The sequence below is a fragment of the Ictidomys tridecemlineatus genome, chromosome 6 (genome assembly GCF_052094955.1).
Source record: "Ictidomys tridecemlineatus isolate mIctTri1 chromosome 6, mIctTri1.hap1, whole genome shotgun sequence".
NCBI classification, from domain to species: Eukaryota; Metazoa; Chordata; class Mammalia; order Rodentia; family Sciuridae; genus Ictidomys; species Ictidomys tridecemlineatus.
Genome location: NC_135482.1, coordinates 10,968,284 through 11,109,740, shown reverse-complemented (window position 1 = coordinate 11,109,740; position 141,457 = coordinate 10,968,284). Strand labels below are relative to the sequence as shown.

General features: G+C 50.6%; 2 protein-coding genes across 6 annotated transcripts; both read left to right on the top strand.

Moving 5' to 3' along the window:
- The first annotated feature begins 53,259 nt into the window (after positions 1–53,259).
- Hmgxb4 (HMG-box containing 4) lies at positions 53,260–85,920 on the top strand. Of its 5 annotated transcripts, none has more exons than XM_013357341.4 (11): positions 53,260–53,365; positions 58,526–58,674; positions 58,903–58,981; positions 59,087–59,201; positions 59,752–60,707; positions 74,788–74,869; positions 76,003–76,067; positions 77,276–77,381; positions 78,027–78,196; positions 83,174–83,296; positions 83,765–85,920. In XM_013357341.4, the coding sequence occupies exons 5-11, from the start codon at positions 59,820–59,822 to the stop codon at positions 83,807–83,809; spliced, it is 1,479 nt and encodes a 492-aa protein (XP_013212795.1). In that variant the 5' UTR covers positions 53,260–53,365; positions 58,526–58,674; positions 58,903–58,981; positions 59,087–59,201; positions 59,752–59,819; the 3' UTR covers positions 83,810–85,920. The 5 variants fall into 5 exon arrangements, with proteins under 5 accessions (XP_013212795.1, XP_077908981.1, XP_021580131.1 ...); XM_078052855.1 differs by lacking the exon at positions 59,087–59,201 and adding an exon at positions 57,803–57,901 and having other exon boundaries at positions 74,800–74,869; XM_021724456.3 differs by lacking the exon at positions 59,087–59,201 and adding an exon at positions 57,803–57,901 and having other exon boundaries at positions 74,797–74,869.
- A 3,279-nt stretch (positions 85,921–89,199) lies between these two features.
- Positions 89,200–119,811, top strand: Tom1 (target of myb1 membrane trafficking protein). The gene is made up of 15 exons (XM_005322308.4): positions 89,200–89,433; positions 101,290–101,374; positions 103,681–103,759; positions 104,497–104,646; positions 104,911–105,045; positions 105,154–105,300; positions 106,710–106,826; positions 109,128–109,261; positions 110,638–110,671; positions 110,985–111,078; positions 112,086–112,206; positions 115,859–115,934; positions 117,803–117,862; positions 118,964–119,003; positions 119,076–119,811. Exons 1-15 carry the CDS (start codon positions 89,382–89,384, stop codon positions 119,225–119,227), a joined length of 1,476 nt encoding a protein of 491 aa, XP_005322365.2. The 5' UTR covers positions 89,200–89,381; the 3' UTR covers positions 119,228–119,811.
- Positions 119,812–141,457: the final 21,646 nt, after the last annotated feature.

The window sequence follows — 141,457 nt, the reverse complement described above, 5'->3', positions numbered from 1 at the left end:
ACGATACCAGGTCCTCGACCCTATTTGAAAAGGAGTTTTCAGACAACAGAGTGAGAGCAAATGTTTACCAGAAATATTACAGGGCAGGGATGAGCAGCACTACATCCAAAGTTATTATACAAATAGATAAGAAAAAAACATTGGGGCTGGGGATGTGGCTCAAGCGGTAGCGCACTCGCCTGGCATGCGTGTGGCCCGGGTTCGATACTCAGCACCACATACAAACAAAGATGTTGTGTCCGCCGAGAACTAAATAAATAAATAAATAAATTCTCTCCTCTCTCTCTCTCTCTCTCTCTCTCTCTCTCTCTCTCTCTCTCTCTCTCCTTTCTCTCTCTTTAAAAAAAAAAAAAGAAAGAAAGAAAGAAAAAAAGAAAAAAACATTAGCCCTGAACGGATAAGCAAATAGCCCTGGGTAAAAAAGCAAATAACATAAATGTATGAAAGAAGAAAAAAAAGGTTAAATTACAGAAAAATGCAAACCCTCACCGACAGAGATAGGTTTTGGGTTTTTTAGTTTTGTTTTTTGGTTTTTTGGGGAGGGAGCTGTTTGAGACTGTCTCATTAAGCTGCCCAGGCCAGCCTTGAACTTCCTGCCTCAGCCTCCCGCATTGCTGGGATTATGTGTGTGTGCTACCAAGTTCAAAGACACGTGCATCAAAGAACAATGAGACACACATTTTACCCATGAAATGAACAGAGTTGATTTCTATTAAGATATGCTCATTTGATCATGTCAAATTTGAGATGATACTTCATCCACTCGGGTTGCTATCACAAAGCATCATAGGGTGGATGGCTCAGAAACAACAGGAACACCTCTGTCACCATTCTGGAGGCCGGAAGTCCAAGATCAAGGCACCAGCAGCTCCCGTGTGGGCCGGAGCTGGTGACTGACACGGTGTCCTCACGTGGTGGAGAAGCAAGAGGGTCTGTCTGGACCTCTCCTGTGCGGACACCAACCCCATTTGAGGGCTCCGCCCTCATGACCTAATTATATGCTAAAGGCTCCACCTCCCATCAGCAGCACCTGGGGGGTTAGGACTTCCACAGGTGAGTTCTGAGGAACCTCCCGGCCACACCAGATATGTCTAATAGAGTCTCAATTTGTCCAATCTCCTTTGAAATGTGTAACAGGAGCCACACAAGATTTGTATCATTTGGTCGTATGATTCTTATCCCTAGAAATGTAACCCAAGGAAATGAAAAGAAAGGAACAAAGAGTCATTTATAGAGACAGTCACCACAGGATTAGTTACAGTCGAGGGGGACCGGAAACCACCCCGTCACACGTCAAGGAAAAGACTGGCACAGAAAGGCACGATTGTATAACAAAATACGTGCAGACATCAGAGCTCTGTTTTAGAAAACCTCTAATGGCATGAAGAATTGCTTATAACATAATGTCGGATGAAGACGTAAGACACAGAACTGAATACGTAATAATTCCCATGGTAAAAGTATGAGATTCTAGAATACATAAAAATAGGCATCGCAAAGAACACAAAAAGAGAGACTTCAAAATTCTAGTCGAGAAAGTTATCTTTTTCAAAAGTATATAAGAGTCCTTTGGATGAAATTCAAGATTCTATGGGAACAATGAGGCTGAGATCAGATTTCCTTCTGACTTACATGCGCCTTTTAGAACAAATTAATTAATTAATTTTTTTAAAAAACATACACCTTGAATTCTGTAAAGGTAAAATTTCTAAGCTGATTCTAAGCTGCAAAAGCTTGAGTTAAAGTGTAAAAGACTTGGCTAAAAAAAAGTAAAGACTAGGTATTGTTACAATTCCTCTGCTACCCCCGGAACCTGTAATCTCTGTAGCTGTTAGGACAATACCTGAACTGCCCAGTAAATATCTCCATTGATTCCCTGGTTGTTTAATAGCTAAGGGCTCCAGGTAACATGGCACGTAAGCATCTAGGCTCCAAAACCAATCAGTTTAAATGTGTACCCCGCTTAGGAATGACCAATCACCCCTGCCCAGATTGTTCCCGCCAATGTATGTACTAATCCTGATTCAGAGTTGTTGTTCAATTTTCCCAAGCCTCATGATGATTTGTTCTGATGTATGCAAAGCCCCCCACCCTTTCCAAAAAGTGTACTTAAGCTCTGCTTGACCTCTGCTCTGGGCTCTGGGCTGCTCTCCCTTCCTGAGTGAGCCTTGAGCCCCAGCATGCTGGTCCAATAAACTCCCTTTTGCCAATTGCATGAAGTCAGTCTCTTGTGTGTGATCTCTTTCTCCGATGCTCTGCCAGACCCTTAAAATTCCACTCTTGCTCAATGCAACACCATTAATAACCTTTCATTCCACAAAAGCAGAGAACTTCTATGTTGCATATCGTGATGAGTTTTAAGGATGTAGAGATGAATCAGAGACCCTGATCCCGAAGACCTTGTAGTCAGTTGAGAGAATTAACTGTATACTCACAAATAAGTAGAATTCAGAATACACACAGCCAGGGAAGGAGACTGAGGCCCAAAGGAGCCACACAGGCCTAGAGTCACAGACCTGGGACCCAGCTCACTGGGACCTCTGCCTCCACGCCCCTGGTCCTATCCATCTGACAGCGTGACGCTCATCTTCCCCAGGGCAAAGGAAAGAGGACACCCAGGCCCACACCTGCAGGTCTGCAGATTCCAAGGGCTGGAACCTATAATCTACCCAAAAGGACCACATCTTGGGGTCAGGGAAGGAGTGACAAGTAAGGTCTCCCGTGACCAGGAGGGGAACCAGGGCCCCCTGTCTCTGACCTCTCCATGTCTGCATTTCCATACTTGGGGTTTCCTCCCCTTGACCTGAGTTCTTACAGACAAGAACTGTGTCTACACACTGGTCTCCCAGAGCCAGGCACAGACAGAGGAGCCCGTGCACAAGGAATGCTGGGAAATGGAGAAGATGTGGGTGGATGGATGGATGGATGATGATGATGGATGGATAGATGGATGGATGGATGGTGGATGGTGGATGATGGATGGATTGGTGGATGATGGATGGATGATGGATGGGTGGATGGATGGATGATGGGTGATGGATGGATAGATGGATGGATGGATGATGGATGGATGGTTGGATGGATGGATGGGTGGATGGATGGATGATGGATGGATGGATGGATGAATGGATGATGATGGATGGATGGATGGATGGATGGATGGATGGATGGATGGATGATGGTGGATGGATGGATGGATGGTGGATGGATGGTGGATGGATGGTGGATGGTGGATGGATGGTGGATGGTGGATGGATGTATGGATGGATGGATGGATGAATGGATGATGATGGATGGATGATGGATGGATGATGGGTGATGGATGGATGATGGGTGATGGATGGATGAATGGTGGATGATGGATGGATGGATGAATGGAGGATGATGGATGGATGGATGGTGGATGGTGGATGATGGATGGATTGGTGGATGATGGATGGATGATGAATCAGCAAATGAACAGAACTCAGGTATAAAGTGAAAGAGTCTCAGAGAGAAAACAGAAATCCATGGTTAAGATGCAAAATCAGAGCATCTAACATCAGGAACGGATCAAGGACATGGTTTCAGGATTATAAACTTGAACTGTCTAAATCCCTCCAGCAGAGAGAAAGATCGGCCCACAAGCCCAGGGCTGGCCTGACCTTCTGGAGAGGGAGCTGCAGCTGTGACGGAGGCAGATGCAGGGCAGGTCACAGCCAGTGACGTCCCCTGACGGCTGGAAGCTGGGATCCAGAAGTACAGGCAGAGTGGGTGACTTTGGCCGCCACCAGGACACCTGGAGCACACCCCTGAATACTGTAAGAAAGGTGACTTTTTCCTTCCTCTTGGACCCATGAGGCTAATAGTAAAATACTCTCTGTTTGGAGTCTATTGGAGAAAATGCCTTCTAAACCCATTAAGTTGCTAATGCGTGCATTCACAGAGCAGAGAGGAGGTGCGGGATTGATGGATGTACTTGTCATATTTGTGGTTGGTGGCCACGTGATTAATGGGCTCGGTGGCTTATAATGCAATGCTCATTTCACTCTCCTCTTTAAGCTCGGGGTGATTTATAGGACCCGCGTTGCTGTGGCATTTCAATGGGATGACAGTGATGGCACTCCATCACCTGGATTATCAATTAGTCTCCTCTGAGAAAAGGAGTCCCAGACACAGTGTGGGAACAGGGAGGGGAGAGGGATGCTCCTCAGGGATACTTGTGCCTGGTCACTTTGGAGTCCACGGTCTTCCCGCCTAAGAGCAGCGTCTCCTTTCCTCTCTACAATGACTGCCAGTGCCTGGGGAAAGGACCGGAGCTGGGACCATTTCACCCCAAAGCCTCGTCATGTCCACCACCAGGTGGTGAGTGGATCCTCACGGGTCTCCTTGTCCACTCCCTGTCCCCTTGGATCCGGCCTCCAGCGGGATCCCCTCCCAATCACGCCCATTTCTAACCCTAATCCTTCACTGCTTTCTCACTGTGTGACCTTGGCCATACCGATCAGCCTCTCTGAATCAGCAAAATAGAAATAAAGAAGACCTCCCAGAGTGGTTGACAACAGGAAGTTGTTTGGCACCTGCCACCTGCCGTTCGCTGCAGCCACTGAAAACACTCCTTGCCCCTCAGCCACCCTGCCGCCGTCCCCCTCATCGTCCCCCTCATCGGTCCCCTGCCATCTGTGGCTTCTCTGGGTTACACCCACCCCACAGACACAGCCCCCAAAGGCTGAAACAAGACCTTGTGCTGAGCAAAGAACGCCAACTGGGGGCCCTAACCGCGCCACCAGCAGCCAAGCAGAAGAGGCAGGCAACCGAGTTTACAGGAGGGAGGGATAGAAGAAAAGAGGGGAGAGAGGGAGAGGCAAGGATAGCCTTGGGGACAAGGACTCGGCCAGGGGTCTGAGCAAGAGAGCCACAGCCAACAGCAGCTAAGACCACTGGTGTCCTCTGGTAGCTGGTGAGGAGCTGGGCATGGCGGCACACACCTGTAATCCCAGCCGCTAGAGAGGCTGAGGCAGGAGGGTCGCAAGTTTGAGGCCAGCCTTAGCAACTTAGTGAGGCCCTATCCAAAAAATAAAAGGGGCTGAGGAAGGTGGCTTAGTGGTTAGTGCCCCAGGGTTCAACCCCCAGCACAGAGAGAGAGAGAAGCTATGAACCCAGGGGCTGGAGAGGGGTACCCGTGAGATGCTGGTGGACTGGGTGGGGAGTGGAGGAGAGAAGGGACCAGAACTCGTCTGAGTCCCTGACTGGTACAATAAGTAGGAGCAGAGCCATCTTCTGAGACGCAGGAGTCGGAGAGGGCGGGTGAGGGCGGAGGAAGCAGGCTGAGGACGGAGAGGGCGGGTGAGGGCGGAGGAAGCAGGCTGAGGACGATGCTTAGGAGAAGCAAGTTTGAATGTCTGTGAAATATCCACGGAGAAATAGGCAGCCATGGGCCATCTTATATGCACATCTGAAGTTCAAATGCATCTGGGCAGAAGACAAACCGGTGTGCAGAAGAGGTCCCGGGGCAGGGTGCAGGTGAGAGGGGCCTGGGGGAAGGCAACCCGGAGAGTGAGCTTCCCAAGGCCAACAGAGGGGAGGGCTCCCCGCCTGCAGGAGTGGCCAGCCAGCCGGACGGCTCAAAGGACGTGGAGTGGCCATCAGGGTAATGCTCGAGGGGAGGCAGGACTCCAGAGCAAGGGCAGGAGAGGATATAGGGGCAGAGAATACAGTGAATCCCGCCAGAGGGTGAAGCCATAAAGGGGAGGGGGCTGGAGGGAGCCCGGGACCAAGGAAACCAAGAAAGGGATCTGCTGAGCGGGAAGACTGCAGCAGGTTTCACTGAGGGAGGAGCCGGGGCTTAACGGGAAACTGGTGCCACCGGAGAGAGAGGGGAGAGAGGCTCACGTGGCCGGGGCGGCGTGAGCCTTAGCTCTGCTCCTGCCGCTGCCGCTGTTTTCACCTGCCGCCTTCCTACTGGGCGCTTCCGCGGGTCGCTGTCAGTGCACGCCGGCTTGCGATCCTGCAACCCGGCTGAGCACAAAAACACAAGCCAGTCAAACTGAAACAAAGTTTTATTTTGTAAGAGGCCGTGTGCGTCCCCCTAACAAGCCAGTCCGCACACGTGTGTCTCTACCGGACACGGGGGGGGGGGGGGGGGGCTCCACTTCCCCGGAACACCCTCCTACCATCCTTCCCCAACCAATGGGAACTCTCCGGGAGTCCTGTAACTTGAGTTCCCAAACGGGCCTAGGTGAACAGTAGGAGTCCAATTTCCATATGAATGTAATACTTTTGCAGTGGCTCCTAGCAGCACAGGTGGCAGGTGGCCTTGGAAGGCTCATTCCTTGTACAGGAATGCTCTCCTGGCCTCCCAACAGCGGCCTCCATTCTCAGCACTCCTGTCCCCAGATGCCAACAAGGTGGCAGTGGCAGGGCCCTGGGCAGGCACCGATGGGCAGGACAACATGACCAGGGCAGCAGCAGCCCTGGCGGAGCTCGGAGAGGCTGCGGCCCAGGAGCTGGGCTGCTGCACGGCCCCAGAGAGGGACTCTCTTGCCAAAAGTTAATGAAGATTCACCTCCTGTTCCCTCTGAAACTGCCGCGGTGCGTCCCAGATGGAGGGGCAGGACTGAGCCGCCATGTCCGCCCGAGCGGGGGTTGCAGCCTACGAGGGGGCAAGCGGGACACTGAGCAGGAAGGAGCACCCAGAAGGTGAGGCCTGGCCTCTGTGGAGTCTCTGGGGTGGGGAGGTGCCAGGTGACAGGCTCAGGACCTAGGGGCAGGGTGGCTGGCAGGGCGGTTGGGCACCACGGGGAAGCCCCCGCAGCTGGCCCCAAATGGCGGGTTAGGCTGGTCTTCTCAGTGGGAGTCTCCGTGAGTGGCACACGGTGGGCCTGGGCCAGGCCCCGGGGAGCCACGCCCATGCCCTCCCCCAGGCGGGTAGGAGCTCTGCTGGGCCCAGGTCCAGCAGCGAGCCACAGGGCAGTCGGAATCGGTTTGTAAGTGTCTCAAAATAGCACAAAAGTCCCCATCCTCAGGGAGTCAGAAAGCGTGGCTTCTGAATTAGTCCCCACAAAACCTGAATTGCTCTCTCCCTGTCTCCCTCCCTGTCCCTCTCCGTCCCCCTCCTCTCTTCCTCAACGTCCTCTCTGCCCCCTCCTCATCAACCTACCTCTCTCTGCCTCGTCAGTCTCTCCTTCTTTGACTATTTCTCTTCGTTCCGCACCAGTGCATTCTGCTTCTGAAACCATCAGGACAGGAGAGTGCATTCCTTAATACTTCCTACCCCTTCACTCCACAGCTGTCAGCACCAAGCCTTGGACTAAAATCATTGGGCCATACTACAGGCACGCACATACATGCACTTTGTATGTATATATTGAAAGATATCTACTTTCCAAGCATCTTCACAAATACTAAAGCATTTCATGCTCACAATAGCCCTCAAGCCAGACACTGTCATCACCCGCTACTTCACATTTGAGAAAAACCAAGGCACAAGTAACTTACCCAAAGTCCCACCAGGTTGTGCTTTGTGAGTCAAAACTGGAATCCAAATTGTCTGGAATCAAAACCTGTGCTGTTGATCCTCAGAGGCTGAGGGACACGTCCAAAGTTACAGCCAACGGTCTACAGGGCCACGAGAGAAGCTACGCAATGTCTGGCCCCAGAGCCCCGTCCCTCCCTGCCATCAGAAAGTGTGACCCCTGTGCCTGCAAAAGAGACGAGCATTCCACACTTTGTCCCCTAATTCCTTGTTCTGTTTCTTTTGTAGACGACCCTGGATGATTTCTTTTCTCCCTGTGGATCCCAGACCGTCGCTAGAATTAAAAACTCCCCTCCCCTCACCTATCAGAACGCCCTCTCCCAAAAGACACCTGAATCAGGTCCACTTCTGCTGCAATCGTCGTGAACAGGCCCGACTGGTCTTGGTTCCTCCGAAGATTCTGAGTCCCAGCAGTTCGCGTCTATGAGGTCACTTGAGCAACATAGGCTGTGTGTCCGCCGAGAGTCTGAGATAAAGCATTTCCAGCCCTCAAAGAGCTACAGTCTGGGAGGAGAGATAAGGCCGGGCCATTAACTCTCAGCCAAGGTGATGTGAGCCTTAAAATTGAACAGATAAGTATTATGACAGGAGCCGGGAGGCTGCAAGGGACCCGGAAGCCCTCCTAGGGCAGGAGGCACTGCAGCAGGGATCTAAAGGGCACCCTGGTTTGGGACGCTAACATTGCACAGGGTCGAGCACCACCATCGAAAGCCGATAGATCTGAGACACGGGAGGCTGTGGAGCCTGGATGTGCCTCACGTCATGCTCAGACAGGTGGATCTTTACCACCGTCCGCCTCGTGCCCCCCTGATCCATATCACCTTACAAAGGATAATTGGTCTTTTTTCCTACAAAGACAAAAATCTAGATTTTGTTCTTCTTGTTGTTATTTGTTTTAGTTTCCAAGTTATCTCAATGTCAGAAAAAAAAAGAAGGTGAATCTTGTCCTAGGCTTAAAACTCTAATGCTGCCCACCCCCACCTCCCAAGCCTGCAGAATCCTGTCCAACATACCTACTTGTCATTGGGGCTCCCGTGCTCTGCTTCCAGATTCCTCCTTTGTTCTCCATAGGTGCATCCTGAGCCTTAATGCCTCAGGCCGTCACAGGGCACAGGAGAGTCACAGGGACTTGCACAGAGATGCATGGCCCCTCTGCTATCAGGGACCAAAATTAATTGAGGAATTCTATCACCTGCCCCCTTTATTTTTCCCTGGAAGGAAAGTACAGGCAGAGCTCTTTCTGAAGAAGTGACATCTAGGTCCCAATGTCTTTCAACCCGCTCCGGTGCTGGGGATCAAACCCAAGGTTTCACCCAAGCTAGGATAGTGCCGTATCGCTGAGCTACATCCCCAGTCCCAAGGCCCCAATCTCCATTGACTATTCCATCTTTCTCATCCAGAAGATTCACGTGTCTGCCATGGTGGGAAAATTTTTGAATCATAATACATTTTTGCCAATATATTGAAAAGAGACTTTTACGCATGTGGTAAGTAATTAGACCAAGCTCAGATTTTAGAACATTTAGACTTCTTCCTTCTATCAAATTCAACTTTTATTTTAGACCCACAGATCCAAGAAAACATGAAGCTCAAGCAGAATAAACACAAATAAATCTACACTGAGCACGTTATAGTCAAGCTGCTGAAAGGATAAGGAGAATATCTTAAAAGTGTCAAGAGAAAAATGGCCCATCACCTGTAGAGGATCATAACACGGTGACGGCTGTGTTCAGGGACACAGGGCCTAAGAAACAGTGGAACAGTACCTTTGTAATGCTGGCAGAATAAAAAACAAAACCTGCCAATGGAGAGTTCTGTATCCAGTGAATGTATCCCTCACAAAGAAAAAGAACAGAACAGCACTTTCAGACAGAAATGCCACTAAGGTTTGGACGTTTGTGCCCCTTCCCAAATCCATGTTAAAATTTCATCCCCAGTGCCACCAAGAGCGGGAACTTGGGGGCAGTAGTGAAGTCAAGGGAACTTCACCTCATGAACAGATGATTGCCCTTATAAAATGGCTTGGAGTGGAATGAGCTAGATCAAGCCTTTCATCTGTCCTGCCGCGTGAAGACACAGCATTTGTCCCCCTGACCCCCAGACCATGCAGCAATAGGCGCCATCTTGGAAGCAGAGACCAGACTCTCACCAGACACCACACCTCCTGGCACCGTGATCCTGGATTCCTAGCCTCTGGAACTCTTAAGAAAATAAGTTTCCATTTTTTACAAGAGAGACTGGGGTCTCAGATGAAGAGACTAATACAAATGAAGTCAAGGATAGTTCCCTTGCCATCTCTTCACCTTTATTGTCCTGAAAGTCCTATCCAGTGCAATAATAAAGAAAAATAAAGTCATAAAAATTAGAAAGGAAGATACAAAGATATTCTATTCAACAAGGACATGATTATTCACATAGAAAACTTTATGGAATCTAAAAATAATGCATAAAACTAATAGGCAAATTTAGTCAGTTCGCAAGATATATGAATAGTACATAAAAATTAATTGTATTTCTATGTACTATAGAGGATTAATGGGAACACTTCATTTTTTAAGAAAACATCATTTAAAATGGCATCAAAAGTTAATTACCAAAATAATGACTCTATTAAAAAAAGTAAGACCTCTCTATTAAAATAAATGGAAAAATATAATATCCATTCTCTTCAAAGTGATTTTTAGTGAAATCTTAATTAAAATCTCAGGAAAAATTTTTTGAAGAAATTGGTGAACTGATCCTAAAACAATGGAAATGATAAAGATCTAATATGGCCAGAAAGCCTTTAGGATGAAGAATAAAAATGAAGAACTCTCATTATATGATTCTAAGGTTTATATAAAGCTACAGTAATCAAGAGAGCGTGGCATTGATGTAAAGCCTAAAGGGGACTTAAAGTAGAACAGAGATAAGGGACAATAAAAATTACCAAGCATGGTTTTTAAGTATGGTTACAGAAATAGAATGTAATAATTAATATCAAAAGTTAGTGGATTGATTAAATTAGAACTAACTGAAGAAAGAGTCAATGAAACAGAAATAAGAATTTGAGGAAATTATTCAAAATGTCAATGAGATAGAAGTGGCAATCGAAAACAAAAAAGAAAGAAGGGTGATAGAGAATAGAGTGTGAAGGTTGAACATGCCATCTCATTAGAATTCAAAATGAGGGAATAGAAAGAGCTATGAAGAAACTATAATGCCGTGCACAACCAGAGAATTGAAATGTTGCACTCCATTTGTGTACGATGAATTGAAATGCATTCTGTTGTCATGTACAACTAAATAGAACAAATAAAAAAGTTAAAAATTATATATAAAAAAACAAAAAGAATACCTGATAATGGCCAACAAAATAAGATATAAATAAAAAGAATTTTGGATTTAAAAACAGTCATGATTCTTATCATTTCGGTTCCATGTAATTAATTCTTGTTCTACTTTCTGTTGGGTTTATGGTTTTATGAAGCCAGTTTTTAAAAGTTCTGAAATTCTTGGTTCAAGGATATGGTCTTAAAATTCAAGTCAGAGATTTTTTTTTTTTTTTTACCATTTTTCATGAATCTCCCTGAAGACACCACACTTTGGGATTATAGGTGCTTGAGAAGACTTTTCAGAAGACACATCAGACTAAAGCATTTAACTGGTGACAACAAAACTTAAAATGGGCGTGGTTAAAGATCTGATAAGAGGTCAGTAATGAGGGGCTGGGGTGTGGCTCAGAGGTAGAGTGTTTGCCTGGCATGCGTGAGGCACTGGGTTCGATCCTCTGCACCACATAAAATAAAATAAAGATATTGTGTCCACCTATAACTAAAAGATAAATATTTTAAAAATTAAATTTAAAAAGTTCAGTAATGAAAATTTGGTTATTTCCCTGCCATGTAGAGATTTAATATAACCAGAATTGTGACTATCAATGTGTGCTAAGACCTCAGATTTCCAGGAATCCCATACAATGTTGGAACACATATTAAAAATAAATTTATACAAATAGAGCTCAAAAAAAAAAGTAACTCTATTGAGCAGATAAAAAGAAAATAACTTAGATCTTACCAGAACTGATAAAAGACATCAAACCAAAGACTCAAGGAAGCCAAAAAAAATCCCAAGCAGAGTGAATTTAAAAGAAATAAATAACTTCATCTGAAGAAAATATAAAAATAGCCAAGGGCCTAGAATGTAGCATCTAATACCTGATAACTATCAGTAAATACTTATACAATGAAGGAAATAAATAGGAAATCTTAAAAGAGATCAGAGAAAAGGGATATATTACCTATAAAAGAACAACTGAGTTTCTAGCAGCAGTGAAAGCCCAAAGATAGTAGATTAATATCTTCAACATACTGAAAGTAATTGTCAAACAAGAATTCTATGCCAAGAAAATAGGTTTCAATAAATACAGGTAAAATAAAGGTATTTGTGGAGAGACAGAAACAGACAATAAACTACTAAACTACACAAAAGGGTACTTTTAAAGGATATGCTTTACAGGGAATGAAAGTGGAAATTTTCAGATGCAAGAAGAAATAGGAACAAATAAATGGCAGATATATTGGAAAATCTAAACAAATACTGACTTTACAATTATTCACCATAATGCTTAATATTGTGAATATTAAAATCAAAACGACGACACCCCTGTGAGAACCCAGCGAGAGCAGACAGAGGCGACATTTCCTGAACGAGGAGGAGGGTTTGCTGAGTCCCAGTCCCGGGCAGTCCTGCCGCCTTGGTGTGATTCCTTGGGTTCCATTTCAGCTGAACAGCAGCCAGGAAAATGACAAGGATCATGATAGCGGTGCAACAGCCACCGCACCCCAAGCCCCCCGTCCCTCCCAGGAGTCTGAGCCTGCAGTCCCCCGCCAGGGAGCTCCCTGCAAGAAGCCCACCCAGCTGTGTGGACTCTTCCCGTAAACAAGGAGTCAGCATTCAAGAGCCACCACAGGGTCTTTCACCAGTGGGATACGAGGAGGAACCCTACTCCAGGACAATCTGTCTCTGCGTGGAGCTAAGCAACCGAGATGGGAGAGACTGGAAGCAGGAAGACCAGTTTGAGGGGCGGGGGGCTGCAGCACCTTCAGCATCAAGTGGTGGAGCAGGGTCAGGAATATCAGACTGGGGGCTGGGGTGGGGCTCGGCGGTAGAGCGCTCGCCTGCATGCACTGGGTTCCACCCTCTGCACCACATAAATATAAAATCAAGATATCGTGCCCACCTAAAAGTAAAAAATAAAAACATTTAAAAAAAATATCAGACCAGCCGGGCGCGGTGGCACACGCCTGTAATTCCAGTGTAATTCCAAGAATAAACTGAGGCAGGAGGATCACGAGTTCAAAGCCAGCCTCAGCAACTTAGCAAGGAAGGCCCTAAGAAAATCAGTGAGACCCTGTCTCTGAATAAAATGTCACAAAGGGCTGGGGACGTGGCTCGGTGGCTAAGCGCCTGTGGGACCAATCCCTCTCTTCCTCCAGGCCTCAGTCTCCTGGCTGGTGACACCAGGGAGACTGGCAGGCTCAGATGCTTTGGTGATGATGGCCGGCACCCTCTGGAACAGAGGCAGTGTGGCCACGGGGATGCTGTTCCCTGTGTGGATGGGTTTAAGTCGCTGGCTCTGGGGAGCTGGGGAGGGAGCCCCTGGACACACGCACAGCAGGACCACGGTGGAGCCCTGAGCCTCTGCTGTCGAGTCTCTTCTTCATTCATCTAGAAGTTTAAAGAAGGCTATCAGGTGTCCTATGCTGAGCCAGGGACCCCGGGATGAAGACACCGCCTCTGGCTAGGAAGATGCTGGAAGCTTAGCCTCAGAGACAAGTATATGGGACCGGTGGGGGCCTGCAGGGGTGAACGGCCCCAGCAAGTGAGGGCCCTGGGGCTCCGAGATGGGCCTGACGGTTCCGGTGCTGCTTGCTCACTGATCCCAGGAACACGGGAAAGTCAGGGTGATTTTCTTCTCTCAAAAGCAAGTTAGAGCTTGGCACAGTGGCACAGGCCTGTAATCCCACAGCTCGGGAGGCTGAGGCAGGAGGATCGCCAGTTCAAAGCCAGCCTCAGCAACAGCGAGGTGCTAAGCAAGTCAGGGAGACCCTGTCTCTAAATAAAACACAAAATAGGGCTGGGGGGTGTGGGTCCGTGGTTGAGCACCCCTGAGTTCAATCCCCAGCACCAAAAAAAGAAAAAAGAAAAAGAACCAGAGAAAGGCCAGTGCCAAGCTTGGGAGGTGGCTGGTGGAGCAGGAGGAACAAGAGACAGGGACCGTGGCCTGTCCTGGGAGGGTCATGTCCTCGCGGCTGCCACTGGTGGAAGAGCTGTGAGTGAGCCAGACACGGGCCAGGGGGCTGACCTCGGCCGACCACCTCCATCCCCCACAGTGACAGGGGGGGCAGGGAGCAGCCATGCCACTGTGGCCGAGGTCACGGGGACTGACGTGACTTTCTGAGGTTCAAAGAGCCTCATGGAGAAGCCACTTTCTCAACCCAGAGTCATCTCGCTCCAAAATCCGAAGTCGTCTTGGGGGACCTGGGACTCGGGGAAACTAGCTTGGTCGACCGCGCTTAACTGCCCAGCCCTAGAACTCGGGGCTAAGGAACACCTCGGCTCTTTCGAACAGTGTCCCGTCCTGACGCAGGCTACTGTGCAGCCAACATGAAGGATCCAGTTGTCCTAAGACAGTCGCAGACTCTTAGACTCGCGATTCGATTGGGAGGTGCCTCTGGAGAACCAGCCACAGCCGGGCGGAGTGGCGCCTGCCTGTCATCCCAGTGACTCTCAGGAAGCTGAAACAGGAGGGCCTCCAGTTGGAGGTCAGCCTCCGCACCTCGGGAGGCCATGTCTCAAAATAAAATAAAAAGGGGTGCAAAGTGCCCCTGCTTCAATCCCTAGCACCCCAGAGGGGTGGGGGAGGATGGGTGGGCCTCGAATGCCCAGAGGCTGGTAAAACCTCCCCCACACACTCCTTGCCCTCCGCCCTCCTGCCTCAACCCCATCAGTGGGGGGGTGGCTTTTCACCCCGACTCCCATCGGAGCCAAATACACACGTGGACCCACACGGGAATCCTGAATTGGCTCCACCTGCCTCCGGGCTGCTGGATGAGCCTCATTAGACCAAATTAATAATTTATTCAAGCAAAATGAGGCACGCCAAGAGTCTCCAGGGAGGCTGCGAAATGACAATCCTTCTCATTAGGAAAACGTGTCGACACCCCACGCAAGCTCTTCAGGTCTGGGATAGACGCGGGAAGCTGTCCCTCCCGGCAAGTTTGACATAAGTCACCTTCTGAGGCCAGCAGCCCAGCGCCCAGCTTCATCTCCCTGCATGTGACACCCCTGTCCTGAACGAATCCCTCCCCTCCCCTCCTCTCTTCTGCTTGATCATCCTCCTCCTCCTCCTCCTCCTCCTCCTCCTCCTCCTCCTCCTCTTCCTCCTCTCCTCCTCCCCCGACACACCATTAACCTAACCTTCAAGATCATTCTCCCCACCAGAAAGGAAGGCGGATGACAGGCTAATATTTCCATGTCACACACTGAGTGGTTCTTACATAAAAATTAACAGGCGCTTGACAAATTCATAATTACTAACTAATGATGCATTATGCAATTTCCATAATTAGTCATGTTATTGATATTTTCCTCCAACCCCATTGCTGGCAGAGCCACCTTGGTTTATGGAGAGACATGGCTAGTTTGCCTGCGTGAAGGGAGAGCCCTGGGAAACGGCTTCCTTCTTACCTGCCTGGACTGGCTCCCGCCTTCCTGGGGACCGGATGCCCCCTGGAGCTGGCTTCTCTCTTTAGAGCCACAGGGACAAAGCCGTGGATTACGCACATGGATCCATCAAGGACGTGGAGACTTAGCACTGGCAAATTTCTCACCTGTCCCAACTATTTTGAGACGTGCCACAAAAGACGTGGAAGTTGTCACAGATGTCACCAGAAGCCAGATCTGAGAAACTCCCCCCAAAGAGAAGAATGAACCTCCACTCAGCCTGGGCGGGGGAGAGGGACAAAGGGGTCCTTGACTTTCACAGCACAGAGGTTTATTCAGGGAAAGAAAGCAATAGAGCCAGGAGTGGGTGGCACATGCTTATAATCCCAGCTAATGTGGAGACTGAGACCGGAGGATAGCAAGTTCGAGGCCAGCCTCAGCAACTTAGCCAGAACCTGTCTCAAATAAAAAATAAATGGGCTGGGAGTATAGCTCAGTGGTAGAGCAAGCACCCTGGATCCGCCCTCAATATGGGGGATGGGGTGCAGAAAAAGTAAAAGGGAACAATACAGTAGTATATGCTTTTGAATAAAGAGTGGGTGCCAGTGCTAGAGAGTCAGATCTCAGACTCTTTCTCGTTTTGTTGTTGTTGTTGTTTTGTACTGAAAATCCAACCCAAAGGGGTTCCACCACTAAGCTGTATTCCCAGCTCTTTTTATTATGACAGGATTTAACTAAGTTGCTGAGGCTGGCCTTGAACTTGCCATCCTCCTGCCTCAGCCTCTCGAGTTCAGAATCTTTTTTCAAGAGAACAGTGGTGAGTGGGGACATGAGAAGGCGTGGGAGAATGACATCGCTCTGGGGAACTCAGTTCTCTGATCCCTGTTCACAGAACACTTATGGACGTCTGGTCTTCTTCCAGAATCTTCAGGTGGGGGATGCTCCATAATATTCGTGACTTGCTTGTGTCGAAGGCTCTGAAAGTTCATCTTCCTTTGCTTTCATCTGAAAACGCGCTGTGGGCTCACTGCGCAGTTTTCACTAATAAGTGGATTGACGGCCACTCAGAGATGTGTAGACTCCTCAGAAATGTGGGAGTGAACGGCCTGGAGAAGGAAGCAGGCCGCGGGGGAACTCTGAGCGCGGGTTGTGAGATGGACAGCGCGTCTCTCTCCTTCCCTTCCGTGTTCTTTCTTCCTGCCTTTCTGTCCCCCTCCTACCATGGCAGGTCTTTGCAGCCCTCTCCTCCCACCCTCGCTCAGTCGACCCCCAGAGGCCTCTGTTCATCCACTTCCAGGTGTGAGGACTGAGGCTGGGGGAGCAGGGAGGCCAAGAGGCCAAGATGCAGGCTGTGCGCCCCACTGCTCAGATGCCCAGCTCTGCACCCAGGGCGGCTGTCCCTGGCAAGTCGCCAGCTGCTCTTGGCTCTGCCTGCCCGTCTTTGAGAGGAGAAAAACAGCCAGGTGCAGTGGTACACACCTGTAATCCTGGTGACTTGCGAGGCTGAGGCAAGAGGATCACAAGTTCAAGGCCAGTCTCAGCAACTTAAGATAAAAATAAAAAGGGCAGGGGACATGGCTCAGTGGTTGAGTGTCCTTGAATTCAATCCCCAGGACCAAATAATAATAATAATAATAATATATTATGTGGTGAATTAAAAATTACATTATCACGTGTTACAGTATATCATATTGTAGTTACATTGTATCACATTATATTATAGTATGTATCTTTTTGTTCCTCGCTTTTGCTGTTGGTCTCTTTTTTTGTTTTTTGGGGGTTTTTTGGTACTGGGGATTGAACTCAGGGGCACTCGACCACTGAGCCACATCCCCAGTCCTACTTTGTATTTTACTTAGAGACAGGGTCTCACTGGGTTGTTTAGCATCTCATTGTTGCTGAGGCTGGCTTTGAACTAGTGATCCTCCTGCTTCAGCCTACACCCATGGATTCAACCTGTTTTCTGAATCAAAAGTTTTAAGGGAAAAAGAAATCATGTGCAGATTTTTTTTCTTTATTCCCTAAAAAACACAGTATCACAATTATGACAGTGTGTTTGCAATATGTTAGGTTCTATCAGTGACCTAGAGATGATTTAAAATACACTGGAAGATGCTAGGCATTTGTCTACCATGCAGGAGACCCTGAGTCCCATCCTCATCACTCCAAAAATTAATTAGTTAAGTAATTAATCAAAGTGTCTATGGGAGGATTGCAGAGATTATACGCAAACACTGAGTCGTTTTATACACAGATTGACCATCAACAGAGTGTGGTTATCTGGCGGGGCTGGGGTCCAGGAGCCAAATCCCATGAATGCCAAGAGGTGAGCCTAGCTTGTTTGGTTGCCATTACACTCATCTAGAGTCCCCAGCTGCTCTTAGCTCTGCCTCCTCATCTTTGAAAGGAAAGAACCAGTCTGCTATGGTGCACACCTGTAATCCCAGCAACTCAGGAGGCTGAGGCAGGAGGATCACAAATTCAAGGCCAGCCTCAACAATTTACTTGACACATACTAGGTGCTCCAACATGAATAAACAATGAGCTTCAGACATTGCCAGGGGCAGCACTGACCCTCAATAACAGCAAGTTCCTTTCTCTCCTGAGCTTTCTCTCCTGCCAGGCTGTGGCAAAGTTGGGGGGGCTTTGATTTTCCTAGTCCCAACCGACTGATTTTGAGGTTAGGAATCTCAGGGGGACAAAACCAGTCCTCCAGTCACAAACCCTCTCTTTGGCAAGGTAAGCTCCGTGATTGCGCTCTGGGGCAGGCTCCTGGTCCAGGACAGAGAAGGCAAATGAAGATGAAACCCAGCCAGGCGGGGACACATGTGCCAGGAGGAATGTGGGGGGAGAGGAGGGTGCTGGGGGGGGGGGCGACATCGTCAGTTTGGCCTGCTCTCTGGGAAGGCTTTGTGCTGCCCAGAGACAGTCACTTGGAGCTTTCAGGAGGCCCCCACCTCCCCACCGGGGCTCCTTCTGCCTTGACCTCTGTCCACCTGCTGACCAGCTGGGCACTCCTGGTCTGCAGATGGCTTCACAGCCGCAGTCGGTCTCCATGACCCCCCCACCCTTTCTGCTGTAGGCACTTTGGTTGTTCTCACTTGACAGATGAGGAAACCGAAGAGCGTCCAGGACCCCCTGCTAGGGACAGGCAGAGGAGGGTGGTGGGAACCCGAGAGTGATTCCGTAAAAGGGCCACGCGCTCTCTTTCCAAGAATCGATTTACCTGCAGCCAGCCCTGCCTGGCCTCAGTGGACAGCTGTCACCTTCCTCAGCAAACTACCTGACCACGGCAGGAGAAATGCAGGCCGACAGAACGTGGATTGACGCTCTGGGAGATAAGGACAGTTCCTCCTCACCATAAATCTGCAAGAATGTAGGGCTCAGAGTCCAACTAAAACCCCTCAGCATGGGCCAAGGTGACCTAGAGTGGCCATGACAGTGGGGACTTGATGTCACCTTGCTGTCAATCAAAAGTCAAGAGGTGGGGCTGGGGATGTGGCTCAAGCGGTCGTGCGCTCGCCTGGCATGCGTGCGGCCCGGGTTCGATCCTCAGCACCACATACCAACAAAGATGTTTTGTGCGCCTAAAACTAAAAAAAAATTAAAAAAAAAAAAAGTCAAGAGGTGGACCTAGGTGGGACTCTCTGGAAACTTCTCTGGGATCCCTAATAAAGCTGTAGGGCAGGAGAGTCACATTGTCCCTCTCCTCTCTGAGAGGACCCCTCTCTCCCTTAGGAGTTAGCCCCTTCCCTTTTCCTACCCCTTCCTTTGAGTGATGAGTCTGAGTCGTTCTGACTTGATCCTAAGGATTGGGGTTGGAACAAGGGTCTTCACGTGGCTTCGGCTTTTCAGGAGGTCCCAGCTCCATTACACCCCAACATCCCCACAGGTAGTGTGACAGGCAGGACTGGGTCCCACCTGGTCTGAATCCAAATGTGGCGTCCATGCCACCGTCCTGGGTCAAACAGAGGAGGAGTGCTCCAGGCGGAGGAACTGGCGAGGGCAAGGGCCTTGAGGTCGCAGTGAATGTGTCGTGACCAAGGTCGGGGACAAGGTCAGTGTGGCTGGAGCAGGGGACAAAGATGAAGTGATATGGCATGAGGTCTCTGCTTTCAGGAATCAACTCAGAGACCCCTTCCTGGGGAAAGCCAGCCGTAGCTCAGTCAGTGACAGATTGGGTGGGATTCGGAGAGGGGACAGGCAAATAGAGGGGCCATGACCATGACCAGCGGTTCAAGTACCCTGACAGCCCCCAACTCAGCCAGGACAGTAAGCATCGCCACACCCGGGTCACTGGTGGAGAAACTGCTCAGGGTGAAGCGTGCAGGTTCAGAGTGCAAAACGCGCGTGTCCGGCAATACAGCGCATGTCTGCATCTTCATGTGATTAGTTGGCTGCTCCTGGGGGAGGAACTAAATGTGTGGCCCCCAAAGCGTGGAGTCTGAGGCCTGCAGCAGCAGGCAGCAGCTTTGCAGAAGCAGATGCGATAGATGGAGACATAAACAAGCAGACAGGAGCCCAAACAAAATGAGCTGCATGGAAAGCAGTGAGAGGCCCAGCAAGGAGGTTTGCAAGCCACGGCTCAGGGAGCGAGGTCTGCAGAGGAGCTGAGAGTCCACGGAGGTGCAGGAAGCACCCAGCCTTGGTCAGGGCGGCCCTGCTGCTGGTGCTAGGGTCCACACTGGGGATAAGTCATCCCATCCACCAGGGGCCCCTCCTGTGCTCCCAGTCCACATCTGGTCCCTGCAGTGGACACCTTCCCTTCTGTCTGCTGGGCAGCCCTTCTTCTGTAGCGTCTGCCTTTTCATTCTCTGGGCGTGGGCACTTGACTTATCCTGGCCAATCAGAACATTCTCACCGTCCTCTTGACCAGGCCAATCCGTGTGGTGACTGAGGACACCCCTGCTTTGAGAGCCTGCTTAGAAAAGAGCCCACACAGAGGCAAACGGAGGAGACGAGATGGAGCGGAGCCATGATCCTAAAACCACTCTGCGATCACCAGGATGCAGCCATGCCTGAAGCTGACCCCACTCCCAAATTACCACTTACCTGATCTAAGTCCCCCTCTGGATTGCCCAGCTGAGTGGAGTTCCTGTAGGTGTCAGTGTACCCGGGAGACCCGGGCGTGAACTGAAGCTTCCCCGCCTGCCTTTGTGCAGCTCGGAGCTGGGGTCAAATCCCTGAAGCCTCAAAGAGCCCAGGATCTTAACGAAACTCACGGCCCCAGATGCCCCAGCACTCCTCTGCTGGTCCTTACCCTTACACAGCAACAGGGAGTTCACAGACCACAGGAGTCTCTGGCTCACAACTCTGGGACTCAAGTTCAAGTTCAAGATACCTGCTCCATCAGAGTCTGGCAGGAACCCATTACTCACAGATGTCACCTTCTGAGTCCTCAAGTGTCAGGAGACCAAAAGGGGCAAAGGAGCTCCCCAGAGCCTCTTGGGTAAGGACGCTGATCCCATCCCCAAGGGCTCCCCCTCATGGCCTGGCCACCCACCCCCACCCGAAGCCCCAGCCCTTAGCAGCGCCACCCTGGGATTTGGGTTTTGAGGTGAATTTTGAAAGGACACAGACATTCCAGCCATTGAACCCCTGCCCTGTCCTGGCAAAATTCTGTCCTTCTCCTTCCGGAGCAAGACGCATTCCTTCCACAGCCCACACCCAGCCCCTGAGGCTTCCCTCACTCCAACACCCAGCTTCAAGTCCCAGAGCCGCATCTCTAAGCCTCCTCTGAGTCAGACACAGCTGACACTCAAGGCCCGGTCCACCCGAGGCAGACGCCCCTCCTCCTGTCACCCGAACCTGTGACGGCCGACAAGCTGCGGTGGAACTTGTATCTGAAATATCCTAGCGAGTGGGCCTGGGCCTGGGACAGACATTTCCATTCTACAAGGGAAACGCGGGAAGGCATAGAGAGGTGACAGGTCCCAACCCACACTCAACCTTAAGGCTGGAGCCTGCACGTCCTGCCTCGGGAACACACAGGACCCACCCACTGGGCCCAAGGTCTGAGCCTTCCTGCCCAACAGCTGTGCCGGGCACGGCCCACACAGCAGCCCTTCCAGGCTGGAGTCACATGCCGGTGGCCCCCTCAGGCTGGAGGGGCACACTGGTGGCTCCACGGGTCTGGGGACTTGGAAGCAGCCCTGGCCACACAGCTCCGCTGGGCTTACCCGTGGTGGGGGCTCTCCGGGTCGCCCTGCCCTGGGCCGGTTCCTTCCGGGGCCTCAGGCTCTCCAGGGCCTCCTTGGCAATCTGGATGGGGGCGTCCAGGAGCCCAGCCCCCACAGCCTGTGCACTCTGCTTTCCAGTGGAGATGCCCCATGCGGACCCTTCCAAGGTTTGCCATCTGTGCCATCTGGAGGGGTGGCCCGGACCCACTAGGGTTGCCGGCTGCACCAGGAGGCAGGGAGCGGTCCTAGAAATCATTTCACCCCAAGACCCTGCCATCCTGGGCCTGTGCTGTGCAGGGCAGTCCCCACGGTCCCCCAAGTGCCTTCAAGGTCATCCTTCCATCCCCCAGACCCACTCACACGGTGGCTCGGCCACACCTGGGTGTTCCCTGTCAACCACGCTTTTCCATCTGGACAACCTGACAGAGCTGAGGCCCTCCCAATCTCAGGCTCCGCCCCCTTCTGATGACAAATCCTGCCCTTCTAATAAATTAACGCCTTTCTCTCCCGCCTCTTACCCCTAGCGTGGAGAGAAGCCGCCACGCCTGCCACACTTCGCTCAGAGACTTCTTCCGCCAAGTCTCCAGTTTCTCACTCCCCAGTCCTTGTCAGAGCCCGGGTCACAGCAGTGCGGCGGGTTCTTTGCCTCTTTCCAACCGTGGACGGCCTCCTCTCCAGTGGCCAGCAACAGGCTCTCGCCTCTGAGAGCACAGCAGGGTGACCCGGGACATCCACACTCCCACCAACGTCCTGGCCACGGCCTCGGAGGCCACGGCACTTCCTAGTGACCTGCGCACAGCTTTTCCTAGCCCTATCCTCCGCTCTCCAGCCTCTACTGTTCCCAGGTCCTCCGCTCTCCAGCCTCTACTGTTCCCAGTTCCAAAGCTGCTTCCACATTCTTGGGCATTGTCAGGCCACCCCCCACTCCCCCCCAAACGTCGACAACTTCCTGCTCACGGATCTGGAGGCTGGAGGTATAAGGCTGAGGTACCAGCAGACTCCATATCTAAGGACCTCTGTCTCGTGCATGGTGCGTTCTGTATCCTCACACAGAAAGAAAAAGGGGGCAATAAACCCCCTCAGACCTCTCATAAAGGTGCCATCCCATTCATGAGGGCTGGTCACCTTCCAGCAGCCCCACCTCAACAGCCATAGGACTCTATTCCAAATATGAATTTTGGAAGGAGGTGCAGACACTCAGCCCGTGGCAGAAGGATGCCCCGTCCCCACCTTTTACAGAAAAGTGAGTCTCTGACACATTATGAGAGTGACTAAGTGACCTGCTGGTCAATGCTGGAGGCCAGATTTGAATGGAGTGTTCCCTTGGGGTGTGCTCCCACCATGATCCCACGCCGTGTGGGGCCGACCATGGCAAGGGCCTTTGGAACCGCCTTGCAGAAGCCCTGCCAGCATGGAAGGTTCCAGAAAGCCCCCAATGCTGACCCCGGCTGGCCTTTCCTGCTAACTCTGAGATGTGCCTGGGGAGAGGCGCATGGAGCAGGCTTTGCTCAGCCAGCTGCCCCGGAGCTCAGGGCGGGCAGTGATGGGTTACAGGAAGGGGACTTTGAGCCCCACAGGTGCCCTCTGTGGCCCTGAATTCCTGTGGTGGCAGAAGTCGGATGGCCTGTAGCCACGGCCTCCAGAAGATGACACCCAGCCCACTGATGGGAGGACGTCCATGGGGCTCTCCCCGGGGGTCCCCGCTGACAGTGCAGGACACAGACTCCCCTGGGAGCCTCCCCTCAGTCTCAGAGCAGGCCCTGTCCCGTCCACACTCAAGCTGTGGGAACTTGGTGTTCGGGTGCAGTGTCCCCAGGAGGCCTTCGGGATCAACAGGATGCTGGGGACAGTACTCAGGAATCCCACACACGTGCTGCAGGCTACGCCCACCCATGGGCCAGAGGGAGACCCAGAACTGTACAGGACCCCAGCCAGGCCCCTGCCTCTCCCCCACTGGCCCAGTAATCACCCCCTCCCAACTACCAACTGTCTGAAGACCCCAGGACTCTTCCCATCATGCCCTTGGTCCCTCTGAATGTCAACCTCCTGAGAAGCCCAGAACCCTCACGTCACCTGTTACAGCTTGGATATGAGATGTGCCCCCAAAGTTTAAGATGTAAGATGATTCGATTGTGAAAGCTGTAATCTCATAGGGGATTAATCCATTTAATGGATTAATAATCAGAATAGATTCCTGGGTGGTAATTATAGGAAGGTGGGGCCGGGCTAGAGGAAATAGATCCCTGGGGACCAGACCGTCCTTGGGGACTACATCTTGTCCCTGGCTCCTGCTTTCTCTCTCTGCTTCCTGGCTGCTGTGAGCTGGGAAGCTTCCTCCACCACATCCTTCCACCATGACGCTCGGCTTCCCCCTGAGCCCAAAGGAGTGGAGTCAGCCAGCCACGGGCTGAACCTCTGAAACCAGGCCCAAAATTAAACTTTCCCTTCTAAGGGGTTCTTCTCGGGTATTTTGGTCATGACAACAAAAAGCTGACCGACACCTCGCCCCATGCTCTGCACTCATGCCACGCAGCCTTCCCGACGGAGACCACCCCTCCTCCAAGACCCCCGCCCGACCCCATCCACAGCCCCCATCTCTATCTGAAGTCCTCCAAGTCTTACTTATCAATTTGTTCATTTTCTGCTTCCCTCACGGTGAAAGAAGGGTCCCTGAGGGCAGGAACATCAATGCCCTATCCTCACCAGCTTGGACTGGGCACACAGTGGGACCTCATAAACATCTGCCAATCAATGAACTGCTGAATGAGTGATGGACGAGCCACTCATGGACACGGAACTAAAAGCACCTACAGAAACGCAGGACACAAGGAGTGCAGAGGTGAACTGCCCCTGGGCTGGAGGAGCCACAGGCCCGGGGCGTGCGGATCTGGCTTCTCTGCGGGGCTCTGGCTTTCGCGCCATGCTTGCAGGATGGCTGCCCCCTCTCAAAGCGCTACTATGGGGAGCCACTCTCACACGTGACTGGGCAAGTCCCGGATTGGGTCTGAGGCGCTCTGGCCAAACTGTGTCAGAGCTTTCCCGGCCCTCTCCTGGTGCGCGAGCCTGTCCGTGTGGGGGTGTGACTGACCACTGACCCCGGGGGCCAATCACTGACCCTGACCTTGGAGTGCTGCCCCCCTCAACCTTCATTGGATGGAATTCTCCCCTGAATTTCTTGTTCCCCAATAAAAGGCCACTCCCTGGCGTGCTCGCTCTCTCTCTCCTGCTAGCCCTGAGTCATCCCTGCTGCCCTACTGGGTGGTTCCAGGTGGGAGCCAGAGGGGGAGCCGTCTCGGTCCTGGTCATAGAAAAAGGTAACTGAGTCCGTGTGTTTATTCGATCTCACTAGCTAACTTTTATGCCAAGAACCTCTTTAATGAAACCAGTGCGCTGGTCGCATGGTGGAGCACTACCTCTTCCTGTGACAATCTCCAAAGACAGGGAGCCTCCGCCCTCTGCCCCTGCTTAAGGGTAGGAGAAAACACGGCCTGCCTTGGGGCCCTGCCTGGACACAGTATTGCTTCAACTCAGTGTGGTTTTCAGAAAGTCATAGTCTAGGCTCTGTGGGCTTCTTCTTTTGAAAAGCAATTTAAATTCTTACTCAAAGTACCTGTAACAGCCAGCTAGGTAGATGACCTTTTCTGTCCCCAAGTCATTACCTCAGCCTGCTCAGGGACCCAGGAACCCACCTCACCAAGGCAGAATCCCTCAGCACCTGGGGAGGAGCAGGGGGCTGGTTTTGACATGGCGATGCTTGTTCCTACCACAGTCACAGCCCCAGGGCTGCCTCTAGGGACGCGTGGTGAGGAGCTGGAGGCTGGGAGGCCGGGCGAAGGGGGAAATGCACACTGTTCCTTGTGTTCACGGAGCCTTTTTAGCCTAAAGAGTGGTTCTCCTTGCATCCTCTCATCTGCTCCTCATAAGAAGCCCATGAGGTGACTGTATGGCACATCCCCATTTCATGGAGGCGGCAATAAACAGAACAGTGGAGTGCTTTGCCCAGGGATGGAGCCAGAGGTCACCTGTATAAGATTCCCAGATCCAAGATGGAGTTGCTCGTGCCAACCCCAACAGGAAGTAATAGTAATGAAGCTGGGAGGTTGTGAAGGAGGGGAGCAGCCCGTGTGGGCTTGTAAGGTGCGGCATGGTGAAGGGAAGGGGCCCCTTTCCTTTCCACGCCCCTCTCAGCTGAGGCCCACCTGGAAGGGACTTGCTATGAAGCACCCGCCCCACCCCAACTCCACCTGGAGAATCACCCTCTCCTGGACTGACCCAGGGCGTGAGGCTCCACCCCACAGGTCCTCCAGGAGCAGAGGCGAATCGAATCGTCTTTTCTGAAAAGAAGTGGGAAGAAAAGAGAACTACCAGCCCTAGGCGGTGGGGTTTAGTCCTCGGTTTCCAAAGTGCAGTGTTCAGGTTCTTAGTGGCAATTCCAGTGGAAGTCCCCAGCGGTCCCCTGGTTGAAACACTTGCACGGTTCTTTGGAAAACCTCAGGGCTCGGCTTTAGAAGATTTTGTTGTTGTTGTTGTTGTTTTAAATTAAATGTTTTGCACAGGAAGTCAAAAAACTAATCGTGGGAACTTTGGAGAGTGTGTGGGTGGGTGGGTGCCTCAGGAGCCCCTTCCCCTCTTAGACCAAGCTGCTTCCTGGAGCATTTCCACTCAACCATGGGAGCAGCCCCCTCCCCAGCCTCTCTGCCCGGCCATGGGTGGCGGTTTCCAGAAACCCTGACTCAGCCTGGGAGTGCCCCAGGAGGAGTTCCCCGGAGAAGGGACTCAGGACAAGCACGGTCCTTGGCCTACATGATGGAAGAGAATCTCAGCACGTACCAGTCGGAGTCACAGGCAGGTTTATTTAGGAAGGTAGAGACAGGTTCAAGGGGGAACGCGGGCCACCTGCAGAGCAAGAAGCGGTCCCTGGCTGGGTCTGTGGTGTGGATATTTGTAGAGGGACAGTCACGGGAGGCTGGACTAGAGGAGGAGTCAGGGCAGAGTGACACAATGATGGGCCAGTTCTCCCTGCCCTTGCCGCCAGCCTCAGGTCACGTCACTTTTTGCAGGCAAGGATGCCCTGGACATGGGCCCCGGGCAGGGCCTAGGATGCGCGGGGTTGCTGGTTCTGCCTTTCAAAGGTTCATGGGCACTTCTCTTTGGAGACGGCATATCTTTCTCCTCAGTAGGACACGCCCACCCCAGCCAAGCCCTGGCTTTGATTCTGACTCACATGGAAACTTTCTCTGGGACGTTGAGCCAGAGAAACCGGATCCGTGTCCCCTTCCGGTATGAACGTGAGCTCTGTAAGAACAGTGTCTGCACAATGGTCCCCACATCCAGGGTGGAGTCAGCCCAGAGAATGAAGCCCGGGCACCACGACACGAAGATGAGGTGGGGAGAGGGACCTTGCCAACATCAAGACCCCTTCCCCTTGTCCCTGAATCCCAGCTGTGCCTCCCCATGCCTCGGGATCATTTGAACCAAAGCATCCCCCCGTTTGTTCAAAAGAATTTTAATGAGTATGAAAGCTATCAAAATCAAAATAGAGTCACCCGAGTCAACATTAGCCAAAGAAGTACATTAGGCTGGTGGGCCATGGAGGGAGGGTCCTCACGCACGATTGCCTCTAGTCTAAAGACTCTGCTGGAACCACAGTCTTGCATGGAGACCACCACAGCCCTGCCCAGAAAATGACCTCTGTGGGAACATCTTCCAGCATCTGTCTGTTCACCTTTTGGTTGCAAAAGGCAAATCTTGTCTGAAAAGGTCTGCTATGGACCAGGGCTCCCTCTGCCACACCCGAGCTGCAGCTCTCTTGGGCAGGACTTGGGAAAGAAAAGGAAGAGTCCAAGGTACTCGGCTTTGGTATTATAGGAAAGAGGGAAGACACGTTTCTGCAGCAGTGAACCTCAAAACTCAGAGTCTCTCCACAAGCATTTGTTTGCCCACAAGGGTAGCAGAAGCATCCTGATGAGATGAGTTGGATTAATGATCCCAATCCTTCACTCTCTCCCTGAAATAGAAGCACATGTCGTCTGCCCCGAGACTCTGCAGGGCGTCCCTCTGGAGTTGATGTTTCCCCAAGTGACTTGTGTGGCCAGTAGGAGTATGCAGACAAGAAGCAAGAAAACACTTGCAAAGATAATTTGACCTGGGGTTTTTTGTGCTCTGTCATTGGCCTGAAAAGAGATTGACCTAGGTAGCTACACCCAGAATAGACTTGAGAAGCAACCAGTGGCTGGAGCCATGCAAGAGGAAGTAACCACTTGCTGCTTCACGCCCATGAGTTGGGGGATTGTTTGTTACTGAGCATTGTTTCAAGAAACAACTGACTGATACAGGCAGCATAGGTGGTTCCCAACTTAACCATTATTCAACTCAGTAGGCTTTTCACCTTTAGATTATGCCAAAGTGATACACATTCCATAGAACCTGTACTTCAAATTTTAAATTTCCCTCTTTTCCCAGGCTAGCAAATGCAGGATCATATCCCCTGGTGATGCTGGGCAGAACAGCAAGCAGAGCCACAGCTCCCAGTCAGCCGCAGGACCACGAGGGAAAACAACCAATACTCTTTGTGTTGCTGAGCTACAGTTTTAGTAGGTCATGTGTATTCAACACACTTTCCATTACAACATCCTCAACTCAACATTGGGTTTACCGGGATGTGACCCCATTATAAATGGAGGAACATCTGGACTCGCTACACATTCTGTGCTGAGCTAGATGTTCAGTACGTGGCTTCTGATTTAATCTTCACAATAACCCTGAGAAGCAGCTATTAGATCCCCATTTTACAGTTAAGGTGGTGGAAGCCCACAGAGGTCATTTTCCAAGCTAACACTGCAGGTAATGACAGGCACCAGCCTCTTAGGCCCCTCGGGCATTTTTCTCAGCTGAGTTAGCGGGGGATCAACATGTTCTGCCAGACCCCAGGATGAGAATGGACATCAATTATTATCAGACACATTACAATAGGGAACAGTGGAGCCCGGCAGTGACCAGAGCCCTCAGCCAGAGGGAGAGGACGTTCCTCCAGGCCCCTGCCAGGCCGAGGGAAGGGGCCCAAGACAGCCCCACGTGTGGGAAGGTCATCTGTGCCCCATGGACAGGCAGTGAGGCCGGCAGGTCCAGGGCGGCCTGCCTAGTCCATTCCTCCTCCTTCCTTGTTCATAAAGCGTGAATATTATTGAAGTGCCCGAGCGGGCCCTTGGGATACAAACCATAATGCGTCCCAGCTAGTCTGACTTCCCTTTGTCAGGTCCTAGGTCCAGGTAAGTGCATTCGGCCCAGTTCCAGAAGATGAGATGCTCAGGGAGTAGGATGGGTGCCCTCCTCCTCAGAGCCTGGTCACGGTGCTCAGGACTTGGTGCCTGAAGCAGAGGCCTCCATGTTCCCGTCCTAAGAGAAGCCGTCCCCTAACACACTGGCAATGACAGAGCAGAAGGTCAAGGCCAAGGCCCAGGATGCCATCACTAAACCCGTCATCAAATAGCACCGTGACTGATTTCCCAGTACACACACAATGAACCCCTGATCCTCTAAGCCACTGCTGGTTGGGCTTTCTGTCACCTGCAGGACGCACATCTTCACTGGTTACTACTGTGTATGAGTGACCAGGCACACAGCGGTTTAAACCAGGACACGGAGGTATATCTTTTTAATCTCTCGCCTCCTATAGGTCAAGGAGCCAGATCCTGTGTTCCAGGGTTTTCCAAAAGGTGGGGTCCAGGTGCGCCCCAGGCCGGAGCTCTCCTCTAAAGCACTCGGGTTGTGGCAGGATCCGGCTCTTTGGAGGCTCTTGAATGGAGGGCCCCAGTTCCTGGCTGGCTGTGGGCTGGAGGACACCCCCAACTCCTGGCCACATGGCTGCTCCCTGGGGAAACTCAGAACTGTGTCCGCCAACTTCATCAAAGGCAGCGAAGGAGAGAATCCACCAGCGTGGTGGGGGCAGGTGCTTAGGCAAGCTGGGGCAGAGGCCTGATGTCCCTTCACATGGGCTGTGTTCTTGTGGTTAAAAGCAAGTACCTGGGGATATAGCTCAGTGGGTAGAGTGTTTTCCTCACGTGCACAAGGTCCTGGGTTCAATCCCAGGCCCCCCGCCCCCACAAAAAAAAAGCAAGTACCAGATCCTGCTCCCTCAAGCAGAGGGGCATTAGTCAAGGACATGGCCCCCAGGAGAAAGGATCACCAGGGTCCATCCTGGACCTGCCAGCCATGACACCCTCACTGACGCCTCTCTCAGGCTAATTCTCCAGAGTAAGGTGTTCCCACCACCAGCTCCTAAAAATTACTTTTGAGACACCTGGGAATTTTTTTTTATTATAAACTATATATGAGATGAAAGGAGAAAATAGCAATTTTGTTAGGTGTGTTCATAGCATCATTAGGTAAGAAAATGACCTTTTTTATTTGAGAGACACAAAGTATGTTGAGTCAAAGGCCAGTAGGTCTGAGGCTTGCTTTAAAACACTTCAGGAAAAAGAGAAGGGAGGAACCACACCAACCCTGGTAAGCTGAGTCCGAGCAACGATGTCCGTCTATTGGACTCTCTCTCCCATCCCTCAACTTTGTTCTATATTCCATTTTTTATGATGATTTTTTTAAAAGTCTGGTTATCCCTTTCTGATCCCCTTAAAGCCAATAATTCCCCATTAAGCATATGGAATGAAGAGAAATTTGTTGAGAACACAAAAAGTAGCTCTGAGCTGGTGCAGACCTGTCCTCTACCATCTGTCCCTGCTGCCATTCTGTCACTTCTCCTGCACACATGCTCTGTTGTGGCTTGGATGAGACATCGTCCCCCAGAGGCTCAGGCATGAAACAATGCAAGAAAGTTTAGAGGTGAATTGACGGGGTTAACCCAACCAGTGGCTTCATCCACTTGAGTGGATTAGCAGGGTGGTACTGAAGGCAGGTGGGTGTGGCTGGAGGAGGTGGGTCATGGGGGATGAGCCTTTGGGGTTTGTATTTTGTGCCTGGTGAGCAGAACTAACTCTCTCTCTCTCTCTCTCTCTCTCTCTCCTTCCTGATTGCCATGTGCTATGCTGCTCCCCGAGTCCGAAAGGGGAGCCATTAAGATGATGATAATTGAGTTAAGCTGTGTATAATTGCTGTGACTGGATGATGCTGGATTGACACAGGCTGTGTATTCAGTTGTATATGGACCCCTGCTGTCCGGCAATAGGGCGGCTACTCGAGGAGTTCCCGTTGAGTTCCCATTGAGTTCCCTTTGAGGGCGGAGAGAGTTCCGGGGGAGAGCGCGTGGGGTGCTGGTGAGAATTCGGGCAATAAAGTAGTTCCTGTTTGAACCTACAAGTGCCTCCTGGCGGCTCGGTTATTTGTGCCCAGCCAGACTTCGGCACTCCTCTGTGCCCTTCCACCATGATGCTCCGCCTCACCCCAGGTCCAGAGCTAATGGAGTCCACCATCTACGAACGGAGACCTCTGAAACCATGACCAGCAAATAAACTTTTCCTCCTCTACTTTGTTCTTGCCAGGTGTTTTGGTGACCGTGATGAAAACTGACTAAAACACACTCTGACCCTGTTGTACATGCGCACATCTTGTTCTCCCACACACACACACAGACCTGGTTTCCATGCTCACCCCAAGCTTTTGCGTTTCCTGTGTCTTTTCTTCCAAGTCCTTTCTCAATACTGTCCACCTGCTCTACCTCCAAAACCCAGTTCAAGTGTCAGTTCTCAGTAAAGACTTCCCCGACTCCATATGCTAAGCAGGCTGGCCCTCCCTCCCTGGGACACTCTGTGTGTCTTATGAAGATGGTTTCTATAGGGTGACTCTTGCTAGGCTGCAATTATCTATCTTTTTTTTTTTTTTTTTTTAAAGAGAGAGTGAGAGAGGGGGGGAGAGAGGAGAGAGAGAGAGAGAGAGAGAGAGAGAGAGAGAATTTTTTAATATTTATTTTTTAGTTCTTGGCGGACACAACATCTTTGTTGGTATGTGGTGCTGAGGATCGAACCCGGGCCGCACGCATGCCAGGCGAGCGCGCTACCGCTTGAGCCACATCCCCAGCCCCTGCAATTATCTATCTTTATGACGTTTTCTCCACTGGGCTGAGGTTCTTGAGAAAAGAGGTTTTCCATTCATTTCGGTGGCACAATGTTAATATAAGGCCTGGCACATGTGCTAAATAAATGTTTGATGAATGAATAAATGAATTTTTTAAAAAAATAAACCACAGCAACAATATTTATGCACCCAATTTCAATCTAAGAATCACATAATGAGAAGCCCTGGGGAACATTCAGCTGACGACAGAATTTCTGTAATCCCGCCACTGCCTCCCTGGTCACCTGAGTCTCCGTCAGTCCAAACATGGGATCACTGCAAATCCAACACAGAAGAGACTCCCGGACGCTGATATTAACACAACACATCAAGTTCAGTGGTCTGGTTGGGCTCAGAAATAAACACCAAAAACAAATCCTAAAAAGGTGTTTCCAAAATTGTCTAAGGATCCATCTGAGAGAGAACAGCTGTGTCAGCAGTGCCAACGTGGGCAGGTAGCACTCAGAGCAATGAGGTCACCTTCTAGGGAGGCAGATTTGGGCTCCATATCAAGAATTGTCTGAAGATCTAAAGTGGGCTGGGGTGGAGCTCAGTGGTAGAGCACTTATCTAGCATGTGTGAGGTCCTGGGTTCTACTGCCTACACTGCAAAATGAATTATCTTTAAAAGTTAGAGTTGGGGCTGGGGATGTGGCTCAAGGGGTAGCACGCTCGCCTGGCATGCTTGCGGCCCGGGTTCGATCCTCAGCACCACATACCAACAAAGATGTTGTGTCCGCCAAAAACTAAAAAATAAATATTGAAATTCTCTCTCTCTCTCTCTCTCTCTCTCTCTCTCTCTCTCTCTCTCTCTCTCTCTCTCACTCTCTTTTTAAAAAAAAATTAAAATAAAATAAAAAAATAAAAGTTAGAGTTGTAGCCAGGCACAGGCCTACAATCTCAGCAGCTCAGGAGGCTGAGGCAGGAAGATCGCGAGTTCAAAGCCAGCCTAAGCTATGGCAGCAAGGTGCTAAGCAACTCAGTGAGATCCTGTCTCTAAATAAAATACACAAAAGGGCTGGGGATGTGGCCTCTGAGTTCAATCCCCGGTACCAAAAACAAAAAGTTAAGAGTTATAAAATATTGAAACAGGAAGCCTCCTAGAAGTAGGAATTCGCCATTCACAGATTATTTATTGGGCACCTACTGGACACCTAGTCAATGGATAGACCTGATCTTATTGCTCTTTGCCAACACTGTGTCTTAAAGGTTGGTGGAAGTCCAACCCTGGGCAGTCTACCAGCACCATTTTTTCAACAGCTCAGATGATCATTAACATTTTTAAGTCATAAAGTATTTTAATTAAGTTATGTGCTTTTTTTTTAAGATATAGCACAATTGTACACTGAAGCCCAGCATAAATGTAACCCGTATGTGCCCTGGAAAACCTAGATTTTTACATGACTTGCTCTATGGCAGGGGTCTGGAACTGAGCCCACAATGTCCCTGAGGTATGCCTGCACAGGAAAGGCCACAGCCCCCTGCAGGTGACATGTGGGGTCAGCCAGAACAAAGCCTGCTATTTCCTAGAATACTGTAGAGGGGGGTCCTCACAGTCTAGAACCCCAGACACCAGCCAGATTTCCTCTAAAGTTCCTTCCAAAGTTGGATCTATTTTTCTTGTCCTGATGATCCTTTCCAAGGTGACAAGTCCACGTAGGACTCGGATCCCGGAGGTCTTCAGGGGAGGGTGGAGAAGATACTACATACCCACAACCAAGGGATATGAACTTGAGGAAGCAAGGACCACGTGTCTGAGTCTAGTGATGCTTTCTCAGTTGTACGTATTGGTCAAAACTCAATCAGGTATGCACATGAGGTATGCGCCGCAGCTTGCCGTGCAGCCGCTGAATTCCCATAAGGCTGCACACACAGTGGCGCACGCCTATAATCCCTGGGGCTCAGGAGGCTGAGGCAGGAGGATCGTGAGTTCAAAGAAAGCCGCAGCAACTTAGCAAGGCCCTAAGCAACTCAGCGAGACCCTGTCTCCAAATAAAATATTAAAAAGGGCTGGGGATGTGGCTCAGCGGTTAAGCGCCCCTGGATTCAATTCCCAGTACTAGAAATAAATAAATAAATTTCAATGTTAGGAGGAAAAATTATGGGAAAAAAAAAACCAGAATCATGTGTCTCTGGTCTGCCATTTATTCACAGATCTTGGCATGGAGGAGAGACATAGTGCAAATTTGGAAAAGAAAGTAATTTAACTACATGGTGGGGGGCAGGGCCAGAGCGATCTGCCAGCCGGGAGGATGGAGCAGGGAAGCCCGAGTCTGGGGAAGACGCTAAGAGCCTGTGAATCAAGATAAAGGAATTTTTATCTTTTCTACGCCTTCCACATAAATTCCCTGCATCATTCTTAAAAGGACTACAATAAAAAATTTAATTGCCTTTTCAATTAGTTTTGAATCGTGGACGGATATTTCTTGGCTTGGCTTGGCTTGGGACTCGTGTTGAGCCTGGGTGTGAACTGGCCTACCATTTAGACTGGCAGTGATTTTTTTTTTAACATCCTGTCAATTAGCAGTTGTCAATTAGCGTTGACATTGTCCAGAGCCAGCCTGACTCCCTCCCAATGACCATGACAGACCACTGCCATTCTGCACCCCCAGCGGTCATCCCTGGCACTGACTGCGGTGATCAGCTCGCTGTCTGGCTCATGGGCTTGTCTGGGTTTCCTTTTGCGTTTAATTCACATATTGCTGAGGAAGGAGGCAGGCTGTACAGACCCGAGGAAGGACTCACCAGAAGGCCAGGGTCCAGTTCTGATGGGCTGGTGGCGCATACCGCATCTCCGGATTCGAAAGGTTCCAACAGATCTTGCAGCGTGGGTTGTCCCAGGTACAGAAGTGGGAGTCGCAGACTGATTCACTTACAGAGGTTAGAATTTCTGCACACACCTGGGCACTGACCTCTCCCCAGCCTCTGGGATAGGCACCTGCTCTGCTCACAGGGAACTGAAATGTCCCTGCCCTCACGTTTGCCTTCTTCAGTGGGAGCCAAAACCTGCTCCATTGTTTCGCCAACTAACCACAGTCTTCAGCATTTTCTGTCACTCCAAAACAATGTATGCCTGAATTCATCTATGCAAAAGTCCCAAGAGGTAACCATTATTGACTGGCTTTATAGATCCTGAGGTCACATGCTAGGAAGGAAGGATGGACTGGCGTTAGATCCAGTTGCCCAACAATTCTGATAGACTGAATGTCTTCACCCCCTCACCAGACCCAAATTCATATTTTGGAGCTCCAACCCCCAAGGTGACTGAATTTAGACATGGGACCTTTAGGAAAGCAATGAAGGATGAGGGTGGACTTATGTCCTTGTAAGAAAAGGAAGAGATACCAGAGATCTCAACCTCTCTCTGCTTGTGCACAGGGGAAGGGCTGTGGCAGGACATGGCAAAGTCATCTACAAGCCAGAAAAAAAAGCCCCACCAGAAACGGAATCACTTGGAAACTTCATCTAGGACTTCCAGCCTCTAGAACTATAGAAAATACCTGTCTGTTGTATTTTGTTATGCAGCTGAAGCTGACTAATGCAAACTCCAACACCCTCCCCAATACACTCTCTGTCTGAACCTTTGCCTATTTTACCTCCTTTACACATAAATCCCTTGCCTGACTTAAATGTACCAGTTTCATCCAAATATCTGAACAACATCATCTTTTTTTGTGCGAGTATCTTTGACCTTCTCTTACATTGAGCCCTGTACAGATGTCAGTAATCATGATGACAATAAATAATATTTACTGAGCACTTACTGTAGTCTGCTCTGAATGCCAATATACAATCTATAATGGAAGCATTCTGCTACTCATTTTATACTGTCATGTAATCCTCACATCCACTCTCAGGTAGATTCCATTTTCTCTCCCCATTTTACAGATAAGGAAACTGAGGTTGAGCATCTTGTCCAGGTAAGTGGCAGGCTGGATTCCAACATTAGCAGTCAGACTCCAGAGCCTATGACCTCGCCCATCTCATGACATGTCCCGCTCCGTTGCCTGACCTGTTTGTCTCTCTGTTTCTCCCTCACCACACTTCTAGGCGTGATTCGTTTGAATGTCTCTGTGCCTCCAATACCTAGAGCAAAGCCTGGTGCATCTTGAGCCTGCAAAGGTTTGGGGAATGGATGGATGGATGGATGGATAGATGGATGGAAGGAAGAAAGGATGGAAGGATGGGTGGACACGTCCACCTCACACTGATAGCCACCTGTCACAGTGATCAGAAAACATGCAGTCGCTTTGCCTGTGGATACTAACAAAGAACCCCAGTGTGGGATAATGACAGTTACGGCGGGCACTGTCTGTCTTCGTGTGCCAGTCTGAGTGAACAAGTAACTCACGCTGAGATTTACTTAAAAGGCATTTAGCTCAGCTCACACGTCTGCCGGGGCGAGCCTATTACTTGCAGAAATCTATTCCACGCATTTCCATTTTGATTGCCAGCACGGAGAGACAGTGGTGGGCTGGTAGGATCTTTTCTCCCCTCCCCCACCCCACCCGGGCTTCTCCAGTTGAGTTACTGTCTGCTTTTGTGGAATAAATTGCTAAAAATTGAGTTACCAGCGCTCTAAAGTGGGGAAATATATTCTTGGCTCTACACGGGCAGCTGACAACGTTACGGAAATCCACCAAGTGTGTGTCGAGGTTGATGTGAATGCTGATGGGCTGAGATGGGTGAGAGGGGAATGGGGGCGGGGTGGCCTGGGCCAAGGCACTCTCCCCACACCTTTATGGGCCTCGGGAGTTTTAGGGGTTGAACCCAAGGATCGGGGTAAACAGCAGGTGCTGATTGCTGGGGGAATAAAACTTGGGCAATAAAACAGCCCCCAGAGCCCAGGTAAGAGGGTGCTAGAGACCCTGGCAGTGCCCCATGGGGCCACCCCAAGATTCCAGGTGCCTTGCTTCAAAGGCTGCCCTGCAATCTCTCTGGCAGTCTGTCCTGGGGTGACCAGTGTGGCTTCGGCAGCTTTACAGTCTCCCAGGGCCAGTCCTTGGCCAGTGGCAAGTGCCGTGGGAATTCGCAAGCCCCCACACACGGGCTCCCGAATTGGGAGGAACCCTGAAGTCCAAAAGGAATCCCCCTGCACCAGGGTCTCACCCCAGCTGGCAGCTGCCCTGACCCCTCCCCTCCCTCCCCCTCCTTCCTTCCCAGCTCCCACAGCCTCCTTCTGGGAGCTCAGCCCTAAGAAACCGCTTGTCTGTGAGCCCTCATCCCAGGGCGGCCCCGGGAGGGGACTCTGGCCAGCGGCTGAAAGGGCGAGTGTGAAAAGACAGGGGATTTGGGAGAGACGTGAAACCCGAGTTTGAGATGCCGCTAGATTCTCTGCCTCACCAATTCCTTTCTGGGTTCCTGTCTTGCAAGTTTGGAGAGTAAAATCCACAGACAATAACGGAAGGCGAGAGTGAACCCAGTAGGATTCATTTAAGACAGAAGAAAAGTGAGCCAACCTCGCAAGGCCAGAGACTGGGATGGAAAGTTTGTCCACCTAGAGGTGCCCACAAGGGCACTAGGCAGGGCCTCTGGGTAGGACAGGAACCGAATGCATGCTAAGCACTGTCACATCCAAGAGCAGGACAGGCAGGTTTCCACGGGACCTGTGAGGACCCACGAGGGCGGGGCGCGGGACGGACGACGACTTTTGCCAGTTTCTCCCAGCCTTCCCCACCCCTTCCAGTGCAGGTTCCTGGTGATGAAGGACAGTCAATGGTCAGGGGCTTCAATTAAGATTTTTTTAAATTGTTTTTTAGTTGCAGATGGACTCAGTACCTTTGCTTTATTTATTTGTAAGTGGTGCTGAGGACCAAACCCAGTGCTTCCTAGGTGCTAGGTGAGTGCTCTACCGCTGAGCTGCAACCCAGGGGCCCAATATTTTTTTTTTTTTTTCCAAATGTAAAGACCACTCCCTGAGGTTAACCTGTAGAAACATTCCAAACATTCCAGCCGACGCCTTTGTCCTGGAGCAACAGGAAAAAATGGAAAGTGAGGGCAGATGCAAATGGAAATTCCCAGAAATTTCAGACTCAAATGCCGAAGGACAGAGGGTAGCAGACCAAGCCAGTCACCTGAACACTTCTCCAATACCGGTTAGCACGAATTTTGATCAATGCCCCCACCTTGGACTAGTACGTTAGATGGGGGAAAAAAAAAAAAAAAAAACTTGCTATCAGCTACCCTCTCTCTCTTTTTTGTCTCAAATAAATCCTACTTTGTTCACTCTTGCCTTCAGTTATTGTCTGTGGATTTTAGTTTCCAAATTTGCCAGACAGGAACCCAGAAAGAAATAGGTGAAGTGGAGAGTCTAGTTTCTTCTCAAATCCCGGGTTCAGAATCGAAGTCCTTGGCAGCAAAGGACCAGCAAGCTGCAGAACCAGCCTGCAGTGGTGAGATAAGGTAGAACATACGTGCCCCACCTGCTCCAGAAGGTTCTCTACCTTCCTCGATGACTAGCTATTGAGCACCAGACACAGAGCTCACTGACCTCTCTGGACCACCTTAGGGGCAAATGGTCACTGTCCCTAAGTGTCTGAGGCTTGGAGAAGCTACAGGTTTGCTCGGGACCATATGGGCAATGCCAAGCAGACCCTAAATTCAAACAGAGGCAAGTTTTGTTTGGAGCATCTCATGCTTCCTCTGGTAGATAGATAAACAAAAATGATGCATCCAAACAACAGAGTGATAAAAGGGACAAAGGACTACTCATGAACAACTGGCGAAGTGAAAGGAGGAAGACATGAAAGACCACATTCTTTCTATAGGATTCTGTTTGTGTGAAATTCTAGAAAAGGCAAAACAGCGTCAGAAAGTAGATCAGTATTTGCCAGTGACCAGGGAGGCACCGGGCAGGAAGAGACCCCGGGGAGTGATGGAATGTTCTGTATCATCATGGTAGCCAGCGGTGGGGTCAAAACTCAGAACTGCCCACTTTAAATGGCCAATCGTATTGTACATATATTATGCCTCGTTAAGCTAAAAAATGTTAGAGGCCTTGATCTGCAGGTGCCAGGGACATGTGATTGTGGAAAGGGGGAGGGAGCTCAGAGGAAGCCCTTAGGTTGCAGAGAGACCTGGAGTCCTCCCAGACAGCCGGTGAGTCAGGGGGATCCAGGAGGAGTGCACAGAGCAAGGAGGCAGAGCGGAGTGGGTGTAGCCTGCAGAGCCCCAAAATGCATGGGACAAGCTCAGGAAGGAAACTGCAAGAGACCCATCAAAGCAGGGAAAGGACAGTCAGAAGCCAGGCCCCAGGAGAGGCCAGAGGGCCACTGTGTGAGTCCTTGACATTCAAAGCACCCCCCATTGTGTCCACCATGGTCACCCAGCACTGTCCCTGGTTCCTGAAACCCAGGGAGCACGCACCATTGAGGACCCCATCCTTTCCCAAGGCCCTTAGAGACTCTCTAGCCCAACCTGCCCCCACCTTTAAGGCTGGGAACCTGAAACCCAGTGGCAAGAGGGGAGGGGACAGTCCTATCTCCTGTTGTTTCATTCATTCAACAAACATTTGCAGGCAGCTGACTGGGATTTACAAAGCACAATCAAAGCCTAAGAGGGCCGAGTCCAGGCTTTCCAGGACCCTACAACTCAGAGGAGGGGACAGCCAGGCCGGCTGGAATCCACCTAAGTGCCACATTGCTAGGGACCATCAAGGTCCCAGCCCCTAACACTTAATGAAATATTGCAGAAGCAGGGGTGAATGCAGATTCGGGGACCCCAAAGCGTATTCGGGAAGTCTTTCTGTGGAAAAAGAACACAAAATTACCAATGCAAAATTGGGTACCAAAGTCGAAGGAGTCTGTGCAGGCGAGGGGCCAAGTTCAAGTCCTTCAGCTCAACATCTCCTTTCCAAGACCAAAGTGCGCTCCCTAACTGGGCCAGCAGCGCCCTCTGGCGGCTTCAGGGAGGAAGGCGGCACCCACCGGTCGTCCAGAGGCCAGCTCTGGGCCTGCGGGAAGCCCCCATTCTGCAGCCGAGGCCCTCCCAATCCGAATCGTGGCTTAATCATTAGAAATTCAGAGGTCAGCGTGCAGATGTCGTTACTTGTAGTTTGTTTTGGAGTGAGTAACTGTGAGCTCCAGTTTCCCCACCTGTAAATAAGTTGTATCTTCACAGGATGAAATAAATGCCCAGCCCTGAGGATGGTTCCAAGGATCAGATACCCCTTCTGCAAAGGGCATTTTCACATGCTGCTTTATAAGGATCACTTATGGGCGGGGACATCTTTTTCTGCTTCTGAAGGCGGTCCCAGGACCACCCAAGGCCTTATGTTATGCAGGGGAGAGGCGGGCAGGGCGTCCGTCTCGTGCCTTTCTCTGACCCTTGGAGGCTGAAGGAGGAGTTTATCAGCTTTGCTGCTCCCGGCGCCTCTCTAACTCAGGCAACACCCAGGGTTTTAGAAAAAGTCACTTCATGAATGACGTGAGATCAAGGGAACTAAATGAGCATTCCCGAGTGTGTCGGCATCGACCTCTGAACCATGGCCAGTTCAGAAGTGACCCTTCCCTGGTCCCCAATTCTTTGGTACCAGTTTTCTTAAAGATATTCTCTTATATCCTCACATTTCAAGGATCCAAATCAGGGTTATGGTTTAGATGTGAGGTGTCCCCCAGAGTGAGACACTGCAAGAGAGTTTAGAGGTGAGAGGTGGGGTCATGAGAGCCAAGACCTAAGGGGTGCACTAAGCCCCTGAAGGGGATGAACCGGGTGGTGACTGCAGGGGGGCATGGCTGGAGGAGGCAGGTCGTTGGAGGCACGCCCCTGGAGGTCTCTCTCTTTCACTCTCTGCTCCCAGCCGCTCTGTCCCCTGCTGCTCTTCCCGGATGTCTGACTCACCTGGAGCCCTGAGCCATGGAGCCCGCTGCCTGGGGACCGACACCTCTGATACCGTGAGTGCCAAATAGATGTTTCCCTCTCTAAAACCGTTCTTGTCAGGTCTTTTGGTCGCAGCAGTGAAAAAGCTGACTCAAACAGAAAATCAACAAAAGTAGAATAATATTCCTGGGGCTGGGGTGGTGGCTCAGCGGCAGAGCGCTCACCTAGCACTCGCGAGGCCCTGGGTTCGATCCTCAGCACCACATGAAAATAAATAAGTAAAATAAAGGTACTGTGTCCAATTACAACTAAAAAATGAATATTTTAAAATAATAATAATAATATTTTGGGGGCTGGGGATATAGCTCAGTTGGTAGAGTGTTTGCCTTGCATGCACAAGGCCCTGGGTTTGATCCCCAGCACCACAATAAATAAAAAAATAAATAAAATAATAATATTCTTATTGACCTTACGAATCTTAGTTAGATTTCACCATTGTCCCAGTCATGTCACCTGTATAAAAGAATATCCGAGACCAGCTGGGCACTGTGGCGCACACCTGTAATCCCAGCGGCTCAGGAGGCTAGGGCAGGAGGATCATGAGTTCAAAGCCAGCTTCAGCAATTTAGCAAGGCCCTAAGCAATTTAGCAAGACCTTGTTGCAAAATAAAAAATTTAAAGAGCCAGGCGCTGTGGCGCACGCCTATAATCCCAGTAGCTCGTGAGGCTGAGGCTGGAGGATTGCGAGTTCAAAGCCAGCCTCAGCAAAATTGAGGTGCTAAGCAACTCCGTGAGATACTAAATAAAATTCAGAATAGGGCTGGAGAGGTGGCTTGCTTAGTGGTCAGGTGCCTGCCCCCACCCCCAGTTCAATCCCAAGGGCCAAAAATAAAATAAAAAGGGCGTGGGATGTGGCTCCGTGATTAAGCACCCCTGGGTTAAATTCCATATATATATATATATAAAGAATATCCAAGACCATGTGTTGCAATCAAAGACGACTCTCTGCCTTTGTTGATCTCCAACAGTTCCTTGGGTGTGTGCGCGCACGTGGCGCATGCCTCACCTTTCAGGGTGAATGCTAGTTACATAGTAGGATGTCTTTCATTTCAGGTTTGCCTGATGTTTCCTCAAACATTAGATTCAGATTGAGCACTGTGGGTAAAACACCATAGGAGCGATGTCTTCTACCATTATTTGTTTTTATGCTCAATTTGTCCTAGACTTGAGCAGCAAGAAAGACTGGGAGAGGAGTAGGTGTGAAGAGGCAGGGAACTGAGTGATTTTTTTTTTCATTTTTCTTAGTTATATATGGGCACAATATCTTTATTTTGTTTATTTATTTCTATGTGGTGCTGAGGATGGAACCCAGTGTCTCACACGTGCAAGACAAGCACTCTAATTTCTTAATGTCTCAGGAACTTGGTCCTAAGCAAACACCTAGAATGTGGAGACCTGCAGGAGATGAACAGGGTGTCGGCTACAGTCATTTTACCGCTTCCTTTTTACTTATCTATTTGTAGCTGCATTTTACATATGAGAAGCTCTTCCGGAAGGGAACTCGGATCCCTTCCTTGTGAAATGTAAAGAAATTAATATACATCTTGTGGACTGGAATAATCTCCACTCAACCTGACTGCCAGAACAGGTGGACACGGGGGCTGGGGATATGGCTCAGTTGGGAGAGGGCTTGCCTCACAGGCTCAAGGTTCTGGGTTCGATTCCCCAGCACAACAAAAGAAAAAAGAAAGAAAAGACAGACTGATGAGGGCGCTCTCCCTGGGACGCTCATCCTGGGGCGGGGAGCTGGGAGTTAAGCTGGAATGACATCGGTGTTGCCAACACAGAGACTGTTTCCATCTCCCCAGGACCCCCCTGTTGCCCTTTATAGCCCCACCCACTCCCCCCCCAACCCACCTCCAACTTTATTGCTGGCAACCCCTCCCTTGTTCTCCTTTTCCATGATTTTGCCATCCCCAGAGTGTGATTTCAGTGGAGTGGCACATTCCCTCATCTCTGGGGGTTGGCCCTTCCCTCTGGGGACCTGCCCAGGTTGTTGATCCGAACTCATTTCTGTGTCTCTCTGAACAGTGTCCCGACTGAACTGCGGCACGCAGACCCGCCATAAATGTGTGCATACCAGTTTTGTGTGAATATGAATCTTCATTTTCATGAGATAAATACCCAGGGGGTACAGATGCCATGCCGCTGCATAGTTGCCTGTTTATTTCTTCTTTAAGAAGCTGCCAGACTTTTCCTGAGGGGCGGTGCCGCTTCCATCCCCGCCAGTGACCAAGTTTCTCCACGACTTCGCCAGCACTGGGTGCTGTCGCTGTCTTTTGATTTTAGCCGTTCTGAGAGGTGTGTTGTGGTGTCTCCTGGCGGCTTGGACTGGTGTTTCTCCAGAGGCTAATGATGCAGAACATCCTCTTATGTGCTGGTCTGCTGTCTGCACCTCCTCTTTGGTGACAGGGTTCTTCATTTCTTTTGTCCATTCGCTCTTTGGATTGTCGGTGGTTGGCTTACTTGGTTTTCCACTATGGAGCTTTTTCGAGTGTTGAGCATGGTATTGATCTAGGTAGTGAGATGCCAGTGCATCAAGCCAATTCACTCTCACCTCGATTTATTTCAGGTTTATTTCACTCAGCCTAAGTCCCAGGGCGAGTCCTGCTTCCCTCCTGTTGGAGGTTGAGCATTAGAGAAGCAGCGGGGGGCGAGCCTGTAAAGCAGGGTCTATTTAAAAGGGGGTCACATCGACTTCTCCCGGGAGGGTATCCCCAGAAGCGCGGTGCTCTGCCCTTTTTGAGTGCCTAGGCTCCCTTGTTCTCCTGCCCTCTTCCCCTGTCTTTCCCCTTCCTGCCTACTGGACCAGGAAACGCTGGGTGGGCTGGCCCACAGGGGGGCTGAAGGGGAAGGGCAGGAGGGAGCAGCCCAGGACACATTAATCAACACCCCATAGCTTCCTGTAGGGAGGGACAATTCCTGGACAGGTGACCTTAGCCACAGGTGGGAGCAGGGGGAGGTTTTGGATAAGGGTGGAGGAAGGGCTCTGAAGGAATTAACATTTCAATGCCTCAGGACAGTCTCCAAGGAGCCGCACTCGCTCAAAATTGGCCTCCTGGATCCCACCGGACTCTTATCTGTACTGACTGCCCGTCTAATTCTGGCTTCACCTGGACCTTCATCCCCCCTCCCTATTTTTAAGGTTAGACAATAGCCACATACTCCACAATTATTTAATCCACTTATTTGTTGATGGACCCCGTGGGAATGTGAGCACATCTTAGTTGCTAGGAATAGGACTGCAGGGAACAGGGGCTTGGATACCTCGGAGGGGCTGACTCCCTTTCCTGTGGGTGTGTATCCAAAGGTGTTGCTGCCCGCGTGGTAGTTCTGTATTAATTTCTTCAGGAGCCTCGATATTCTTTTCTTTTCTTTTCTTTTTTTGGTACCGGGATTGAACTCAGGGACAGTCAACCATTGAGCCATATCTCCAGCCCTGTTGAAAAACCAGCCTCTACCTCAGAGCAAAGCCTGTCCAAGGAAGGGACATCACCTTTGTCCTTGGAAAAACCCACAGAGCACTCCTAGGCACATTCCCACTCTGCTAAATTGTTTATGTGCAAATAACAGGAGAGATCTGCTGCCCAGGTGTCCCTGACTCAGTTAGGCTAGGTGGGAATCCATAGCCACCCCCTAGCAGCCACCAATCAGCATGAGACAGGGAAATACCTGGGATGCCAGATGGTGGTTGATAACATGTTGGGAAACCATGTAGTTCAGCACGTACACCCCTCTTGGCTTAAACCAATCAGTTCAAATGAATACCCCTTTTGTACTCACCCCTACCCAACTTGTTCCCGCCAGTGACTGTGCTAATCATGTTTTAGAGTTGTTATTTGATTTTCCCGCGGTGTCTGATGATTTGCTAAGAGATGCTATGATGTATGTGGGTTCCCTGCCTTCTCCAAAGAATGTATAAAACTGCTGCAAACCCTGGGCTCGGGGCCTCTCAGCGTCACCAGTTGCTGTGTGTGTGTGCGGAGGACCGAGCTAGCTCGCAATAAACACCTCTTTGCTGCTTACATCGATCTTGGTCTCTGGTGGTCTTTTGGGGGTCCCGAATTCGAGCATAACACTGTTTTGTATTTTATTTAGACATGGGGCCTCACTTAGTTGCTGAGGCTGGCTTTGAACTTGATCCTCCTGCCTCAGCCTACTAAACTGCTAGGATTACAGGCCTGCACCACTGTCTTCAGCCTCCATATTGTTTTCTAAATGGCTTCTCCAGGCTACATTCCCACAGTGGCGCACAGGGTCCCTTTTCTCCACACCCTCAACAATGCTTGGTCCCTTTTCTTGTCATAATAACCAGTGAACAGGTAGGAGGTGACAGGTCCTCATGGGTTGGATTTGCATTTCTCCTGATTGGAGATATTTTGCTGCTTTTTACATTTCTGTTGGTCATTTTTATATCTTCATTTGGGAAAATATCCATTCAGGTCCTCTGCTATTTTTTATTATTTCAGAGGTTTTTGCTATTTACTTGTTTACTGCTACTGGGCTGTATAAGTTTCTTAAATACCTTGGGTATTAACCCCTTATGCAATCTTGAGACAGAAAAACAAATGTAGGCATCGTATTTCCTAATTCTGAGTTACATTTCCAAGTCATAGTAATCAAAACAGTATGGTACTAGCACTAATACAAACACTTCAGTCGATGGAAGAGAACCCAGAGCCCGGAAATAACCCCAAGTATATACGGCCAACTAATCTTTGACAAAGCCTTTAAGATGACACAATGGGGGACAGGACCGTATCTTCACTAAACAGTGTTGGCAATACTGGATTTCCACCTGCAAAAGAATGACAGTGGGCACTTACCTTACACCAGGCACCAAATCAACCTAGGATGGATCAAAGAACTAAGCCTAGAAAAGGAGAAAGGGAGGGAAAAGGAATGGAAAATAGGAGAAGATGTAGGAAGAATTTAATAAAAATCATGCTGTGTGCATGTGTGAAGACACCACCGTGAATCCCACCTTTGTGAATATGTATGGCACCCCATGAAAAATAAATAAATGAGTGACAGGAAAGTCAGTGGAGTTGGGGCGGGGGCAGGCGGAGGGAAAGCCTGGCAGGAACAGGGTCTGAAATGGAGTAAATCAAATTTCAGGCGATCTGACTTTGTCAAAAGGAACCCAGCTACTAACTAATGCTCGGGCAACAGAGTCAAGAAGTGCCCCCACCCCACCCCCACCCCACCCCCAACCAACCAAAAGGCTAACTTAGCTACCGATTGGGAGAAAGTATTTACTAGCCATACCCTGTGGAGGTGTGGAAAGTCTTCAAGTATTGTTGGTACTACTCCCATATGCTTTGATTTTTCTCCCACTGTGGGTTCCCTTTCCATTCTCTTAATAGGGTCCTTAACAGGCAAAGGTGATTAATTTTGAAGAAGTCCCTTTAGTCAGTTCTTTGCTTTTAGAGATCATGTTTTGGTTTCAAGTCTAAGATCTCTTTGCCTACACCTAGGTCCTGAAGGTTTTCTCCTTAGGTTTTTGTAGAGTTTTATAGACATGCATTTTACATTGGAGTCGGTGATCCATGGAGTTGATTTTGGTTCCTGGGGTGAGACTTAGCACAGGGTTTGGTTGTTACTGGGGCTATTGTTGTGTTGCTGCTTCTTTTGCAGATGAAGGTTCAGTTACTCCAGCAGGATTTGTGGAACAGGCTCTTTTCCCTTTGTCAAAAATCAATGTGGTATATGTGTGCCAGTTAATTTCTGGGTTCTAGAATCTGTTCTAATGACCTATGTGTCTCTCCTTCTGCCAATATCACAGTCTTGATTGATGTCTCTGTATAATGTTTAAAATTAGATAGATTGATTCCTCTGACATGTTCTTCTTTTTCAAAATTGTTTTATCATTCTAATTTGTTTGCCTTTCTACATAAACTCTAGAATAATCTTTCTATATAAAAATCATCTTGATAAGATCTTGATAGGAATTTCATTAAACTTATATATCATTGGGGGAAAATTGACATTTTTACTAAGTTGAGTCTTCCAAACTGGATACAAGTCTTTCTAATTCTTTCACCAGCATTTTTTGTTTCATTAGATTTCCACCTAAGGGTTTCTCTTTTTGCAAACAACTGTAAATGGTATTTTATGAATAATTTTGAATGATTATAAATTCTATCGTATTTTTAATTTCAGGATCTGCATGTTCCTTGCTAATATATAGAAATACAATTGTCTATGTCTGTTGTGTTCTGTGGTGCTGATAGACTGTTGTTTAAGAAATTTTTACTTTCATATTTTTATGTAAATATCTTCAGATTTTCTTCATGAATAATCACATCATCTTTCCTTTTACTTTCTTTTCTTCCCCAAGTGCAGTGGCTACACTTTCCAGCACTGATTTTTTTGAATGAGAACACCCATTATTACCTTGCTCCCAATTTTAGAGGGAGAGTTTTCAGTCTTTCATCAAGCATGTTAACTGTAGGTTTTCTGTGAATGCTCTTTATCAAATTTGGAAAGTTCTCCTCTCTTCCTTACTTTTTAAATCAGAAATGGATATTAAATTTCATCAAAAGCTTTTCCTGCATTGACTGATATGATCATGTGAATTTTCTTCTGTAATGTGTTATTATAATGGATTATGTTGGCTGATTTTTCAAATACTGAAATAGCCATACATCCCTGAAATAATTGTGCAATTTTTTTATATGTTGCTGAATTCTCTTTACTAATATTTTGTTAAGGTTATTTATGTCTATACTCATCAGGGATATTGACCTATAATTTTTTGGTACTATGTTTGGTTTTGCTGTGACAATAATACCAGCTTCATAAAATGAATTTGAAAGTGTTCCCTCCTCTTCTGTTTTCTGGAAGAGATTTTGTAGAGTTTTCTTTAGTTATCTTTAAATGTTTAGAGCCTTCTCCAGTAAAACCATCTGGGCCTGAATATTTCTTTTTTGCTTTTTTTTTTTTTTTTAGAATTTTAAAACTGTAAATCCAATTTACTTTTTTATAACAGTTATAAAGCTAGTAAAATGATTTGTTGGTGGTTTGTGTTTTCTGAATAATTATTATGTTTCATTTAAATTGTCGAATGCATAGTATTCTTAGAGAATACCATGAACAGCAATACATAGTATTCTGTTCTCTCTCTCTCATTAATATTATCAAAGAGCTAGACTTGTATCCAGGTGCTGTGGTGCGGGCCTGTAATCCCAGTGGCTCAGGAGGCTGAGGCAGGAGGATCATGAGTTCAAAACCAGCCTCAGCAATTTAGCAAGCCCCTAAGCAACCCAGAAAGACCCTGTCGCTAAATAAAATCTTTTTAAAACGGTTGAGGATGTAGCTCAGTGGTTAAGCATGCATACTTGGGTTCAATCCCTGATTTTAAAAAAAAAAAAAGAGCTAGACTTTTGTTGAATTGATTTTTCTCCCATTGCTGTTCTGTTTTCGATTAGGCTAACTTCTGAAAGCATTCTGATTCTCATTGCCCTCCTCCATCTCAGAAACACAAAGAATCATGATAGGATACTGGACAGAGTACACTCTTCCACTGAGACTCAGAAGGAGAACTTGAACATGGTTCACCTCCTGGCTCCCACCACCACCCTCTCTTTTGAGCTAGCCTCTTGCAGGCACCTTATAAGAGAAGCCTCCCCCATCAATATTTTAAAGAAGAGTCCTCCAGCCGACTCCTCCTGGTGATACTTTCTTATCCTACCCAGCATTACTTGCCACAGTCTGGCTGGGCACAAATCACGAGCCACTCAAGCAGGAACAAACTTTATTTCTGAACTCAAGCGAAAGCCATCATCGAAAGCCATCATTGTGGCCCTTCCAGGAACTCCCTCCACTGGAACTTTACCAACCAACGCGAATCGCCGCGAGAGCTCAACTGGAACTCAAAAGTAGCGGGAGAACTCAAAAGTAGCTGGTGCCCGAGGCAGCAGGAGCCGCCCTACTGCTGGACAGCAGGGGTCTAATATACAACTGAATACACAGCCTGTTTCAATCCAGCATCATCCAGTCACAGCAATTATACACAGCTTAACTTAATTATCATCATCTTAATGGCTCTCAACCACTCCTTCTGGCAAAATGCTAGGTGCCATCCCGACTCTGTGGCTCTCAACAATTACTTTTTCTCCATTTTTGATCCTCACCTAAAGTAGTGTCATTTTTTTTTAACAATTATTATATTCTGCCTCCCAACTCAACTAGAATATTATTAGTTCCAGGGAGTCAAAGACTAGGTTCTGCTCACTGTTCTATCTCCAACACCTGTGCCTGATGTATGCTGTGTTTTCAATAAGAATTTGTTCAGTGAATGAATGAATGAAGGGTGTGCAGTGATCCAAGGCTAGGAGCAAGGCAACAGTATTCTGTGACCCAGGGAGTAGGCTGCAGAGCTGTGTGGCGTTTAAGACAAGAACCTGATATGCCCCATCCCCGGTGAGATCAAAGAAGTAAGGCACAGACGCATTTAGCCACCATCAGGTCCAAGCTGGTGGTGAAAGGGTAAAGTTTCTAAGCTGCAAGGCCTGAATTAAAAAGTGAAGGACCAGGTATTGTTAAGTTCCTCTGCCACACCCAGAACCTGAAATTCCTGAGGCAGTTAAGACAACGCCCTACTGGCCATTTAGCCTAGGGCCCTGTGCAGCTTGTCACGTAAGCATACAGGGCCCGAACCAATCAGTTTGAATGTGTACCCCGCCTAGGAGTGACCAATCACCCCCGCCCGACCTGTTCCCGCCAATAAATGTACTAATCAAGTTTAAGAATTGTTGTTTGATTCCCCCCCACCTCATGATGATTTGTGCTGTTGTATGCAAAGCCTCCACCCTCCCCAAAAAGTGTACTTAAGCACTGCTCGACCCCTCCCCGGGGCTCTGGGCTGCTCTGCCTTCTTGAGTGAGCCTGGAGCCTCAGCGCGCTGAATCGGATCCTCAATAAATCCCCTTCTGCAATTGCATAAGTCAGTCTCTTGGTGGTCTCTTCCTCTGACTTTTCCCCGAGCCCTTACAGTGGTACACAGGTGGACAGCTGCTCTTTTGCAGTTTGTGCCTGTTTACCCTCTGACAATATGCCCTGATTTCCCTGGGTCTGCTTTTGCGGGTGACATGTGAGATGATCTGTCACTCAGTGTACCCCACATTCTCGCTCCTGGTGATTATTTCCTGTCTGGACATATGACCCAGTTCAGGCAATAAAAGTCAATGTCCCTTGACTTTTGCCAAAGCAAAGCGGGGAGAGAAACTTTCACCCCAGGGACACTGTTAGCAGTAAAGGTAAAGCCTAGTGCTGTAGGGGTCACCACCTGAGTCTAAGCATAAAGCCAACTCAGAGGAAAGCACCCCAGAGAGAGATGGGGGTACTAACTTGAGTCCCTCCCTGGATCTAGCCATGCCTGGAGGCACTGGGTATTCCAATACCATAAGCCAATAAATTCCCCTTTTGTAGTGATCTATTTTCAGTTGGGTTTCTGTCTCTTACAACTGCAAACAACCTGACCAATAAATACATACAGAGTAATAAAGAACAAAGAGGAAATGCAGTCCTAAGGCTCTTAAACCCTCCAGGGAAGCCTGAGCCACATTCCCCAGCACTTTTTATGTTTTATTTTGAGACAGGTTTTTGCTAAGTTGCTTATAGCCTCACTAAGTTGCTGAGGCTGGCTTTCGATTTGTGATCCTTCTGCCTCAGCCTCCCAAGCCACTGGGATTATGGGAGCAGGGCATTGCCTGGCCATGGCCTGTGTTTTGGTTGAACAGGACGAGGATTGAGGAGACTTGGGTCATGATATCAGTTTTGATTGTTATTTGCATTTACCTTTTGGGGAATAAACTCAGCAACCCTGTCACAGGAGTTTTAACATATCAACATCTGACAATGGAAAGAGCAGCAATTAAACAAATTCAATCTTCCACTCAGTGCAGAGGCCGGTAGAGCAGGATAAAGCAAAAACAGGATGGAGTCCAGAGTCCAATAATCTGGCTTCTAATCCTCAACTCACTACCAGTGAGGCCTGAGACCAGCCACCTTGCTCCTCTTGGTCTCGTGACTAAAAGCAAATCTGAATCTCTAACCCTGCCCTACAGTAACCAGGACACCAAGCTTCTGCTTGGACTCTTCCTGTGATGGAGAGCTCACAAGGTAGTCCATGACACTAGTGCTAGGAAAATAAAGTCTTCATATTAAAACAAGCTCTGTACACTATAATGCCTAACCAATGGTTCATGTTCTTCACAGTAAATAAGAAAATTCAAAAGTCCCTAATGAATGGGCTCACCTGCCACGCGTTCTCCGTCCCCAGCGCACGGACTGGCCACAGGGAGATCCTTGGCAGGCCTAGAGTTTGCAGAGAGAACTGGGAAGTGGACCTTTGGAAGCATGAATACAGACCTGCAGGAGGGCTGTGTGTGCTGTCGAGGTGGTGGCACACCCCACCAAGCCCGCGCAGGAGAACGGGAGTGTGTGCGCCAGCTCCTCCCTGCCCTGGCCCTCGCTCCTGCTTCCTCTGCAGCCCGCGGACGTCAGGGACCTGGGCTCCATCAGACTTGCCCACAAGATGGCAGCTACAATCCCGTCCCCTGACCGCATGCAGGAGGAGCCGGGGTCCATGGTCTCTTCTGAGGTCTCTGATGTGCGGGTCACTGAGAAGTACAGCAGAGAGGAGGCCCAGGCGGGGCCATCCCCCCACCTTGCCCCACTCCACGACGCAGACTGCAGAGGGCGTGGCGGAGAGATGCCTTCGCCTTCCCAGGAGGCGCGTCGGGGTCCAGGAGGAGGTCGGCGGTCTGGAAGCACTTCTGCCTGTCCCCGCTGGACAGCTCCAGGGCCATCTGCGTGCACTGCATGAACGAGTTCAGCAGGGGCAAGAACGGGAAGGACCTGGGCACCAGCTGCCTCATCCGGCACATGCAGAGAGCACACCGCTCCATCGTGCTGCAGGAAAACGGGGGCGGCTCGGGCACCCGGCCCGTGTACCCCATGCCCGCCACCCTGCTGCCCACCCTGCTGCCTCCAGGCGGGGAGCCGGACTCCATGTCGTCCTCTCCAGGAAAGCTGGTCCAAGAGTGCCCCTCGGCCTCCTCGTCCCCAGACGGGCTGGCTGAGGACCTGCCTGGGGACCCACTCGGCTGGGACGTGTCCGGCTGTAGTCCTTCGAGGACGTGGGCGAGGCTTCTATGGGCGCCTCTCCTGAGAAGCAGCAGGCCAGCGCGGGGAGCCCCAGGAGGTGCGAGCCTGGTGCTATCTTCCAGCAAAACAAGAAGGTCATGAAGAGGCTGAAGTCGGAGGTCTGGCACCACTTCTCACTGGCCCCCACCGACAGTCTGAAAGCTATGTGTCGCTACTGTGGCTGCGACATCAGCCGGGGGAAGAAGGGGGATGTGGGCACCAGCTGTTTGATGCGGCATCTGTACAGATGCCACCCTGAGGTGGCCAGGACCCAGAAGGGCTTTCTGGGTGCCAGTCTGGCGAACTCTCCGTATGCCACTTTTGGCTTTAATTGCAACAACACAGCTTTTGTGGCTGTGAAATGAAACCTGTAAATAGGAGGTGGAGCTTAAGCCATCCTGACTGAGCAGTTTTAACTGCAGGTTCTAAAAATGTGTCGAGGAGTGGAGAGAATATTCTGGAAGCTAACTGTTTACCACAGAGACAAAGAGTTTGAAAACAAAACTGTGCTTGGGCAATTCACGGAGTGTGCAGTTGCAGTGACGTGGTCACGGACACAATTCTGATTCAGGTCTTTGCATTCAGGGTTGCATGGTCCGTTCATTCCCTCAGAGGTCCCCAATTGTCCTGACTCCTTGAGATCCGAGTCCCATGTGTGTCCATGCTGGGGATTCAGCCGGTGCAGAGTGTGGCAGTGCAACAGAGGGCCCGTTGACGGAGGCTCCCTGAGCAGTGGAGCTCTCTGTGCGCTGACCCAGGTGCTGGGACCACAGCCGGGCCATCGAGGTGGTGGTGACCAACAGGGGCGTCTGACAGGCTACAGCGATGAGGCTAGCCTTAAGCGTTTAGATTTTTTTTTAATTTTTTTTTTTAAATAGGGAAGATTCAGCTATCACTGGGATATTTTAGAATCCCAGGACATCAGAGTGAAATTATAAGTTGTCATTCTTTTAACAATATGTCTTCAAAGTGTTTGCTTTAACATCTGAAAAAAGTTCCTGTTCTTCCTCACTTCAGACCATTGGGTGCTGTGGGTGAGGCGATGTGCTCCTCTGCCAGGGCCCCCTAGGAAGCTGTCCTTCTGTTGAATACCGTACCTACGCTGGCTTTCAATTCGAGTGGACTGTGCTTTAGTGTATTTATAAATGATGGATTCAGTTTCTGAAATTAAACTTTTTATTTGCAGTTTAAAAAAAAAATTCAAGTTCTTTCATGACATCCCATCTCTCTGAAGACCATTTCTAAACTTTTAAGTGAAAATAATTTATGGCAGAGAAATGTAGATGAATAGGCATGCAAATTGTTTTACAGTGTGTCATTTCAAAGATATGTTCTTCCACCTCACCTCCCCAGCCTAATATCCAAATATAGATGCTAAATTACAAGTAAGTGGCACTGCTGTTAATCTGCATGGCTCTGGATTTTGCAAGTAGGGGGATTATTGAATAAAAATATCTTGAAAGAAATACTATAGTCTTGCGAAAAGCATTGCATTAAGAATCAGAAAACTTGAAGTTGTATCCTGACTCCCATTCCAAATTGCATCACGGGGCAAGTCACTTAACCTCTCTCAATCTACTTCTCTTCTGCAAAATGCAACAAAACCGACCTCACGGGGATGCAGTGAGTTTTTAACAATATACTGTTCAGAAAGCTTCTAGTCCAAATCTGGCACAGAGCAAGTTCTCAATAAACACTTGAACTCTGCAAGCGCAGATTCATTCCATGCGCTCGGCGCTCTTTCCCCCCATCTCGAGTAGGAGTCTGCGCTCTGAGCTCGACTGAGGCTCCCTGGCTGCTCGCGCTCTTCTCTCCTTCTCCAAGATGGCGGCGGTCGGCGGCGCTGAGGCGGGATCCGGGCGAGCCGAGTGAAGGTAGCGGCGAGCGGAGCCCCCACGAGGCCGGGCTGGGCCCCCACCTCGAGGTGGCATCGGTCCCGGCCCGGCGCCACCCGCCGCCCTGGGCCCGCGACACCGCCGCGGGGGCGCCCCAGGCCCGCCGCGGCCTAGCCCTGGCGCCGAGCCGGGGACTGGAGTAGCGGCCGCAGCCGCCCCCGGGAAGGGGCTGGAGCGGGCCGAAGGAGGAAGGCGGCCGGGAGCTGTTCAAACGAGGAAGGCGGGAAAGCTGCGGGGCCGGGAGGGGGCGTGCGGCCGCCCCGGGGGCCTGCGGGCCGCGGCCGCCCCTCCCCCTGCCTGCGGCTCCGCCCTCGGGGGCGCCCGGCGCGCGGGAACCGGGCCGGGCGGACGGGCTGCAGGGCGCGGGGTCCCGGCGCTCGGGGGAGAGGGGCCGGGACCGGGGCGGCGGGAGGGCCGGGTCCTGGGCCGGCGGGAGAGGCTGCGCGGAGCTCCTCTTCTCCTCTTCCCAGAGCTTTGTTGAACTAGCTGTTGCTGCAAGGCTGCCGGGAGAATCCCATTGGATTGCGGTGGGGACCCCAAAAATGTTGGTCCTGGGGGCCCGTTTGCATAAACAACCTGGTACTGTGTGCATTCTTTGCGTGCGACCCAGTTTGTGCCTTCGTAGCGGGAATCTTCTCCATACAGGCCCTTTATCCCTCTGCAGTTATTACTTGTAGCTTCGCTTTATTTTAAATCATGCAAAAGAGAAGAAACGTCTATCTCCCTTCTCTGCCGGCTAAGTCGGTGGCAGGTTCTTTGGCCTCGTAGCAAATAAAAACACTCAACCCAAAGTAAAGCCTGTTGATCGCACAAGGCTTGTCAAAATTTGTATTGCTGGTCTCACGGAAATGTGTCTTGTCAGCCGGTCTGTGCGGTGGTCGCGGTTCCGCTGAATTGTGCTGCAATGAGAGGAGTCTATCCCCACCCCAGGCTGTGGGATCTGCGGCTTCCAGAGCTGGCAGGGGCTGTGAGTGCTGCATAGGTAGGTTCTTGGACAAGGGAGTGGCAAGAATTCGAGCCACTGCGTTCCAGAGATTGGAGGAAACCATGAAAATGAGAAGACATTTGCTGCTTCTATCCTAGAACCAATGGCAACAACAAAAGTTTCTAAACTGGCAACAGCTGGATGTGCATCTGTCTTCCTTTACCTGCAGTGAGTTCCTGAAAGGAGTGTTGGAAGAAGAGAAAAAGGAGAACAATCTTGGACAAAGCGCTCATCCTGGACTAGAGCTGGATCTTAGGGTTTCACTTACTGCCCAGTTCACAAGGCTTAATTGGTTTCCTTTTTTCAGTTCTTATTTATAACCCGGGATGAAGCTTGGGGCTCAGATTATTTCAAAAAAGTCACCTTCTGAAACTTTTTCAGTATTTACAGCTTGAATTTTAAAAATAACAAATACAGCATCTGATGACTTTAATTTTTTTCAAAAATACTTGGGTCATCCAGAAAGCCTATGCCTGAACGCAAGCTGAATTTTTATCTCCAAGTGGAAAAGCCACTCCACCTTCCCTTTTCCACACTGAAGAAAAGTCCCAGAAGAGCCAGTAAACAATTTGCACGTTTCCTGCGTGTGCTTTTTTAACAATGGCATGCTTCTTACTTCCATAAACAATATTAAATAATAAACTTTTACTTATGTTGTCATTTCTTAGCACACTGAGACAAACATAATTGTAGAACTGTTCCTGCCTCTTGAAATTGAAAATGTTAAATTTTAAACTCCAAAATCATGGAATTCAGGAGAATGTGTTTTAGCACCTCTTTTACATTTGCCAACGTTTAATGTAATTATGTTTTCTAACGTGAAAAGCAAACCTAATTTTTTTTTCATTAATCTTCACAATCTTCTCCCTACCCCTGAACTCTGAATTTATCTTGGATAATATTTAAGACCTGGAAGAAACATCAGGGGTTCATCCAACCTTGTATGAATGTTGCCTGAATTCTGCCTCTTTCATCCTGTTGCTTGAGACTTCTTTATCTGGTATCATCTTTCTTTTATGACTCAGCCACCACAACTAACCCCTGAGCTGCAATAATACCCTGATTTAAAGAGCCTAGAAATTCTGGGCCAATAGCCTTCCTAATCTGGGAGTACTGTAGTCCATGCTGTTTCTCAAGCTCATGGCTGCCCCAGCCCATTAGTGAATTAGATTTGTGTTCAGGTCCCATTCATTTTTTTTTCTACAGATATTTAATCCTATAATTATGAAGTGCTCTTTGGTATCTTTAAGAAGATTTAGGACTGGAGGTGTAGCTCAGTAGCAGAACACTTGCCTCTCAGGTATTAAGACCCTGGGTTCAATTCCCAGTACCAAAAAGAAAAAAAAAGAAGGAAAAATTAAACTATATCAGGCCTAATTCTCACACACAATGTCCACACCAGCGTGTTTTCTGTGTTGGCCTGCCTCTGAGGGACAGTTGCTAATTTCTGTTCCTTTTTGCACCTGTTTTTTTTTTTTTTTCAATAGTGCACTAGTTTTTCAGAGCAGTCAGGTGTGAGACAGGAGGGCTTTTTCATACCTATGAAGTCTTTCTTATACTGTCTGCAGAGACACTTGCTCCTGTTCCAACCACATTGCTCAACTCTGTTCTGAGTTTTGATTGCCAAGGGCAGGCCTGCTTGTAAGTCTCAGAACCTGCCTTTGCTTATGTTTAAAAGTGCATCTTGTTTTGACCACAGATTGATGTCTGTGTTTATGAGATTGAAGAAGTGTTTTTTGGTTTTGCCATTATTTCTCAAAACGTTCTTTGCCAAACCCATTAGACATGAAAAGCATTTAACTGGAGGGCTCAAGCTGTTTTGATTCTTTGGTATCGTTGGCCTCTGAAAACCAAAGTGGCCTATATATTTTTCTGATAAACTCTATGTTGTAATGCCAGTGAGATGATGTTCCATTCCAATAGATATAATCCCCTGTGACCCACCTTCACCCATTTTGGAGTCAGCACCATTTGGGTAGGAAGGAGAGGATAGTGATTCCATTCAAGAAAAATTAGTATTTAAATGCAGGAACATGAAAACTGGCTGTTATCTATCCATGAGACCTAACCTTATATCCCCTTCAATCCCCTGAAAAAGCCTTTTGAGGAAGCAGTTTCCCATTTTGCCTTTGACCAATTGGTTTCTTTACTTCATTCCAGTGTCTCTTACTCGCAAGTTCAATCTTCAGTTCACTTCCCAGGGAGTGGAGAAGTACTTTTTGTACTTCTTTTCTTGATCTTGTAAATCATTCTTGGCAATATCTTTTTTCTTCTGTTTTCAATTTAGGCTTACCTTTGTGTTGCATTTTATCTAAGTGTACAAATAAGTCTTTTTTATGTTAATTTATGAAAGTTTCCCTTGTTAATCCAATTCATCTTTTCATACTTATTATTTGTACTTACCTGAAGGAATTACTGCTATGTCATTGAAGGATACTTCACTATTTCTAAATCCCATTTATAATGATGAAAGTAAAATAAAATGGAAATAAATGACCGATCAGGTCAACTTTTAAGCATTTGACTAACTGTATGAGAATGTTTTCAAACTATTTAACACTTTATTTTATTTATCCTGCAAAGACTTTTCCTGAAAGACTTGACACTGCTTGTCCTAAAGTCCTTGAAAGACTTGACAATCCAGTGCTGTGTACCGCCATGTTATCTTCAAAGTCAAATGCACATCTAAACTTGAATGCCAAAAGAAGTTCTAAAAATTCAATATGATATATAGAACATTTAAATTATTAATTCTTCTAATCAATAAAAATCTTAAAATCATACAGATTTCATCACCTGTAGACAAATGAAAGTTCTCCATGTTTTTCACCTAGCCTTTAAAAAAGGCTTGTTAGTGGTGAAAACTCACATGACTCACTACTATGAGAAGTGTAGCTACTTTTATATTTCTACAAACTAAAAAATTAAAAAGTCTTTAATATCTGTATACCGTTACTATTTTTGTTTAAGTTGCAATAAATTTTACTGGTTCTCCAATCCACTTGGTAGGATTTTGTGGTCTTCAAGCATTTGGTGTAATCTGTCTTCCTCTGCATCTTGCTTTACCTGTGCATCTTGTAACCATGATTGAACCTACCCCTCTGACTTCATGTCAGTTTCTGCCCTGTCTCTATGTTGTTGGTCCTGTTGGCATTTCAGAAATTCTCATTAATTTTGGAATTAATTTTTATCCAGGAAGTATTTTATATACTTCTCCAAATGACAACTATGACTCAAATCTAATTAAGCTTAACACGCCTCCTACAATTTCAACCCCAGTATAATTACAACCAGAATGAGGAGGTGACAAGACACTCCTCTATTTCTTGCTGCCCTTCCAGTCGGCCCTTGGATCGCTACGCATTCCACCTGGAAGGTTGCCTCTCCACAGATTTCGCGTTACAGGAGGGTTTTCCTTCTTTATTTCTCAGACCTGGTCCTGTAGACGGGAAGGAGCCTGGACACAGTGACACATTCTCAAAGGCCCTGCAGGACCGCCATGGCTTATGATGACTCCATGAAGAAAGAAGGTATGACCCCTTTACCTGAGAAGCGTTCCAAAGGGGGTATCCTCTTCAGTGCTCGCGGCCCAAGGATGTAGAAACCAGCACTGGACATCACAGCCTAGACTCCCAAGTGATGGTCCAGAGCACTGTTATGACCTCAGCCTCCACGCCCTCCCCAGACTGGGCCCATGGAAATGAAAACCAGGACAGGGGTTCCAACATGAGAGTCTGAAATATGAGCCTTGGTTTGTTGGGGTGATCCCCTGCAGCACTCTTGGTCCTGCCAGCTCCAGTGCAGGAGTCTGGGGATAGGAATCACACATTGGACGCCCACAGAGCAGCGCAGCACAGGAATCATTACTTTCAGCCTTACCTCTGCAAGTCTGTCTACCTGTCAAATCACAACTAAGAAACTATGTCTGAGGATGCACTTTGGGTCTTGCATAGCATGGAAACATTGTTTCTTCAGGTTTGATTCTTGTGTTTGCAGCCAGGTCATGAAGAAATATTCTTTTCCCTCTGGGTTTAGCCCTATATTCTAGTGAACTTATTGAAACATAATTGTAATTTAGAAATGGAGGCACTGTTACATTTGGTTGCTACTTACTTGTCATTCTCACTTCCTTTTCCAAATTAACCTTTGCTCAGATTGCTTTGATGGTGACCACAGCTTTGAGGACATAGGACTTGCAGCTGGCCGAAGCCAACGAGAAAAGAAACGTTCTTACAAAGATTTCTTAAGGGAAGAGGAAGAAATTGCTGCTCAGGTCAGGAATTCTTCCAAGAAGAAGTTTAAGGTAAGTTCTAAACATTTAAGATAGAAAAATTTTTATACTTATTTTCCTAATATTTGAAAATGAAAGTGTGTTCTTAAAACTTTAGGAAAGAAAAATAAACATTGTTGACATGTAATTATTTTCCATGCTTTACTTTGTTTTCCAAAGTCAAAAACCGTCAAAGAACGAGTGTTGTTCCAAACTGCCTTCTTCATCTCATTATTGGCCAATTCTTCCTTCTAATTGCAGGATAGTGAGCTTTACTTCTTGGGGACGGACACACACAAGAAGAAGCGGAAGCACTCCTCTGATGACTACTACTATGCAGGTACGGATGGGCAGGGCGACAGGCGGGACAAGCACATCACTGGTTCTTGGAGTCGGGGTAGGGGAAAAGGTCCAGATGTTGCTGACTCAGTGGCCTATTTAACAGGACAGTGGTTCTTGTTCTGAGTGCCGATAAACCAGTGTGAAGGAGGAGAGAGGTGGAGGGCTGGTATTTTGGAGGATTCAGCATAGAAGAACAGTCTTCATTTGTGATATACCAGGTACCAGGTTCCTTCTCCCCCGTCATCCACTTATCTTGCACCATGTTATCTAGCCTCCCTTTTGCCACATGTGGTCCTTGGGCCCTCTGGCCTGCAACTGTGGGTCTTTTCTCAACCAGGGTATATCCATTCACAAAACCAGTTAGCTTTCTTGGCTGTGCTATGCACATAGCTGATGGGACTAATGTTTTACCTTAATGAGTTTCTCCTAAGCACAGAATCAAATGATACTTTACTTGCGATCTAATGTAAATCATAACTACCCCTAATCCACAGCTATAGTCGGTTCTTCTGGGTTTGCTCTCTGGTTGCTTGTGGAAGACTCAGTGAAGGGAAACAACTTTAGTGACAAGGATGGTCTCAAGGGTTGAAGACTACCAAACCAGGAGGCACATGGGCGTCATCGCTGAACATTAGGAATCAAAGGGTGTCCCTTCAAATCACTCCTGTTAGCCTCTTCCTCATACTAGTCGGGTGTTTTGGTGAGAGAGGAAATTTGATGGACGTTGCTGCCTGTCCTGTTGACAGTACTTCTCTTCATTATTTCCAGACATTTCGTCTCTGGAATCGTCACAAAAGAAAAAGAAGAAGTCCAGCCCACAGCCTGCCGATACAGCTATGGACCTGTTGAAAGCCATCACCTCCCCACTGGCCACCGGCTCCAAGCCCTCCAAAAAGGCCGGGGAGAAGTCCTCCAGCTCCTCAAGCCACTCAGAAAGCAAGAAAGAACACCACCGGAAGAAAGGCAGCGGAAGTGGCGGGGAGCTCTCCCTGGAGGACGGCAGCTCCCACAAATCCAAAAAAATGAAGCCCCTCTATGTAAACACAGAGACACTGACCCTCCGTGAGCCTGATGGCTTGAAGATGAAACTTATTCTCTCACCCAAGGAGAAGGGAAGCAGCTCAGTTGATGAGGAGTCTTTTCAGTACCCCTCTCAACAAGCGACTCTGAAAAAATCCTCCAAGAAGTCAGCTCGGGATGAGCAAGGTGCTTTACTCCTAGGACACGAGTTACAGAGCTTTCTGAAAACCGCTCGGAAGAAGCACAAGTCATCCTCAGACCCACATTCGTCTCCTGGCCCTGAAGGCTGCGGGCCTGATGCCTCCCAGGCCCCCGAACCCCACAGTGCTAACCTTGATCTTTCAGGGCTTGAACCTATTCTGGTGGAATCAGACTCGTCCTCTGGCGGGGAGCTAGAAGCTGGCGAGTTAGTGATAGATGATTCTTACCGGGAAATCAAGAAGAAAAAGAAGTCAAAGAAGAGCAAAAAGAAGAAGGACAAGGAGAAGCACAAAGAGAGGAGGCACTCAAAGTCCAAGAGAAGTTCGGGACTGTCTACTGCAGCAGTGGGAGAGGTCACGATGACACCCGGCCCTCCCCCCAGCGTCCCACACGCTGGAGCCACCGCCCCTGCCCCACCACCTCCCAGCTTCCACACAGATGGGCACAGTGAGAAAAAAAAGAAGAAAGAAGAGAAGGACAGAGAAAGAGAAAGGGGGGAAAAGGTAACATGTTTTTTGAAGGGGGGACAGTGGGTAGGGGATGAGACAAGTTCTTCACATAGGAAGTGGACTTGGAGTTCCGCAGCCAAGGTGCACCTAGGCAAGCGCAGAGGGTCAGGGCATCGTGGAATGATACCAGTAGCCAAGTCTATCTGGTACACGAAGAAGAACCAATCCCAATTTGAATTACTAATGGTTCTCCTTAGCAGAGTTGTCCTCCCGTCGTGCCAGTCTGGGCTTAGACTGCTGTGGCTTCTCCTGGTCGTCTCTGAATTCATGGGAAGAGCTGAGCCAGCCCCTTTCCTTTCCCTTAGCAGCAACTGTCTGGCAGTTGGGACACAGAAAGGTGTCCTCTGAGTTCATTTTAAAACTTTTTTTTTTTTTTTTTAAGAGAGAGAGAGAGATAATTTTTTAATATTTATTTTTCAGTTTTCGGTGGACACAACATCTTTATTTTATTTTATGTGGTGCTGAGGATCGAACCCAGCGCCCCACGCATGCCAGGCGAGCGCGTTACCACTTGAGCCACATCCCCAGCCCCAACTTTTTTTTTTTAAATGTCCTTTCAAAATTAGTAGAACAGTGACCAGTTAAGTTACAACAATTGGATTTTAGGGTCTGATGGCTATGTTGCTAAAGGTTTTCTTTTAAAAATGAGCTTTTTGTCCCTGTTATGGAGTGATATATAGAAATTTACAAACTGAGAAAACAAAGCAAAGAAGTCTTATTCTGAAAATAAATATATTAAGAATTTGAGAATGGAAATTTCATTTCTATCTATGAGGTACAAGTTATTTTCCCCACTAACAAGGTGCCTTTTAAGATAAAGGAGAGAGAGAGAATGTGTACACACTTCAGAGTGGGGAGAACAAAACTAACCTCTGAGCCAAGATTCAGTGTGAGCCTAAAAATCTGTATATTTAAATGCTAAGGCAGGTTTTATCCATCTGTCTGTCTGAAAGTTGCTTCATGAAGTACAAAGTATATATTCTGTATGATTCTGTTGTCCCTAAGACTTTCCATTCTAGTGATATATGACAGTGCCATAAGCTAATCTCACAGTGCTGAATGTGGAGGTGCAGGGTCGTCAGAAAGCTAGAAGAAAAGAAAGGGTGTGTGTGGGAGGGAACACACAGAGGAAGAGAGGTATTTAGGAACCAGCCTAGAAAAATACCTGACCCCCAGGCCTGTGTTTCCATCCGCCTGGTAGATATCTCCGTGTGGATGCCTTGGGTACCTCAAACCCCTGTATTGCTAATTGAGTTTGTCAACCAGGCCCCAAGCCCCCGTCTCCTCCATTTCCTTCTATATGTCCTGTGTCCTGCCAAACAACCCAAACTTCATTCTGTGTACTTAGATTTTTCTCAATATTTTATTATGAAATTTTTTTCAAACAGTAAGAATTGAAAGATTGTATGATGACACCATATACCTCCTTTGAGGGTCTCCAGTTCATATTTTGCTTTCTGCTTTATCATAGCTCCATCCACCAGTCCATCTTACCTTTTTTAATGTAGTTCAAAGTAAATTGTGGGTAGAGTACACTTTACCCCTAAGCACTTCAGCTTGACGTTAGTGTTTTCAGGGCTTTCTTTGTTCTATGAAATTCACATAAAATGAGAGAGGTTAGGTGGACATTTGTTGAGTTTTGATAAATGCACAACCTGTGTGACCAGACTTCTGTCAGGATATAGACCTTACCATTGAGCCAGAGAGCTCCCTCCCACTCCCTTCCTGGCCAGTCCCGCCCCCAGAGCCAGCTGCCACTCATTTGTCTTCTAACTTCATGATTGGCTTTTGTTCTCTAGTCTTCCTCCATGACTTTTAAGCCTTTATTCATTGCCACTATCTTGGGCCTCATCCCTCCCTGTACTTGTGTGACAGATGGCTTCCTTTCCGCTGCTTCCCTTATGCAGTTCATCTTACACATTGGTTCCAGAGTGCTCTTAGGTACCCCTGCGATGACGAGTCCTCTGTGGGACCCTTACTACTGCGTGGGAGGCTGTGAGCTGCGAGAGCTCCAGCCCCGTGGCTCTCCTGCTCTCCGCTCTGCCTGTGCCTGTCCAGCCTCTGGCCCTTTGTAGATAGTCAGTAAGCACTTGTTGGATAAATAAACATCAAGGTCCAGACCTTGGCAAGCATTCATCATTGTCTGGATTTAGCCCTGAACCTACTTTTTCAGCGGCTTTCCCTCTTATTGGTTTATTTTATATACCGTGTGTGGAAATCAAACTTTTTCTCACACATTCTCATTTCTCTTCTTTTCCTCATTTTTGCAGTGACTTTCCCCTTCTCACACATCCAAGCTCTGCCTTCTCTTCAAGACCTTAGCACATGCCACCTCTTCTAAGACATCCCAAACCCATGTCAGAATTCACTTGTGAACTTCCTGGAACAACTTCCTTTCTTGTTGCACTTATTTTCTTCCTTATATTAGAGCTATCTTTGTAAGTATTCCCTCTGCCCTGTTAGACACCATAAGCTCCTTAATGATAAGCACTGTTTTAGTCAATGTCACTTTAACTCCTCCGTGTCCTTCATAAGCATTTGGTAAGTTTATGTCAGGTGCAAGAATATATGGACGGAAACATGGTGTTGAAAAGGCCAGGGTGGGAGCAAACTGTGGAGAAGCTTTCATACCAAAATGAGGAACTTGGCGAGTTGTGGTTTATGAGCAAGCTTTAGATGTGATCCAAATGATAATTTAAAAATGAAATGATAGAACTGTACAAGATGGGTTAGACTGTGACAGCACTCAGGAGTTGCGATAGTCCAGACGGTCTGCAGGGAACCCCTCAGGGAATGTTGAAGAGAGAGATTCAGAAAAGACTGAGGAGAGTGGAAGAGATCAGGCTTGCATCAGGGAAGCTGGAAACAAATGAGTATGGGGGGCAGCCCTTAACGCTTTGAACCTGGTGCTTTGGAAAACAGTAAGCTTCTCAGGGTTAGAGACTTGCCCTGCTGTAATGCCCTGGGCGGTAGCAAGTGCTAAGAATTTTAGTTCTAAGCAAGAACCTTAACATGAATTAATATTTGATAGTGACTGTCTAAAATGTCAGAAATAGTCTAACTCTGAATCTAATATTTATTTAGTCAAAAATATTTATGGTGCATATATCATGTTTTCTTGAGCCTAACTTGAGCATAAAATTTTCCTGTGATGCTTTTAAAGAGTATCCTTTTCCTAGGTTTGTTTCATATTAAAAAAAAAAAAAATCTTAAAAGTTGGGAACAGAGTCCAACCGAGAGAGAAGAAGCGCTCAGGGATAGAGTTCCCCCAGCCTGCAGTGAGCAGAGGCTGAAGAGCCACCCTAGAAGTGCTGATAACGAGGACTGACGAGAAGAGAGAAGCTGAGGAGCAGAGCTGGTGTGGCAGGAGATAACATAGACTCAGGACAGCTGCAGAGCTGAGTGTTTGAGGGCAGACTATGGAGCCAGACTGCGTGGTCCAGACCCTGGCTGTGCGCTTGCGGTATTAGGATTGTACCCCAGCCCTTTTTATTTTATTTTGAGACAGACAGAGTCTCACTAAGTTGCCAAAGCTGGCCTTGAACTTGGGATCCTCCTGCCTTGGCTTGTTGAGTATTTGGGAATACAGGGATGTGCCACAGCACCCAGCTGAAAGCAAATTCCAGTTCATGGAGAACTCATTGAGTATCTTGGTGTTGGAGATTTGCCCTTTTGAAGAGAAGTGTGAAGGATTTTTTTTTTTTTTTTTTTTTTTTTTTTTAGTTCTCGGCGGACACAACATCTTTGTTGGTATGTGGTGCTGAGGATCGAACCCGGGCCGCACGCATGCCAGGCGAGCGCGCTACTGCTTGAGCCACATCTCCAGCCCCCCTTTTTTTTTTTTTTTTTGAGAAGCAGAGTGTAATAAAGTGGTACAAAGCTTGGACTGGGATTCAGCAGACTTGAATTCTTATCTGTCTGCTATTTGGCAGCTATGTTCCCTTGAGATTGCTCCCTCAGTTCTCTGCTCATTAGTAAAATGGGTTTTTTTTTATGTTAAATAGTGGTACATGTAACACTTAGCATAGGGCATGACTCAGTAAATATTAGCTGCTGTTACAACTGCTGTTGCTTGCTTCTCAAGTTCTGCGAAAACTTAAAGTATGTGCAAAATTGTCTTTCAAACTTCTTTTTTGGCCACTCATTCCACATATTGGTTGACTAAGCTAGGAGACTGTTTTTATGCATCTAATAGCCCCTTCAGAGTAATACCCCAAACTCTGCAAGATCTCACTTATTTAGGAAAACAAGTAAGAGCTCAAAGAAAACAAGGACTCTAAAAAGCAAAAGCAGATATTATAAAATGATAGTCCCACAATGCATCAGAGTTCATTGGAGAACTTAATGGTCTCTGGGGGAGACTGTGACCCCTCTGACTCTCTTCCTTTTTGAATTGGGGAATTAGTAACCAGTGTTTTACTTACAAGGGTGTGGAAAAAAATCAGGTTGAGGTGATGGCAATACCCATACACTCTGACCTCTCCCCATGCAGTTCTGAGGCTTTTTATTCATCCAGTACAGATTTTTTCTGCACTTAGATAGTGTTAGGCACTTTCCAGATGCTAAGAGTACAAAAAGAAATAAGACACAGTATCTGTTGTCAAAGATCTTCATTTCTGTTAAGAGAGATCAGAAAATATTCGGTATGTTGAACTGCAGCATAGGCATGAGCAGAGGGCTGAGGAGGACAAGGAGCCTACATGACAGGTTCCCTGGGACAGGTATCATTGGAACCAAATCTTAAGGCCGAGTAGAAATTATCAGATGGGAAAAGAAACAGGCACTTCAGTCAGCAGATGGAAAACATCTGTGTAGATGCGGAGACATGAGTGGGCATAGAGTGATCATAGGAGTTGGCACAGCAGGTAGGAAGAGCTGCTGCAAGGCGTGCCCAGGAAGTAGGGAAGAGCTGAGCAGGAGTTGGGAAATCATAGCCACGATGGCCGTATTGGGGCTCTTAGGTATGTTGTAGGTGTTTTCATCCCATTTCACAGAAATAAGAGCAGAGAAGTGAAATCACCAGTCCCAGGATGCACACTGCTAAATGCAGAACAGGAATTTGGACTCATTTTTCTAATTGCCAATCCGTGCTCTTTTCACTTGCAGAAAGAGTGTTGTAAGTTATATTCAGTGATATATTATGAGAGATAGCAGAAGTACGGTATGCGTTTTAGAAAGATTTCCATTCACATTGGCTAAAATAAAAGCTTTAGTATAAAAACCTTACTCATTTAGTAGCATCTCCCTCAGCCAGATCATCAAGTCAGATCATCATCTGGGTTAGAAGAACATCAGATGGTATGGTGTGTAAATGTTAAGTCTTCATTAAAGAAAGCTAAATTTTATTAAGATTCATAAGCAGTGTTGTTTCTTCACACCTAAATGTTTTATCTTTCAAAACTGGGTCTTAGAATTCATGGAAGGATTTTCCCCAGATTCTCAGAGTTCTATCTATGATCCCAGAAAGTTAAGCAAAACTGCTTTAGGAAGAGCATTAAGAAGTTGCTTTTTGAAACATCTTAATACTGTTAGTATATCTCATCAAACATTTATAAGGAGATTTTGGCTGTACAGTTACAACAAGAGTCACGTTTAGTGAGTAGTCAATGGGCTTGTTGCTGACAGTTTGCTACTAACCATAAAGTATCCAAGTTTTCAAAATAGTAACATTTCATTACAGCACAGTTGTGTATTCCAGCTGTGATTGACATGTCATCTTTGTCTGTTTTCTTGCATGAGAAAGCCTAGACCACTCCAATGGCCTTGCGTTTGGAATCTTGTAGAAATGTGTTATATGTATAGCTATATGTCATCCATTATTTGTGTATTTTTGTCTGTGCCCTGGAAAACTTTTAACCCTTCACTTTGAAATCTGAACTTGAGATCCACAGAGTTTTATCTTACGCAGTGGTTAGGTTCTAAGGTCATATTTTATGTAGTCAGTTTCCTTTAGAAATCCCTTGAGAGGGCTCTACTTTAAAGGCAGGAAAGTTCTCAGTCCACTAGAATGTTAGTCCAGTGCAGCTAGACTTTTCTGAATTCTCAGTACCACATGATGCCATTGGCATATGTTCAAGAACCATAGTTCTACTTTTTAAGAAAATTATGTTGCATCAAGAGTCACATTTAGTAAGTGGTCAGTAAGCCACTTAGGTAGTGAGTTCTACACACTGAGATCTACAGAAACTATCTAGGAAAAGCAAATCTATAAATTTATATCCCCTGTCCTTATAGTAAAATGAATGACAGGTAGAATCACCCAGACGAATGGCCAGATATAAAACTTACACGAGCTGTGTGTGTGTGTGTGTGTGTAATGCCACTCTGTTGTATTATCGTGGGCCCAGTAAAGAGGGTTTAAAAGGAAGGATCCTTAATTAGTACACCTAAACATTTTGGGATATAAAGCTGCTATTAAGTTAATAAAGGAGATATAACACCCAAAACTCACTTCTTTAACATCTCCAAACAACTTTAGTAGAAGAATATTAAGAAATAAGATGTTTATTATCTAAATGAAAAAGATTTTAAATAAAGGGCTTGCCGCTCTTCTCCTTGTCTCATATAGTTGAGATTGTTCCACCCTGTCCTCCTCTACCACAGTTCCTACTTGTAAAAGAGCTTACATTGGCTTTTTGGATGCCGTGACTTCTATTTTGACAACTATAGAAGGAATAAAAAAGGGCTGGGGATGTGGCTCAAGCGGTAACGCGTGCGGCCCGCGTTGGATCCTCAGCACCACATACAAACAAAGATGTTGTGTCCGCCGAGAACTAAAAAAAATAAATAAATATTAAAATAAATTCCTCTCTCTCTCTCTCTCTCTCTCTCTCTCTCTCTCTCTCTCTCTCTCTCTCTCTCTCTCTCTCTCCTCATCAAAATTAAAAAGAATTCATAACAATTTTCTGTTGTGTGTCATAACAAATTATGATAAGCTTAGCGGTTTAAAATAACATGTTGTTTCTTCCTAGTTTTGTAGATTTAAGTCCAGATGAGGTTCAGCCACTTCTTTCACTTAGGGACTCTGAGGGCCGAATCAAGATGTCAGCTTGGGCAGGTCCACATCTGAGGCTCAAGGCCTCTTCCAAGTTCATTCAGGTTGTCAGATAGATTCAGTTCCTTGCAGTTGTAGAATTCATGGAAACTTTGTTTTCTTCAAGTTCAACAGTTGCTTGTCTCTTTTTTGGTTTGGGTTGGGGTGGTGGGGAGCGGGTGTTGTAATTGTTTTGTTTTGTTCCTGGGGATTGAAGCCAGGGACCTTCCACTGAGCTACATCTTTTTATGTATTTATTTATTTTGGGGGGGTACTGGGAATTTAACCCAGGGTGCTTAACCACTGAGCTACATCCTCAGTCCTTTTTTATATTTTATTTAGAGACAGGGTCTCACCAAGTTGCTTAGGGCCCCACTAAGTTGCTAAGGCTGACCTCAAACTTAGAATCCTCCTTCTTCAGCCTCTTGAGTTACTGGGATTATAGGCATGTGCCTCTGCACTGGGCTCTACTTTGATTTTTTTTTCCTTAGTTCTCATTTAACATGGTTTCTATTATATGTGAAATTGTTTCAGGAAACTTCTAAGATTTTATTTTTGTAAAGCAAAATTTTTTTTGAGTTTTAAATTCGCAGCAAAATTGAGAAGAAAGTAGAGCTCTCCTGTGTATCCCCTGCCCCACATGTGCATGGCCTGCTTCATTATCAATCTGGGTTACAGCTGATGAACCCAAACCTACATCAACAGGTTACCTCCACAGAAGTCCAGAGTGCACATGGGGTTCTCTGTGGTGTTGTCCTTGCTGAGTTTGACCAGTGTACGGTGCTGCACATCTGCTATTGGAGTTTCATACAGAGTATCTTCCCTGCCCTGGAGGTCTATCCCCCGCCCCATCTGCCTCCCGGAGCCACAAGACTTTTTGCTGCCTGCTGCACACTTCTCCGCACAGTGGACTCATGTCCTCTGTGGCCTGGTGGCCTTCCTCCCTCTCCAGTATGCTCATCAGCGTCCTCCGTGGCTTGTCAGGGCTTCAGAGCTGTTTCCTTCAGTGCTGAGTAGCGTTGCATTGTGTGAAGTACCACAGTTGATTCACTCACTGGCAGCAGAACATCTTGGTTGCTTTCAAGTGTTAGCAATTAATAATGCTTCTTAAATATCCATGTGCAGGTTTTTGTTTGGAGATAAGTTTTCAGCTCATTTGGGCAAATACCAAGGAGTATGAATTGTATGATAAAAATGTTTCATTTTATAAGAAACCACTGAACTGTCTTTCAAAGTGCCTCAGCTCTTTTGCATTCCCACCAGGAGTGAGTGAGGGTTCCTGCTGCTTCACAGCCTCACCAGCATTTGGTAGCATTGGTATTCTGGATTTTGGCCATTCTAAAGGACATTTAAATGGTATCACAATCTGACTTTACCTTCTGTTTTTATTTATTTATTTATTGGTACCAGGGATTGAAGCCAGGGGCACAGCCCTTTTATATTTTATTTTGAGACAGGTTCTCACTAAGTTGCTTAGGGCCTCTCTAAATTGCTGAGGCTGGCTTTGAATGTGTGATCCTCCTGTTTCAGCCTCCCAAGCCACTGGGATTACAGGCGTGTGCCACCACACTTGGCTCATCTGTATATCTTTTTGATAAGGTAGTTCTTACAGTCTTTGATCCAGTTTCTATTGTGTTGTTTGTTTCTTATTATTGAATTTTAAGAATTCCTTGTGAGGGCTGGTAGAGTGCTTACCTAGCCCATGTGAGGCCCTGGGTTCAATCCCCAGCACTACCAAAAAAAATTTTTTTTCTTTGTGTATAATGGTCTTTTATCCAATGTGTTTTTTGCTAGTATTTTCTCTCAGCCTGTATATTGACTTTTGTTGTCTCGATAGTGTCTTTCAGAGTGGAAGTTTTTAATTTAATGAAGTTTTACTCATCAGTTCTTTGTGGTGTTATGGATTATGCCTTTAGTGTTACATCTGAAAAGTCCTTGCCAAGCACAGGTCACTTAGATTTTCTCCTGTGTTACTTTCTAGGAGTTGTAGTTTTACATTTGTTGTTTTTTGCAGTGCTGGGGATTGAACCCAGGACCTTGCACATGCTGGGCAAGCTCTCTACCACTGAGCCACATACCAGGCCCTTTTGATTTTTCTGTCCTGTGTATATCCAGTTGTTCCAATGCTGTTTGTTGAAAATATATCTCCTGTGTCTCTTCTCTATTGTGTTGTCTTTGCTCCTTTGTGAAACCAGTTGGCTGTATTTATGTGCATCGTCTCTAGGCTCTTTGTGTTCCATTGATGTATTTATCTATTCTTTCACCAATACCACCTTGTAGCTTGATTATGGTGGTTTTATGGTAAATATTAAAAGTGGAGTGATGCCAGTCCTTCAACTTTGTTCTAATTCGACACTGTGTTAGCCATTCTGGGTCATTTGCCTCTCTACAGAAACTTTAGTTTGCTGATGTCTACAAAGTAACCTGCTAAACTATCTTACAGTTTTGAAGCATTCACTTGACAAGGTCAGGTCCAGTCAAAATCATTTCTTCTTTTTTTTTTTTTTTTTTTTTTTTTGATACCAGGGATTGAACCCAGGAAACCTAAGTTGCCGAGACTGGCTTTGAACTTGCATTTCTTCTGCTTCAGCCTCCCAAGTTGCTGGGATTATAGCTATGCACCACTGTACCTGGCCAGAATGATCTCCTTTTTGATTAAGTCTCTTTAGCTCACCAGTACCTTAATTACATCTGCAAAATTCCCTTCGCCTGATAGTGAAACATGATCTTGGGATTGGTAACCTTCATATTCACCAGACTTGCCCATACACACCAGGGAGCCGAATCTTGGGAGCCATGTTGGAATTGTGCCTGCCACAAAAATACCTTCACTGAGTACCTACTACAGCGCCAAACACCATTTGATTAACTTCCACCTTCCAGTTAAATGGTGCCATCAGGGAAGCTAAAGCTCAGGGAAATGAAGCCATTTGTATAACTAGTAATTACTAGTGTCGAGATTCTAACTCAGCTCTGTTGGTATTCAAAGCCCAGGCACTTTCTATAAATCCTGTCACTCTTCTGTCCTTCTGATGTACTTGCTTTTCTCTAGGCCGCTGTCTTATCTGTAGGCTGCCATCCTCCTTCCCAGGTCTCTGACAGCAGTCCCTGCCTCTGCCCTCCTGCCCTCTGCTCTTGCTCTTCTCTAGTCCATTCTCCACAGTCTTAAAGTACGGCCCTGCCTGGGGAGCTGCCTGCTGCAAACACCTGACCTGTCCTTTGTGTCTGAGTCCACGTGACCCGGAGCCTCAGTTCGTGATCGCTGCCTGCTTCTCTAATTCATCTCTAGCAGCCGTCTTGGAGTGTCCCATGGTTCCCTCTGCCTGCTGTGGTTTTTTGTTGTATTTTGTGTTGTCTCCATTTTCTTTCTAGTGCTGCGGATTGAACCCAGGGGCACCCTGGGCACAAAGTAACATCCTCAGTCCCTTTTAGGCTTTATCTGGGGACAGGGTTTTGCTGAGTTACTTAGGCTGACCTCAGACTCTATGGTCTTTCTTCCACCATCTCCTGAGTAACTGGGGAATGCAGACATGTGCCACCATGCCCAGTTTGCCCAGAACATTCCTAGCTACTCTTCTTCTGCCTATTTCTACCCAGCTTTCAGGTCTAAATTAAATTCCACTTCTCCAAATTCTCCTTTGGCATATTGACTTGATGTGCCCATCCATGTGCTCATAGCACCAGGATCTTCCCTATGATAACATTGCCTTTTGTTAAAATTTCATGTTTGTCTGTGTTGTCATGTTCTATATCTCATTTTTGACTGTGTTCCCAATGTCCAGTACATAGTGGACTCTTGGTAAATATGTATTAATAAATGAATGTCAGAGTACTTTAATAGGTAACATTTTTCTTTTACCTTTGAAATATTTCTTTTTAGTCTCTGCTTTTCTTTCTTTGCCATTGGAATACTTTTAATATCACATATCAGAAAAGCTACCCACTTTCATTTGTTTTATTCATTATTAAATAATCAGTATATGCTGTAGCTGAGACGAGATAGTGGACCTTAGACTTTAGATTTCCTGCATTTCCAGTTTATGCTCTTAGTTTCCTGAGGTTATAATCTGGGCCTTAAAATTCATGCTCTTAACTATTTATTGTACCACCACCCTGAGTAAGTTATTCAGTAAATGCTAGTTTATTTTCTATATAATAGAATAAAGTAATTATAAGAGGTATGAGGAAATCCCCTTCAGTAGGTAAATTGGGATCTAGTATACTGGCCAAAAATTGTGATTAATTTTATTAAAGTAGTTTTAACTTTACAGCTATAGGTAGCCTTATGAATAGGGACATTAACATTTTAGAGTCTTGTGTCATGTTTGGGAAAATGTTGTTAAAATGCCTTTCCTGCAAGTTTTCTGCTGTGGCCAAATGAGTTGTAGAGTCTCGTGCGTATGTGCTCTCTAATGTTCTCATTGTTTGGTAGTGACTTTGATTCTACAGTTGGGAAAGACTTGGAGATGTACAGATTATTGTACTTCAGTAAATGTTAAGCATACAGATAAGCCATTTTTTTAATTAGCATAAGATTTTGAAACTAAATTTTCAGTAAACATCCCACAATTTTCCAAGTAAACATAATCACATTCAATGCCATTGCTTTGGAAGGTATCTAGGAATGTTTCCATTCTACAAAATGATTTCAGAATTCCTTTTGGAATTAAAGTCAGAGCCACTACACATGCTTTTCATTGAGAAAGTTATTTTGTGGAAACAATATTTGAGGATAGTTATTTTATGGAAATTACATTAAGAACTATATCAGGTAAACAGTATGTGATCAAGCTTTGTTCAAAACAAGATGCAACTCTGAAGTATGAGACAGGACTGGTATTTGTTGGTTTGGGGTCATAAATCTAACTCTGAAGGGAAACAGAAATTCCCATTAACTAACTAACTTACTTACTTTCTCTCTTTCTTTATTTTTTTAACCCAGGATTGAGCCCAGAGGCACTTAACTACTGAGCTACACCCCCAGCCTTTTTATTTTTAGAGACAGGGTTTCACTGAATTGCTTAGGGCCTCACTAAGTTGCTGAGGCTGGCCTTCAACTTGTAATCCTCCTGCCTTAGACTCAGGAGTCACTGGGATTACAGGTGTGCACCACCATGCCCAGCTCTAGCAACTTCTTTTCTTGGCATTACTGGTGATTAAATCCAAAGCCTTACACATGCTAGGCAAGCACTCCATCACTGAGCTACAGCCCCAGCCCCACCCCAAAGTAACTTTTGTTACTTTTGTTAGTAATTGCAAGACTAAAAAGGGCACTCATAGGAGAGAAGGAAGATTAGTCATTTTATTTTGATGCTTACAGTTGAGTAAAGTCTGATTTTTTTGAGGAAAATCATATTGAAAACATCTCAGTTTATTAGATTAAGATTATAAAGTGAGGGTTGGGGCTGTAGCTCAGTGTAGAGCGCTCACCTCACATGTGGAAGGCACTAGGTTTGATCCTCAAAACAGCATAAAAATAAGATTAAGGTATTGTGTCCATCTACAACTAAAAACATATTTTAAAAAATTATAAAATGATAACTCTTTGTTTCAAATAGTAACATTTTTCAGGCTGGAGATATAGCTCAGTTGGTAGAGTGCTTGCCTTGCGTGCACAAGGCCCTGGTTCAATCCCCAGTACCTTAAAAAAAAAAAAAAAAAAGCTTAAATAGTAACATTTTCTGTAAGGAAGCATCTTACCCATTGAGCATAGTAGTACACACCTATAATCCCAGCAATTAGAATGCCGAGGCAGGAGGATCACAAGTTTAAGGCCAGCCTCAGCAACTTAGCGAAACTCTCAGAATTTAAAAGGCTGAGGATGTGCTCGGGCATAAAGCACCCCTGGGTTCAGTCTCCAGTACTCAAAAACAAACAAACAAAAATCATGTTTTCTTTCCCCACAATGCATGACCCTAAGTCAGGACTACTGTGGGCTCTAGTAGTCTTGGATGCTAGTTATTAAAACTATTTTTCTGAGTTTTCTTTTTCTCATCCTCAAAAGGAGAGATAGAATGACATCTAACCTAGTGCCCCTTTCTGTGTAGGAAAACTTAAATTTTTCCCCCAGTCGATGGAAAGCTGTACAATGAACTATGTAGTAATATAATTATTTGTTTTCTATATGCCTTGTTGAACTGGCTTTGAAGGTTATTTGATTTTATCTCAAAAACTATACATTGCTTTTGGCATTGTCAAGATACAGTGAGAAACAAACATGCTTCAAGTGTACAGAGTAGTGGGTTGAAGCAAAAGAGGTTTGTTGGACAATAACTGCCAATACATTGTCTTCAGTATTTATTTACTTCTGACCTTGAACCACAGGAATATGGACAATAAAATAATGATAAACTTCAAATGATAGGAAAACAGGATCAGGAAAATTCAAGATTGGAAATCAACATTAGAGAAACAGAAAGAACATGGATTTGGCTCTTGGGTTTCTAGCCCCAGAGTTTAAAAGGAAATTAAGTGGTTCTGATTTTCAAAGATAAGAAAAATAGACACCCCAGGAAAGGTGAGGATTGTGTTAGCATTGAGTTCTAAAAGAATTCTGCAGTGTGTGTAGACAGAAGAGTGAAAGGCTTTACAAACAGCATGGAGCTACAACAAAATGGAAAATCTAAAAGTAAGGGAGCCTGTGTTTTTACCTTCTAAAGTAAAACTGAGGCTCAACTCCTAAGTGAAAAGCAACAAAGGTTAAAAACTAATTATCTTGTTGGGCATTGTAGCAGTTGCCTGTAATCCCAGCCACTCCGGAGGCTGAGGCAGGAAGATCACAAGTTCAACACAACCTCAGCAATTTAGCAAAACCTTAGCTCAAAATAAAGCATAAAAATGGGGCTGGCCCCGGGCGTGGTGGTGCATGCCTGTAATCCCAGCAGCCTCATATATATCTTGTTTAGGAGTTTTGCTTAGTAATATGGAATTTTTCTGTGAATGAGAAAGTTTAGATGCCCTTTCTACTTTGTTGCTCTAGACTGAGTTTAAACTTGAATTCTAATCAACTCTTGCCTCCTTCTGTTTTCTATGTGGCACTAGCCAAAAAAGAAGAACATGTCAGCCTATCAAGTGTTCTGTAAAGAATATCGTGTAACCATTGTGGCTGACCATCCAGGGATAGGTAAGAACATTTCTGATCTTTAGTTTTTTCACTTTATCTCTGAATCAGTGCAGTTAATTGATCCAGTCAGCAGGCAACTTCTTCCCATAATGTTAGAGCACAAATCACATTTTTTTCCTCAGATCTGCAGATCACCTTAGATTTTGCCCTATGCATAAAAGATAGGAGCTTTCTTTTTTTTTTAATATTTTTTTTAAAGAGAGAGTGAGGCGGGGGGAGAATTTTTTTAATATTTATTTCTTAGTTTTCGGCGGACACAACATCTTTGTTGGTATGTGGTGCTGAGGATCGAACCCGGGCCACACGCATGCCAGGCAAGCGCGCTACTGCTTGAGCCACATCCCCAGCCTAAGATAGGAGCTTTCTATACATATCTCTTAAACTGATAAAATGGGAAACTTTATAAAATCAATGTTATAAAGTATAATACATATGTATATGCATAAATACACAGTTACTTCCAAGATTCTATCTTGACCTTTTTCTTAAACTGTCCTTGCCTGTAGAGTTACAATGAGGTGACTGAGCTATGCTGTTCCTGTTTGTGTTCGTATTAGAAGCCAGTGAGCAGAGAACAGCAGGCAGAGACCTCAGACGGGTCACTGACACCTACAAACCTCCCTGGTCTACTGTGTAAAGTAGCTGCTCTGCCCACTCCTAGGTTGCTTTGAGGTGACCTGGGTAGGTCTCACAGACTAAACGTGCCATACAAAAGAAAGGATGATATTACACTTCTGGACTGCTCTAGGAAACTTCCTCTTGGCTTCTGATCTCAGAAATTTTGGTAGAAACATAGCATCTTTGATCAAATTCTCTGAGCATATTGCTTTAACCTAACTTGGTTGATCTTCTATTGTGAAGTTCAATGAAAGGACGCCAAAAAGATGCCTGAGGAACAAATCCCTAGAGAGTAGATGTGGAGGGTTGGAGCCTGTCTCCTGGCCCGAGCACCCCACTCCTACAGGAAAAGGCAGAAGAAAGGCGCGAGGGCCGGGTGGGGTGGGGGGGGGGCTCCTGAAGGAGCCAGCGTCACTTCAGTGGGATGCTCTTTTCTGTTTGGCTCTCACCAGCCTTTTGTTCTGTTGAGTTGGCCCTAATCTGTATTGTTGTCTTTCTTTCAACTCTTCTGCCAGATTTTGGAGAACTTAGTAAAAAACTGGCTGAGGTGTGGAAACAGTTGCCAGAAAAGGATAAACTGGTAGGTACACTTTCTTATAAATATAATTTTCTTTGCTTTTTGCCTTCCCAAATGGTATAGTTCTTCCAGACCATCCATCCACACATAGTGGGGGGAAAAATCACAAATTTGGGGCTGGGGCTGGGGCTCAGCGGTAGAGTACTTACCTAGCACAGGAGAGGCCCTAGGTTGGATCCTCAGCACCACATAAAAAATAAACAAATAAAATAAAGTTTTTTTTTAAAAAAAAAAAAGTCACAAATTAACGGAAAACGATTTAGCAGGCAAGGGGACTGGCAGTGCTGCTGCCAAGTTACTCCAGGCAAGGAGTTAGCTAAAGGGAGGTGACTTTATTTGATTTTTTTTTTTCCAAAAATGCTTTATAGTTGGCTGGCTGCACCTTGTAATCCCAGTGGCTTGGGAAGCTGGATGGGAGGATTACAAATTCAAACCCAGCCTCAGCAACTTGGCAAGGTTCTGAGCAACTCAGTGAAACCCTGTCTCTAAATAAAATACAAAAAAGGGATAGGGATGTGACTCAGTGGTTAAGTACCCCTGAGATCAGTCCCCATTACCAAAAAGCCCTTCACTATGAACACCTAATAGTCCTAAGAATGGAGGATCATCATCCTCAGACAATAAAATCATGGAACACACTTAGCCAGGTTCCAGGTCCCCATCCTCATCAAGCAGCTCAGAAGACAATGGTGAATTCATATCTTAATCATGCAGAGTCACTTTCCAGTTGGGTGATCCATAAATTGTATGGGAACAACTGTCGGTTAAAGTACAACTCATTTAAAAAAAATTAAAATAAAAAAAAAATTTTAAAAAAAAGTATAACTCTGTAGATGAAACAACTGGTTTTCACCAGATAGATTAGCATTCGTTGCTGTTCTCCATGACATTTTTGTTTTACTATTGGTTTTGTCAACCATGAGGTTACAGGAAGTATTTAAACCACCTGGACACTATACAGAGCCACAGGTTTACAAGTCACTACTGAAATTTGACCATCAGCACTGAGGAACGTTTTTGATTTCCAGGTAAACATCAATACAAACAACAGTCAAAGGCAATTCAGTGGCCCTTTAGCATAAGAGTTAGCATTAATCCCTACCTGCCCTCCACTGTTCCTTTCTTCACTTTGTTCCTCCATGACTGCTTTCTATTTCACTTTTTTGTCCTTATAATTTGTTTTAATCTATTGGACACTGATCTGGTTGCAGATTTGGAAACAAAAAGCTCAGTATCTGCAGCATAAACAGAACAAAGCAGAAGCTACAACTGTGAAAAGAAAAGCATCAAGCTCAGAAGGTTCCATGAAAGTCAAAGGTAGTGACCACTTCCCCTTCCTGCTGAAAATTCTTCATTCTAAAGTGATGTAAATTTTGCCTCCTTACTAGGAAATTGGGAAAGCAGGTGATATTAGAAGCAAAACTTTATACCCAGGTATTATTACGGAATAGTATAGGCGGGGGGGGGGGCAGGGGGGGGAGATTCAGTTGTGTGTGTGTGTGTGTGTGTGTGTGTGTGTATGTATGCCCAGAAAGTAAGTATAGGCCTTATGTACAATGAGCACTCTCTTGTCACTTATTCTTTGTTTTTTTGTTTTGTTTTGTTTTTAAATATTTATTTTTTAGTTGTAGTTGAACACAATAACTTTATTTATTTATTTTTATGTGGTGCTGAGGATCAAACCCAGGGCCTGGCATGTGCCAAGCAAGCGCTCTACCCTGAGCCACACCCCCACCCTATTATTCTTTGTTTTTTTCTACAACGCTTTATAAATATAAAACTATTTTTAACCCCCAAGTCACACAAAATGTGATCTTGGGCTAGATTTAGTCCACAGGCCATAGTTTTGATAATAGTTGAAGGAAAAGCCAAAAGTAATGTTTTTTTGGTGTTCAAGGCTTACTTTACAAATTTTATCTTATTCCACAAATTTTACCTCTCTTTAAATTCCTCTGTTCTCAGCTGCTTCTGTGGGAGTATTGTCACCCCAAAAGAAGTCCCCACCAGCCACCATGCTGTTACCAGCATCACCAGCCAAAGCCCCTGAGACAGAGCCCATAGATGTTGCAGCTCACCTTCAGCTGTTGGGAGAGTCTCTCAGCCTCATCGGACACCGCCTACAGGAGACAGAGGTGAGTGCAGCGCCTGCAGCAGGACCCACGCTGGATGTGCAGTGCAGACCCACTCACTCAACACACACTCCCTGAGGTTATTCCCTGAGGTTAGATTGTGCCGGGCACTCAGGAAACAGTGAAAAGAAGACACAATGGTAACAGAAATTTGGAATCTACCTGTTGTCGCTATACTAATACCACCCAGTGGCACAAAAAGAAGTTAGAATACCCTTTTGAGCTAATTTTTGTTCTTTAAAAATGTTATGTAAAAGATGAGTGCAAATCCATTGCAGTTCAGATTGTTAGTACTTCTAGAGGAGTTGGAACTTTTTGGTGCATTTTCAGCAAAGTTCTAAGTAGACAGACAACATTGTATGGGGGATTAAAAGTCCCTCTTCCTTGAGAATAGGTAGCAAATGGGGAAGTCAAGTTTCTCAAGCTCTTTGTTACAGTGCCCTTGAATTACAGTGCTATGTGCTCAGGGGAGAAGTTCGTCCTTTTAAGCTTCAATTTCAAAATCACTTAACCTGTGAGGCTGCCGTGCTCCATTTCTATGACCGTATTCAATTTCTAACCACTGTGCCTGTTAGCCAACTCAGTAGCATAGTAGTTCATCTTTCAGTTCTCGTAAGGCAATTCAGCAATGCGATCTAAACTACTAAAGCCATTTTTAAGCTAAGAAATCAGTGCAGAAGTATAAAGCTAATCACTTGCTTCTTTGTGGGAGTGGAATTATCATTCAGTAAATAAAATAAATGCCAAAGGCCATAAGAGATGAAGCTATCTGAGTTCTTTGGCTAATTTCTAAAAATTCAGCAGACATCAAAATAACTTAAACACTCTTGTGGAGACTTATCTATGTGAATGGTTGAAGGTATTTCCAGAATATATTCTCTGGTCCTTATTTATGTTTTTCATATTGAATGATTCATATGTTTCCTAAAAAGTTAGAAGTAAAAGTGTTTTAAAGCACCTTTCATATTCCAGGTTTTCCCAGATTTCCATGTAGTTTGGCAGATATTTCTTGAATACCTAGGCATTTTTCCAGGAACTTGGTGTAGAAAATCTGAATGGCACAGTATGCCAATTATTAGGAAACTTATAATACAATTGGAAAGACAGAACATTTTTATAATCAACAAATTGAAACAGGAGTTGGGGATTTAGCTCAGTGGCAGAATGGTTGCCTAACATGCACAAGACCCTGAGTTCAGTTGGCCCTGAAAAACAAAAAAAGCAAGGGGAAAAAATAAGGTAATAAATTGAAACAAACCAGCTTCTATGAAGAGTTACAATGAAAGTTATATACATAGTACAGTAGTCCCTTGCCTGTGGAGGATATGTTCTAAGACCTCTGTAGATGCCAGAAACTGCAGAGTATCAAACCCTATATACCAGCACACTGATAACACAGTAGTCAGCTTGATAACTGAGGTGCCTAACAAGTGGGTGGCATATACAGTGTGGATACTCTGAACAAATGGTCAGTTCACATCTGGGGCAGGACTGAGTGGAACAGAGATGTCATTGTGCTATTCAGAACAACATGGAATTGAAATTTTTAATTGTCTTGGGGTTCATTTGTTTTGGCTTTGCTTTTGCTCCCCCCCCCCCCAGTACTGGCGAATCCAGGGCCTTATGCATGCTAGGTTTACCACTGAGCCACATCTTTACCTCTGAGGATAACAAACTGTAGAAAGGGAAACCCCATATATGGGGTAACTACTGTAACCAGAAAAGGAAAAGAACTTTGCAGATTCTCTAGTCTGCTTTTTTTTTTATAATAGTTATATTGAGATATAATTGGTATATCATAAATTTCATGCTTTTAAAATATGGAATTTAGTGGGTTTAGTACATTTTCAGAATTGCAAGCTATCACTGTTATCCAACTCCAAAACATTTTCACTGCCTGCCTAAAAACCCCATACCCATTGGGAGTCATTCCCCATTCCCTCTCCAGTTGGCTTATCCCCAGAGTTTTATTACTTGAATATATTCTCACAATTTTGCAATTTCTATGTGCCACTTATACTATCATTTACTTTTTAGTTTAATCTGTCTATGCTTTTATAATGGTATCCTTGAAATCACAAGAATGATGCTATAATTCTTTTCTAATACACATCATAATGGATATGTAACTATCAAAATAATGTTCACTGAGCATTGTGGTGCGCACCTCACCCAATGAGGCAGGAGGATCACAAGTTCAAGGCCAGCCTCAGTAACTTAGTGAGACTCTGTCTCAAAATAAAAAGGACTGGGGATGTAGCTCAGTAGTAGGACACCCCTGGGTTCAATCCCCAGTATCTCAAAAGTAATAATAATTAATCTTTATCTATATGCCACCTAAAATTATATATCACAACTTTAAGGAACATTGATTTATATAGTTTGCTAATTTAGAGTCTGAATACCTAAAACCTCATGAAAGTCACTGACCATCACAAGTTGATTCAATTGTTGGCAGTGGAGCCAGAGGGACAGCCCTGCTGGCCTTGCTTGCGTCTCCCTTGGTGTCTGCCCTCCTGTGCTAGTTCAAGCAGGTAGGAGACTGGGGAGTCAGAGGAGGCAGGAGCAGCCTTGTGGAAGGGGGTGGCATTCAGAGTAAACCTTGATTGATAGGCAGATTGTGTCCTACAGAGTTTCTGGAGAGACATTCCAATCCAAGAACACTGCATCCCTCCATTGCTCAACCGCAGGGTCTTTTTAGAGAAGGATACGAGCCCCATTGAGGCTCTGTACCTCCATCCCCACTTTAGCCAGATCTTTTAGCTGTTTTATATATTGGGGTTCCTAGAAAGTTTTATTTGAAAAAAAAAGAGTTGAAACAGTATGGTTTTATCATTTTAGCAGTAAAACTGGATCATGCAGTATTTACGGTAGAAAATAAAGGCCAGAACCCAAATTATAGCAGGTCTTCATGGACACGGAGGTCTCCACTCTGCTACTCAGGAATCAGAGGTCCCCATTTGGCTTTCTCTGAGAATATCTTCTTTTTTAAGTTATAAATGAAAATACTCCAGAACTGGGGAGAAGTTATAATAGTTTAGACATGACAAAATTTTTAATTTAATTCAACAGATGCTTGTTGAGCTTACTCGGTTGCATGTGAGTGGATGTGAGTTGCTGTGAAATCACCTCCAGCCTCTCCCAACTCCCTGTCTGTGGGACAGCAGTAGTTATAGGAGAACTTTAAAATGTGTAGGTTATGGTTCCTGCCCTCCAGGGACTTAGAATCCACTCAGGCTGAGCCATAAAATATTAGCTATAATTCACTACAGGGCACAGGTCAGGAGCAATGCGGCTACCTGCTGACGCTGTCAGACTCTGAGTGCTGCTCAGCCGGCTTGGTTCAGAGCTTCATGTTGATTAGTTCGTTTAATTCACACTGTAGCTTGGGAGGTAGCGTTGTTGTCCCCCAGTTTTACAAAAGAAGAAATAGAAACTTAGGTCGAGTCCCTTTTCTGGAGTTCAGCCCCTAAGTGTTGAATCAGAGCCTTGAATTTAAAGAGTGACTTTAAGGTGCAGGCTCTTAACCTCTTGGTGGACTGCACCCCAGAAAGTAGAGAGAGGAGATGTCAGACAGGGGTTGAGGGAAAGGAAGAGTCAGCCGGGGATGAGGCCTTGGGACTGGGCAGCTGTGAGAAAGGTGATGACTTTGGCAGATAAATGGAAGCTAAGAGGAGGGTGTGTTCGGCTCTTGATGGTGTGTTGAAATTGAGGAATGGCCAACGGGAAAGACCCAGCAAGCAACCAGAAATGCCTCTCTGGAGATGAAGGTGTTGGCAGTAATAGTGTAACTTCTGGTGCTTTTTGAGTACTAGTCAGCTACCAGATACCATCCCAGGTACTTCACATCCATTATCTCCACCCCATCTGCCGATAGCAGTCCATTCTGCAGGTGTAGCAACTGCCCAGGTACCAAAAACAATGAGAGGTGGGGCCAGGATCTTGACCCAGGCAGTCCAGATTCAGAGCCATTCTCTCCTATGCTGCCTCTTGAGATGATTTCATATCCTCACAGTGCTTCTGATGAAAGCAGATTATGCAAGAGCTGGGAAGTGGAATTTGCAGCCAGCAATCTTACCTCTTATCTTTCTGAGTCATAATTATGTAGATAATATGAATTAAATGAGATGTCATATTTTGAAATTAATCAAACACTCTTTTTTTTTTTTTTTTGTACCAGGGATTGAACCCGGGGGCACTTAAGCACTAAGCCACATCCCTTAACATTTTATTTAGAGACAGGGTCTCACTGAGTTGCTTAACGCCTCGCTTTTGCTGAGGCTGGCTTTGAACTCACAATCCTCCTGCCTTAGCCTCTGGAGCTGCTGGGATTACAAGTGTGTGCCAAGCACCCCCAAGTGTACTTTTTTTTGAGAGTGAACAATTTAACCTAGAATGATATTACCTGCTATCAAAAGCCACATAGGGCTGGGATGTAGCTCAGTGCTAAAATGCTTGCCTCACATGTGCAAAGCCATGGGTTCGATCCCCAGTGCTAAAAAAAGTAAAGACCAAAAACAAAACAAGCCCCCCCCCCAACAAAAAGAAAGAAAAGACTACATTTGTAGAGAAGTACATATATGCTTCTGTAAATGATATTGTGTGGGACTGTAGGGTTTTCATAGTATTATATTTGAGCTGTATTCATGGAGTTTATGACAGATCTCACAGATCTTCCCAGTATCTCTCTGGAGTACGGAAGGCATTTTTCACTGTTCAGGAGAAGGGAGTCAAGTGACTTTCCCAGGACACATGGAAGATAAGATGGATTAGGAATATAGAAAGAAAACCTGAAAATGTATAGTAAGAAGTATCCTTTTAAACTACTTAGAGTAATTAAAAGAGAAACTTTCCATTTGTGCTGTAGGTTTTATGTCATGTGATTAGACGTGTCCAGGATTTTAAAAACCAGAAGGAAGTTAACCAGAAAATGGAGAGAGCATCAAGCATGTGATTTGAGTTAATGTCTTCTCCTTTCAGGGCATGGTGGCAGTGTCTGGCAGTTTGTCAGTGCTTCTTGATTCCATTATCTGTGCCCTTGGCCCCTTGGCATGTCTGACTACACAACTACCTGAATTGAATGGCTGTCCCAAACAAGTCTTGGTGAGTTTTCCTTAGACTTTTAGGGCCAGACCTCTAGGAGATCAGAGAGGCCCTGCCTTAACCGGTGCTGTCCGGTAGACTCCTAGGGCTTTCTGGTTCATTGCACACGGCCCGTGGAATGAGTTCTGTTTTACCAAATGCATGTTATGCGTAGTAAAACTAGAAAATATGCCATTTCCCAAACTGGTACGTTAGAGAGAGGAAGTCTAGCCCATGAGGTGCTATAATTCCTGCATTTCCCATTTACTCTTCTATATACTGTGCAGGAATTTTCTCTCTTTTTCACTGGGATTAATGGGAGAAATCAGCAGAAAAGCTCCTGCAAACAGCAGGATGCCATCATCATTCTTATCCTGTGTTCTCTGACTTCACTTTTTCTGTCTCATCTCTCTCCCTGAACAAAAAAACATATCTCAAGAAATCACAGTAAAGTACCCTTCAACTGAACCTTTTTTCCTTGTTTTGCAGTCAAACACGCTAGACAACATTGCTTACATCATGCCTGGACTGTGACAGCGGAGACTCCTGGGGCAGAAGCCTCACCTACCCTTTGTGTATAGGTTTGTGTATATATGACTGTTCAAACCCCTTCGCTGGCCTCTGGGTGTAGGTTTTACATTTTTATATCTATACATATATATACATATATATATCTGTATATATGTAATGTACAATATATACATAGGATTGTAACTACTTTGCTTTTAATAATTTTATGAAATGGCAAAGGTTTAGCCAAGAGGAATCTTTGGCATGAGTATGGGCTTGGGATCTTTCTTCTCTTGTGGTGGGTAAATCTGCCTTAAAAATCAGTGTATCTTGGGGCTGGGGGCTTGTTCTGGGTGCCACGTGCATCTCCTTATGGATAGCTAAAATGTGATTTTTTTTTTCCAAACTCATTTGTACCTCCAGACCCATCACTGACCACTTGCCTTACCTGTCTAACAGTCAGACATATAATAAGAGAGATTATGGGAGGGTGCCAGCTGACCCGAAGTACAAAGGCTTTCAATCTGAAGTGACGGAGGTGGGAGGTGATGAGCTCATTCCCACTGTGGTTATTAAAGTGGCTTAGATGGACTAAGTAGGGGGTTCATTCCAAGTCCTACTATACAGTGTCCATGTCTCAAACTTTATCGTAATCATTGGTACCATTGGCAGCCTCAGCAGAGGCCAAGGAGTTGTATGATTCCTGGCAGCAAAAATACCTTGGAGAGGGTGATGCTGCTGGTGCCACCGTTGGACCTGCACGTATTCTCTTAGCTGACCAGAGTATTTGGTTTGTAAAACCAAGAGCTGATATCTTTCATTGGCAGCATTAGGTTGGCCACCAAGTCCTCAGAAATCCTGCTGCTCATTTGCTTGGTGGTTATGGAAGGTAGACTTGGCCCAGCGTGGTTCTTGGGTTTATCTTAACAGTTCCCTTGGTGGGCAGATACACAGTGTTCTGCGTTCCACATGTAAGTGAATTGCAAAAAAAGTACTCAATTCTCATGTAGGTTTATTTATGTGTGTGTGTGTGTGAATGTGTATTTTAATTATGTGTATTTAACTCTTTAAAATTTCTTAGATTTTAATTTATCCTGTAAATTTATGTATATATAATTTAATAACAAAAGCCTCCACCAGCAACAGCATGTGGAAGATACAGATTTATTATTTCATCCTCCCTTCCTCTGGGCTGTTCCAAAAACTCTAAATCACCTATATTTCAAGGTATTGTACCTCAAAAAGGAATCATTATGTCGGGATTCTAATTCTCTATAAAGAACTTCATGGCCTTCGATAATGTTGAGAAAGTGAAATAAAAAGAAACATTACCATTCCCAGCTCCCCTTATTTCCAAAGACCTAGACCTGCTTCCCAGTTGCAAAGAAGACAGTCGGACACTTCAGGGTGGTTTCTGTTTGGTGTGAGATTCCCTGCCAAAACCAAGCTCTGAGGCAACTGTGCTTTCCTCCCCGGCCTAGACAGAGCAGGACAGCATCACAGTGACCTCTGGGGACAGTGCAGCCAGCAGGCGTCCCATTCATTCCTTCCTTTCTTCCACCAGTGTTACCAGGGCTGTGCTTCCCAGAGGCATCTGGCTGCCTAGTCCCTTTCTCAGCTCAGAGCAGTTTTAAGATTTAATCCAGGAAATAGAAAGAAACCGGAATGTTTAGGAATTGAATCAAGAGAAGCAGAAATCTTAGCTTGTTTTCATGTGTCAGAACCTTGTGCCATGCCTCATCTGTCCCGCGCAAGTTTCCTGTTCCGACACAGGATATCAGGGAGGGGCAGGGAGACATGGTAGGACAGAAAGAACTCACTCCTGCCACTGTCATTTGTATACATGAATGAAATCCCAATGAGGACCCACTTTTTTGTTTGTTTTCCTTCGAAACCCAGTCCTATTGTATTTGTATTTAAGATTTGTACACATTTGTATAATAATCTGTACCTTGTGGTATTTGGTACTATTAGAGGAAAAACTTTGGATTCGGGCCTTCTTGCAGTTTTTATATCATTGTTTTATTTTCTTTTTTAAATAAATTCTAGTGGTTTGATCCAAATCCCATTACAGTTGTATAAAGAAATAAAATTTTGTACTTATATTATTAAAAATCACATTTTTAATATTTGTAGTTCAGTCTCAGCTGTCTTTTCCCTATTTGTGCTAATCATAGTTGCTAAAAAATTAAAACCTCTTTCACATTCTACACTACTATAATTTTCTTTTAAAAAAAAATGGAATAGAGGTCAAGTTTCTAATCTCAACCATTTTCCTAAAATATATCTTACTGTGTTTTGTATTAATTTTTATATTGTAGAGCTTCCGGTTCTCTTTTATAAACTTCAAAACCAGTAACTCTGTTAGCTGTATTTATTGGCAACGAAACTTTATACATTGGTTTTGGCCTAATTCAAGAAAAGATCCATCAATCTTGGGTAAGGGTCATAGCTGTATAATTTGCTAAATATGACACATTTCATGCTGTTTCAATACTGTCTGAGCTTAGTGATGTTGGCTAAGTCACTTAACCTTTATATAGGCTTCCAAAGTCTCATCTGTAAAATAGAGTAATTTCACCTCCCTATCTCCAAGCCTCAGCCAGCCAGCCTGACATCAAAGTTTAGTAATACTACAAACATTGATTATATGGAAATTTGACTTTTCAAGGTAAAAAATCTGTGTGAACATAAGATGTTAAAAGTCACAAATAGGTCTTAGGGTAGAGCTCAGCACTTGGCTATCACATGCAAGGCCCTGGGTTCAGTCCCCAGTGCCGCACACACAAGGAAATTTTTAAAAGGCCACATCTTATTAAGAAGCAGCAAGAAACAGACTGTCAAACAGGGAAGGACTGTGAGACTGACGTGCATATTTCATCTCCCCTTATCCTCTCAAAAGCCTTTGAATGTTAATCCCCTTAACTGTCTGTGAGGAGAAAAATGCAGAAAAGTACTTTTCACAAGTTTACATAGCTAGTAAGTGGCAAAGTAAGAATAAGAACACTGGGGCTGGGTCTGTAGCTCAGTGGTAGAGCGCTTGCCTAGCATGTGTGAGGCACTGAGCTACAGTAGGTTCGATCCTTAGCACCACATACAAATAAATGTAATAAAAAAGAATTAAGAATGTTGGTACAGCTACCCCAAAACCTAGGCTCTTTCTACCCCAACCTACTTTCAAATTCAAATCCTGTTTTCTACAGTCCTGATTATAGAGAAACAGATGAGATCTTATCCTTGTCCAGGAAGTTCAGCAGGCTTTCACTCTTCTTCTTCTGTTGACTTTAAGTTTTGGAGGCAGTGTATCTTGATTATTTTCCAAAAGTACATAAAGGATATAGATTGCATTTATGTAGTATGTCAGTCTTAAGGTACTTAAAGATTTTTACCTTAATAAAGAATAATATTAATATAACAACACTAAAAGGAAAAATTAAAATTGAAACAGACTTTTGGGGGTTTTTTGGGCAGCAGAGTTGTACTAGAGATCTAATCCAGGGGCACTTTACCACTAGGGCTACATCTCCAGCCCTTTTTTTAATATTTAGTTTTTAGGCGGACACAACATCTTTGTTTTTATGTGATGCTGAGGATCGAACCCAGGCCACATGCATGCCAGGGCAGCACGCTACCGCTTGAGCCACATCCCCAGCCCCAAAATTGTAGATCTTATGAGTTGACAACGCTTTTTTTGATAGAGAGGAGAGAGAGAATTTTTTTAATATTTAGTTTTTCCAGCCCTTTTTGTTGAGACAGAGTCTCTGTAAGTTGCTTAGGGCCTTGCTATGTAGTAGAAACTGGACTTGAATTTGCAATCCTGCCTCAGGCCCTTATGCATAGGGATTACAGACATGAGCCACTGCACCCAGCTAAAACAGACTTTTTACTGGATAAATTTGTTTCTTATTAGTACACTTTTTAAAAAAGTTTTGGTCAGGGTGCTGAGACTGTAGCTCAGTGAGTAGGGTGCTTGCCTCGCATGTGTAAGGCACTGGGTTGAATCCTCAGCACCACATAAAAATAAATAAAGATACTGTGTGATCGTTCATCTACAACTAAATAAATATTATACTATACTTTTGTCATTTATATCCCTATCGACTATTTTGATAAAATTGACATATTTCCTTTTCTGTATTAATAGCTATGTAGTATGCATGGAATCAATGCAATTCTGCTTCCTATTTAGGCCTATTTGGGTTTTTTTCTGATTTTCTGTCATGAAGAATAAACCTTACAAGAACTTCAAGCAAGTCCATCCAGTATGGGGATATTAAGGTTGTTAATGGAAGAATCCAAAATCTCATGTTCGGTATACTCCAAACAACCAAGCAATGTGCTTAAATAAAGACATAGAGGGGCTGGCGATGTGGCTCAAGCGGTAGCGCGCTCGTCTGGAGTGCGTGCGGCCTGGGTTCGATCCTCAGCACCACATACAAACAAAGATGTTGTGTCTGCCAAATACTAATAAATAAATATTTAAACATTCTCTCTCTCTCTCTCTCTCTCTCTCTCTCCCTCCCTCCCTCCCTCTCCCCCTCTATCACTCTCTTTAAAAAAAAAAAAAAAAAAGAAAGACATAGAAAGTAACTTACGAAATTCATCTTAAATGTACACATCCTCCTTCATAATCCAAATACCACTACTGAAAATTGACATATGCTAGTCATTGTGTTAGACGACTGTAGGGATCCCAACAGACACAGTATCCCAGCCCTCATGGAGCTACGGAGGTAGGGGAAAGGGCACTTGTCTACAAGTCTTATGAACATTATTGAAACACTTCAAAACAGTTTTATACAGAAAAAAATGTCCCATAGCAGCTCAAACAAGTGATACATAAAACAAATCACAGAAGTGACTAACATAGTCCTAATTTAGGTTTTAAACTCCCTGATGTTTTAAGCAAAATTGGATCACTGTCTTTTTTTCCTCTTCAATTTTTCAAAAGAGCCTGTGACCTAAAAAAATAAAATAAAATAAATTGGTTAAGAGTCCTTGATCTAATTCCAGTATCCAGAGAAAATGAGCTTGCTGTTTGGATCACAAGGTAAATTAATGGCAGAGAGTGCCACCGCGCCCTTTCCCGACTACATCCTGTTCGCTAGCCTGTCAGTCCTAAGTAGAGGCAGGTGAAGCGGACCCCACTTGGAGCCGGGGAAACCTGACATCAGTCCTATCATCAGGCGGGAGCAGGCGAGACCCATTCTCTGTTGGGTGTGTAGTCTCCGCGAGGTCCCAGGCCTAGAGACAGTCTCCTTAACCTTCAGGTCAGTCTTCCAGAGGTGTTGACACCTTTAGGCCACGCCCCTAAAAGCCAGGTGAGCGCTCTAGGGGCGTGGCTTAGGGGCCCTGGTCCCAGCCCCGCCCCAGCCCTCCGCATGCGTGACGTCCGCCGACGCCGAGGGGCTGCGGCGAGGTCGTCGATCTCAGAGCGCCCGCCTCGCCATCAGGGCGGGGCCTATGGCTCGGCGCCTGGGCCCCGCCCCCATCGGCACCTCCCCCCCGGCTGTCCGCCGTGTCACGTGACGGGTCGGCGGCGCTGGCGGTTGCTGTCAGCTGATTCCCGGGGTTGGTGGCAGCGGCAGCCGCGGCGATGGACTTTCTCCTGGGGAACCCGTTCAGCTCTCCGGTGGGACAGCGCATCGGTAAGTCCCTGGAGCCCCGCTCAGCCCCTCCCCAGTGTTCCTCACTCGGCTTTGGTCCCCGGGGAGTCTGTAGTTCCCCAGTCTCGGCGCTGGGAGGCTAGGAGGGTGATAAGGCTGGCGTGTCGCCGTCCCGCCCATTTTCCCGCCCACCCTTGATTGACAATAGCGCGGGCCACTAGGAAGCCGGGATAGGGATGGATGCTTGTGAGTGCCAATAGGAACGGAGAGCGGACGGGTCCAGGCGGGCGCGGCTCAGCCAATGTGCGCGTGCTGGGGTCCCGAGCGGAGGGAGAAAGTTTTCGGGGTTAAAGGCACAGCGTGGTTGGGTAGGAGTTGGTGGGTGGACTGCTTCCCGCGCGTGCTCTCCTGCGGGCCCCGCTGCCAGACTGTTGCGGGCTGCTTCCTGGCTCGCCGCGCTGCCGGGACGTGGATACCTGAGCGGGATCAGACGTCCCTTCTCGCTAGACCTGGGAGGCCAGGGCTTGGCGCCTGAGACGACTAGAGGGAGACCGGCCGGCGGGTCTCGCAGACCCGAGGCTCAGGACGCGCGAGGCTCAGGACGCTCGGGCCTCTTCTGCTACACCGAGCGACACCGCTTCTAGAGCCCTTCGCTGGCGTGATCTCGGAAACCACGGGTCGGCCTCCCTGGCCCCCAGGTGGCTGTGCAGAGAGCACCTGCCCAGACGTGCGGTTCGCAGGAGCCCGGGGCTCCGGGCCCGCTCGGGACTGAGTGTCTTCGCGCCCTGTCACCAGGACACGGAGTTATGTAGCAGAGCCTCTGTGCTCAGGGCCTCTCGATAGTCGTTAGGGAGTAAGGATCCCTGCCTCCTTGGACTTGTGCAGATTAAACTCGTTCATAACGTGAGGTCCAGAAGCAGTGCCCAGCACGCGGCCAGGACTATGCGAAAGAAATTCTTAATAACTTTTATCTTTGTTACTGAGATACCACTGAGTGGGGATCGAGAATCCCTGGAGATGACCGGCAGTAGGTCTCTTAGGTGCCCATTCCTCAGCACAGGTCAAGGCCAAAGGGACACTAAAGAGTCAGTCTGGGTGTGGTCCTGTCTTGCATGAAGTAACCATGAGGGCCCTGAAGTTCTTTCTTCTTCTTGATGACTTTTAAACTTAAATCCATACTGGGAAAGTGGCATCTTAGATAAGCCCTTCTTTCCATACTTAATGTCTTACTGACTCATCCGTGTGGTGATGGCCACAGGATTATGTAATTGCCACAGGAGTGAAATAATCTCAGATCTGCCGACCGACCTACCCTCATGAGAAGAAAGCTTGTAGGACTGGCATCCCTGAGGACAGGGGCTTCTAATGATGCCACTAGGGTGAGAGGCACTTGACTACCATCCACACTCAGCCTGGAATGTCTGCTCCTGTTTCCTCTCTGAGCAGCTCTATTCATCCTTCTCCCTGAGGCCTTCCCTGGGCCCTTCAGGTCCAGTCACTGCTTCCCGCTCTCCCAGGCTCCTGCCTCCCAGAATCCCTGAAGCTGTGGCTGTCAGTGCGGAGCAGGCTAGTCCCAGACAGCGCCTGTGCAGCGCAGGTGTGTGGAAGCATGAGCTCTCCACCATCACACGGAGACACCGCTGTCCTCTTGGGTCTGTCTCAGCTAGGCTGGACTTCTTGAGAGCAGGAACCGCCCCCCACTTATCTAGCCACCCAGCACCCAGCATGATGCTGGCACCAGGAGGGAAGAAAGTAGAAAAGTGACATTTTGAGAGTAAAGAGCATTCTGCCGGGGTCCTTGGTATTCATCTTCATGGTGACCCTGTGAGCTTCTGCTGCTTCCCATTTCACCAAAAGTAAGTCTGAGCCAAGGAAGCCCTGCCAGAGTCTCACAGCTCCTGGGGCCAGAATCCAACCCCAGCCTTGCTTTTGCGCCTGCCGCCGCCATGGCCCCGCAGGTCCACACAAGGATCCCCCACAAAGGAGGACATGCCCATGGGTTTGCACACTCTTCCAGGGCACTCGCCCTTCTTAGGAGAACATCCCAGGGCAGCAGCCTATGGCCAAGAGAAGCCCAGCTCCTTAGTAATCGGTAAGGTAGACAGCCCTCTTCTTCGCAGGTACTATAAGTCTTCCTGGTATGTTTTATAGGCTGATGTCAGAAGTCAACCCAAGAATCCCATTTTTCATCTCTGGCTGTCAGCTCACCCCTGGCACTTTAGGTCCAAATCCCAGCAGATTGATGACAGCCAGCTGCAGAGACTGAATACAGGCAGTCCCCAGGCACCACCCCAGCAGCCTGGGTGGTGGATGCTGGGCGGGAGGAGAGAAGAATGCAGAGCCTGGGACAGCCCTGGAGCTGAGGGAGAGGTGAAAAGTCAGAACTGTCGATGGTCTGCGAAGTCCTCACCAGGGGAGCTGCAGAAAGCAATCAGAAATGAGGGACCCCCCTTCAGGGGCCCTTTGGGGAGGCAGGACTAGAAGCCCAAGCGGCATTCAAGCCATGTTGTAAGGACAGGAGAGCAGGCTCCAGGTCTGGTCCTCCCATGCCTCGTTCCCTGACCATTGCCCATCTCCTACCTGTGACGTGAAGGCACCACCACTCATCCTGTCCTTCCCAGAGGCCTGGTGAGGAAGGACAGTGCTAGAGGAAGAAGGAAACTGATGGCTCTTTAGATGAAAGACCTGATTGCACAGACCCAGGGGGGCATTGCGACCTCACAGGCAGAGTTCAGCTCACGGTGCAGCAAGGTAGTTAGCTCCCCATCCTGGAGGTGTGAAAGCAGGGGCCGGAGAAGAAGGCCCTGCACAGAGGACTCCTCCTGGCTCACAGGGTGGACGCAACCAAGGTCTGCAAACTTTTTCCCTAAAGGGCCACATAGTAAATCCTCGTGAGCTATATGGTTGGTCTCTGTCACAGCCGCTCCACGAGGCCATGAGTGCATAGAAGCAGCCCTAGACAGCAGGTGAATCACTGGCCTGGCTGTGCTCCAATAAAATTTTATTTATGGCACCGGGATTTTAAGTTTGTGTAATTTTCACCTGTCATGAAATATTCGTTGGCTTTTATCTTACCCATTTAGAATCATGAAGACCATCTATAACTCTCAGGGCGTTCAAACAGGCACTGGATTTGGACTCCAAGGTGGCTGAGCTCTCTGATCAGAGCAGCTGGCCGAGGCAGCACAGTGGAAGGCAGTGCTCCTCAAAATGGGGTCCCAGAGCACCCAGGCTGGGAGTGCCAAGGCCCTCGGCCCTCCGAGTCAGAATCTGTACCCTTATCCACAGGGTCACTGAGACGTCCTCTCATCTTAAAGCTTCTGTTTTCTGACCCATAAATGCAGGAGCCAGATTAGAGCCCAGGTCTCTGTGTTGAAGGTGGTGATGGAATGCCGGGTCAGGGCTTAGCACCAGCTGAAAGCATAGTAGTAAGGCCCAGGGTGAACTTGACCCAGGGACCCTCACTAGCTCTGTTAAATGGGGCGTGTTACTTGGCCTAACTGTTCTTCAGTTTCTCATCTGTAAAAGGAGACTAATAATGGCACCTGCCAGAGGGGATTGCTATGTGCGGCCTTGTGGAGCCCTTGGCCTGGGGCCTGCTCACGGTCGTACCATGGTGATGCTCACTGTTGTCAATTCCTGGGCACAGAGTTAGTGTCAGAGCTAAGGTGCCCGTCCAGGGCCCTGCCTCCAGTGCAGCCCTGTGTTGGTCTCTTTCTGGGTCTTTGTGTCCCTGAGGATTGAGCCCCAGGCTGGCGGCAGCCTCCCTCACCACAGGTCGGGTTTCAGCCTGTGGGGTGGAGTCTCACTTGGGAATTAAGGCCTCTCTGCCTGACTCTGGATGGAACTGGTAAATAGGTTTTATTCCCTCACTGAGCTCAGAGAAATAAGAGTAAAGTCCCGGAAAGGATTTCCACTCTTCTGGTTTTAGAAAAAGCGAAAACAAACACCTCAGTGTCTTCTCATAGCTCGGGCCATCCCCCTGTGAGAAGCGGGATTGGGGCAGGTTAGCTCCCCGTCCTCGCTGGCCAGTGCTCACCCAGCTTTAGTCCCACTCGTGATCCGTGGACCCGCATGCCACCTTTATTTGGGTCCATCTTTGCTTTAATTTCCTCGCCTATTTTAATATGATCTGTCCAGTGGAATTATATCCCCTTAGTCGTGGCTTTGATGAGCTAGTTCCTGGTTTTTTCCTATCCCACATTAAAGTTAACGTCTGTCTATAAGTGTCTTGATGTCTGCCCGGGAGCTGGCCTATTGGGTTTCAGAGTGACACATTTCGGTGCCTTGGTCTTAGCAGCTGTACGTGGGCTCCAAGCTTAGCCTCTACCTCAGAGGAGCTGGGTTCAGGTGCCAGTCCCTCCCCTTCCCATCTGTGTACCTGAGGCAGGTGACAGAACCTCATAGGGAAAGGACACAGGAAACTTGGCAATCAATAGAGCACCCAAAAAGTGCAGAGGGGAGCTCCTGAGGGGAAGCAGGGACCGGAGAGGACCAGCCAGGCCACAGGGACCGAGAATTGAGGGCAGACAGTGGTATCCACTGTTGAACTTGAATTTGTTTGGGTACAGTACAGCCACTGTGGTGGCTAACTTTACACGTCAACTTGCCTGGGCCATGGTACCCAAATATTTAGTGAAACATTCCACATGCTTCTGGAAAGATATTTTTAGATGAGATTAACATTGAAATCAGTAGACTTTGAAGCAGATTGCCCTCCATAATGTGGGTGAGCCTTGTCCAATCACTTGAAGGACTTAATAGAAAAAGACTGATTCCCAGAACAAGAGGGGATTCTGCAGGCAGACTGCCCTTGCATTTGAACTGCACCTGGCCCTGGCCCCCAGCCCTCCAGCCTATATTGCTTGCAAATTTTGGATCTGCCAAGTCTCCACAATCACATGAGCCAATTCCCTCAATCAATCAACATCCCCTGAGAGAGAGAGAGAGAGAGAGAGAGAGAGTGTGTGTGTGTGTGTGTGTGTGTAGGACCCTAATGCAAGCCCCTTCTCCACCCTCCAGCCTCTTGCACTGGGAGAGGGGAGCGGCCATCACGCCCTGCCTGCACAGCCTTCTCCCTCTTATGTGAGTGGTTTTAAAAAACTCCTTTGTCTAACTGACATTTTTTTCAGTTGGGTCCTATAGTTAGTTAAACCAAGTTGAAAATTGTGGATTGCGAAAGTAATACCCTCTGCGAGGTATTTTAGGGTTCTCTAGTGGCCTGTGGTTAAAAAATGACAGGGAAAGGCGCCAGAGTTTTGAGGAAGGTCGGCTCAACAACTTAGGAAGCTGGTGGAACTTTCCAGGCTAGGTCTGGAAAGAACTCTCCACGTAGAACTAGCCTGCAAGACAAGATGCAGGCTGAAAAAAGAAGTTGGCCCCTGCATATAGGTAACTTCTTTCTTTAATTTTAAATTAATTTTTCTTTTTATTTATTTCTTTTTTAGTGGTGGGGTTTGAACCCAGGGCCTTGTACATGCTAGGCAAGCACTCTACCACTAGCTCTGAATATATAAAGTCTTTTTTATGGGAGTACTTGAAACTTTCAAAAGATCATTCATGGACAATATTTTTGTAGCAGATCACATTCATTTTGGCGTGTGCTTTGTGCTCGGTGGACAAAATGGGCTTAAAATGCACCCTCTCACCTCACATACTCTGAAGGCAAGTGCTCGGTTTTCTGCATAAGGACTATGACACAGAGAGGCTGGGACATTCACCAAGGGCCACTCAGCTAGTAGGTGCTCAAGCCAGGATTGAAGTGGGATTTGTCTGGGTCCATACCACGTGCTTCTAACTCTTCCTCCTCACTGTTGCCCTTAGGAACAAAGGGCCTCTGGGGCTTCCCTTGGTGTAAACACGTGTCCATCCAGAATGAGTCTGATCGGTAACAGCTCCTCCTGGGTCCTGCCCCCTTACCTTGGATCCACCCTGGCAACCAGAAGCTTAACCAAGGGCACCAGCTTCCTGTGTCTATTACTAGGAGAGCCCAGGAGCCCCTGAGGGGTACCACCTGTGTCTGGGGGCTATCAGTAGCTGCAAGGGAGACTAGAAAAGCAAAATACCATGAGCCAGTGAGCATGTCTTTAAACGCAGTGAGGCCATTGCGGTCGGTCCTTGCGGGGGAGCTAATAAGAGTGAGTCCAGCGTCCAGCACGCGCAGGTGAGGGCAGGGTGCAGGTTCCCAAGCTGCCTTTCCTGACTGCGCTTCCTGGTGGCCAGTGCAGCTAGTCTGTGTCCAGGGAGTCAGTCGGACCACCCAGAGTGGGGTGGTCCTGGTTCTGATGGCATTAATTTGGAGGACAGATGGAAGAGGGACATGGAACTTTAAAAAACATTCCAGTTGAAAGAAAGACTAGAATTCCCACCCACCAGCTACCAAGGAATTGATGAGTGTCAAAAGGTGCGAGAACTTCATCTAAATAAATATTCTGGCGGGGCTGGGGCTCAGGCTCAGTGGGAGAGCACTTGCCCAGCGTGTGTGAGGCACTGGGTTCGATTCTCAGCACCTCATATATAACTAACTAAAACAAAGGTCCATTGACAACTAAATAAATAACAATAAAAATAAATAAATGTGCAAAAGGGGCATCGTGATGGCGAATCCCTCAGCCCGCTCAGCCGCTCGGGACACAGGTGCTGCAGGTTTACAGGGCTACCTTGGGCCAGGGCCCTCCAGAGGAGAACTGGGCAACTTGGGAGGAACCCGCGGCCTTGTGGGAGAGACAGAGAGTCTTTCTAGGAGTCCACCAAGTGGCTGCCAGCTATGCCTGAGCAGCATACTGTAGGCCACCAAGAACGAAGAGCTGGAGATCCCACCTCGGGCTGGGCTAGGAGCCTGAGGGGGTGTGGGAAGTGGGGGCACATCCCTAGGACAGGGCAGGTTGAGGGCACAGGAGCCTGAGGGAGGCTGAGCAGGCCGGGCATGGCGGGAAGCCAAGCCTCGGGAAGAGGCAGGGGGAAGGACCAGGCCCACCCAAACCTGGGCCTCGCCCCCCTAACTTCAGGGAAGCCCTGTCACTTAGGGCCATGCCAGAGTAAGCACAGCTGGCCTTCCATGGTGGACACGGAGGAGTCGTGATCGGGGCCACTTTCAGCAGCAGGTACCAAGAAAGCCTCTGCCCTGTTCTAGCAAGGAGCCTGGGGCTTTGGGGTTGGTGTGACAGCTCACGATGTCCTTAAACACCCCGTCCCCACTCTGTCCTTGCCTGGAGGTTGGTGGGTGGAATGCAGTGGACGACGGTCCTGGGGGAGGTGGGGCGGGGTGGCCCTCACATCAAACTGCACCTGGGCAGCCTGGAGGCTCAGTCCCGCTCCCCACACGGTGACCCTCCCTCTGCGCCTCCTGAGAGTTGGGGGGAGGCAGCCTTCAAGGAGGGGAACAACGGGCGGAGTCCTGGAGCCCTTGGGCGGCTGAGCAGCAGACCTCTTCGTCCCAGCAGCTGGGGTGCAGGGTGGTGACACTGGCTCAGCGGGGGCCAGTCATTCTGTCATTGTTCACAGTGTTGTCAGGGCCAGGATGAGGAGTGACACAGTCTGCCCACAAGCTGACACAGGCCTTGGGGTGGGTGTGGCCGCTCATTTCCTCTGTGGCCTCCTGGGCCTCCCACTGACTCAGCACCTGCCCTCCCTCCCTGACAGTGACTTCACCTCCCAGGGGACCGCATCTGCGCTGAGGGTGAGGCCACTTTGGTTTTACTCCCCCACGTCTCCGTGGGTCCTGGACACAGTTCTAGAGACCCGTGACGTGAACCTGGGGGATCCCTTGGGGAGACTCTGTGCAGCTCACAAACTGTGGCCGTGGGCAAGTTACCAGCCCCCGAGCCTCAGCTTGGCATCTGTGTCTGTGGGTGTGCTGAGCGCCCGTGTGTGTGTGTGTGTGTGTGTGTGTGTGTGTGTGTGTGTGTGTGAGAGAGAGAGAGAGAGAGAGAGAGAGAGAGGGAGGGAGAGAGAGAACGAACTGTTGGCACCTGCATAAGGGGTGGCGGTCCGGATAGAGCCCGAGGCGAGGAAGAACAGGCCCCAGGAGGTGGGGAGTGTGGTCCCTGAAGAGGTCAGGTCTGTGACCCTTGGGCAGCTGGGGGTCGTAGACGGGGTTTAAACAGAGGAGCTCTGATTAGATGATGTTCGAGAAAAAGAGCTTGCAGGTGGCGGTCCCACCTGGGCAGGTGATGGGCCTGATCCAGAGCCAGCCCTGCGGGGAGAGGCCGGGCGACTGCTGGAGTGGCCAGGTGGCAAGGAAGGCCGAGTGGCCGGTGGCTCCCTGTAGCTCCCACAGAGGCGGCCTCCTCCTGGGCAGCACAGGATGTCTCCTGGGATTCTGGCACAGCTCAGGAGGAGCAGGCCAGGACCGGGTGCCCAGCAGCTTCCCAGAGTGAGGCAGGTGCCACATGGCTGTGGTGGCCTCCTCCCTCCTCTGGGCCTGTCACAGCCCTCCCTCGCCTGCGCCTCGCTGCCCTTTCCCTCCAGGCAGGCCGCTCCACCTGGTGCCGCACGCGCAGTCGGGGCTGCTGCTTGGCCTGACTGTCGTGAGGGGAGGGGATGTCACCCTCAAGCTAGGAAGATCACTTGGAGCCCCCTGAGCGGGACGTGTCTGCACCAGACCCACCACAGAGAGGACAGGCTGCCAGACCCACTCAAACCTGGGACTCGCCCCCCTAACTTGACCAAAAACCCCGTGACCCCAAATCAGGGAGTGCCAGGCCAGGGCAGCAGCAAGCCGCCCAGTGGCATAGGTTGGCAGGTCTGGCTCCCTCAGGTGCTGGGAGACAAGGGCACCTGCTGCCCATCTGTCCTTGAAGCATTGCCAGCAGGTCAGGGTCAGGAGCCAGTTCATTTTATTGCCCCTTCTTAAAATAGCTGGGTCACTGTCACTGTTAAAAACAAAAACATGACAGCCTCAGATTCCTGTGGGTTGGAATTCTGCCCTTGGTTGGCACGCCTGCCTGCTGGTGCCAAAGTAGTCCACACGCCCAGTCCTGCCGTCCGCGCCCAGGGCTCAGCTAAAGCGCTGAGGCTGGCTTTGAACTCGTGGTCCTCCTGCCTTGGCCTCCTGAGCCTCCTGGCTAGAATCTCCATCTTCTTTTTTTTCAGTTGTCAGTGTACTTTATTTGTCTATCTGTCTATCTATCTGCAGTGGTGAGAATCGAACCCAGGGCCTCACACGTGCTGGGCAAGGGCTCTGCCACTGAGCCACACACCAGTCCCAGAATCTCCACCTTCTCAGGGGCTCTGCCCACTGGGGAGCGCCAGACTCGTGCTCCGGGACCCCTGCACCCCGCTGCCTCCTGTGGGGGGTTCCCCTCATCTGGGAATGTCCACTTTTCCTTCAGTCGCTGTCTTTCCAAAATGACTCCAACACTTCCAAAACCTCAGTTCTCTGTCCCCAGAAGAAGAGGGAGGTCATCATGTTCAGGGTGTGCTGGGGGGTCTCGGGAGGCTTCAGCTGGGGGCACTGGAAGCAAAGGTTCAGGAAGGGCAGAGCGCTGGCCGTGCAGAGCTCCCAGCCCCCCGCAAGAGACAGGCCACCACGCGCCTCCAGGCTGCTGACCCTCGAATGCCCAGTTTCCTGGTTGGTGAGACGAGGGCAGCTGGTGATGCTGCAGGTCACTGCGGAGGTCATCACCGCGGAAGGTCCTGGAGGTCACGCTGACCAGGGAGCCGTGGAAGGTGGGGGCCGGGGAAGGGTGGGCGCTCGGGCGTTCCAGGATGCTCCCTCGGGCAGCCTGGAGAATGGGTGGGCTGGAGCCCACGGGAAGCAGGGAGAGGCGGAGGCAGCTGTCCACAGGTGGGCGGCTTGGGGACAGCAGGAAGGGAACGGCTGTGACGGAAGGAGACTGGAGCTGGCCTTGGCCAGGCTCGCAAGCCTGGAGTTAGGGGTGACTCCACGATTTCTGATCCATGGGACTGGAGGGCCGCTGGGCATGGCCTGTGGGACACAAGCCCTCCCTTGACCCTGGCTCCCTGCCGGCCTCTAGTGGTCCCCCAGTCGAGCCTGTGAAAGCCCCTGTTTAGTCAGCGTTTTCACTGCTGTGATTAAAAGACCCAACCAGAGCAATTGTTTAAAAACATTAGTTATAGATGGACACAATATCTTTATTTGTACCTGGTTTGAACCCAGGGCCTCGCACGTGCTAATCAAGCACTCTGCCGCTGAGCCACACCCGGGCCCCAAGACCAGAACGACTTTAAAGGAGAACTTAATTTGGGGGCTCCTGGTCTCAGAGGTCTCAGTCCACAGAGAGCAGGCTCACTCCCCTGGGTCTGAGGGGAGGCTGAACGTGACGGTGGAAGAGAGTGCAGAGGGAAGCAGCTCACGTGACGGTCAGGGAGCAGAGAGAGGGGTCTCCACTTACAGAATCAAAGTATCTTCCCCAAAGCCAGCTGCCAGTGCCCTCCTCCTCCAGCCACACCCCACCAGCCTCAGTTGCCACTCAGCCATTCCTGTCAGGGGATGAAGGCACTGACTGGGTTAAGGCTGTCACCACGCCATCATTGGTCCTCTGAACCTTCTTGCGTTGTCTCACACTGAGCTTCTGGAGGTCACCTCACATCCAAACCAACCAACCCCCCAGGCACGCCCTGAACATGATGGCCACTCGCCTCTCCTGGGGACACAGCATCATGGTTTGGGACGTGATGGTGTCGTGTGTGAATGTCCACTGCCCCTCCTGCAGCAGGTGGGACCCTCTGCTCCAAGGGACACTCAGCACCTTTGGATCCTCCGTGTGGCTGTCAGTGTGTGAGTCCTCAAGGTGGCGAGTGTGGCACATAAAAGCCACCCTCAGTAAACAGTTGTGGGAAGCACAAGTCCGTCTGTCAGCCCTTTCAAAGGAGCCCTTCAGGACTGGGATTGAAGAGCGCTCGCCTAGCACAGGCGGGACCCGGGTTCGATCCTCAGCACCACATAAAAAATAAAGGCATTGTGTTGTGTCCATCTACACCTAAAAAAAATAAATATTAAAAAAAGGAGCCCTTCATCATCCCTGCCCCTGGCCATGGTCCAGGGGAGCGCTAACACCCTTCCGCCTCTGCCACTTGACCATGTTCTGGGCCACTAGCCATCTGTCTGGCTGCAGGACCCAAGGGTGGCACTGAGGTCAGGTCGGTTTCAAAACCAGAGTCTGGGAAGGCCCAGTTTGAGAGCAGGAGTGTCCCCAGCCCAGCATGGGCATGTCCTGAAAGATGAGCCTGCCCTCCAAGGTGCCCTCCTGGTCCTCGACAGACTGGTTGAGAACGTTCTTGGGCCAGTCTTGGGCCCGCAGGGCAGTGTCTCTGTGCATCTTGCCACCACTGTGTCCCAGTGCAATTCTTCATTAGCCTGATCGGTGGGCAGAAACTGTGGCTTGAAAGGGGACAGGACGGGTCACCTGTTGGTAGTGCCGTCCTCGATTCCTATATAAAGAAGGTCCCTGGGAGATTGCAGAGGAAGCTGGTCACAGTGAGTCCCCCTAGGAAGTGGGGGGCTGGGGCAGGGACACAGAGATCTACTCTCCATTATATGCTGATCTGGAAATTTCTACATTTTGAACCTCATGAATGGTTCCCAACTCCAACGACATACAGTCAAGAGGGGACTCTACAAAATCAGGAATACTGGCCCTGTCACCATGTCAAAGACAAGCAGTCTGAGACCAGGCCCCCTAGATTCCTGGCCTTGCTCATCCACGTGGCAGACTCTGGGCCACGGTTTCCTCTCTTCTGCTAAAGGGCAGGGGTGCCCCCAGCCCCAGGTGGCCACCACAAGAGTCAAATGACAACTGGGCTAAGTGTGTCAAGCTGGCCCATCTTAAGGGCCCGAAGGGTCTGCCTCGTGTTCCCCTCCCTCCTCACCCCATTCTTCCCATTTGCCCACTCGGGCCCTCGCACACCTGTGACCTGTGGCTGCTTCCTCCCCAGAGAAGGCTACAGACGGCTCCCTGCAGGGCGAGGACTGGGCCCTCAACATGGAGATCTGCGACATCATCAATGAGACCGAGGAGGGGTAAGGACCCTCGGAGGGCTAAGGACCCTCAGGCAGGAGGGCCAGCCACAGGAAGTCCACACCCGCTGGACCCACACCTGCATCCCTGCCAGCCCCGCCCAGCCCCTCACCAGCTCATGGCCCTGTTGTGGAGGGGCTGCCAGGTCCTCTGAACCCACCTGGGTGACCATGTGACATTTCAAACATGTTTGGACCATGATCCAGGCCAGTCCCTTTATTGGGGGCTGAGAGGCATCAAGAGGTTCAAAGCCCCGTGTCACAGCAGGTCCCTGCATGCTGCCACCCACACTGCCTCTCCACGCCGCAGCAGCTCCCTGGACAAGGGCAGCTGGAGGCTCCCAGGGCGAGGAGGAAGTGGCCTGAGGGGTGGGCTATGCGTCAGGGACAGCGGGCTCCCTCTGAGCAAGAGCGCACGCGGGCCACACGTTCACTTCCCTGAGCTCTGGACACAGCAGGGCAGGTCCAAGCGGCGCTTGCCGGCAGTCGGGCAGCGGGCGTGGTGTTCCCGTGCTGTGGAGCCCTGCCAGGGGACATGATGTGAGGCGTCAGAGTCTCAGCTGCTCTCCTCTGACTAGTGTTTGCCAGCCAGCTGTGTGACACGACCTTGGACAAGCCCCGTCACTCTCCAGGTCTTTGTCCTCTGTTGCAAAGCTCTTCTAGATCCTTCCAATGGTAGCCCAAGTCCCTGAGGGGAGCAGGAAGGGGTCACTGTCCTCAGGAAAGCCCTGCAGGGACAGGCGGGGAGGGGTGTGGTGGCCGCAGGAAGGCAGCCAGGTGCGTCCTGCGTTCAGTGAGTCGGCATGTCCCTCTCTGGTTCTTACTGGGGTGACCTAGTGACCCCTCAGCTAGCACACAGAGCTTCTCAGCCAGGCGCGCTGTGCATGGAGAGGGCCCAGAGTGGAGGCCCGTCAGGAGAGGCAGAGGCTGCTGGGTCCCTCCAGTGTCCGTGTCCGTGGCTTGATGCTCACTTTGTCTCGAGGCCCGTCAAAGTGAAGTGGGAGGGATGGTGGGCAGAGGGCAGGACCAGGAGAGAAGGCAGGCAGAAGGCCTCTGGAGCCTCCGGAAAGGCTGGCGCCCTGTGGATGTGATGCTGGAGGTCACTGCCGTGTCCTTGGAGACAGCAAGCTCCATCTCCCTGCTGACCCCAGGACGGCAGCAGGCTCAGGGCCGGCTGTGAGCGAAGGCAGCCATTCTCAGTGATATCGCCACAGTCTCTCCGTTGGGTTGTGCCCTCCTTGTCATCCACCTGGCTCCCAGCAGGGTGCTGGACACCCAGGTGCACAGCATGCGCTCACTGCCCTTTCCTCCAGCCATGCTGTGAGAAGCAGAGACAAGTCCCTCTGGAGCCTGGAGTGGCCCCCAGAGCGGCCCCTGTGCCAGTCAGCTTCCATCACTATAACAAAGGACCCGAGATAATCAGCTTATTAAGAGAAAATCTTCATTTCAACTCACAGTTCTGGGGTTACTCTAGGCCTTGGCGAGGCAAGCCCGTGGTGGCAGGAGTCCAGAGCCGAGCAGAACCGCTCACCTCATGGCCTAAAAGCAAAAGAAGAGTGAGAAGGAGACCAGGGACCCACCCCAGTGACCTGCAGATCTCCCACTAAGCCCACCTCTCAAAGCTTCTGCAGCTTCCCAATAGCACCCCTTGGACCAAGCCTTAATACATGGGCCTCTGGGGTCATTCCACACCCAGAGTATAGCAGTGGGCACACAAGGGCCCAGGAAGGGCAGGAAGCTACCCAGGGTGCACTGCATGGAACTGCTGGGCCAGGCCCTCCCTCCCTCCCTGCCCTGTCCTGTCCACTGGCCCTGGCCCAGCTCGCCCCACACCTGGTCTGCCCTGGAGGCCTTGCCCACACCTTCCCTCCTGCCCAGGACCTGTGCCAGGGTTCCAGGCTCCCTGGGTCGCCCTTGATGGATCAGCACTGACTGGCAGGTCCCTGCTTGGTCAGACTTGAAGGCCAGATGGAAGACAGAGGGCCGGCCAGGCCGGGGCATTAGAACACTGCCCAAAGGCCATGAGCCTCAGTGAGGAAGATGCAGCGGGGCAGGGTGCAGTGCAGACCAGGCTTAGGCTGCAGGGGAGGCCTGTGGTTCTGCCTCTGGACAAGCGCTTGCACCTCTCCCCAAAGGGAGCGTCCAGCAGGAGGCCTGGGCCCCTCATGGGGAGCCCTGCTGAGCAGCCCATCTGGACACAGCTCAGGGAGGAGGAGCACCGAGGCCGTCTCAGGGCCCCCTGGACTGAGGTGCGCCGCCTCCGTGAGGAAGGGGTCCTCTGCCTGAGCCTCTTTCTTCCTTCTGCTCAGCCCCAAAGATGCCTTCCGCGCAGTGAAGAAGAGAATCGTGGGGAACAAGAACTTCCACGAGGTGATGCTGGCTCTCACGGTGAGTGCCCCGTCTGTCTGTCCATCTGTCCTCCCCTCCATCGACTACACGACAGGATCACAGTCTGCTAAAGGCCACTTCCCCTCAGGCCCAGCAGACGGTCCACCCTTGGGCTCCTCTTTGGAGGGCAAAGTGATGGTGATGTGGGAGCAGACAGAGGCCACCTCACCCTCGAGCCACTGGCACCGAGAACCTACAGGCGCTTAGGAAACCCAGGCCCAGGGAGCCGGTGTGGCAGGAAATTAGGTGTCACCTGGCTCTTTGCCACCCCAAAAAATGAACCCAGGGCAGTGCCAGGGGCTGAGAACAGGTTTGCCCACCGTCCTGAGCCCGTCCAGGCACCAGAAGGGGTGGGCACAAGTGGGTGTCCTGGCTCCAGGGGGATTAGGCTGGGTGTAGGAAGGAGCACGCTCTGTCCCAGCCCCCCCAGGTTGTTTCCCCGTGGAGAGCCGCCTCCCCTCTAGACAGTTCAGCTGAGGACCAGCATCAGGATCCAGGGGACACTGACCTGTGGAGGGGGGCTGCAGCCAGCACGCCAGCCCCTGCGCATCCCCGCCCCGGAGGCAGCTCGAGTACTGGCGTGGCCCCCCGTTTTCCACAATCCCGGGCGCGGCGCACCTTAGGAAGTCCCCTCTCTTCTGCCCCACCTCCCACCTGGGACACAGGAGGAGCCTGGAGGGAGGCTGGGCACTTCCCTTCCTCTGACTGGGGCACACCGGGGCACCTCTCGCCCTCAGGTCTTGGAAACCTGTGTGAAGAACTGCGGGCACCGCTTCCACGTGCTGGTGGCCAGCCAGGACTTCGTGGAGAGTGTGTTGGTGAGGACCATCCTGCCCAGGAACAACCCGCCCACCATCGTGCACGACAAGGTGCTGAGCCTCATCCAGGTGAGCCTGGGGGGGGTCCTTCCCGAGTCCCGCTCGCCCCAGGCTGGGGTGGGGGCGGTACCAGGCCCTACTTGCCTTGGGGAGATGGTGTGGAAGTGGGTGTGGCGAGCCTGGTCACTCTGTCCCTCGCTGGCTGCACGTGGTAATGAGAGGACTGGCAAGTCGGGGAAAGGGCCTCTGGTCCCTCCAGGGCGCCAGGGGGGTGGGCTCACAGGGAAGAAGGTGAGCAGTGGTCACTGGCCATGTCCCCTTGTCGCCTCTCAGTCCTGGGCTGACGCGTTCCGCAGCTCCCCGGATTTGACAGGTGTCGTTGCCGTCTATGAGGACCTGCGGAGAAAGGGCCTGGAGTTCCCCATGACCGACCTGGACATGCTGTCACCCATCCACACGCCCCAGAGGGTGAGGGGGATCCCCACGTTGAAATTCTGGGCAGGGCAGGCTCACCCCCAGGCCCTGCTGTGGCCTGGCCTTCCCGGGAGGCCCTGCTCAACTGTCTTTTGCCCCTAGACCGTGTTCAATTCAGAGACATCATCAGGACAGAATTCCCTGGGCTCTGACAGCGGTCAGCGAGGGGACCTGAGCCAGCACAGCACCCCTGTGCCCACCCCAGCCTTACTGCCCAGCGATGCGCCCATCACACCAACCCCGGAGCAGGTAGGCAGACCAGCCCCCAGCAGCCCTTTCCAGAGTCAGCTGATGAAACCTCCACCTTGTTATCTCCTGGCCAGAGTGAAATCACCCCAGGTCATAGATACCTCCAGAAAAGTTTTGCCAACTGGACAAAATAATTCAAGGCATAGAAAAAGTGTAAAACGACCTCTAAACAAAAATCACCCGCCTGGCTATGGCCTCGAGCAGCTTGCCTGCAGTCCAGCAGCTCATAGGTTAAGACTGGTGACCTCCAAGTACCAAAGGGTCCTCGCAAAGCAGCGCTGAGAGGTTCTCGCTTAGCTTCACAGTCTGCTTTTGTCCCCTGGCACGTGTGATGGCGTCAGGAGTGTGGTGGGTGACCCCCAGGCTCCTGCGGTCAGGACCCTGTGGTTTGGATGTGTCGCGTTCCGGCTCTCGCACCACGGCGCTGGTTCAAAGGTTTCAGGTGTTGTGAACAGAGCGGGGGCTCCGACCGTCCCTGGTCTGTGAAAGCTGGGACGTGGGAGGCCATCTACCTGTGGCCAAGGTTAAGCCAGCAACCTGTATGCTAGCTCCTATGAAGCAGCCCATGAATGGCGGGCGCTATCACAGTCGTGAATTTCCCCGGTGGCATTCATATCCTGAAGACAACTGTGACGTGGTCACACTATTCAGAGTCCATTAGCATTTCTCAGGATGTAGTCTTGTGGCTACCGGAGCCAGGAGCCGATGTGTGAGCAAGGGGTTCTGCAGGCAGGTCTCATGGGGGTGATCAGTGTACAAACCTCTGTGAGCACAGAATGCCCAGGTCCCGCCACAGAAGACACCTCGCTGTGCACCTCAGCCTACTGTCACGCTGTCCCCCAAGCCCAAGCCCTTGGCTCCCTTTGGTCATTGAGACAACTGCTAAAGCTGAGTTTTAAGCTCAAGGTGGTGGCACATGGGACACTAAAGCAGACCAAGGTCAAGAAAGAAATCCCAGTCCCCCAGGAAGGAGTAGGGGACAAAGTCCCCATCCTCCTAGGAGAGAGAGAGACAAAGCCCCAGCTCTCCCTGGAGAGAGAGGGCCTGCAGCCTGTCCCCTCCCTGAGGAGCCCCCATCCCCAGGGCCTTGTTAGCTCCACCTCGGGCCCAGGAGAGGCTGGCGCACTGCTGCCACACGGCGCCTCTCTCCCTGCAGCCTGCACCTTTCCACTTCTGCCTTCCAGACCTGGCTCCTGGGTTTGGAGATGGCAACGGTTGGTAACGCCCCTGTGTGGGGCCCTGGGGCTGGGGGACAAGCCCACCACAGGTCCTGAGGCTGGGCTGTGTCTCGGGAGCCAGGAGCGAGGCTGCCTGGGGAGGGGGCCAGCCAGGCAGGCCGCTCCTCAGTGTCACGCCCGGGTGCCAGGGGCTGCAGACCCTGCTCCCTCACTCCCGGCCATGGGTTTCAGATCGGGAAGCTGCGCAGCGAGCTGGAGATGGTGAGTGGGAACGTGAGGGTGATGTCAGAGATGCTGACGGAGCTGGTGCCCACCCAGGCAGAGCCTGCAGACCTGGAGCTGCTGCAGGTGAGCCAGGGCCCTGCCCAGGTGCCCCTTGCCCCTTTGCCCACCCACATTCCTTCCCAGACCACGCTGTAACCTTCCTGGCTCGCTGGGAACCTCCAGGTCACAGAGGTATGTGACAGCAGGGGCTCTGGACTGCTCAGATGGGAGCTCAGACCTCAGTTCTGTCCCTTCTGTTGGACCAAAGAACCCCTCTTATCTCGGTTTCCTCTCTATCAGGTGCCACAGTAGCCTTTCTGGTACAGGCTGGATGTGAGCCTTAAGGGAGGAATTGCATGGAACCGCCAGCCCCGTGTCCACAGCCAGCCCCCTGGTGGCCCTGGGATGAGCTGGAAGGTTTCAGCCACTGCTTAGGACGGGCGTCTTAGCGGGGTCATGTGGACTTTGAGATGAGATGGGTCTCGGGGGCCCAGGCAGGTGGGAGCACTGAGGGTCACTGCTGCATGGCATGAGCCAGTGTGCCACTGGACAGAGGGCTGTGTCTGGGAGAGGCCCCCTCCCTGTGGAAGTCAGTTCATAGGAGCACCAAGCAGGCTGGGGACCTCCAAGGCCCAGGAGTCAGCAGAATCTGTGAGGGGACAGAGCGCTCAGTGCTTGTCTGACCTGCGTCACTCTCTTGTCCCTGTGCCTAAGGAGGTGACTTGCTCAGGAGTCCTTCCCTGTAGGAGTGGGAGAGCGTTGGAGTTGGCTGGACGCCTGGACTTGAGGGCTGGGTGAAGGGCCTGCACGCAGCTAGCTCATGTGTCCCCAGCCAAGGTAGCTACGAGTGGTCCAGGGGATTCAGGAGGGAGAAGCTGGCCAGGCAGACACAGTAACGGCTCCCACACGTTGGGGCCTGGCTCCTGTGTCCCAGGATCTGTGAGGACATTTATTTTTAGTTGTAGATGGGCACAATACCTTTATTTTATTTTATTTTATTTTATTTTATTTTTAGTATGGTGCTGAGGGTAGAACCCAGGGCTCCACTCATGGAGGCCGGCTCCACCACGGTGCTGCCTCCCAGCCCCTCTGCTTCCTGCCCACTGGTCTGGCCTGTCCCTGCCCGCTGCACACCTCCAGTCCCGGGGCCTGTGGACAATGACTCGGCTTAATTAGGCCTGCTGTAGTCTACACAGGGCCTTCCTGGAGAAGCCCAGAAAAGAATTCTCTAGAATTTTCTAGGCTGTATTAAATAGGTAGCCCTGTGTTCACTCAGAACGTACTACGGAAACCAGGCCACGGAGCTTGGTCAGGGAGGGAAGACAGAGGCCCCGGATGTTGACGGCCACCTTAGATGCCCTTGCCTGTGCTAGTGCTGAGGAGGAGTCCCTGGAGGCCCGGCCGGGGAGGGTGGGTGTCGGGGTGCACAGGAGCCGAAACCAACACGCAAGCGGCCCTGGTCCTGCTGCCCCAAGAGAAAGTGCACATCAGCCACACCCCACGGCTCTCTGCACCCCCACTTCACGACCGAGGCCCCTGCTCACCTGGCGGCAGGTACCTGGGCAGAGAACAGACAGTCCTGCAAGTCAAACCTACAAAGCTAGGGGCTTTCATTTCTTTATTTTTCCCCAAGTAAGTTTAAACCAGACACTCGCAAGGAAAGTAGGGACGTGCCACCCAGTGCAGTGTGGAACACTGGCCCCAGCACGCGGCCGAGTTGGCAGCCCCACCCAGTGTCACCACCTTGTTCTTACAGGTGTCCAGCTGGGGTGCCGGGCACAGGAGCTCTCGCGCTCTCTGCAGTGCTGGAAATCTGAAATCATCCCAAGTTAAAAAATTAGTGAAGATAGTGGGGCAAAGAGTCATGATCAGCACATGTGGAAAACGGCTAGAGTCAAATTGTATTTTTTCTACACCCAAAGAAGTGGTGACACTGTGTTCAGCCATCACTCTTGTGCCCCCAAACAGTCTTGAGTTTTGTTTTAAGCAAAGATGGTGGGAGAAACTTCCTTCTGGACCCTGCACACACCAGGTTAAACCGGCAGCAGTTAGCGTGTTGGGATCGCCTGAGCTTTGAATTTTAAGGTAAAGCCAGGCAAGGTGGCAAGTGGCGATAGTGCCAACTCCTGGGGAGGCTGAGGCAGAAGGATCACTTGGACCCAGCGTTCAGGGCAGCCTGGGTAAAGTAGCAAGGCCCCATCTCAAGACCAATTAAAATTTTGGTAAAGAAACCAGGAAGTGAAGCGTACATTCCTGTTTGTAGAACCAAGAGCCATCCCCTGGAAACCACTCCCTCCTGCCAGGCCAGGCCAGGGCTGGTGCGCTGTCCACGAGGGATGGCCTTGCTGGGCCGAGTGACCATGTGTCTCACTTCCGCCCCTGCAGGAGCTTCATCGGACGTGCCGGGCCATGCAGCAGAGGGTCCTGGAGCTCATCCCGCGCATCGCCAACGAGCAGCTGACCGAGGAGCTGCTCATTGTGAACGACAATCTCAACAACGTGTTCCTGCGCCACGAACGGTAGTGCCCCCTCCCCAGGGCCTGAAAGCCGCCCTTCCACGCCCTCAGCCCCTTCCTGGAGCGGCCTGCAGCCTGCAAGGATCCACTCGGGGGGCTGGGCAGGCGGGGCAAGTGCATGGGCCCTGCAGCTGTGGTGGTCTGGCCTGTCCCTGCCCGCTGCGCACCTCCAGCCCCTGGGCCCGTGGACAATGACTCGGCTTAATTAGGCCTGCTGCAGGCTACTCAGGGACTTCCTGGAGAAGCTCGGAAAGAATTTTCTAGGCTTTATTAAATAAGTAGTTTTCAGAATCCAAAGAAGAGCAAGACAGTGAAGCTGCCAGTAAACAGCTGCCCCTGGGTAGCTCTGGGGTCTGAGGTCAAGGTGGGGACACAGATTCCTGGACCATGTCCCGGGTGCCACCGTCAGTAAATGTGACAGCCCCCAACACTCATCAAGCTTCCGAAGCCCCAAGACTGGCTCAGCTTCATTGTCCCACCAGATGGGGAGGGGAAAAGCCTCTCAGTGACAGGCCATCAGGATCACATGAGATGGGGAGCACAGCGCTCCAAAAGAGCGTTCAGTTGCTGCTGTGGAAGAGGACAGGGCCGCAGGGCCCGAGAGGTGGTGGCCCTCCACTTGTCACATCTGTGGCAGCTGGTGGTGACTGAGTCCATGGGCCAGTGCCTGGAGACCTCCACACACCTGCGCCTGGTGCCTGATGCTGGCCACCCAGCCTCCTCTGGCCCCATCTAACTTGAAATGGCCCCACGGCCCCGCCTGCCCACCTCTCTTGCTCCAAGGCCCCCGGGAATGCAGGGCCTCTCCCGCATTTCAGGCTGTGGGCTGTGCGGTGGCCCCCGACACCAGTCCCCAGGCCTCTCCTGTGCAGTGCTTTCTGTTCTCAGCTGCTTCTAGTCAGTGTCCTCTCCGCACCCCCAACCCCAGCTAGGAGTCAGGTGCCCAGACACTAGGCGAGGGGACAGGAGTTCAGAAGTGATGCCACTTCCCGTGTCCCCAAGCCACTCCCTCCACTCCACTCCTCAGCCCCTCGGTGGCTCCATAAGGCAGGCCCAGACCTTTCCCACACCACCGCAGCAAGCCCAGCGCACACAGGCATGTGAGAGGAGGAGACAGTGTCCCAGGGCAGTGCCCCCGTCCCTTCCTCTGTTCTAGCCATGCTTGTTGGCTGCTGGTCGTGACTGAGGTGGCCTTATGGCTGCCATTTAAATTGGGACACTTTAGCAAATGGAGGAGGGGCCCGGCTGACAGCAAGCACAGACTGCAGGCGCTCCCTGAGGTGGACCCACTGAGTCGTTGAGACCCACGGTTTGCAGAGCTCCTCTGGAGCTGTGTCTGTCTGTCCGTCCCCTTGACTGGGGTCTTCTCTGTCTTGTAGGTTTGAACGGTTCCGAACAGGACAAAATGCCAAGGTAAAAGTCGTGTTTGCTGCGACTCGAGCGAGCGCGTTCATGGGAGGAGGAGGCCTCCCCCAGCACCCCAGGCAGGATGGAGCTGCCCCCGGGCTCCCAGGGAGGTCTCCTAACTTACGGCCCTGCCCCTTCATGGCAAATGGAGCTCTGCCACCAGCTGGTGCCCAGGGCCTTCCCTGAGCAGGGGCCCGAGTGGAGGGGAGAAGCCCCCTGACTCCCAGTCAGAGCCTGGGGGCCGAGAGTGCGGGCCAGCGCTTCAGGAGAAGGGAGCGGGGCTGCAGGCCGGGAGGACACTGGGCCTCTCCTCCCCCAGGCCCCTAGTGAGGCTGAGCCGGCCGCTGACCTGATCGACATGGGCCCTGACCCTGTGGCCACCGGCAACCTCTCATCCCAGCTGGCAGGAATGAGTAAGTACCGCGGGGGGCTCAGCGAGGGCACCTCACGGTGCCATAGCAGCCTGGTTGTCCTGGGCGCTTCCATTGTCACCAGCATCAGACGGTGTCCCTCCAAACCAGGTCCCAAGCCAGCTCTTATGGCAAGGCTGGCACTCAGGAAAAAGACACTGGGGCTGCCCCAGGGGTCCCCCAGGCCCTGGGCCCTGCTTGTCAGAGACCCCACTGCTGCGTGAGTGTCCCTCTGCACTGATGCCCCTCCCAGGGCCTAAGTCTTCTGGGTGCGTTTAGGTGAGTGACTTGGACTCGCTGTGCCTCTCCTTGCCTCTTGGTGACAAGTAGGAGGGAGCTGGGCCCTCCTCCTGGGTCAGGAGGAGGATGGGACAAGCTCACAGCTGACGCAGGCTCAGGCCAGTGCCAGGCCTGGAGGGCACTCTGGGTTTGTGTGTGGAACTGCAGATGGAACCCAGGACTGTCACATGCTAGGCACCTGCTCTGCCGCTGAGCTACACCGCAGCCCCACCACTCTTGGTAAATGGTGGCATCGTCATCACTGTCACAGGGATTGTTTGTTTAATTTTATTCATTTACTTATATGCGATACTGAGAATCAAACCCAGTGCCTCACACATGCTAGGCAGGCGCTCTGCCACTGAGCCCCGCCCCAGCCATGGGGTTGGTTTGAATGCTCTTGACTGTCTGCTTCATACCAAGTCCAGGAAGTCATTCAGACCCCACCCGAAGCACCCAGAAATACTTGTTGGAAAAGCCAGTCTGCCCTGCCCCCACCTCCTCCGGCAGATGTAGGGGGCGGCCCCTCCCCTGTTGCCTGACCCTCATTGCAGCTCCCAGGGAGTGACGTGCTGCACCTGCTGCACCTCGGACAGGAGCAGACAGCGGCCGGCCGTGGCCTGCTCCCCGCCCCACCTGCCCCTCCACCTGCCCAGTACCACACCCCGGGCCTGGCAGGGAAGCCCAGGGGTAACAGGTGGATGCCTCCTGTGGCCTTTCTGTCCCTGTAGACCTGGGCACCAGCAGCGTGAGGACTGGCCTGCAGTCTCTGGATGCCCCAGGCCGCCTGGAGGACGAGTTTGACATGTTTGCGCTGACTCGGGGCAGCTCGCTGGCTGACCAACGGAAAGAGTGAGTGGCCCGGCCCTGCCCTGGTCCCCTGCAGGCAGGGCCTCTGTCAGGAGAGGGACTTTCAGGACCCCTGAACCTGGCGCGGTGGTGGGCACACGGGGAGGAGAGGCATGCGTCCATCAGTCAGGCATGGCCTCAGAGCCCTGTGGTCAAGGGACAGACCGCAGGCAGAGCTGGCCCAGAAGTGAAGCTTACAGACAGGGACCGCCTCTGCCTCAGTCTGACATAATCTGGTCAGAGGGCAACTGAGGCACCGAGAGACTGGGTCAGGCCAGGCAGCTGATGTCTGGTGTCACTCGGTTGGGAGCCCAGGGCTGTCTGGTTCCAAAACTTCCCCCAGGCCCCATCCCCCGGAGGCCAAGGAAGTTCCCTAATGAATCCTCGGGGCTCTCAAGCCCAGCCACCTGCTCTCAGGGCAGTCCTGTGGCCCACTCAGGCTGGCCTGCCTTGGGACAGAGGTGGGCTGCCCTTCCTGCACGCTGTCCATTTTGGGGATCTGCTTTCAGCAGCCGAGGCAGGTGTGTCTGAGGGCCCACCCCTGGCCTTGACTTCTCCCAGACTGGCTCCCCACGTGCTCCCCACGTGGCCTCTTCATCCCTTTGCTTATGACCACCCGGATTGAGCTGTGGGCAGCCAGGATTCCTACAGCCAAGGAAAGTTCTAGATTAAGATCCTCTGAGCTGCTGCCACTTGGCTTTGGGTACTCTGTGTTGATCCCCTGCCCACACCAGCAAATCCAGGTCCAGTCTGATGGCCACGGCCAGCAGGAGGGGCCCTTCCTCCCAGTTAGGATTCCACAACCTGGATCCAGGGTGTTCTGCCCTGCCCCCAACCAGAGCCAGCCCTGGGCCACCAGCAGGTTTGTCTTTTGTGTTGTTTTGTTTTTGGTACTGGGAGAACCCAGGCCTCGCACATGCAAGGCGAGCTCTCTATCATTGAGCTATAGAGTAATATCCCTGGACCCTTTTTAAGAAAAATTTTGAGACATCTTGCTAAGTTGTCAAGGCTGGCCTTGAACTTTCAATCCTCTTGCCTCAGCCTCTGAGTACCTGTAGCTGTCACTGGAGGTGCGCGTCGTCACCATGCCCCGCAGGCTGGCTTCACTTTGGTAGAGTGCACACACTCAAGCCCAGGTGCCCCAGGCCTGCAGCTCGCGGTTGCCATGGAGCTAGGGATGCTACTGAGGCTCCTGTGCAGATGGAAGCTAATGGGTCATGGGGGACTTGCCACTGTGGGGTGGCCCGTGCACACAGGCCCCAGGGACAGTCGCCCTGGCACACTGGAGAGAGTGTCTGAGTGTTCCGGTGCCAGCCTATCTGGAGGGTGCTCTCAGTGGGCTGTTCCTCCAGGGCACAGGCCCTGGGGACAGGGAAGATGGCACCTGGAGCTTGCTCTGCAGGGTGCAGTCTCCCCGGGAGAGTGGCCTGTGTGCGGCTGCTGCTTGTGCTGTGGGAGCACTTGCAGGAGGGGCGGGCGTTATGGGCACAGAGCAGGGCGGGCAGCTCTGCAGAGGGCACCCAAGGACAGACAAGGCGAGGGGCTGGGGGAAGGGGAGGAAGCACCCAGGCCTGGAGCTCTTAGACGAGTGTATTTCCAAGTGGCCCCGTCTGTCCCCTGCCCAGCAGCCTCACTGGAACCATCTGAAGAGAGGCTCTCCTTCCTCCTGCGCTGGCCTGGGGCAGCCGGCCTCTGGCCAGGAGGTCGAGGGCCGCTCCACAGACTGTGCTGCCCTCTGCTGCTGTAGGGCCCATCCCCGGCCCAGCCGAGCCTCAGGCTTCAGGGTACTCCATGTGGGGGAGAGAGGGGCAGGGCGAGAAGGAATCAGGAGAGAACACGCAGTTCTTTGGAGTGAAGGGAAGCAGGGTTCTCTAAGTCTCCCAGGCCAGCGAGCCTCACCCAGCCCTTCCCACATGCACCTGGCATATCTTAGAGGCGGCATCCGGGCTGCTGCCCGCCCCCCACTAGCAGCCGCCTCTGGGTCAGGGTGTGTGATCCTTGGCATTGTGTTCTCGACAGCTCTTGCCAGATTTAGCCAAGGATGCTAAGGGAATGAGCACAGCCTAGGCCACGCTGGCCTCAAGGTTGGCTCTGGACGGCCCTGCAAATCGTCACTCACCAGGGACAGGATGAGCCAGCCCACAGTTGCACTGCACCAGCTGCTGCGCCTTCTGGGGGAGGGTGTGTAGCAGTGCTTCTGGGACGTGGGGGTCTCCCCAAGAAGCCCCCTTCAGCCAGGTGCAGGGGTACACACCTGGACTCCTAGCAACTCAGGAGGCTGAAGCAAGAGGATCATGAGTTCAAAGCCAGCCTCAGCAACTTAGCAAGACCCTGTCTCTAAATTAAATATTTAAAAAAACTGCCTGGGATGTGGCTCAGTGGTTAAGCGCCCCTGGGCTCAATCCCCAGTTCCAAAAATAAAAATGGTTTTAATTTTTTTAAAAAATAAGCCTCTTTCAAGCCACATCTCTAATCCCAGTGACTTGGGAATCTGAGGCAGGAAAATCACAGGTTTGAGGCCAGCCTGGATATTTTAGCCAGACCCTTCTCAAATTTTTTTAAAAATTTAAAGAAAAGAGCTGAGGATGCAGCTCTGTGATAGAGCATCCCCAGGTTCCATCCCCAGCACCAAAAAAAAAAAAAGAAGAAGCCCCTTTCAGTGAGACCTACCGCACTCCTAGGAAGGCGCGTTGGCACTGCACCTGTTCCACGTGTCGGGGCTCCAGCTCCCGAGTCCCCACCTCAGCAGAGCAGCAGTGCCCCTCACCCGGGCAGCCTGAGCCCTAACTGCGCCGGGCTTTCTCCTGGGCTGGGCCCGTGGCACGCTGCCTCACCACTGTCCAGAGTGGGAACAACCACCCTCTCCACACCAGGGCAGGTCCCAGTGCCTGCCCTGGACGGCCCGCCACAGCAGGGAGGGACGCCTGGACGCCCTGTTGGCCCAGCTTCCCTCCCACTCTGGGTGATGCCCTTGGTCCCTCTGGGGCTGTTCCTCCGTCACAGCACACACTTCCCACCCTCTCCTCACCGGCCAGCAGCCGAGTGGCATCCCTGTCCCTCCCAGCCCTGCCCCTTCTACCCTGCCTGGCAGGTTGGCCTCCCCCGACGTTTGGCAGGGCCATGGCGGGTCATCAGGGAGGGTCCCAGCGCTGGTGGGCCAGGCAAGGTGCAGCTCCCCCGGCTGCCCGCACCCTAGTTTTCAGCAGCAGACCCGCGGGTGCCCTTCAGGTGCCACCTTTCAGAACCAATTGATGAAATTATGAGACAGGAAGTGCTCCAAAGAGGCCCCACAGACGGTTCTCCGTGAGCGTGGATCCTGGAGCGTTTCTCAGCTTGGCCAAACCTGGCCGTAGCCACTGGGGATCTTGTTCTGGGTCTTTAGCCAAAGACCCCCCTACATTCTCCAGCTTTGCTGGCGCCTGTCACACAGCTCAAGTGCCTAAGCCGGTCCCCAGAGGCAGAAAATGGGGTCTTTTCTTCCATCCCCAGGCAGGCCTGGGAGGAGGAGCCCTCAGCCCACACCTGCCCTGTGGACTGAGCTGCCCCTGTCCGGGTCCCACCCAGGTCCGCCCAGGGACTCCAAGTCCTCATCCCCCGCCCAGGCCTGGTGTGGCCGGGGCAGCACCTGATGGCCACAAATGCCTCTGTGTTTCAGGGTCAAGTATGAAGCCCCACAAGCAACAGATGGCCTGGCTGGAGCCCTGGACGCCCGGCAGCAGAGCACTGGAGGGGTAAGCAGAGGGCCAGTCCCACCGGGTACCTTCCCAAAGGCGGGCTTGCTGTTTGCTGGGCTCTGGGCCCAGAGTCCACAGCCTTTCCCCCTCTGGCTCTCCAGAGGTCCTATGTGGCTAATGCAGTTATTCCCAGTGGACAGTTGAGGACACAGCTCCAGGCACAACCCTTGTACCTCTGCCTGTGCATCCGGCAGTGGGAGAACCCCTTCCAGTTGGCCAGGGCGGGGCTCCCGGGAGCTGCTGGGAACAGCAGGAAGCTGGAGAAGCCAGGGCCAGGGGCAACACGGGGTCATGACGGCTTCCAAGGCCAGGGGGGGCCGAGCAGTGGGAGAGGAAATGTGAGGCGGCAGGGCACGGGGTGGCCGGGAGGACTGCTCTCTGCCCTAGGTGAGGTAGAAGTCACCGGAAGGTGCTGAGATCAGGAGGGACATTTATCTGACTTTGATTTTAAAAGGATCGAGAAGGGAACTGGGACACCCGTTAGGCTGTGGAAGCCATCCAGCCTGTCCCCAGGCCAGCAGGAAAGGCAGGAGCCCAGCGACTCCTGGGGACTGGGCCCTCCCTCCTGTGTCTCAGCTTCTGAGCCATTCGCAAGTCACCCAGAGCCTTGCAGAGAGCAGGGTCCAAGGGACCCAGCAGGGACTCCAGGGACTCCAGGGCCTCTGGTCTGTGCGGTGGCACCTGCCACCCCTTAGCACTTTTACACACCAAGGGGCCAGGGCTTAGGCCACTCCTGGCTGAGGCCACTCCTGGCTGGGCTGGCCGCCACTCAGCACCGTCCTGCTCCCTCCGCTCTGGCTGTCGGGGTTCCCCAGGCAGAGGGGCAGCGCGGGCAGTGGAGCCCCTGCTGCTGCTGGTCCTGCCTTCTCTCTGGGCTCTGCTCCTCCCAGTGGGCTCTTGGGCTGGGAGACAGGGCTGGAGACTACGCTGGCCTGGTTGGAGAGACTCACTCTCCCTCTCTCTGAAAGCAGTCAAGCAGCAACTCACGGCCCCTGAACCCCCACTCCGCACAGGCGCCATGTGAGCGCTCCATGGGCTTCACCCCCACCCCCACTTCCTGCCCCCCATCACAGACCCAGGGCAGAGCTCCTGCGGGTGAGGGCACCCGAGGCACAAGAGTGCTCCACAGGCTGCCAGGAGTCACGCTGCTCTGAGGACCAGCCAGCCTCCAAGTCTGTGCCCGTGACCCGCAGCTGCAGAATGGGTGGAGAAGGGAACCACTGCCCTTGTGGCAGAGACCATATCCTTGAGGTCCATACTCAAATGTCCCCGTCTAGAATGCCACCCTCCGAGGCCACTGCCTGGTCCACCCAGCACCTCACTTCTCTCGGGGCCCTTCTGCTCCCCTCTGTCATCAGCTAAGTCTGTGCAGGTGCCAGGGGACAGGACCTGGTGGTGCCTAGCCACCGACCCTGTCCCTGCCCCCACCTTGATGGCTAGAGAGAGACCTCTGGTCCCTCCCTGGGCCTCGCTTCTGAGAATCTGTGGGCAGGGTAGTCCCTGCCCTGGGCCTTTGCAGGGTGCTCCCCAGCCTGGAGCCCCACTGCGCCCTTGGCGTGTCAGAACTCAGGGGAGCGGCTCCCCCTGACCTGGCCTAATCCAGCTTCCAGTACCCCGTCCCCATCCCCCGCTTGGTCTCCTGGTCGGGCACCCCTCCCCAGCCGGGCACAGGGCAGGTGGTGGGTCCTGCGCTCTCAAAGGAGGGAATCCCAGGGTCTGCCTCAGCAGGAAGTGCCCGTCTAAGGAAGCAGCAGCTCAAGCAGGCATGGGGACGGCCACTGCCACCCAGCTGGTGGACCCTGGGGCTTCTGCCTGGTCACCCAGAGCACTGCCCCTCCCAGCCTCACCCCCGCCTTTCCTTCCAGATCCCTGTCACCCAGGCCTGCCTCATGGAGGACATAGAGCAGTGGCTGTCTGCCGACGTGGTGAGTCTGGCAGGGAATCCCGTTTTTCTCCTGAAGACTGAGCGGCCCCAAACAGACCCCCATTAAGTACGCCCAGTGTGGCACGAAAAAGGAAAGAAGGAGCGGCCGCGAGACGGTAGAGGGCTGGGGACACAGCTCAGCTGATAGAGCGCTTGCCTCACATGCACAAGGTCCTGGCTTCAGTCCCAGCACCACACACAAAAAAGATGAGGGTAGAGTTGTCCCCCAGAGGGACCAGGGTGAACATCTGGTCCCCGTTCCTGGCCACCATCTGCCTCCCCCTGGCACGGCACCCTTCCAGGTTCTTGATCCTGGTGTGAGGCCCCAGGGGGTGTCAGCCCCCCCAGGGGAGACACCATCAGCGGTGCCGGCCACCGTCCCTGCAGCACCCATGGCGACTTCAGCCACTGTCAGGGAGACAGGCTTGCCCCCTGGCATGGATAGAAGACTGCCAGGCAGCTCAGGGGCCCAGCCCAGGAAAATTCGCCACTCGTCTCTAATGGAGGCACCGGGGCAGGCGTCCACGCCCCCAAGCCCTGCGACCCTGCCCCTGGAGACCAGAAGGAGCAGGAGTGACCAGGGCTCCTACTCCAGTATCCATCACCCACCTCTCTGAGCACCAAGGACCAGACAAGAATCTGGAACTTAGGGCTAGAGGCTGCTTCTGCCAGTGGAGAGACCAGGCCCGTGCCCAAGTCAGCCAGGGACGAGGACTCGGGGCCTCCTGTCTGGGGGCAGATGCCCCAGCCCCTCCCCAGCCCTCACCTCCAGCACAGTGGCCCCACATCTGGGTGTCAGCCTTCCCTCCATGGGGTCAGATTGTCCACCCAGTTGGGCCCTAGGAGGGAAGGACCTAGCCCCACGGGGGGTCCCCGGGCAGCACACCAGGGCCGGACAGTCTGTGTAGCTCGCCAAGTGAGTCCCAGCCTCCCTGCTTGAAGGAAGGAGAAACCAAAGCTCAAGGAAGTCGGGGACACCCAAGACCTGCAGCTCAGTGGAGTGGGGCCCCGGGCCCCGGTGTGTCACCCAGGCCAGTTCCACAGGGCCATGCTGGGCGGATGAGCCCCGTGGCCCTCTGACCTCTGTCTCCGTCTTCTTCAGGGCAATAACGCCGAGGAGCCCACGGGCGTCACCAGTGAAGGTAGTACCCCTCCCGCCCACCCCCGTCCCCAGGGACCTGCCTCCCAGCCCACCCCTGTCTCTCTCCCACTAGAGTTTGACAAGTTCCTGGAAGAACGGGCCAAAGCTGCCGAGCGGCTGCCCAATCTCAGCCCCTCAGCCGAGGGCCCACCAGGACCCCCTCCTGGCACAGCCCCTCGGAAGAAGACCCAGGAGAAGGACGAGGACATGCTGTTTGCCTTATGAGCCAGGGCCTGCTGCTCCCTGCCCTGGGCTCTCCCTCCCCCGTCAGTGCTTGGCTGGGTACCCCTCTTTCCGTGAGGATGGAGCTGGGCCGTGCTACTCCGGGGAGGGGGACGGCGGGATGCACTGGGGACGGGGTTGGCTCTCCACTGGACCCCGGCTGCTCGGCCCCTTCCCCACACCAGCCACCACAGCCGCTGGGAACTAGGGGGCTCCAGGCAGCTGCCTGGTTGCTTGGTGCCCCAGTGTGGCTCTCCTTTCCTGTCCCCAGAGGAGCCTCGGAGCCCACACTGCCCGCCGAGGCCTTACCCGTTCCCGGTGCCTCGGGGGGCTCGGAGGCCTTGGCTTGCTGTGCAGGGCGGGGGCGGAGGCTGTGCTGAGCTGCTGTCTGGGTAGGTCACCCACCCTAGGGGCAAGGCCTCGCCAGCCCACAGCTGCAAGATGAGGCCTTGGGGCCCCGGGACCCCACTCCCTCACTGCCTTCCCCTCCTCTCCGTCTCCCGGCAGCAGCCCCATGCCCTGTTGGAAGATCCCTCGTACAGGGCGAGGTGCCTTTTGTACCCTCCAATAAAGAGAAAACCACCCTGCTGGCTGCGTCACTCTGAGCAGCAGAGCGCCTGGGTCTTGGGGCACCACCTTTTTGGGTCCAGACTCCACACCAGGCCCCCAGGAGGGTCTGCTGTGGGCTCTAGGCACCCTCCGGCCCAGCCCTGTTGGTGGTGGTCAGAAGAGCTGGCCCCAGGGCCCCAGAGATTGACCTGCCTGAGGAGAGCAGCAGGGTCAGCACACCTAGGTCTGCGGGGCGGGGCTCCCGAGTGTGGCCAGGCTGCGGGCAGCTCCTGCTCCAGCGCGCTCTGTCTGGGTGGCACCTGTGCTCTGAGGCATGGCCTGGAGCTGGGCACGTGGCAGATCAGATGCGGCCCAGCCCTGCAGGCACCGCGGAGGCAAAGAAAGCGGCTTCGAGGCAGGCCCCATGGACCCCAGGCCCACCCTGTCCCCCACGCAGGGGACAGGCCTGCAGTGCTGCCCCCAGGGCAACTCATGGTCCAGGCCAAGCTTCAGGGCTTGCAGATGAGCCAGGGCCCCGTCGCACCTGGCCTGTCCTAGCCACCCCTCACGACATCCCAGTGGGGACCGTGCTTCGAACACCACTTGCAGTGGGGAGGCTGAGGCTCCGGGAGGCACTGACTGATGGGGGAGAGGGACCCTGGTCCCCTCACCCTGCAGCCCACCTGCCCTGCCGCTCCCTAGGCCTGCTCCCTCAGTCTCCCCCCAGCGGAGTCTTTAGGGGAATCGTGATTTCATGAGGATCAAAACCAAAGCTGCCTCTTCTCTGTGGCCACCAGGAAGCCCAAGGAACCTTGCATGGGTGGCTCCAGGGGCCCTGAGCCCCGCTGTGCCCAGGTGTGGTCCTGGGGAGGAGGGAAGCCTGAGGACGTGGTGCTCCTGCAGCTGTGCCCGCTGTGAGATGAAGGACAGGGTCACTGGATGCCAGCACCAAGCCGGGAGCTGGGAGGCTGGTGGAGGTGGAGCCAGAGAGCTGGGGTGCAGAGAGAAAGGGCCCCGTGGGGTCCCTGGGCTCCCGCTGGCCGAGACTGGCTGCAGGGAGCTTTCCTCCTCCAGAGAGGAGGCTGCGGGGCTGGGCGGTGGTGAGGGAGGCCCTGGCAGGAGGCCATCAGGACGGCCAGACAGAGTCCCCGTCCTACAACTGTGAGAAAGGAGCAGCTGCCTGTTGGGGCCTTTGGTGGCAGAGGGGAGTGTGGTCCTGGTCACAACTGGAAGGCCACCGCGGGCCAGGGACAAGATGGCATCAGGGAGGGGCTGGAGCAGAGCCAAGCCAGGCCCCTGAGGGCAGCTTGGGCTTGTAAGGAAGTGCTCACCTGAGCCACCAGAAGCTCTTGCAGAACCTGCACCCTTGCCCCACCCTGGACCTGGACAGTGACCCCTCTATCTCCTGCCATGTCAGTGTCCACGTCCTGACCTCTCCAGCTGTCACCCATCAGCAAGTCCTAATGCAGCCTCTTCTGAGCTGTGTGTGGTCAGGTGAATGACTTACCTCTCTGCCTCAGTTTCCTCATGCATAAAATGGGCTAATAACAGTTGCTCCATCACAGGGGTCTGGGGGTTGACTGAGCAAACAGGTAGCACAGCGCCGGCCACATACAGTCATCCCATTGTCCATTCCAGCATGGCCCCTGCTCCGGACACCTGGTTCAGAGCACTGCCCCCTGGTCCTGGGTAATTTCAGGGACACGGGCTCATCTTCCCAGCTCTCCTGTGTGGTCTCTCCCTTCAGGGCCACCTCTCTGCCTTCTCCCCAGCAGGCGAGAACCAGAGAATGTGCCTGCCCCTCCTCTTCGTTTAGGCTGCTCCAGCTGCCTTCATCCCAGCCACAGGAGCAGACGGGGGTGGGGGCCGTGCCATGGTGCAGTGGGGGCTCCAGGAAGCCCTGCCTCTCTAAGGTGGCCAGATGCTCTGGCTGGGCGCTACAGGCCCTGGCCCTGGTCCTGGTCCGGGGTCAGTATCCCATGGTGACCACAAGATGGCAGCAGTGCTGCATGTATCCATCCTACCAGGACTCAGGGCCGGGACCACCACTCTATAATGACACTGGGAGGGGCAGGGTGGCTGCCAGCTGCAGCACTGTCCCACACAAACTCCTGGCCTTCCGCCCTCTGCCCCCCCCCACACACACACACACATGCGTGCATGCACACCTTATTGGTGGGGCTAATTTTTTCAGTCCTGGGATTGAATCCAGGGACACTTTACACTGAGCTACGTCCCCAGCCTTTTTTTGGGGGGGGGGGGGAGGGGGGACAGTGTCTTGCTAAGTTTCTGAGCTGCCCTTGAACTCGCCATCCTCCCGCCTCTGCCTCCTAAGTTGCTGGATTACAGGTGTGCCCCCCAGGCCCCGTGAGGCTGGATAACAATGGCAGAGGGCCGGGAGCTAGAGGCCGGAGGACCTGGCCCCACAGCCTGGTTCAGCTGTGATGGACGAGGGACTCCATCAACGGAAGCTTCAGGTCTTCCCACGCCTTCCCGACTCAGGGTTTGTGGGGAGGAGCTGGGGTGGGCAGGCGATAAGCAAGCTCCTTGGGACCCGGCTCTGGCTCTTCTGGGTGGGCACCTGCGTCTCTGGGTGTGTGTGGCCATCGGCGCTGACAGCATCTCTAGCTGCATTCGGCCACGGATCCCCTCCCCTTTCCTCTTTCCATATCTGTGACGCCCTGGTCCAATGGCGACAAGCCTGATTCCCATTGTCCTTCCTCTGTTAACTGGCTGCTCAGTCCCCAGTCTGTTACTGCCCCTGCCCAGCCCCTGCCGATGTCCTCCCGCCCGTAGCCCTGCTTGGACAGCCACTCCTCACCAGGCCCAGCTGCAGCCCCCACCCCACCCCCTCGGGGCAGTCCCTGCCTGGCCGCCCAGGGATGGGGGAGGAAGAGAGAGAAAGGGGAGGCTTCGTGTCAGCAGATGGTCAGGGTAAGCGCCTTGAAGCGACGTCCGAGTCCCACCGTCCCCACAAACCACACAGGGGTTTGTCTGATTCTAGGATTTGCACCTCCAGAGACCCGCTCACCCCGGAAATCCCTGGTCACTGTGTTCGGGGAGCACCGGGCCAGGAGCGCCCACGGGGCTGAGCCTGCAGAAGTGGGTTCTCTCTGATTCTGCAGCCAGGGGCCCAAGAGTCAGGTGTGCAGGGTGCTTCCTGAGGCCTCTCAGCATCTTGAAGGTGGCCTTTGTCTCCCTGTGTCCTCGGTGGCCGCCCCCTGTGTGTCCTGTCCCCAATCTCTTCCTTTTTTGTGTGTGTGTGTGTGTGTGTGTGTGTGTGGTGCTGGGTTGGACCCAGGGCCTTGGGCATTTGAGGCAAGCTCTCTGCCAACTAAACTATGTCCCCAGCCGCCGCTTCCTCTTCTTAAAAGGACATCAGTCATACTGGATCAGGACCCAGCCAGTGACCTCATTTTACCTTAAGCCCTGTTCTGTCTCCACATACACCTCCCGGGCTGAGGTCTGGGGACTCTGGGGACTAGGGCTTCAGCATATGAACCTGTGGGGACACACTCAGGCAACAGCAGTCACATGTACCGATGCCCTCCAGGCCTGGGGCCCGTCCTCCCAGGTACCAGCTCTGCAGAGGGCAGCACGTGTAGCACCAGCGTCCCCCCCAATGGGGCCTTGTGGTGGCTGGGAGACCCCTGCTTGAACTAGCCTGGGCTTGGCCAGCAGAGGCCAGGAGCCCAGGCTGGCCTGCACCCCAACTCCCCAGTGGGTTAGATACAAGCCAATGGGGCCCTTAGACGTTCAGAGGTCACTGGAAAGTACCAGAGAGGGGGCCAGCTGGGCAGGGGGGGGGGCCCTCCCCACCCAGTCCCAGGAGGCTCCGTGTCCAGCCTGGCCTCAACCAAGAGAGGGCAGAGCAGGGACCGAGGGTGAGACTCCAGCCAGAGCCTCCGTCAGGCAGGTCCTGTGTGGAGGAATGCCCAGCCCACACGGCCACCCACCTACTGCTTGATCTGGGCCAAGCCCTTTCTCTGGGTCTCAGTCTCCCCAGCTGCTAAGTGAGGGATGTGACCAGGATCCTAAGGTCCCCTCGGCCTTTGCTACTCCATCCTGTCTCCAAATTCCACCATCCCCCTCCAGAGAAGAACCTGACATCTACGGAGATGGGGATGCGGGGCCCAGGGTCTGTCCCCTCCCCAGGACTGCAGGGGCTCAATGGGACAAGGGGCTCAATGGAACAAGACTGAGAGGCAGGAGCCAGAGGGCCGCAGAGGAAGCGAAACCCAGGCTGGGGACCCTCCCCCCACCCACCCCCAGAAAGGGGAAGCAGGAGGTGCCAGCTCCCTCTGCACCCACCCTCCCTGTGGCCCTCGGAAGGTAAGTCAGAAAGGCCACCGGGCTGTCACGCCGCTGAGGGGAGCTTCTGAGACATTCTCCTGCAAAGAGAGGGGACCTGGCTACTGGGTGGAGGGCGGTCAGGGTGACAAGCGTTTTACTCTAGGGTGAGGCTCGAAAAGGCACCGCATGTGCTGCCTGCACAGTGTGGTGTGTGGTGTGGTGTGTGGTGTGGTGTGTGTGTGGTGTGTGGGTGGTGTGTGTGTGTTCAGGCAGACAGATGTGCGCGTAGGCTACCCCATGCGCTGGGCCTCATGGTGCCATTCGGTCTGCAGCAGCTGCAGGGCAGAGGCAGTGCCCAGGCAGGGGCTGGGGCAGGGGCCGCTGTACCAGCCATAGAGATGGACGTGCCAAAGCAGGTCCCTTCTCAGGCCCCGAGAAGTGCAGAGACTTACCCAAGGCCACACAGGACAAGAATGAGAATCTGGGACTTGCCTGGAGCAACCTGGCCAGATGTGGACACAGGGCAGCGGGGCATCTCCTCAGCACCCTCCCTTCTGCTCCTGTAGAAGGCTCAGCTCGGACACCAACTAACCCACAGGGTCACCAACCTGTCCCTGAGGAGCTCCACCACCAGGGTTTCCCCGGGACCTGGGATTTAGGCTGCAGATGCTTTTGTACCAGGCACTTGGCAAGGGGTGGAGTAGTTCCTATCTCCCTTCCGGTGTGTCCGGGAGCAGACTGTGGGTGTTGCCCAGACATTTTTCCAGCCCATGTGCTCCAGTCACTCCACAGCCCTGTCCCCAAAACTGTCCCCTCATCTTCCGATGGCACAGCCTGTGGCCCCCTGGCTTGGAGCAGAAATCCCAACCGAAAAGCACAGGCGCTCAGGGGAGCGGCTCCCGGGGCCAGCCAGGGGCTCTGCTGCACTGCTGCCCACCGCGGCCGTCATGCTCCTGGGACACCCCTCAGTGACCCTTGGCCCAGCACTGGCCCCACGTGAACATGGCTTTGCTCTCCACTCTACAAACCAGTTTCCGGGGCCCCCTGGTGCTCAGGTGGCTTCCTGTTTCAGCCCTGCTTCTTCCGCCATCCCTGGAACTTGGTGATTTGGGCCTTTAGACACCCAGGGCCAAGTGAGAAGTCCCGCTTTCCCCTCTCCCCAGCCACTCTCCAACCCGGAGCCCACCCCTGCCCGCGGAGCTGGCACGTTGCAGCTTCTCAGACTCCAGAGAGGAGGCTCCTGGGTGGGATCCGCTTCGCTGGGCTTACGTGTCCCTTCCTCCCGTCCTTCCACCCATGGCCCATCTACCACCTGCCATTTGTGGGTCTAACCCCTGTGCCTGCCGGCAGCCTTTCTGTCCCCGAGTCTCCTGGCAGCCTTGAAGTGCTGGGGACGGGGCAGGAGGTAGGTATTACACTGGATGGGAGATGAATTTGAGACTCCCCAGGTCTCAGAATGCCCCGTGTGGGGGCAACGCCTGTGATCCCAGCTACTCAGAGGCGGGGCAGGAGGATCCCAAGGTCAAGGCAGCCTGGGCCACTTCGTGAGAACCTGTGTCAACATAAAATAGGGGGCTGGGGATGTGGCTCCGTGGCGCAGCGACCGGCTTCCACCCCAGCCCCGAACAAAACAGACAGAAGCTGGAGGTCCTCGTGCTTGAGGGTGACAAGGACGTCAGCAGAGGAAACAGCTGCGCTTCAGTCCAGGTCTGCGATTGCCACAGACGGACGGTGGAGTAAGGCCGGGGAGGGGGGGCAAGATGGGCACCAGGCGGAGGGCAGGGAAGACCAGAGGAGAGACAGGCGCTTCCCGCATGTCACCTGATCCCAGCCCTCCCTGCAACACCAAGATCTTTAGCAAGTGTCCTGGTCACGCTTATGTGTCAAGAGCAGGGCTCTGTGGAAAGGAGAAGGGTGAAGTTTCACATCTGAGTCAGCCCAGGACTGACCAGAAACACCCAGGAAGAAGCATGGGCACTGGGGCGGGGTCGTGGTAGAAACGTTGGGCCCCAGATCTTCAGGACTCCCTGGAGTTAGGGGATTGAAGTGTGGACACTGCACCCGGGACCACTTTCCACAAGCAGCTAGAATAGAATAGACCCACTCCTGGCCTGGCCTCTAAGGCCCCTGGGATCTGGCCCCCTCACACCCAGGCACATGGGCTCTTTCACACCTCAAAAGTCTCAGCACCAGACCACAGGGCCTTTGTACCTGTCCTGTAGGACACCTCCAAGTTAACTCATCCTTCAGGGCTCTGCTACAGTGTCATCTCCTCAGACAGCCGCTCTTTATCTCCTGACGGGTCATTCATCCGTCACGGGATTCACCTCCCGATGACACAGGCAAAGAGGAATGGAATAATCATAGAATGTCTAGAGTCTATACCTCAGAACAAAAGTGACTCATTCCTGGCACTGGGCCCGCCTTTCCTGGATCTACGTTTCCACCTGGATCCAGAGCCAGTTGGGGGTCTGCCATCCAGGGAAGAGGGACAGTCAACACGTTGGCCGCATCACCAGGGGCCAGTCTCTCCAACGCGCCCACGTTGGCGGAGGAGGAGAGGAGGGGCTGCTGTTTCTAGGAAGCTATAGCGCCAGCCCGGGCAAGAGCCAACTCGCCACACCTGGGCGCTGAACCTGCCCAGCGTGAGCTGGAGGCCGGCGAGGTGCAGCGGGGCTTTTGAAGTAGCTTGTTTGCAAGGCAGGTCAACTGCAGATCAAGTCACGTCCTCTGGACACTAAAAACACAACCCACAGGCACAACGCCCCCTCACGAGCTGCGCGTCAGGCCGGGCCTCGTCTGCAGCGGGGAGCTGAGGGAGATCCAGGCCAGGAGGGTGCCTTCAGGTCCCCCCTGCACCTCCCAGAGAAGGGCGCTCACACCTCCCCGGGCCACCTGACCTGGGCAGCCCAGCACCGACCCCCAAGTTAAGCCATAAACTCAGGTGGTCCCAGTGTCTGATGGGTTCGGAGGTTCAGTTTGAGATCATGAAAACATTTCGCAGGTTAAAAAGGACTGGGGCCCGGCACAGTGGTGCCCGCCTGTAATCCTGGGGAGGCTGAGGCAGGAGGGTCACAAGCTCAAGGCCAGCCTCAGCAACTTAGCCAAGCCCTAAGCAACTTAGTGAGAACCTGACTCTAAATAAAAATAAATAAATAAATAAAAGGACTGGGGCTGTGGCTCAGTGGTCATTTACATACATGTATAAATGAAATGCCATCAGGCCGACTCTGGCACGCCCACCCCAGCCCTCCCACCCTGGGGGCTTTCCTTCAACGCCCCCTCTCTGGCTCAGTAATGTGGCTCGGTGCTTCCAGCTTCAAATCCCACCTCTGTCCCCAGTAGGACTATGGTCACGGTCCCCTCCCCCACTGTGACCCCAGTGGGCCAAGCTCTGAGGATACAGCGGGGAGTAAGTCACAGCCCTTGTTCTCCCAGACACAGGGACTATCAGAGAAAAGCAGCCCTGGGTGATTGATTGATTGATTGATTGATTGACTGAACCTTCAGGTCTCCTGCCTCCAGGAAAGCCAGCCCAGGTGCTGGACTTGGAGCCATGACCCACCCTGAAGCCCTGGCTGGGGTGGATGACGAAGGCCCAGATGACAGTGGCTCCTCGGCTCTGCACAGACAGTCTGTCAGGTGCACACCGCAAGCTCGGGTGACACAGGGCAGCAGGTGCCAGCAGAGAGGAGGCAGGAATTAGGGTTAAACCCCACCCAGTCATACCTGAGATACCCAAAAAACAACCACACAGGAGTCACAGGCACACCCCGCAATCAGAGGCAGCCAGGCAGCAGGCGGGAGAGAGACCCAGCTAAGCCAGAGGTCTGACTGGTGGCCCTGGGGCCAAGTCAGGTCTTACAGAGGGTTTTACTTTTAATCCAGTTTACTGTCAAGGTCTAAAAATAATACTAGGGGCTGGGGATGTGGCTCAAGCGGTAGCGCGCTCGCCTGGCATGCGTGCGGCCCGGGTTCGATCCCCAGCACCACATACCAACAAAGATGTTGTGTCCGCCGAGAACTAAAAAATAAATATTAAAATTTCTCTCTCTCTCTCTCTCTCTCTCTCTCTCTCCTCTCTCACTCTCTCTCAAATAAATAAATAAATAAATAAATAAATAAATAAATAAAAATAATACTAAACTGGGCACAGAGGCACACGCCTGTAATCCCAGCAGCTCCAGAGGCTGAGGCAGGAGGATCACAAGTTCAAAGCCAGCCTCAACCAAAGCAAAGCGCTAAGCAACTCAGTGAGACCCTGTCTCTAAATAAAATACAAAATAGGGCTGGGGGTGTGGCTCAGTGGTAAACCATCCCTGGGCCCAAAATAATAATGATGATGATGATGATGATGAAGAAGAAGGGGTATTCTTTGTGGCAACAATTGGAAGACTTGGGGGGAGCTGAGGTCTGTCTCCCGCCTTGAGGCATTTGGGCTCCAACCGGCCTCAGTCCCACCCCCCAGCTCCATCCTGTCACTCAGGCTGCCTGTCAGCCCCTGGATGCCTCTGAGTTCGGGATCCTGATCCAATCCAACATCCCTGTGTCACGGATGAGTTTGATGAGACCCGGAGAGGGCAAATGACTTTCTCAGGGTTGCACAGCTAGTAAGAAACTCATCTGGAACCAGAAAGATTTAAAATCTCCAGGGGGCCACTCAGCACTCACTCAAATTCCTCAAACAACCTCTGGGGGGCGCTGCTGGCGGGCGGCAGGGCATGCTCACCTGTGTGGAGAAGGGGCTGGGCAGCTAGGCAGCCAGAGGAGGGGCTCCCCCGTCACCAGGGTCCAGAACACGATCCACACCTTCCCAGGGTTCGTCCCAACCCGTCTCCCCCAGCTGCCTCTGGATGGTAAATGGGCTAGGTCCCAGGGCACGGCCCACTGACGAAGCTGGGCAGGTTGAAAGGCGTCTGGGGAGGGGCAGGCAGGGAGAGAGGGGAGGCACCACCCCAGGTGAGGGACTTGGGGAAGGAGCCTCGATGGTCAGGGCAGGGTCTTTGAGCCTCATGGTGAGCCTGCTCTCGGCAGGTGGCCTGGGGGGGAGAGGTGGACCCCGGCTGGGGGACCCCAGAGCACCTGAAGAGAGCTGAGCAGGTGCGCACCCACAGGGACTCCCACCGCTTGGCCTTGCCCAGTTCAGTTCTCTGGGTGGCCTGGGGGCCAGGCTCTGATGCCATCCCTGTCCCACAGAAATAAGGCCCGAGGCAGATTCTGCATTCACCTTCCCACAGTCACACAGCTGGGGAGTGGCCGAGCCGGAATGACCTGCACAGGCTGCCTCCCAAGTCCCAGTGCTCAACACCAAACTGTTCGGGCAACATCTGATGCCATTATTGTTGTTGTTGTTGTTGTTATACCAGGGATTGAATCCAGGGAGCTCTACCACTGAGCCACACTCCCAGCTATTTTTATTTTATCTGAGCCAGGGCCTGGATAAGTGGTTGAAGCTGGCCTTGAACTTTCGATCCTCCTGCCTCAGCCTCCGGAGCCACTGGATTACAGTTGTGCTCCACGGTGCTTGATCATTATGGCCATTGTTGATCGTTCAATATTACTGATTATTCAATATGAATAATCCCTTGGGAAGAGGAGCAGGGTCCCCGACTGAGCACCTACCCTGCACCACACACCGCCAAGCTCCTACACCCATGTTCTCAGTGTACGTTGAAATCACTGGGTCATTTTTATTGTTGTTGGGGTTTTTTTGTGTGTGTACAGAGAACTGAACCCAGGGGCACTTAACCACTGAGCCACACCCCCAGCCTTTTTTATATTTTATTTAGAGAGAGGGTCTCACTGAGTTGCTTAGGGCCTCGCTAAATTACTGAGGCTGGCTTTGAACTTGCAATTACACCCATGTTCTCATTTGACTCCGGCCGATTGAGAGACTGTTGGTCCCATTTTCCTGATGAAGAAACGGAGGCCACACAGAACCCCTCACCCAGCTGTCTGATGCCAAAGACCAGATGCAACCCACCCTATGCCCCAGACCAGCTTCCCAGGCTGATGCTCCCTCCGTAGAAAGCTGGACTCAGCTGGAATTTCTTAAGGAGGCCCCTCAGACCCTGATAGAGACGCTTTCCAAGAGCTGCCTGCTGGGGCAGGGCCGGGAACCAAATGCTTCCCAGCACTTGAGAGTCCACAGAGTGTCCACAGACATAGTCACCAGAGAGCCAGCTTAACTAGCTCTGATTCAGAGAGTAGCATGCGGGGCTCAGCCCAGCCCTCCAGCCACAGTGACCCTCCTTAGTATCCTCTTCCTCTACTTCCTGGAAACTGGCAGGACAGGCAGGAGGTGAGGGTCTGGCCCCCCCTCTGCCCTGCTCCCTACCCCACTAGCAGGTCCCCTTTCCTCTCTGAGGCCCCAGTTTCCTCACCTGTACAGCAAGGAGTCAGTGGCCCGGATGCCCCTGGGATGGACTCACCCGGCCTTGCTGGGCCACCTGAACAGCAGCCAGGCTCTCGCCACCCCGAGCAGGGGCCATTCACAAGTCCCCAGGATGCACTGAGCCTCTGGACCTGTGCTGCCCCGTGTTCCCGAGGCCTGGACTCCTCCCGAGGCCAGGCCTTCCTCTGGTGTGGGACTCCGCTCCAGCTCACGCTACAGGCCATCGGACTCTTCCACCTCTGACCCCTGCTCAGGTGCTCCGCGGAGAGGGAAAGAAGGCAGGTGGCAGGTCAGGGCACTTTTGTTGGCCAATCATCATAAGCAAAACCCACAATCACAAAGAGCTAGGCAGATATTAATCATTTAACATGAATTCTTTCGTTTATCTGTCACCCAAGCCTAGGAGGGGAATGTTATTATTAGCCCAATTTTATGGATAAGAAAACTGAAGCCCAGAGACACTAAACGACATTAAAGGTTCACGACTCATGGATTCAAAGCCAGGCCTGGAAATGTTTTTAAGCACCAGGCTCCGTAAGGAAGGGGCGGCGGCATTATCTACATGAATAGAGCCCCCACTTCACACGAGGGCACCGTCTGTCTCTCAGGTAAGTGGGCATCTGGCATCCGGCAGCGTGGGGATGTATCGAAACTCCGCCTCCAGCTCGTGGGTTTCCTGGGCTCCTTTACCAGGGGATTTAACATCACCATGTGGCATTCTCGCCCGGAGTGTTTAGCCAGAATCTAACCTGGAGGAAAAGGACAGACACAGAGCACTGGACATTTCCTCCTCCTCCACCTCCTCCTCCTCCCCTTTCTTCTTCTTCTTTTTTGGTGGGGGGATACCAGGGATTTAACTCAGGGACATGTGACCCCTGAGCCACCTCCCCAGCCCTATGTTTATTTTATTTAGAGACAGGGTCTCACTGAGTTGATTAGCTCCTCACCATTGCTGAGGCTGGCTTGGAACTCATGATCCTCCTGCCTCAGCCTCCCAAGCCCCCAGGATTACAGACGTGTGCCACTGTGCCGAGAAAGGCCTCCTGGCTGAGAACACAGGACATTTTCAGAAGACTAGCCCCTCTCTTCAAAATAATTTTTTTTTTCAGTACTAGGTGTTGAACCCAGGACCTTGTGCATGCTCGCCAAGTGCTCTACCACTGAACTACGCCCCTGGCCCTCTTTATTGTTTTTTTCTTTCTTTCTTTTTTTTTTTTTTTTTTAAGATAGGGTCTTGCTGAATTGCCCAGGCTGACCTTGAACTTGAGATCCTCCAGCTTTACCATCATGGGCCACAACACCCAGCAAAACAATTCTTCCACGTAGAGAAGACTGCAGAAGGACCCAGCCTCAGATAACAAGAACCTTCCCACTGGGGGGGGGGGGGCAGGCCTCCTGGGAGCCAGCTGGGAGTCAGGCCTGTTCCAGATGCCACAGAACAGAGAGTGGCTGGGTTGTGGCTCCGTGGGGAGCACTCACCTGGTGTGCACCAGGCCCGGGGGTTCCATCCCTTAGCACTGCCGTGATGCCCCCAGGTGAAAGTGGCCATGTGCACTGTGGCCTTGCCTTAGTGGGGAAGAGTCCTGAAGTCTACAGTATGTCCCCAAATGGTTCCAGGGGAAAAAGTAAATAAGAGCGGAAGGCCAGCACGCTGTGAGCATGGTGGCTGAATGGTGGTGTTCTTCCTGGATTTTGGGTCATCTGAAAATCATCACGTTAAAAAAGGGAGAAAGAGCTAGTAGAGACGAGTCTGGGTGAGCCGGTGTCTCAGGCTCGGCTCTCCAGCCATGGAGTCTAGGACACTGGAGGAGCTGGCCAGGGCTCTGTGACAAAGCCGTCACACCAGGCGGCTTGGACAGCACCTCTCCTCATGGTGCTGAGGCTGGAAGACAGAGGCCCAGGAGGCAGCAGGGCTGGTTCCCTCCAAGCCGTTCTCCTGGCTGGCACATGGCCATCTTCTCACGGCCACCCTCTGCGCCTGTCTGTCCTCCTCTCCTCCCATCAGGGTACCAGCCAGGTTGCACTAGGGGTCACGCTGAAGGCCTGGTTTCTCTTGCTCCATACGAGCCTCAATACAGTCTCCACACAGCCTGAAGTGTGAGCGGTCAGGGCTTCCACACGTGAGCTTGAGGGGCAGATTCTGCCTGGGACACTAAGGCTGTGCCACCTGCCACTCCACAGGGGCAGAGAGGCCTTTCTCAGCCAAATCCAGTTACTCTTTTTTGCACAGACCAGAGGCTGGGACGGAGAGGGCCAGCCAGGCAGCCCAGGGGCCACTCACGTGTTCCAAGCTGTGCAGTCCAGAGTTCGCAGGCCTGGGCAGGGCCTTGGCCCCCTCCTTGTCCATTTCTTGCTGTCTCCCCTGCTCACGCCCCATCCTGTCCTGGCTCTCAGCTGAACAGGGGGAAAAACAACTGGAAGGTTTAACAGGAGAGGCAGGCACTCAGGACAATAACATCCCCCTACCCCGCATTTTTTTTTTTTTTTTTTTTTTTGCAGTACTGGGGATTAAACGCAGGAACTCTAGAGCACTGCGCTACACCCACAGCCCTTTTTATTTTTTGAGACACAGTCTTGCTGAATTGCAGAGGCTGGCTTTGAACTTGTGATCCTCCAACCTCAGTCTCCAGAGTCCCTGGGTTTACAGGGAAGCCCCAGCCACACTTCCAGCCCCCAGGATACTACCCCTTGAATGAATGAGTATGTTCACTCAATGGTTTTCTGTACAACATTTTTGAAATGATATCTACAAGGAGCTTTTAATAATTTGGGAAAACACTCAAGCAAAGCAAAAGAAAAAAGTATACAAAACACACATTGCAATTGTAATGATATATAATCTCCATAGAAAAAGATGGTTAAAGTTTCTAATTCTAAGAAACACTCTAAAATTGGCCGTGGTCATGGCACATACCTGTAATCCCAGTAACTCAGGAGGTTCTGGCAGGTGGATTCTAACTTTGAGGCTACACTCAGCCACTGAGCAAAATCCTGTCTCAAAATAAAAAAATAAAAAGACCTGGGGGCCAGGCACAGTGGCACTCACCTGTAATCTCAACGGCTCAGATTGAGTGGCACGTGGATTTCAAGTCCAAAGCCAGCCTCAGCAATTCAGTGAGTCCCTAAGCAAATGCAAACCCTGTCTCTAATAAAATACAAAAAAGGGCTGAGGATGTGGCTCAGTGGTTAATCGCCCCTGGCTTCAATTCCTGGTACCAAAAAAAGGGGGGTGGGGTTAGGGATAAAGTACCCCTGGGTTTAATCCCCAGTACCAAAAAAAAAAGTAAGAAAGTAAAAAAGAAACACCCTAAAATGTTAAGTTGTCTGGGGCATGGGGGAAGGGGAGGCTGAGGCTGGAGGGTCAGAGTTCAAAGCCAGCCTCAGCAACTTAGCAAGGCCCTACCTAACCAACTCAGGGAGACCTTCTCTCTAAATAAAATATTAAAAAGGCTGAGGATGTGACACAGTGTTAAGCACCCCTGGGTTCAATCCCGGGTACCCCCACACACACCAAATTTTTTTCATTTTTATTTTTGTACTTGCAGATGGACAGCCTGTCTTTATTTTGTTATTTATTTTAATGTGGTGGTAAGGATGGAACTCAGTGCCTCACACAAACGAGATAAGAGCTCTGCCACTGACCTACAGACCTAGTCCCCTCCCGGGTTTTTTTTTTTTTTTTTAAGTATTATTTTCTCAATTTTATTTAAAAGTCAAGGATAATGGATGGATCCCTGGAAGGTTAAGTGGACGGGAAATCGTCCTTATTGCTCAATTTATGATGGGGACACTGATGCACCAGAGGGACAGCCAGGTGTGCTGAACTGAGCTGGAGGCAACGGTCCGATTCACAGCACAGTCGCGGCGATGGGCGACTTGGTTGCGGCCCTTTGTTCAGGTGCCAGGTGACATCCACGGTGCTCTGCAGCCCAGCCAGCCTCTACCTGCCACGCGTCGCCAGAGCTCCGGGCGGAGGGAGGGCGGAGCCGGGTTGGAGGGCGGAGCCCGGGGCTGGGATGGAGGGCGGAGCCGGGGTGGAGGGCGGAGCCCGGGGCTGGGATGGAGGGCGGAGCCCGGGGCTGGGATGGAGGGCGGAGCCCGGGGCTGGGATGGAGGGCGGAGCCCGGGGCTGGGATGGAGGGCGGAGCCCGGGGCTGGGATGGAGGGCGGAGCCCGGGGCTGGGATGGAGGGCGGAGCCCGGGGCTGGGATGGAGGGCGGAGCCCGGGGCTGGGATGGAGGGCGGAGCCCGGGGCTGGGATGGAGGGCGGAGCCCGGGGCTGGGATGGAGGGCGGAGCCCGGGGGGTGGAGGACGGAGGGCGGGGCCCGGGGTGGAGGACGGAGGGCGGGGCCCGGGTGGAGGGCGGAGTCTCGCCGCTCTGGCTGCAGCGCGCGCCCCGGCGGCCGGGCTGAGTAATCCTTGGCGAGCGGCGCTGCTCCTCCCTTGAGTCACGTCCGCGGCGGCTTTCTGCTGAGTCACGGTCCCGAGGTCGTTTTTCGCTGAGTCACGGTTCCTGTTGCTCAAAGCCTAATCCCTTGAGGCGAAGTCCAGCCACCTGGGGAGGTGTCGCGCGGATCGGGATCTGCGGGCCTGCGCGTCCTCCCAGCCCTGAGCCGGCAGAGCAGCTCAGCCCCGCGCCCTGCCCGCGCGCAGCCCTGGAGAACTCAGCCGTCTCCCAGGCGCTGTGCCGGCGCTGCACACTTCAAATCCGGGCGCCGGTGGGGGCGTCACAAACCCACTTAAAGGTGGGGCGCTGCTCAGACCCAGAGGCATCTGCAAAAAGCCGGCCTTTAATCCCAGAGGCTCGGGAGGCTGAGGCAGGAGGACCCCGAGTTTAAAACCAGCCTCAGCAAAGACGACTGCATTAAGCATTGAGACCCTATTTCTAAATAAAATACAAAATAGGGCTGGGGAGTGACTCAGTGGTCGAGTGCCCCTGAGTTCAATCCTCCAGTACCTAAATAAATAAATAAATGAAACTGTCCTGTGTATTTGTAAAACATAAAGGTCACGAAACAAAGGCCTCAAGATCACAGAGGCTGGGCGACTACCTGACATGCAGAGTTGTGTGTTGGGCCCTGAGCTGAGAACCGGCTACAAAAGGTGTTAATTAGTGGCGTTTTTACACAGAATAGATTTTATATTAAGAAGTTTGGAATATGCCACTTGGGCATAAGGTCTATTTGGGAATAAAGGCATTTAAAAAAATCTGGTGCCAGAAGGTCCTCCCACTTCAGGTTTTCTTCCTAAGCAGGAGACCCAGTGGGGTAGTAGTGCCTGCTTGTAAACCCAGTAATTTGGGAAGCTGAGCAGAAGGATCACAAGTTCGAGGCCAGCCTGGGCAATTTAGCAAGACCCTGCCTCAAATAAAAAATAAAAAGGACTGAGGATGTAGCTCAGTGGTAGAGCTCCACTAAGGCTCAATCCCCTGCCGCAGTCTGGCTGGGCACAAATCACCAGCCACTCAAGCAGGAACAAACTTTATTTCTGAACTCCTTTGAACGCCACCCACGTGGCCTTCTCCCAGGACACCACACACCAACCGGAAATCCCTCCTCCAGCACTTCCCCAACCAACAGGAACTCCCCAGGAATCCCGGCAAGAACTCCAAAGAAGCCGGCTGAGGCAGACAGCAGGGGTCTAATATACAATTGAATACACAGCTTAACATAACCATCATCATCTCAATGGCTTGCTGGTGTCACCTCTCAACCACTCCATTCTGGAAAAAATGCCCTGTGTCATTCCAACTCGGCTATGGCTCTCAGCAATCCCCTAGTATTGCAACAATAGCAAAAACAAAATTAGTGATAGAGAATAACATTTGTCAGATGTTAATGCCCCTTCACCCCCATAAGTGCAGAATCCTCCAAAAATTTTTAGTTAGGAAAAAAGGTTCTAGCTGAATCATGAAAGGGGAACTGGCTGTCTCTGTGACCAAACATAGCAGCTAAGCCTCCTGTGTACTTCCTCTGTGCCAGGCCCATTTCTAAGCTTCTTACACATGTTAAACTGATTTAATCCCACCACATCCCCTTCAGCCTATGCTCCCTTTGATCCTCATTTTGTCAAATGAGGAAATAGAAGCTTAGGGGGTTCAAGTACCCACAGCTGGTAAATCATGATCCCGGATTTGCCTGCAATCTTTTGCTTAGAGTTCATTGCTTTAGCCAATCTAGAAGAGGAGTCCCGCCATGGGACGGAAACCGGTCTTAGAGCTATAGTCAGCCTGCATGCTGGCAGAAGCGTCCTGAGGGCCTGCACTTTCCAGACTGGCCGGCCACCGCCTTGCTGTAGGTCTCAGGCCCCGAGTCTGTTGGACAGTCTTTGGAAAAGGCATTGTTTTTCTGCACCCCTGATGCCCAGGCCCAGGGGCTCTTGGGCCATAGGTGTCATGAACATGAGTGTCTTGAGATTGACCCTGAATACCAGGTGAGCAGTCTGACCTTAGGCAGGGAGGTAACCCTGCTTGCCAAGCCTCATCCATCAGATATGTAGTGAATGTCTGCCTGGTGCCAGCTCTGGACCAAGGAATGGATCCACCATGGTCCTCCCTGCCTTCCAAGAGTTCAAATTTAGGAATGGGTGGGGGCAGCTTGGGGCACAGGTGGCTGTGTGGAAGGTGAACAGAAGTCCGTTTTGCAGCTTCGTGGAAGATAAAAATAAGATAGGATCAACTGTGCATATTTAAAGTACACGTTGTGGGGGCTGGGGTTGTGGCTCGGCGGTAGAGCACTCACCTAGCATGTGCGAGGCCCTGGGTTCGATCCTCAGCACCACATAAAAATCAATAAATAAAATAAAGGTATAAAAAAATTTAAAAAATAAATAAAGTACACATTGTGATCAGTTTTGATATACTACATAATCAGCAAGCCTCACAACTTTTTACCCATCAACATCATGAACTTGCTGGGAGCAGTGGTGTATGACTGTAATCCCAGCAGCTCGGGAGGCTGAGGCAGGAGGATCAAAGCCAGCCTCAACAACTTAGCAAGGCCCTAAACAACTTAGTGAGACCCTGTATGAAAATAAATTACATTTTAAAAATGGGCTGGAGATGTGGCTCAGTGGTTAAGAGCCCCTGGGCCCAATCCCTGGTATCAAAAAAAAAAAAAAAAAGAAGAAGAAAGAAAGAAAATAAAACAAAACAAAAAAGATCATGAACTTATTCATCACTCCCCAAAATCTTCTCATGATCTTAGCAATCCCTGCCCTCTACAGATTACCACTGATTTGACTGGCCTATCTTACATTTTCTAGAATTCTATATAGTCCTGTATACAGGTTATATGCAATATTTTATAAATGAAATGATGTCATAACACCCTTTTGTTTTATGCAGTGTAATAATTTTTTTAATATTATTTTTTACTTTTTAGTTATTGGCAGACAGAATGTCTTTGTTTTGTATGTGGTGCTGAGGATCGAACCCGGGCCGCACGCATGCCAGATGAGTGCACTACCGCTTGAGCCATATCCCCAGCCCCACATTTTGAGAGTCATTCATACATACTCATCACTCCCCAAAGTTTTCTCATGACCTTGAATTATAATGCCCTTATTCCTGAATATCCATAATATATTTAGGCCCAAAACAAGGCTGTGGTGACCATTCCTGGACAAGTCTTTGTGTGGACTACACTTTCATTTCTCACAGATCAATGCCTAGGAATCGAATTCCTGATTGGACGGGAGGTGAATGATTAACCTTTCAAGAAATTGCCAGCCAGGCCCCTGGCACAGGCTATAATACCAGCAGCTCGGGAGGCAGAGGCAGGAGAATTGCATGTTTGGAGTCAGCCTGGGCCCTGAGATCCTCCTGCCTCCGCTTCCCAAACAGCTGGGATGACTGGTGTGAACCACCTTGCTGGGTGTCTCAAAAAATAGAAAAAAATAGAAAGAGCTGGAGATATAGCTCAGGGGTAGAGCACCCTGTGTCCAAACCCAAGTAGTTTTTCCAAAAGAAAAAAAAAAAAAGAACAAGAGATTGCCAAACTGTTTTACACACTGACTGTACTCCAGGGACCTTTTCCCTGTACCTGCCTAGTTCTGTGGCTGGGGGCCTGGAAATTAAACTGACAGATGACAGGTGAACAGGATAATGATCGCGATGAACACAGACCGCCTGCGCACACCTGGGAGGAACTCGGGTGAGTAACTCAAGGAGTGTTTAGATGTGGACTTGGGGAGCATCTCAAGAAAGAGGAGAATTGATGGGAAAAAAATATATGGGGGAACTAAGGAAGGTAAGGTTTAGCTTAGCAGTTTTCCTGGGTAGATTCCTCTGGGTGCTTTCTCTGGGTTGGAGGACTGCTATTTTAGGTCACTAGGTTTGCTTCTTATTTTTTTGTAAGAGGATGATTCGTAGAGTAAAAGAGTTCAATTTTATAAAACCTGTTTATTTTTTCCTTTCATTTTTGTGGTATTGGAGACTGAACCCAGGGCTTCTCTACCACTGAGCTACATTTGTAGTCCTTTTAAATTTTTTTGTAATTTTGAGACAGAGTCTGGTTAAATTGCTGAGGCTGGGGCTGGGGATATAGCTCAGTTGGCAGAGTGCTTGCCTCGTATACACAAGGCCCTGGGTTCAATCCCTAGCACCACAAAAAACAAAAATGTAAATTGCTGAGGCTGGCCATCCTCATTCCTCAGCCTCCTGAGGAGCTGGGATTAAAGGCATATACCTTGATGCTCAGCTTGTGTGTTTCTGGGTCTGTGTATGTGTGTAGAGAAATCTTTGCCAAACTTAAGGTCATTAAGGTTCTCTCCTATGGTTGATCCTGTATATAGTATAAAGTTAACTCTTTTATGTCTTGGATCTGTTTCTGAGCAGCGTCTTGAAGATAAGCAGCTTGGTAAAGAAGCAAGAGCAGGCTTCCTCCACCCCATCACAGGCCCAGAGGCTAGTAGGCCTTCCTCTGAGACCAGCACAAGCCAGTGTGAGGGAGCCAGTGGGCTGGGTGGGCCAGGATACAGAGCCTGCTCTGCCTCTTGGGGTGGTGGGGAACTATGGAGAATGTTGACTAGAGGAGTGGCCCAGTGACCTGGCGCCTTATCTGCAAACCCAGGGGGCAAGGAGTCAAGGGGAGAAGAAGTGGAAAGGTATCCTGCCAGAGATGCCCCCTTCCCCCCAGCTCTCTCAGGAGGGGCCCTGTGCCAGGTGCCAGCTAGCTGTGGCCCTCTCTTGTCACACTGTTTCGGGGAGCTCTTGTACTAGGAACGTCCATCTCTTGTCCCTTATGTGTGTGGCGAGCCCCTTATCTGCCTGGGGTTGGGTGCCTTGCCCTTCAGTCCAGGGGCACTTCTCTAGGATTTGGGCGTGTCTGCCTGGCTGAGCTACCTCTCCTTCCCTTTAGGCTGCAGACTGTCACTGGGGTCCCTGACTGGCGGATCTGCATGGGTCAGGACACCCTCTGTGAGGTCCCCTGCTTGAGACTACCCTGCAATATAGCTGGTGTGGTGGTCCATGCCGGTAATCCCAGGGAGGCTGAGGTAGGAGGATCATGAGTCCAAAGCCAGCCTCGGCTTAGCGAGACTCTGTCTCAAAATAAAGAGGACTGGGGTGGGGCTGGGGTTGTGGCTCATCGGTGGCGCACTTGCCTGGCATGTGTGAGGCACCGAGTTCGATTCTCAGCACCACATATAAATAAGTAAATAACGTCTATCAACAACTAAAAAATTATTTAAAACAAAACAGGGCTGGGGATGTGGCTCAGGGGTTAAGCACCCTGGGGTTTAAACCCCGGTACAAAAAAAAAGAAGAGATTGAGAGACTCTCCAGGCAAGGGTCCCATTCTCCTTATGGTCACCCAGCTGGGGACAAGGACCGCTCCCGGGTCCCCGCCACATCCCGTCCGCAGCTGCGCCACGTCCCTGTTTTCCGGGCGCTGCGCCCGCCCTCCCTCAGCCCAAACCACTTCTGTTTCCCGGGGCGCCGCGCGGTGCTGAGTCGAGGTTTCCGCGGAGCCGGCAGCTGCGATTCTGCTGTGTCACGGTTGGGAGGGGGACGGAGACAAAGGGGGCAGATTTTGCTGAGTCACGGCTGCTTTCCGGCCTCTCTCCGGGTGGTTGGTGAAAGGGCAACCTTAGCTGTCAGCACGAGGAAGCGAAACTTCCAGAAGCGAGCAGAAAACTCTTGTTTATCTCTGGATCTGTACACGTCTGCACAGCCGGGCGCACGTCTCTCCAAGCCGAGGGGGGGGCACTACTAGGCTTCCCAGCACGTCGATGGCAGTAACCTGGAACTCCCTCTTCCCTTCCCGGTGGCTTGGGGCAAAAATGTTGGAGTCCTTCTTGACTCCTCTTGTCTCTTTCATGGTTCCCTTTCTTCTGAAATTCTGTAAGATGTGTATGAATATGTGCCAACAGACACAGGCTCCGGGTACCAGGCTTGGGCTCCTTCCACCGTGGATAGCCCATCCCCTGGGGCTGGTAAGGATGAGATGAGGGGCTGGGCGTGCAGCTCAGTGGTACAGCATGTGCTGTACTTGCAGGGGACCTGGGTTACATCTCCAATGCACACGCACGCGTGCAAGTGCGCGCGCGCGCACACACACACACACACACACACACACACACACACACACACACTCTGCTATGGAAAGCTTGGTCCTTCTCCCCGGTGCCAATCCAATAACCAGGACATAGTTTTGAGAAAAAAGAAAAACAAGTTTTATGGTTTTGCTAGCAAAGGAGAAGCACGGGGGACTCCTGTCCCAGAGTCTGTGATTCTGCCCATCAGTAGGAACAGGGGACTTTTAAAGAGAGACTCAAAGGTGACATTCCGCGTGTTCTCTGTAGAAGTTGTCATTCACTTGTTAACATGGGAGAGAGTCATTTCTGAGAACCTCTGGTCCCATCCACAAACTCTGCATTACTTCTTTGGGTGGGTGTGAGCTCAAGGACAGATCAATCTGCCTAAAATGGGGAAGAAAGGTGACCCAATTTCCCCTGAGATTAGGGAGTGGAGAGATTAGGGAGGAGCAGGGAGAGA

Excerpts from the sequence above, each read along its gene's own strand:
- Hmgxb4 (XM_005322310.5), top strand. The coding sequence starts at position 57,871 with ATGGCTTATGATGACTCCATGAAGAAAGAAG. Across the intron at positions 57,902-58,525 it reads TGACTCCATGAAGAAAGAAG|ATTGCTTTGATGGTGACCAC; the intron begins GTATGACCCCTT and ends ACCTTTGCTCAG. Across the intron at positions 60,708-74,787 it reads AAAGAGAAAGGGGGGAAAAG|CCAAAAAAGAAGAACATGTC; the intron begins GTAACATGTTTT and ends ATGTGGCACTAG.
- Tom1 (XM_005322308.4), top strand. The coding sequence starts at position 89,382 with ATGGACTTTCTCCTGGGGAACCCGTTCAGCTCTCCGGTGGGACAGCGC. Across the intron at positions 89,434-101,289 it reads TCCGGTGGGACAGCGCATCG|AGAAGGCTACAGACGGCTCC; the intron begins GTAAGTCCCTGG and ends CTTCCTCCCCAG. Across the intron at positions 110,672-110,984 it reads GAACAGGACAAAATGCCAAG|GCCCCTAGTGAGGCTGAGCC; the intron begins GTAAAAGTCGTG and ends CTCCTCCCCCAG.